Below are 141,261 nucleotides of genomic sequence, written 5' to 3'. Positions count from 1 at the left end.
GTGTGAGAGTGAAAGTGAAAGAAAAGGAACGGTCATGTCTTGACAACATTGAAGAATTTCATGTTTGAGAGAGAGAGAAATTTTTTTTTTAATTATTTATATTTACAAAATGTAAGTAAATTCTAATCTCTGAATTTTGACCTTTGGACTGGATCCAACGTCATCAAGTGTGATACAGTGGACCCTTATAAATGTGTGCTTTAGTTCTCACCAAACTTTTTCCATATTTCTTTTAAAGCACTGATTATTCTTTTTAGGTTAACATGTTTCAATACACACTGAAAAACTTTAAAGTGTGATTATGTTCATACTCGATTGAAATATTTAAAAACCTGGACAAGGTAACAATGCAAATATTTTGGCACCCTCTGCTGGAAAATAAATAGCAAAATAAATAGCAAGCAACAGCACTCCTTCCATTTGACCAACCAAGTCTCTATGGAATGTTAGAGTAGCCCATGTATTTGCTCTCCTTTAATACAACTGATTTAGCTCATCAGCATTTTATGAATTCAATCAGGTGTGATCAATAACACACTAAACTGTCTCCTGCACCTGGAGTGGTAGAACTATTGGTGCGTGGCTTGAAAAAAAAAACTACCGTATAAAAATAATTACCTTACACTTTACCTTCATGCTTACACAGATCACATGAAACAGTACAGAGATGATCTTAAAGCCACCTTAAAGCATCTAGGTTAGCCTACCACATCATACATGAACAGCGGTGATTCTAGAGTCTGTTGGGCCCTAGGCAAAAATTCACGAGGAATACAGGTCTCACATTCTCACTGAAACTTTGCACATTGCCACTGCTGTAGTTTAAAGTTTGTCAGCCCTCAAGGCCCCCCACTGCCTTGGGGGCCCAAGCAGTTGCCTGCCTTGCCTAGTGGCAAGCAGAGACTCTGTAATTGAAGGTAGCAAAAAACACCCTTTTTGAAACTGTAAATATTTCTGTCTGGTTTAACAACCTTGTGTGTGAACATTTTTATAAAATAAAGTAGCCATGATCTTATGTACAGCTCCCATCTTACTCCCTCTCTGACACTCTATCCACTGGCATTGAGGCTGTCCCTTTTCACAGTGTTGCTTTTCCTGACCAACATATATATATATATATATATATATATATATATATATATATATATATATATACATATATGAACATATATGACCTACATATATGTACATCTATGAATTCATCTTGAAATCCAACAAGTTCTTTTGACACAGAACCTACGTTACTTCTCAGTGCCTGTCTCTCTGTTCTACCTTTCTTGTCATATGCAATTTTTAACCTATTCTAAAAAACAAACAATCTTGATTTGACAAATCTAAATAACTGCAGACACATGTCAAATCTTCCCTTCGTCTCTGAGATATTTATAAAGGTAAGAGATTCTCAGTTTCAAACCCATCCAATAATAATTAATCTATCTTTTTAATAAGGGTTTCATTCATATTACTGCACAATTACTGCTTTACTAAGGGTATTAAACAACTTACTTTGTTCAGCAGACTCTGCCCTTATTAATATTCTACTCCTTCTATATCTCAGGACTGCTTTCAATACTCTAATAATCTATACTCTAATAAACTACTAATAATCATAATATTTTACTGTCCTGCCTCCATTTTCACCTAAGCATCTGCAGCACTGCTTTGTCATGATTCAAGTCATATCTCAAGAGGCATCATTTCATTTCTGTTGGCAAATTCAGATTGCACACTGCATCAGCCTTTCAAGGTATCCCAAAGAGTTCTGTGCTGGTTCTCTTCTTATTTATAATCCACATGCTTCCCCTTGGTTGATTTGCCAACGTGGTCTTCCCCTTCTATGCTGAGGACTTTCAAATTGATCCTAACATCTAACCTACTGCTCCTCTCCAACCTTCCACTCCAATAAATTGCCTATAGTACATCAAGCAATGAATGACATAAACATTTCTCAAGATGAACTATGACAAGACAGAAGTTGGCTGGTGAAGCCAAAGGCTGCTCTTACCAGGGCTACTGATCTCTTTTTTTTTATATAGATATCATCATACAAATTCCACCACTGTTCAATACCTTGGAATTACTTTTGATCCCACGCTCTCCTTACAGTCACATATTTTGCAATGTTTCCCACTTTTGTGATGCAGAAACACTGGCTAATGCATTCATTAAAACACATCTTGACCACTGTAATTTGACTTTAACCCTTCTACGAACTTCAGTATTCCCAAACAGAGCTGGTGCCCTATGCTCTTGGTGCCCTATGCAAAATACTGTTCTGAGCTATAGTTTATAAACATCATTGCCCATTGGTGTTTATTAAACATAATAAATAGTTGTATTTCACTCTCAATTTTGACAGGCACAAAGTCCATAGAAGTGGCTGGCAAGCAAGCAAGATGCAGACAGACCTAGAGATTCACTGCCCAGCTAGGATAGCAAGATAGACCGACTAGTAAGATGCACTGCGAGCTAACAAATCAACAAAGTTTTAAGATGACATCAAACTTGGAGATGAGAGAACATGACTTTACCGGATTCACTCTCATGGTGTTTTTTTTTGTCTTTCATGACCAGAAAGTTCAGCTTCCTCCTCTCATTGAAGATGTAAACATTGACACCCACTTTGACACAAGTAAATTGTGCAAATTGCTGTGCCCTATACAACTTACGTACTGAGTAGCTGGCTGCAAAGATCTTTGTCAAAAACACCACTACCATATGGCTTGTATTCTTCAGAAACATCATCGGATTACTGTTAGTGTCATATCTCATGCAGCACTTTTATAAATCAGTTACAAAGCACTTCATAAGCTTTGTTTTCAGTAATTGGATTTCACTTTAAATGCTGAAGAGAGTCCAATAATTAGCTAACTCTGGTGGTGGTGTGTTGATTTGTGTTGTGTTGAAACAAATGTCAGTACCAGCCGACACTGTGGCGTATGGTGAGTGTAAAGACACAGAGTGTCCAGTAGTGGTCTTGGAGACCTCTTTACAACAGTTTTATTATAACCCAAATCGTTATAATTTAGAAATTATAACCCAGTTTAATTATAACCCTAATCTTTATTATTAGGTTATATCTGTTTGCTTTAATGTCTTAATATTTATTTATCTTTGACATTCAGATTTTTGTGAAGGCTTCAGTTCAGTTATGTTATATTAAAGATGGAACTACATTGTGAATGACTCATATTCTACAACCAAGATAGAAAAAAAAACAGTAGAAAGAATTATTGAGTTTATACATTTCATTTTCTTTTCAAGAACAGTCTTTTTCTGTTACATTAATTTTCTTGTACTGTCTACATTTGCCAGTGCTGCCCCCTTTATGCAAAACAAAGCAATTTACCACTGATAGACAATTTTTTATTTGGCATTTAAATATTGGGTTTTTGCAGAGATTTAGTACAGCGATATTCAATCTGGCTAATCACTAGTATACTGGTAGCAGTGAATAAAATCACTTATTCTCTAGATGTGGAATTGTCAATGATACTCTTTTGGTCAATCATCAACAGTAAAAAAAAAACCCAAAACAAAACATATGAGGTACATTGTAACTACAGCACTTTGTTAGAAGAGAAGACCTTATATAATTGGAATATAACTCACTTGAATAGTGTTTCCTGTTACATGAGACACCTCTAAATAAACCACTCAATAAGTGTGTACAATCAGAAACAAAGACATCATCTTGCCAACATTAGGATAAGGATCAACAAACTTTCACTCTCAATTTTCCATACCTGCCAAAAGAAAAATCTTTTAGACTGTCTAATAGCAATATCAGATGTGCCAAAATGTGAATGCAGAATTTAAGACTGTACATTCATTAAAAAAATACTGTATAGGATTTTACCTTAGATGTCCTTCAAGCTCTGCACAAAGCAGGTTGTCTAACCGCAGCAATTTAAGAAAGTACATCCAAATATAGCTTATAATTAGTTTATTCGATTAATATAAATTAATCGAATAATAAAGCTATTATTCTAAACGGTAAATTAAGTGAAGTGTATGTGGATTAATCTTTTGTACTTAATACACATACACTCATATTATTTAGGTACTCAGATTATTTCCTGAAAATAATTTTAAAAATATTCTTTCTATTCCACCGAGGCTTTTGTTCGAGGTTCCACAGATGAAACGATGGCCTGCTGTCTATCAAGATGCAAGCGTCCGCCCCCATCACCCCTTTCACTGCCGCAGCTGGCCGCCTGGCTGGCAACCGTATGCTCATTGCAATCTGTGTTGAAGTGGCCGAGGGAGCTACACCTTTAATATTACACCCGGCCTACAAAACGCTTATGACGCTCATCACCAAAGAACAAAAGTAGTACGAGGTAAGTTTGATCCATCGCGATACGCGCCATGCGATGCATAATAGTAGTCGTATAATTCAAATGTAATTCCAGCCTAGTATGCGATTATGTCGAGACGCGATGGTTAAGTGCGCGGTCTATTTCGAACAGAGGCATGTTTGCGGAAGTGGTAGCGCGGTTCACGTTAGCTATTCTTGTTAATCGCCCACTGTGCTGCGTACATGTGGTCCCTGAAGTGTGGTTTACTTATTTTCAAATTACTTGTACTAAATTTGCTTAGTATTACCGATTTTGCTTTGTATGAGCAAACCGGTAGATAAGGTGACGAAAGCTGGCCAGCTAATCGAGAAAATCAAAATGGCTTCCATCTTTGTCGTTTCCACACAACCTCGCTACTTAGCCGCCTAGCTTCGTGGCTAGCTAGGTGGAGCAGTTGTGCTTTCACATATTTCAGCACACTAGCCTATAGAGCATGGATTAAAGGCATAAGATGACAATTTTAAATGTTCCTAGAATGATACTGTTATTTGTCATACTATGTAAATTCTTATTTCTTCAGCCATGTTTCTGCTGCTTGTTTCACATTACACTAGCTAGTTCGCTTGGTTCTTTTTTTTTTTTTCCCTTCCTCCGGTGGCATAGTCTAGTTATTGTCCACGTCAGGGCAGTGGGGGAGGGGAAGTGTGCCGGGCTAGGGTGGAGCCTATAGGAAGAGAATACATGGGCCAGGGTAGAGGTAGGACGAATGCTGATGAAACCCTTGCTCTTTCAATTGCGTGACGCGACGCAGTTACTGGAGTAGCCCAAGACCTAAATCTCTTTGTTGTTTTATGTGGTCATTTATGGTTGTTCGCTAAATTTAATTGAAAGACAGGTTTATTATACAGAGCAAATCTAGGGCATCTGTCTCTACTTGGATGACGTTTTTATATATATAGATAGAGGCCTACCAATTGTTCTTTTTGTAATACTTTGTTTTATTAACATTGTTATTTTAGACCTTTATATAACGCAGGGCAGATATTTAGTGTTGGTTGAAGTTTGAAGCAGAGGTTAAGCCTAGTCTTTGTAGTTTAGGACTTGGTTTTAGTTTAACTGTGAATGTATGTCAGCTTGCACTCTGGTCTCTGTCTCTACAGTGCTGGGATGTCACTCATGCTTCAGGTAGGCAAAGCACCCTGTGTTCATCCTAACCCTCTCAGAATATATGCTTAACATGTGGCCTGATGGGTTAGAGCTATTGTGTGTTTGTGTGTGATATTAGCAAAGATCAGGCAAATCATTTCCATTATGTTGTCATTACTCTTAACTTAAAAATTACTTTGCATTTTAATGTCTGCAGTTAATGTACATGTCAGGTTTTCATACATAGTGTAATCAGACAAATGTTAAAGAATGCCTGATCTTCTAAATGTTATTTAGCTACAGTTATGTAGTTTCTCCACTCCATAGTCACCCACCATTTCTTGATTTTAAATATGTGATGGAGAACCCCCTTATCTTACAGCTACACAAACTCACAGTCTTATCATGAACTGATGCCGGACGATGTGTTTTGCCATGTTGGTTGGTGTCATGTGTTTTCCCTGTTCTGGCTGCATGTATGTCACCTTTAAGCTCCACACTTATTCCAGCTGTCATGTTCCTCAGTGAAGTCTGGATCCTGTTCAATTTTAGTGTGGAGTTGTGCTGTTTGTATGTATCATGCACACTCAAATCTTTATTTAAGTCATTAGAACAGTTACGGTTGATTTCATTTTGGCAACACTGCTGGTAAACAAGTGTAAAATTGAGGCTAGTATGTTGGGCTTTAAGTTTTCTTTAACGTATATAGAAAAATAAACTAGGGGAAAACTCTGACAAAGCACAGATTCTGCTTCCAGACAGTGGATAGTACATTGTGTGAGAGGGGAAAATTCATAGTGTAAATTTAATTTTCCTCTGGCATTCCTCTGGAATGCAAGTAGCTGGATATGTAAATACATCCTTTTTTTGTTGTTAAACCCATAAGTATCCTATTAATTATCAAGCTCAAGTAAATCATACTAAGGTATTTTAGATTGTGGTTTGTGCTCAGTATTTAGCAGGTTGGATAACAATAACCACTATTTTCACTATTAAGAATCTCGTTAGATTTGTGTCGTTTGTGGGATTAGTGTAGCATTTAGACAACCACTGGACACTTATTTGTTAACATTTAGACAAATAACTACTACTTCAGTGTGTCTGGGTGTTGATGTAAGACAGTATGAAAATTAGGTCACTCATCGAAACTGGATGGACTGGTTGTATCGTAAATTGTACTGTTGTCTAAATGTTGCATTTACCCAGACAAACAGTACAAATAAAACAGCAGTTTATATAGTCTGTGCATTTGCTAATAGTTTGAGTTGCTTTAAATATTTTAAGTGATAATCACACCTGCTTTAACACTTAGTTCCAGTAGTACCCCTTGTTAAATCTGATTTAGGATGATGCAGCATTATTGTGTTAAACTAAAAGCTTAATCACTAAGACTCACTAAGACTCATTCTGCTTACCATTATATGCTATTCCTGTAAATGTATGGTGACATTTTGGTTTGGTTTAATTAGATTTGATTTGAATGTATGCATTTGTGCTGACCAGTGTCTTAAAATTTGGTTTTCTGTAGGGTAGACATGTTCTCCAAAGGGACCAAGCGCAAGTTTTCCGATGATGGCGGTGAGATGTCAGATGAAAGCCTGGGTGGTGCCAACGTGTCATCATCGTACAACCTGCAGCGCCAGTCACTGCTGGATATGTCCCTTATCAAGCTGCAACTCTGCCACATGCTGGTAGAACCCAACCTGTGTCGCTCTGTCCTCATCGCCAATACGGTGCGGCAGATCCAGGAGGAGATGACCCATGATGGCAGCTGGCAGGCAGTTACAGAGGCCTTCTGCAATGGCAGCCAAAGCCCCTCTGAACGCCTGGTGGCCACAGAGGTCCTTTGCCGGTCTCGCGAACAAGATGCTGAGCCTAAGCTTTTCTCGGTCATCAGCTATGAAGGATGTCGAGAAGAAGAGGTGGTGGCAGATGAAACATTGTGTTCTGTCTCAGTCAGCGATGCTGCCTCCAACGTGTGTCTGTCGGAGAGTGTTGGCCACTGCTGGGAGACGGGTGAGCTTAGAGTTGTGGAGAGTGATGAAGAGACCAGCGAGGGATCCAGGCTTGGCCCAGGAGATGATGATGATGATGATGAAGATGATGAAGATGAAGATGAAGTTGACGAAGAGGAAGAGAGCTCAAGGGAGGATTCAAAGTCCATGGGCCAAGTTTTTGGTACCTTTGAAATAAAGAACGGTTCCTCAGGTCCAGACTCTGCTCTGGAGGAGTTGTTTTCAGATGTGGACGCCTCTTACTATGACCTTGACACCATGCTCACAGGAATTCAGAGTGCCCCTAAGATGGGTCCCTATGACCTGTTGGACAGTTTAGCACCCTCTCATGGGCCCCCTTCCTTAGGCTCTCCTTCAAACTGTCGCTCTGATCTCAATGAACTGGACCACATCATGGAGATCATTGTTGGTTCTTAGTCAGGAGTCTCTTAGTTCAGAGACCTGTGTGCTTCTCTTAACATTACTGGCTTTTCTGTCCCTTATGGGAAGCAAGTAAATCTGCAATCCTTTCAGGGAAAGGAGTCTGTGTCTTGTAAAGGATGGCCTTGATTTTATGAGCTGACCATAGTTATTTTATTTGCATACCCTTTGTATGTTTTTAATATTTTCTTTCTTTATTTGTGTGGCCAGATGTTTTTTTTTTTGTTGTTGTTTTTTTTTTTTTTTTTTATTTATTTCTTAAAGTCATTAACACTAAATGGTTGGAGAGCAGAACAAGATGTATACAAAAATGTAAAAGATATTTTCATAAAAAGATGAAATTGTCTAAAATATGTATATAAATATATATTTTTTACAATAGATACTGCTTGTTAACTGTTACTGTAGACTCTAGTTTCAGCATTTTGTTTTTAAAATGGACAGATCAGATATCTTTCCTTTTTTTTATGGTCTTCCACTTTCTGAAATGGTTGAAGGTCAAGAGCTTTTACTCTTTTCAGGATTCAGAAATGGCAGTAATGGATACAGTGATGCATGGCTTATTTCTGTAGTACTTTTAGGTGCATTTTGGCACCCAGCATTTTTCCCCTCTATCTTGGCAATAGGCTGTCAATCAGCTCAGCTATGACTTTTTTCTATTAGAAGTCAAAGTGTTCTTATATTTGTCTTACCAACAAATGAAGAATAGTGGGGCCAGCCCATTCTATATTATGACTTTTAATTTATTTTATTTATTTGCTGCAAAATTACATGTTGAGTATTGGCTTTGGTCAAACTCAGGGCAGGAGATGAATTCAACCCAATCAGACGTAAAGGGCATGATTCTCCCACACTTGTATCCACATTTTGACCATTTGGAAAACCAATAATATGAATAAGGCTGGTTATTTTTATGTGGAATGCACCAGTCGCTAGTTTAATTACTGGTGTTGAGTGGTGACCTACATTTTACAGAAGGCTTTAATAAATAAAACTGGGTTTGAGTCATTTAGGTGGCGTTTAGACAAGCAACAAAGCTTTTTGCATATGTGTACAAACGTGATGCCCAAATGATATTCAGAGACTAAGAATCATAAATGAATAGCTTAAAATTATTTTTCAGTTCCTTGTTTACACCACACTTATATACAGACTTCATGACCGAAGTGATTACTTACTTTCTAATGGTGTGTTCATTGGACACGTATCTGATCAGGTACAGAATAAAAACAAATCTGAGGTGCAATCCGTTGTCTAAACGTAGCCTTTCCAGCCCTTTGTAATGAGCTATACTGTTTCTCTGTTCCTATGCATTGAGTGTTGCAATACACTTCCTATGCACAAAGTGTTCCAGCACATTTTAAAATACAGTATTGAATTTGTATTGTCAGTCAGAAAGAAGACACGGTTTATGTTTAATGTCTTCTCATTACAGAAATTGGTCATGTTTGAAAATAATTCTTGCATTAAAAGAATAGATTTGTGCAAGCAGTACATTAAATTTGAGGGGAACTCATTGCCCTCTACATCACAGTTTCATTTTTAATTATATTCTAGAGTAGACTATAAACATTTTATATGTGCATTGTAGCATTTTTATAACATTTTTAATAAAAGGTACAATTTAAAAAAGCAAATTGTTCTGTTAATTATTGCTTAAATGTGCACTAGTAAAGGTAAGTTATTAGATTGCTATCCTTCAACATGGTGTAGTTCTCCGCAAAAATAGTTTTTGCAGAAATGTATTACATTATTCATGTTTATTAATAATCTCCAGATGTCCATGTAATATTCCAATTTAAGAAACTATATGCTGATATTTTCTTTAACGTGTAAGCCTCATTCACCTTTTTTTACCCGTTATTTTGAAAATCTGCTTTTAATGTAAATACAGTAAAGCTGGAGTAAAGCATTTTTAATACGTAAGCTTCGAGTTACGTTTTTGCTAATGACAGAGGTGGGATCAACATGCATAGCTTTCAAACTAGAATGCGGAGATATCGCAAAACTGATTATTGACCTTGCAAAGAACGGACAGGATTAAGTCAGGGTATGCAGAATCCTGACGCTTTAAGTGTCTAAATGTTTCATCTATCGGATACAGTTGGGAGGAAAGCGGAGTTAAACTGGAATCAAATTGTATCCAAAGGTTGCCGTACTCACAGAATACCTGATCATTTTGCTCAACCAGCTAGTAAATGTTATAATTTGGTGTCCGGTAGGGAATGCAGTGGAACTCGGGTTTCTTGAATGGTCTGGTGAAATGCCACAAGAATGTTTTTACTGTCTCTCAGCGACTGTCTGACGTCATACTTAGCGGAGACTCAATACGTCACTGTTTAAATCCCTAGGGACAACGAAATAAAGTGGTAGTACAACAGTTGTTTTATCAGTTTTTTATATTAAGCTTTGCAAAGTGTTCATATATAAAATACAACAAAAAAGAAACTCATAACTACATTTATCAGAAGTATGTTTATTTTCGTATTTCATTCTATGGATAGTTGTTTTATTCTCTTTACGCTATTCTCTATATTGTCCAGTGAAATCGTTATCAAATCGTACTAGCATTTGACAAATGCAGCTGTGAGGAAAATTGCAAAGCACGCAACGTATTCTTGCGATATATGCCATATTTTACAGTAATTCAGATAGTCACGTTTTCACTCTGCTGGCACAGAAAAGGAGCGAATGAGTCGTAAGGAGAAGAAAAGGGCTCCGCCAATCATATGTAGTTACTAGGCGGGCCTGGGATTTCACTGGACCAATCAGAGCTCTCCCACCTGACTACAGTCAATCAGCTGAGCTCTTTTCCCGTAGCTTCTTCACTACACCAATAGTTTGACTTCGATACTGAGTGGGTCGGCTACAGTTTTGCGAAGAATGTTTAAAGTCTGTATTAGTAGTCAAATATACAACTTAACAGCCAAACGAAGACAACGAAACATCTTTTTAATCAGCCGAGAGAATGTAGGGATTGTTCAAAGACCTCAGGCAATTTAATTATACTTTTACCTAGTTAGCGTTAGTTATCTAGCTAGAGATCATATTTTCTAGCCAGCCAGCCACCTAGCTAGCTAGCAAGCTGTCCAGTGTGGTCAAAGTACCTGAACTGGTTCGCTAGGCTAGCTTGCTAGCTAATTCATTGCGTATCCGGTACCCTCGATGAATAGCGGCACGGTTTGGCTTTTTCGGAGTTTGCTTCGCTGGTGTGACTCATCTAGCTAGGTAGCTGTTGACCGTGAATTTAACGAAACATTATGATATGGGTCAGAGGGACGTTGTACCATTGGAGACATCCATGAAAAGAAGACAAGGAATTCATCCTACCTCTATGTGTCGACTGGACGTGGATTCTGCTGTAACTGTACTGAAGAAGGAAGTTGAATCCGGCGAAGGGGATGCCCTTTCCTCGTCAAGGTAGCTTGAAAAAGAACGTGAACAAAAACTTCCACAGTGCTAGCTAACAAAAATGACTAAATTCAGACAGACAGCAGTTGACGTCAGTGATACTGTCACACAGAAGGTTTTATCTTTTTAGGTTTCTAGTTAGCTCTGCAGCTAATTAGCTGGCTAGCCTGGTGGCTAATATAGCTAGCTAGCTAACTAACGCTAGCTGGCGAAGCTTGCTTCTCACTTGTCGAAAACTTGGTTGTTACCTGGCTAGTGGGATAGGCAATATTAACTAGTAACTATATAGTTCACATTCACTTGAGCGTGACATAATTTGAATATGTGGTAACGCCGAAACGCAGTGGGTTTGTAACCACTTTAAATTATAAAAGCGTCGATCTGTTGCGTAACGGGGTCGATCTGACCACCTCCGTCAGCTAATGGTGATTCTAAACGTGACCAGCACTTTTTTCTTTGGTATCTCTTTAAAAGGCCCATAGAAAACTTTATTGAAGGAATCGACTTTTTCACTTTTTTTGTAGCAATGTCAGTTAGCTAGCGTTAGCTACCTAGTTAGCAACTAGTTAATTTTGATCGAGCTAGCTAGTTGTTCTTCGTTGTAACTTTCTCCTCAGGTTTCCAAAACCGTTTCTTCACTATGGAAGGGTAGCTAGCGTTAGTGTGTTTGTAGTCTAATTATCCAGCCATTGTCGAAGCGTATGTTTTGAAGAGCAGCAATCTGCAGAGTTCACCTCTATTTTCACTATGTACGTGCTTAAAATAAATAGTGCTTTATCCGTCTTGTTGGGGCTTTTTAAGGCTTTATGGACACACACAAGTAAATTCGCATCTTGATTAGTGGGACCAAAACACTAGACCTTGTGGGTTTTTCCCCCCTCCAATTTAATTGATGCTTAAATATTACAATACTTTCAGAACTGCAGACAGTACATTATGCAGCAGAGGGATCACACTCATCTGATAGTGCGCTAGAGAAGATTAAACTTTGAGATCTCATTGCTTTTTAGGTTTATGCATCAGCAGTCTATCATGGAGTTTAAAAACACCTGCTTGGGCTTTCTGAAGCTCTGGTTTTCAAAATCTTGTATTGGTGTAGGCAGGTGACTAACCGACCTCATAGCTGTGACTCAGTTTCTTAATGTGTTGTCATTGACCAAATTAAGACATTCCGTTCGACTGGCCTGCCTGCCTATTGGTTAGTTATTCAGGATTTGCTAGACTTGTCTCCACCCGCTTTTTTTTTCTCTCCTCCCACTCAGTCTGTCCCCAGCATTGTTTCTTCTCATTCCTTGTACACTGCACTAAATAGGTTAACTTCCCTTCTGCTTCTGATTGCTCATGTTTGTTTTAAGCCTAGGTATTATGCACACTTTAACCTTTTCTCTTTGATTCAGCCTTTTGGAACTTTTCTTTGCTTGGGTGTTCTCACTTGTAAATTTCCTTTTGTGTGTGTGTGTGTGTGTGTGTATGTGTGTGCTGGCACAGTCTCTTCTTGCTTCCCCCCAATCCCTTCTTCTCCCCCTTATTCTCGCCATTCTCTCAGGAATGGAGACATGCTGTCTGTGCTTTGGAGAAAAAATGGGAAAGGACCCTGATGTCGGCATTACATTTTTGAACATCTAAAGTTTTTTGTATGTTGAGCATTAGGATCTGTTAATATGCAGAAATTGTAATTCTTCAAAAATGAGCTGGGAAATTGCTGTGGTGTGACAATAAAGGCTCTTTTATTATGTGACAAGGTGGTATCCAAATCTAGACCTCAAATCCAGTCCTCAATTTTGTAATATGTTGTTGATTTTAAATGATTAGTGTTAAAGGTTGGCACCTGACTCTCAGGTAAAAGGAGCAGGGAAAGTCCTGCAGTAAGTTTTATGTAATTTCTTGAGTTAAGGCACCTCTGAAACAGATATCAAATTCTTTTGAACTGTCATATTATAAGACTTACTTTTGATTCCAGTGTGCAAAATTATTTTTAATGTAATAGTTTAGATTGATGATTTAGCATTATTGCTTTTTAGCAATAATTAATTGCTAAATAAATTAATTTGGCAATGATTGTTTAATTGTTTGCTGTAAACTGTTCACTTGAGTATCCTGCTGAAACTAGGAAGCCTTTTTATAGTAATTCTTTTATAAACCGCAGATTAGGAGCCTTTGCAGATAAGTGGTCATTGATTTTTACAATCACTTATATCAGTGAGGATACTGAGCAAATTATCTTTACTGTGATGTTGCATACCTTTGCAACATCACACATTAAATTTCTTCACCTTTTTATTTAACCATTCCCCTAGAATGAAATGGAAAAGACTACACTTAATTATGAATGCTGGGGTACAAACTCGAGTAATCTACTCTCTAGTAGAGAGTGACAAATGGTTGATCAGAGGAAGGGTGGCTGTGTGCTAGTTTGACAATATTTTTACTTTTGAATCAAACATGGAGTTGTTTAGGTGGGTGTTGTGAGTACAAAAATTAGATGGGTGTCGTGAGTACAAAAATTGTTAGCATTAAAGCAGTAGGCTTATCTCTGCGTCTATAATGAACCAGTCTATATTGATAAATTAACAACTGGGGAAGTATACATGAATCTGAACCATTTTTTAAATCTTGGACATGTATTTATAGAATAAAAAAGATGAGCTGCTTTATTCTTCATTGTTCTCATGCTGAGATGCAGCACTTCACTTATGTAGCAGCTAAAAGAAAAGGGTCATGTGACCGAAACCCATGAAAGGCCCTGTAACACTCACATGGGGTGCCTTTTTTTTTTTTTTTTTCTCTCTCTCTCTTCTCAGTTTTACTGCAAAGAAAATGGGGAGTTTTTTTTTTTTAAATGATTAACATTTATTACTGAAATCTGATAAGTAGCCATTATATAATACATTTTAGGCACCTTCCTAAAGTGTACATTCCTCTGCATGATTGCTTGTTTGGAGTAGTTTCTGACACATCAGTGAATCTTTGGTTGTACACACTCATGTTCTTTTTGTATTAAAATAGTGCAATAATGGCAATGAGATGGGTTGTTTTTATTAGTGTAATTTAATAGGTACAAAAACAGTATTGCCCAAAGAAATGCTTGTCAAGAATTGCCCAAGCAGCTATTGTCTACATTTTGGAAATGTATCTCACTTCATCTTGATCAGTTTAATAGTTTTTCAGTCAGCAAGTATGAATCTAAGAAATAAACATGCACAGTGTCCAGTGTTGTACTGAGCATACTCTCTGATGCAGACTCTTTTCCAGCTTTTATGTTATCACTTCTATGATTGTCTTGTCGGTGGTTACATTTTTTGAGCTGGGCTGCATGCCACTCAATCCCTAGCCTCTCGTCCATTGCTGTTGCCATGGTAAACAGGCCAGAGAGGCCAATTTAATGACAGAGCCCCAATTTAAATCATGTTTTCACAGTGGTTAATATGATGAACCAAGCAAGCCATATCTGCACCTGGCTTATCACAAATCTGTGTCCAGGTTTATTTGAACCAAGGTGGAATCTGAGGATTAATTGGTGTTACTGGCAAAGCCTCATTCTCTACATAATTTAAATTTTTAACATGCAGAACTATTTATCATATAGTTGTGGCTTTTGGTTTGTTTGAGTGTATACTGTAAAGCTGTTGTAATATTTAAAACTGTTATGTGCCATTTTTCAGTAGACTGTTCAGTGCTCTCCTGTTCCATTTATAGCTTGCTGTTGCTGACAGAGTTGAGTTGCATTATTGTGCAGCTCATTCAAGTTTGGTCTCTGTTCTTCTTGGAATTTGGCTGTGCCCTTTCCAAACCTTGTGACAACTTTGTTGAGTGGGAGATCACAGATCTGAAAGGGAATGTGTTGGACATGCACTGCTGGTGTGCATGGTTATATAACTCCTAGCCATGATGTGACACAGTTAAGAACTGCTGAATGCACATACCCAAACAAATTCCACTTAAATAAATGCCCTGTTAGACTAGACTTCATTGGCGCAGAGTGCAAAGCTATTTTCCTGATGCATATCATGTGATCAGTCAGGGAAAATGGCTTAGTTCAATGTATTTGTGGGGTGAACAGAAATGTACCAAGTTCTGCTTAAGTCTGTCATCTGCTGCCAAAGAACTAAAATTCAGTGACTATATTTTAACACCATCACAAAGCACATAAGTGGTGAAATGGATCTGTCTCTGTGCTGAACACAAAGGAAGGGCTCTTCTGGGCTCCTGTGGCTTCCTCTGCTCTCTGCAGTAAAAAGGAGCAGTCTGCGGCCAGCGCTGTGGGGGATGTCTTCCTGCTCGCAACAGCATGATGGATGGACGGAGGAGGCTAAACCACCCACGCTACAGCAAGTGCACAGAGCGATGGACAGCCTCTACCATTTACACCCCCTCTGTACATGATCTCTGTAGGCAAAGTGACTAGGTGATAGTGCAGCTACTGCTGTAATATTGCCAAAAAAATCCACTTTTTTTTTTTAGTTATTTGTGTGTGCATATACAGCCACAAAATTCACGTTCTGTGTATTTTCTGTGGAAATCTTCAAAGCAGTAGTGCTTTATTCTTGGCAAAGCTTTGATTTGCACACTGATCTGAGAAAATATCCTATACAGCAGTCCTGATCAAAAGGTTGAATGGATTATATGTAGTAATTTATATGTATCAGACGCTTGCACTGCTATCCACTACTGTGAGAAGGAAGCCCTGACTGTGGTCGTGCTCTGTCACGCCTACTGCAGTCATGGCCACGCACACTTCCACTCTGATGTAGGGGGAGGAGCAGGCATTTTGTATGTCTAACAATTCCTGCTGCTTGCTTGTTGTGTATGGGTATGGCAGACATCAGTTGAGTTTTTAGTAGTGATTTAGAATAAAATGGCTCAGATTGGCCTGAAAAATGAATGAGTATGTTGTTTAAATCTCTTGATCAGACATGTGCTTTAATTGAGTCCAACAACATTTAGTGGTCAGATGAGTACCTTCACGTTTTGTCTTGCCTGCCAACATACACCAGTGGTCGTGAAGCATTAGACGCTGTTAACTTATTTAAAGGTTTAAAACCTCAAACAGTTGAAGTACTGGTAAAGCTGCCTGAGGTAAGAACCATCTCTAAGTGTACAGATGGAGAGCTTGTAGTACCGTATTAATTGTTACTCTAGGCAGTGTTTGTGATGTGTAGTCTGCCTCACATCCCTCGTGTCTTCTGATGCAGGTATGTGCTCGGCCGTGGGGTGAAGCGTAAGGTGAGCGACTGCGAGGACCCTACGCTGGGTCTGCCATACCCCCAGCAGAGGCAGCTGGTGCTGGACCTGTGCCTGGACAAACTGCAGAGCTGCCAGCAGCGGGCCGAACCTAGCCTTCACCGCTCTGTCCTGCTGGCCAACACCCTTCGGCAGATCCAGCAAGAGATGAGACTGGAGGGGGGAACATGCCTGCCTCCAGCCCCGTCTGCCCCTTCACTTCTTCATGCTCCCACCCCACGCCACCTCCCCGAGATGCCACCTGCATCCTTAGACGTTACTCCTCTCCTCCCTGGAGAACTGTCCTTCTCTTCTCTGATACCTGGTGCAAATGGTGAGGCCCAAATAGCCTGTGCAGAAAGCAAGCCACTTTATCCACTCCCCTCAGCTGAGGTTAATGTGAGGCCATCAGATTCACTTTTCGGTTCATTTGAGATGATGAATTCCACCAGCTACCTGACAGATCTTGCGCTAGATGACATCTTTGAGGACATTGATACTTCCATGTATGATCCGTCAGACATCTCTGTTCTGGCAGTCCCAGCACCAAGAGGTAGTGGTACAGCCCCCGGGATAGGAGATGATGGCCTCAAGAACTGCTCCAGCTGCACTCCCAGCAGCCCCCTGCAGCTCTGCCTCTCTGACCTCAGTGACCTGGACCACATAATGGAAATCCTTGTGCACTCTTAAACCACTCGTAACCGTTTTCTCAGATAGCTATCCCAATGTTTTCAAGGGGATATAAAATATTTCCTTTTTTAAACAATTTTTTATTTATTTTTATATAATAAAACTGATATTTATAAGCAAAATAACTAGCATGACACACACTCACTGTAGGATGAATGCACATTTATTCTGACCTTTCAGGTGGTCAAGCTGAGACCGCCATCTTTCGTATTTAAGCAAATTCAAATATGTATATGCAGGGACTTCAGGTATCAACGCAAAGTATTACTCTTGAGACTTATTTATACAAGATTGGCACCCCCTTGTGTCAACTTTTGAAGATAAAAGAAAATGGAAAACTATATGATCAAGTTGGACATGTAAACTTTTTAAAATGATGACAAAATACTTTTATTTTTGTGAACTGATCCCTTGAAAATTCCTTTGGCATTGTATTTACTATCAGTTATCTTGGTGCATCAAGACATGCACGCTCAACATTCACACTACCTCTCAAAGACCAAGAGCAAGCTCTCTCCCTGTACAGTTACAAGTGAGTGAAATAACTGGGAATGTTCTATATCATCACTATCATGCCCTTCTTTCACACTGTTTTAGCCCAGAGTAACACAAACATCCTGTTCTGTTCAGAATTTGTCCTGGAATTATGTTCCTTTTTTGGATCCTCGAGTGGAATAGTGTTTTGCCATCTGCTTCTGGCGGACAGTTATTTACACTATCTTTTGTTTATATATATATATATCACTTCAAATAAACTACCCAAAATGTATTTATTTATTTATATATATATACATACATAAACTTTGGGTAGATTATTTGAAGTGATTTATATATTTATATATATATATATATATATATTTTTTTTTTTTTTTTTTTTTTTCCCTCTTCGTTCCACATCCATGGTTGTCGGCTACAGACGTCGAATCCCTCATATGAACATAGTGCCTGTGATGGAGGATGAAGACTGACAGAAGTACACACTGTGGATCCATATATGGACTTGCCTGAACCTGTTTCTCTAACCCACTATTTCTGTTTTCTGTGCTCACTGCTCATTTTCACAATAGCATTCTTGGTCTGCTTTAAAAGCCATGTCCTCATGATTTGTAGATCAGCTCCTAACCCCTCATCAGAAATGACCAGTGATGTTGAAAAAATGAATAAATGTGGATGCGTGTGCTCTGGTCACGCTGAGCCAATCAGAATGGAATATTCCAAATTCTCCACTCATAGTGGCTATCGCATTGCATGAGGTATGGGGAAGTTTTGGTCTCCACTGGCCTACATATTTTTGTTTGTGTAGCAGGTTCCAAGCCTGAGCAGACCTGCTGAAAGTTGTCACTCTGCACAAAAAGACCTTTATTAGGGTTTGTTGTTTACTGTTTGAGTATATCAAAGCAGAGCCCTGTGCTGTATGATGTAAGTATTAAAAGGGAGCTGCTATAGGGGGATGGGAACAAGCATCAGGGAGAGGGAGAAATGTGGAGGGGGTCAGAGTCTGAAGCGCCAGTCATGTGGAGGCTCTTGCATGTGAAAAAGGCAACATTTTAAGGGTTTCACAACAACAGCTGGTATGTGTCTCTGGGTCCGTGCACATTTGTTTGTGTCAGTATCAAGCCCCTCCCCCCACAAGGGGCCCCCAAGGGCTCCATTCTCCTCTTAAACCAATCAGTGTTTGTTTGGGGAAGTGTTTCAAGCAGCTCAGAGCAGAATGCCTTCCCTGCTCAGGACTATATCTTGGGCTGTGTTCTCAAAATATCTCCCATTTTTTAAGGATTATGCAAAAAAAGGCCCCCGCCCTCCCCCCAAAAAGCCTCACTCTATTAGTTTATTGAACAATTAGATTTGATTTGTCCATTACAACCAGTTTGTACTCATTTTAACATCTAATATAGAAATTAGAGGTGGGTTGATGGAAGGCAGAGGTAGAGAATTGTCATTGAGCATTTGTCTTTAATAAAATTTTCAGCATAAATGGCAAACTGACTTTACCTTTTACCTGTAACTCAGGCTCACAAATATCCTCTTCCCCCCCCCCCCCCAGTTAGAAGACCGGCAGAACTACAGAGAAATCTGACCCTTAATGAAGTTTACACTCAGTTTTTGAGAACATGCTTTGAAATGAGAAGTGGTAAACAAAACAGTAAACCAGAGACTTATATAAATCACCCATCAGCAATTTCCAAGGGGTCTATTTTTGAAGTGCTGAGAGCTGTGTATCAAAGTGTATAGCTTTTAAGCTTTGTAAGCTTGATCTTTTTGTTTGTTGTGAGTATATAAATATATATTTGTATATTTATTTTTTGTGGGCTTTTTATTTTCTTTCAGTCTTGACAAATTTTAGGTAATTTATTGCATTTATTTAAGAGTAAATATTTGTGTTTTTTAAAAAAGGAAAGGTTTTGGTATGGGGGTGATCTTATTTGTTTTGTGGCAGGATTTCTGCTTCACTTTCTCAGTAATAATTATATAATTGTGTAAATGGTGAATTCAGATTATGAAATGTTTATTTTATGATTGAACTTATTTGTAAAAGTATGAAACTGCTAATACTATTTGAATGACTGTGGGGATCCTTTCAGTGTTTCATTCAGATAAACTTCCTTGGACCAGGCAGTTAATCTGGCAGCTCTTTACACTGTATTCACACTGAAATGACTGCATTTAGGTAAAAAGTGTGTTAGCCTTACTCATGTAATGTTAATAGGTGTTTCATGTCAAGAAACCATTATTTCAAGATACTCTTGTTTTATTCAGTGCTATCCTCTCACTGTTTTGAACCCAACTACTTTTGCTTTTAATATATTAGCAAAAAAACAGCTGCCTGATTGATCTAGCCTACTGAAATATAAATTGAATGGTACTTGGTTAATGCCATTGTAGTCATAGCACATATCTTACACCTGTTTATTGTACATAGCTTTGACTATTGAACTGCCCTTTGAAGATTCATAGTAAAGCACCCGTTGCACATAATATTCCTTTAAAAGATTATACAAATACACCATTTTAGTAAGAGTCTGTTTCTTGGTGTAATCTTGTTTTTAAAAGCTTTGAATGACGAGCTTTAAACATAAATTTGCCATTTTTAATGAGGTTGAATAAAATATCCTAATGAAATTGTAAGGTGGCAACCTCAAATGTCACTTCTGTCCCAAGTGCAATATGAATATAAAGCGGTTTGACTTATTTGCAAACTATACCTGTATGTTTATATAAATACATTTTTAAATAATGGACTGATGACTTTGCACCCTAAATTGCATTGTTCTCAGACTGTGCTCTGTAGCTTGGTTTGTAGCTTTCTGTTATGTAAATAATGAAGCATCAGTCATATTCTATGCAATGCTACTGTAGCAGGTCAGTATGTCAGAATAAAAACTGAAATAAGAATGTTGTCATTGCATTTGCTGTGGTTGTGAAATTTGTATCATCTACAACAGAATTAAAGCAGCCATCATGGATGCTAGATAGCTACTTTGTAAAGAATTTAAACTGTAAAATATGCTCACATTTGTCACTTTGTCCATCACAAGACAATAGTTTTTAAAAATCAAAGGTTAAAGTTTGTCTCCTATTTATGTTTTTCTGTTCCTGTACCTTTTAGTGTTGCAATGATGCAATATGGAACCCTTTTCTTTATTATAAGTGATCAAATTAGAAAATTATGAATGTAATTAATGATAATTCTATGTGACAAGTACACAGGGCTTACTTCACTGCACCATCACTCTGCAAAGGTACCCATGCCTGTGTGGCAAGCCTAGTCTAGTAAGGCTGATTATTAATTACATTTTCCATAAACTTTACCTTCAGGGTATTAATTCAGGGCCCATTAGTATTAAGGTGTCTACTGCACCTGACCCTGCAGCTAGCTCGCCATATCTGCCCCTGTCTTCCAATACTAATACTTAAATACATATAATCACATTTAAATTCATACATTTACATGCAGGGCTACAAAGCAACCTAATTAGAAAGTACTAAACATTTAGTACCATAGTAACAACACTATGAACACATTTTTACCTTTGGCCAGATTTTTGGTATGTGGAGGAGTTGGAGAGGCATCATGCATCTCTTCCGCAGGGCCTGACTCAGTGGTTGGCCATGCATGATGTGAGATGCCAAAAAACAACATTCAGGCAGAATAGAATGGGGAACCAGCCTACTCTGTCAGAGTAGTACCAATGCAGCAGAAAAACCTTCCTCACTACCTTAGCAACATCATGTCCCTCTGACCAGTGTTATACACTTTGCACATTGATGTTTTTAGATGGTTTGCTAATTCAGACTAAACATTTCTGGCATATAATTGAGCTTTTTTAGAAAAATGACTTTTAAATTATATTTTTACTTAATCTACTGTATATATTACCTATTTTTGTTTATATATATGAACAATGGATGGAGTAAATGGGTGCATGTCATGTCACTACTGCAGTGAGTTTGAAAAAACTGGTACATCAGTAAAAAAAAAAACATTTATTGATTCATTGTCTTTGTTCATTGTACATAACATCATTGAAACCAACTTTAAAGATAGGACTACATTTGATATGTAGTACATGCAGATTATCTGTGCTCAGAACATAACAGAATTTATAAAATCATAAATGACTAAAAGCTTACATGATACCACAGTACAATTTATGCATGTATTACAGTCTCCACAAACAAGACCACCTGAATCTGGATTGCTGTATACCTGTATACTGTTTCTACAGTGACTGATAGGTATACTGGCTGTACCCAAAAAATAGTTTACCTGCAGCTCCACCTACTGGGCTTGCTTGTGCATCTGCAAATATGTAAGCCGAGTCTAGTATTGTATACTTTCCATTTTATTACATTTCTAACAAGAAAATTCTTGTAATTGTAATCGAAGAATAGTAATTAAGTTAAATAGTAACATTTTTTCCCCTCCCAAGCCTCGTATATGAGAGACTGTACGTACTTGTTGATGCCAGAGGTCAGAGAATGTCTAGTCTGGTTCGAGCTGATAGAAAAGCAACAGTAACTCAAATAAACCCACTCGTGTAAGGGGGGATCGAACCCAGGTCAGCTAGGTGATGACGCGAACAGCCTACTGGGTGAACAACCAAGCTCTAACAATGGTACACCCGTGTGCAGAACAGTTAGATCTTGAATCAGGTAAAACAAAATGAAAAAACTAAACACCACGCTAAGCATGGAAAAAGGGAAAACAAAGGACGCCACGGGAAGAAATGGCAACCCCGATGCACTGGGGAAAACCAAACTAAAACTTCCCAAACAAAACCAGAAAACGGAGAGGAACTTCAATGGCTAAGGGAAGCCTCGGAAGAGAGACAGACTCGAGGGTGAAAACACGGACACCCTCGCAGACAAGAAGTGAGGTGTAGCACGAGGGCGCGGAGACCTCGACACCTGAGGTTACCGGCCAGGAACTTGGCTCAAAACTTTGGCAAAGACCGAGCACTGAATGACCGGGTCACTGGGCTTAAATATGGTCTAGCCCAGCTGTTGGGTGTTAAGCCTGATTAGTGGTGTGGTTGCCTCGAGGCCTCCCTCTGGTGGCCGGAGGGGGCCTCGGCCTGGTGCGAACCCTTACAACTCGTTACAACAGAGGTATGTCGAACAACATCTCTGAGCGCACAACACGTCGTACCTTGAAGCAGATGGGCTACAGTGGCAGAAAAACACACCAGGTGCTATTCCTGTCGGCTATGAACAGGCAACTGAGGCTACAATTTGCACAAACTCACCGAATTGTATAATAGAAGATTGTAAAAACGTTGCCTGGTCTGTTGAGTATCATTTTTTGCTGCGACATTCGGTAGGCTCACATCATCGCAGAGTGGTTTCTTGAACATGACAATGAGTCCACTGTACTCAGATGGCCTCCACAGTCACCAGATCTAAATCCGATAGTGCATCTTTGGGATGTGGTGGAACAGGAGATTCGCATCATGGATGTGCAGCCTGGATACCAGGAGCGTCATTAGAAATATATGACAGGTGGGGCTAAGCCACCCAGGAAAATTCAAAAATAAAAAAACCATCCATTAACCTCTGCCATAAATGCTGCACTGCATAATGCAAAAATCGTTATAGTTTGCTTTTTAAGTAACTCTACATTAGCATTTGTTCATTAATCATTAGGGTCCTTGTCAACTTCATTTGTAATAGACATTCAGATTACGTATTTTCTTTACTTTTACGTTGAAGTTGCATAGTTTTCAGGAACATTCTATGACCCAGCGATACAAACTGATTGAGATTTTAGCAAGGCAGTGTAGAGCGATTGGTAATGGTGTCACAGAATACCCGAACATTAAATCATTCAGATTCAAATTGTGATTCGGGTTTCAAGGCTGTACGGCAGCAGTACCTCAGTTTTTGTGAATTTAGAAACACGATGGTATGGTTGAATAAGATAGAATTAGAACTATTTACGATTTAAACTACTAATACATGCTTATTTGGGGGCTAACGACGCCCCTGCTAGTTACACACTAACCGCTTACACACTAACTGGTTATACATTTATGGTGGAATTCGATGGAATTCACTTGACCACCTAGCAATTGTATAGCAGTCACCTGGGATACCAGAGCATCCCAGGTGACTGCTGGCATACTTAACAACGCCATAGCAACCGCTTGGTAACACCCTAGGAACCACTGGGGATACCACAACAACCACCTAGCAACTATGTGTGTATCGCTTATGCTGTACACTCACTCTGTATTTTCTTCAGGAAATGCACTTTTCTAGTTAGTAAATGTTATAAAAATAAGTAAATGCACATTTATTTGAGATAACTCACATGCATAAAGGGATTTAACAATGTGATATTCTAATAAAGAGTGTCTCCACTGACTTTGTTTGTAAATTGAGTACTTCTAAGTTAATTATTGATTCTAACATCTAAAAGTTCAGTTTAGATTTTGATGGAGGAAAAATTATATTCATCCTTCTCCTTATGTAAACACCAATAATTACATTCTTGTAAGATATTACAAAAGCAAAACTGGAAAACGTGTCAAATCTTAATTATAAATAAGAACCAGTTTTATTTGCCAGGTATGTAACACAGGGAATTTGTCTTGGTGAGTGCTTATGTCACCAACAGAGACTGACACACTGGACTATTTACAGATATAGAGTACACAGAATAGATGATAAACTAGAATAAAATAAAGAAAGTTGACCAGATGTACAAAAAGGAATATTAAATATTTACATATTCAAGTACAAGTTCAGGAGAGACCAGGATCTGTAGAGAAATGATAGGGATATATTGAAGCTTTTTATTACTTTGTAGTTCTCACATGAATCCACACAGGTCCCAAACAGCCCGTGTTGCTGTTGGGTTGTGTTCAGTTCACATGTGGCTCTGTGGTAGAAGCTGTTCTTAAATCTGTTTGTCTGTGATGTAATGGACCTGAAGCGTCTCCCAATGGGTAGCAGATTGAATTGTTGATGTCCAGGGTGGGATGGGTCTTTGAGTATGTTGGCTGATTTGTTGAGGCAGCAAGAGCTGAAAAGGTCTGCCAAAGAGGGCAGTGAGCAACCAGTGATCTTCTGGGCAGTAGTGATGACCCTCTGAAGAGCTTTCCTCCCTCCTGCTGAGCGGTTGGCACCCCACAGCGCGATGCAATACATCAAGACTCTGAATGGAGCAGCAGTAGAAATACACCGGCAGCTTTTCGTTTTCTTGATGAGCCTTGGCAAGTAACTGAGGTAGGTGTTGATCTGGGTTATTGTATTTTTTTTTGTTTTTCTGTTTAGGCATGTGTGACATGTCGTAGAGAAAGAGTAAAGCGTGCGTGTGGTTGAGTGCATGTTTTATTCTTTCTGTGTGATGTTTGAAAAACAAATGTGATTGCTGAATTTTTTGGTTGTTTTTAGGGGAAAAGTTCACAATAAAGGCATATGGACAAGGGCATAAACAATAGTTATACTAATGAACTGAAGAATAGCTTTGGGGTAATAAATGTCAATAATAAAGATCAATAATAAACATCCTAAAAGAAAATAACAGTAATCCAATGTTTTTAGTACATCTTTTCCAAACAGGAAGGCTTGCCTCAGAGGCAGTGGTACACTTAAAAGTTGTTAGACCAACATCAAGAGTAATTGTCAATGCTTGCCAAGTGATGTGGCCTGCTAGGCAGTGTTCATGGGCAGAATTCACAAAATATGTATTTATCACTAATGCAAAACATAGAAAACAGCCAAAAGTCTAAATGTACGAGTGAGTTGTAAAATACATTTGCTACACAGTTGTAAAATACTTTTGTTTAAATTAATTATTTATTATTATTTCCTGTTTTTAATTTTCATTACTTAACAATTTGGAGATATTTGTAAACATATATCGTTCATGTATTACAGAACACAGTTCTCCAAACGTCTTTAACGTCAACGCCAATTCTTTAAAGCTACTTGCTAAAACTGATCTACTGTAGCGTTTCCGTTGGTTACTCGCTACTGCCACCCAGTGGACTGACAATTATTGCATATCATAACGTATTTTCTGAACAGACAGAAACAAAGACAAACGAGACAATTGCATTAAACACAAAATAAATCTTTCTTAGAAATTGTCTTGTTTCAAGTCTTTATATTTTACAGATTCAGTCTATCAGACTTTTTCACTGTGTGAGTAGATCTTCTCAACATAGGTAAGTGTGTTTGTTCAGCTGCCATAGCTTTTCTCTGAACTGTTGATGGTTGTGGTGATGCAGAGGACTCTGGCTCTGTCACTAGGCTGTTCGTGCAATGTCTCTTGTATTTTCGGAAGACTCCAATAGCCTCCTTAGAATTTGTTGATCCTCTGTTATGACAGTATAAAACCTTGGACCTGCTTCATCCGGAGCAGTCGCCTTTTTGTTCCAGATGTTTGCATCACCAATCCTTACTGTGTCCTCTCTGGAAAGTGGTTGTAAACTCTGTGCTGAGTGCTCATTTGCTTTTTGTCTCTTTCTCAGTTTCTCTTGCTTTAGGATCCTGTTTTGTTACAGTCCTTTAGCATGAGGAAGTGTGATTTGTAGCTTGTGCTACAAAAAAAAAAAAAAGTTCAGCTGCAGACAAACCTTGTTTAAGAGGTGAGGATACGTAACTCAAGAGAGCTAATTAAGGATCAGCATTGTCATCTTTAAGCAGTTGTTTGACAATGTGGACTCCCTTCTCTGCCTTGCCATTTGACTGAACGTACAAAGGACTTGAGGTGACATGTTGAAAGGCTTCCATTTTTGCAAAGGCTTGGAATTCCTTTGCATTTCCATTGTCATTGTACACAATCTAAGGGACGCAAAGACTGATTTCATATGTTTGATTACACATTCAGCAATGGGAAGCAGTGTGAGCTCAGGATAATTTGACAGGTAATCAATTACCAGCATGTAGGTTTACCTTAAAAATCTGTAAATCAGTACCCACTTTCTGCCACACCTCATCTGGTAGGTCTGCAAGAATCGCAAGAATCATGGGTTTCTTTGGCTTTTATTCTGATGTTTCCAGCGAACTGCACATCTTAAGACCATTTGGTCAAAGTCAGCATTCATTTCTGTCCAGTGAACAACAGTTGTGACCCTCCTCTTGTATTTCTTGGTTCTAAGGTGCCTGTATTTTATTCTATTTAGCAAGTCTCATTCAGGGACTGTGGAATGACAGTCCTGTTCGGTCTGAGCAAAAGTGCATTTACCACACTCAGCTCTAATGGTGAGAAAAATGCTGAAAAACCTTTGGGCCAACCATTGTTCATATATTTTATGACCTGTTGTAGGACGTTTAGTGTAGTTTCGCTTGCAATCAGTTTGGATTTTATATCTGACATATCTGGAAGAGTTTTAGCAACCAGGTTTATATGCAAGGTCACATCTGTCTTCGTGGAATTTTCATTGTGTTGCTTATCTTGTGTTGCTGCTTGAGACAGGGCATTTGCCAGAACAATGTATTTTCCAGGGGTGTAGATCCATTCAAAATCATAGTGCTGAAGTTTCATCATTAACCTTTCGATTTATGGAGATATTTTCACATTTATCTTAATGATTGCTATTAATGGCTTGTGGGCTGTTTCTGACACAAATGTTGGTAGGCCATACACATAGCTGTGGAACTTTTCTATCTTGTATACTAGACCCAAGCATTCTTTTTCTATTTGAGCATATGTAAACCATGCTTTTCTTGGTTGAATTTATTTGTTGAGTCTCTTAAATGTCTTGGCAATGAAAAAAAAAAATTCTGTTACATATCTGAAGGCCCTGCAGTTTTTTCATCTGTGAACATTATTTCCGCAAACAATGTTATTTGTTCGAGTTACTTTCCTATTTTTTTTTCCACCTAAAACGTCATTAAAAGGAGTGTTTTGAGTTTTTTCCCCGTCTGTCGTCTTTTACAGTACTGCTGTGTGGGGGTGTACCCCAGCAGATTAATTGACTACCTCTGTGTCAGACGTAACCACCCAGTCAGTCAGTACGGCGCAGGATGAAAATATGATCCCATCAACACGGTTTTACTTTTATGAACATGAAGAGGTGAAAGGCCATTGGGGTGTCAGTCAAGAGTGGAATCCATGCTGTGATAAAATAGAGGCTAATCAAATTCCCTGGTAAGAGGACGCCACAGTTCATGATTTAAGAAGTAATTTAGAGCGGTAACAACTGTCCATTTATTACATGTTGATCACTTTTACATTAAAACTATTGACTAACGTTAACTACAGCTAGCTATATTCGGCTGGTTAACCAGGTCGGACTAAGAGGATGTGACTATATACGGCGGGAGCTAAACGTGTGAAAGTTCATTGACAAATTACGGTTTCAAAAATGACATACAACTTTATAAAAATAAATTTGTAGTTTCGCTAAATGACATAACAAAATTAGCAAACTGTACCTTGCATATTTTGTTATATTCTCATTGCTTGCTACATTATTGAACAAAGTGTCGAATGAAAAGTTTGTAAGTCTTTATTTTTAAATAAGTTATCATCCACACTGCATCCAATAAGTGTCGGGAAAGTTGTTGCTTTCAACTTGAGTCTGCTGGCAAATCGGGGCTGTACTCAGCTCAATTATCAAATGAGTTCCCAGTAAAATGACTGCTACAAACTCTTGTATTGGGTGTCAATTCAACCCCCCAAATGAACTTGAGCCATTTTGATTTGGTCTAGTTTTCTGGAATAACATGCAGAGAGTAACCTTGCATCCAAAAACTGCGCGATATCTCTCTTACTCAAGTAGAGCGATGCGGAGTGAGTGAAGTGTGGAAGCATCAGGTGATTTCACATGAATATGCAATATAAGGTATCTTACGATTCGCTATAGTCAATTAGTGTTATCTGTGATGTCTAAGATCACACCAAATAAAGTATAATTCCTGAACGGTGGTTATCAAAAATGTGAAATTTAGATCTTATTTTATGTACTGTGCAAAAGCATGAAGATAATCACCTACTTCCTGCTAATGTAACATTTTGAGTAAGGAGGAAAAATACTGTGCAGGGCTTTTAATATTGATCGCTGTCACTTTTCCCCCTTCTTTTATGTGGGCATTGTAGATTATGAATACTTTATTTTGGATGTTCTGTTTTATATTTCATGTTCGTGATTGCATTAAAATATATACTTATATATAAAATGTATTGATTTATTAAAATTTAGCTTTATAATACGCCTCAGAGCTCTTAAAGTTGAATTCTTTCTAACGCTCCTTGCGACTCTCTGAGGTATGCACTGGATTTGTGGTGTTTGATGTGAAACATCTATTTGTTTAACTTTATCGTTGTGCCATTTAACAATGAAAATACTAATTTGCATTGTTGATATAAGTAATTCTAAGTATCCAGAGTTAAGCTTTGTCCAACAATGTATGTCCAATGTATGTCCAACATAAATGATCATCATCAGTATCATCTTATTCTCTCTTTTTTTTCTTTACGCATTTCATGGTGTGTGTCACATTGGTAGCAGGCTGAGAAGATCAATTCAGACTTTTCCCTGAGACACATTCCAGCTACTCCAGTAGGGTACCAAGATGCTCCCAGGGCTCCTGTGTGGTAATCCCTTCAGTTGGTCCTGGGTCTGGGTCTAAGCCTCCTTCCAGTGGGACGCACCTGGAGCAGGAGCCGATCAGAAGGCATCAATATAAGATGCTCAGACCACTTCAATTTACTCCTCTCAGTCTTGAGGTGCAGTGGCACTATTCTGAGGCCTTCTTAGATTTCAGAACTATCCACTCTGCATTCAGCAACAAAGAAATCTCATTTTGCTACTTTTATATCTGATCCTATTCACTCTCTCACTACCTATATTTTGTGAACAGAGGTGAGGATGAGTGCTTCCTTTTAAAACTAAGATCCTGCTTTTTTTCATAACCCATGAACAAAATCCTTAGATACTTTAAACTCCTCTACAAAGGGCAAGTTTTCTCTGACTTAAAGGAGCATTTCATTAATTTCCTTGACTATTGTTGTTATTCACTTAATACTCTCTCTAGACAAATACTCGGATGGAAAACCTCAGCTGCATTTGTGTCTGACACAGTATTTCATAGTTTTGTGAGTGTGTGCATTTGTGCGTCAGACTTGCTTATAAATACATTTGACACATAATTACTGCATTAGCGATTTAAGGTGGACCGACGATCGGGAAAAGTAACTGGCGAATCCTTTTAACCTCCAATTTGCTGATATTTTTTTTTCTGGTACTTTCCACACGCAGCAACATAAAGACTCCGTACCGAGAGACATCCAATATTGGTTTCTGTCAAGTGCCTTTACATTTAAAGAACGAGTTTATTCATAGGTTAGATTGGTCGGAGATACAAATTGCAATTTTCAGAAAGTTGGATTTATTAAGACTTGCAGGGCTTATTTCAGTGTTTTGGCTACGTTAAGTGAGTTGAGTTGTGTCCTGTTCTTTTTACTAAGAGTAGCTCTGTAGAAAGATCGGGTTTGTTATTTCTTTCTCTTTAACTCACACTGCTGTTTGTCAGATATAGCTAGCCTACTATTCTGCTTTACAAATCTGTCATGGCGAAGTGGGGAGAGGGGGACCCTCGCTGGATAGTGCAACAGATGGCAGATGCAACGAACGTTAATAATTGGCACTGGTAGGTTTAAATATCTGTCAGTTTGAAGGAACGTCATGGGGGTTGGCTAGGGAAATATCTTCAATAATAAATAGTTAACTGCTGAACTCTATTCATAATCGTCCTAATCTCCCAGTTAAGAAAATTGCAAGATAGCTGCGTGGCTAACTAGGGAGATGCTTGTCTGTAAGCGTTACGTTATCTATTTAGCTAGCTAACTAGCCGTATACCAGATGCCAAGGATTTCTGTAAACGGAAAGTAAACTAAGTACACTTTAGCGTACTTTTCGCCGAAACTGACAATGGTACTAAATACCAATTTACATATTCACGTTTAAAAGTACAGTTAACTAGCGCAAGTCTGCTAATTGCGTTTAATGTAATTGAATTAATACAAAGAGGCAGGGATGTGTTTTTGTATTAATGCTGTTATTCTCTTATTTTATGGACATAAAATCATGCATAGCATAGTAATTTGTTTCATATAACCTGTTTCTCCATTTTCCTCATTTTGGTTAGATACCTCTAGAATGCTGTCTGTTCTTGTAAGGGTAATGGCTATTTATAGAAACTGTCATGGGGAGAGGGAAGTAGCAGATGGCTAGACAGACTCCCATTTTTTATTAGTATCAAAGTATACAACTAGGGATATCTGTGTCGGAGTGACATGGTCCCAAGAAACATTTGTTCTATCCCCGTATTTACTGTAGATAAATGCACCCACTGTCTTATTTTATTCTTCAAATACTGGATTATTGAATTTTATATTACAGGACGGAGCGTGATGTTACAAGTTGGTCACAGGACATATTGAATGAGCTTCTTCTCAGGGTTCATGTAGAGGGTGCAGATGGCTTTTGCGAAATCACAGATGTCAGCAAGATTGAGGGAGAGGCTTCCATTAACAATCGCAAAGGGAAACTCATCTTCTTCTATGAGTGGACCATTAAAGCCTCATGGACTGGTAATGTTTTTGCAGTGTGTATTTTTTACCAGTTAAATGAAATGTGTTTTCATGAGATTCATTTTGCTTTATGTACCTTTTTGCGTCACCCTCTTCATGTTTATTTTCCTTAATTTAGGAACCTCAAAAAATGGCATTAAGTATAAAGGAAACATAGAGGTGTTAAACCTTTCAGATGAAAATGATCCCGATGATCTGGATGTGAGTGTCTACTAATAGGATATTCATGAGATGAGAGAATGTTGACTACAGCCACCTTAAAATCTTGTTTATTTGTTTATGGTGTATACACAGATATGTATTACAGCATGTAAAGACCAGCCACCTACTCCTCTAACTGTCCTCATGAAAAAAGAGGGAGAGAAGGAAATCAAATTGGCTCTAGCAGGCTACGTCTCCCACCTAAAGAAAGGTGAGGCTGCTTAAACTAATCTCCAATAAACATTTTTCGTTGTTTTGGCCATTGGTTTTTAATGGATCTCTAAACATGTTATTTATTATAGAGTTCTCCCAGGGTATGATCCTGCCGACATCAGATGGTGTTAATAAACAACAGCAGACACAGATAAAGAGCAAAGCGAATAAAACTCAGGTACAGTCTGATTAATTTGTTTGAACATTCTGGGATATGTTTGTTTACTAACATTTACTGAGCCAAAATGCATTTATAGTATTAGGAACATTATTACATTGGTACAGAAAGTAGTCAAAATCTCACTGTATCATATAACTATAGTTGTTGTCCAATACTTCAGAGAAATCAAACCCTGCTTGATGTGAGGGATATACTTGTATATTTATCCTTTCCTCCATGCATAGGTTGGTACCAGCACTCCAACTAAAGTTCTCAATTCTGGAGTAAAAATCTCCACAGTCCAGTTCAGTTTGAAAGAGAAATTCATGACCTCACCAGAAGAGCTTTATAGAGTCTTCCTCAACCAAGAGGTTAGGGCTAATCTTTAAACTCTCTACAAGAATGCATGTACTTGTAGGAACTTGTAGGAACCTCAACATTCTGACAAGGTTGACAGTTCAGAAGATTGAAAGGTTAGTAACCATATTTGCAGTTACAATGTACTATCTATAAACAAGTTCCTGTGTAACTGTTAATTGCTTTGATAATAAATTTGATGGTTGATAGTGGGTTATATTTATATTTCTTAAAATGCATATAATAAGTAATGATTTTTACTTCTTGCAAACAATTTGTTAGGTAAGCTCTGACTATGGTGTGGTTCATCATTTTGTGTATGAAAATATTATTGTGAACTTTTATATATTAAATGTAAACCACAACATTGAATTTTCATTAGTCTTCATCCAATGTTTTTCTTTTGATGGTTTAGATGGTCCAGGCATTCACGCATCTTTCTGCATTTGTAGACGGGGACAAGGGAGGCAAATTCCGGCTGCTGGAGGGGAATGTACACGGAGAATTTGTTGATCTGGTGAGGGCAAAATTCATTTAGTACTTCTTCATCAGCAGCACTAGCAAGTATGATGACAACTTACTGACACAACCTGTGCATTTTAGGTCCTAGACCAAATGATTGAAATGAGATGGCGTTTTTCAGCCTGGCCTGCAGGTAGGACGTCTCATTTTATGTACAGGAGCAAGTTTATCAGACCCAGCAGTGTTTTTTATTATATAAAATGTTTTACTGTCAGTGCTTGATTGTGAGTGGTCTGCCACCCAAACATGTCCAGCCAGAGGTCTTGTGATCAAAAACTGACAAATGATGAAGGACTAGAGGATGTGTCTGTGAGTTTAACTCTTTGTTGCCAAGCAACAATACAGTCGTAACTGTCTATCAGGTGTTTTTAGTTGCTTGCAGTTTATACCCTACAAAATGTATTGAAATGATAATGAGCTAATCCAACAAAACCTTTGCTATAATAATAAGAACCGTAGAATTTCATTAAAAGAAATATAAATTTCATGATAATCTGCTATTCCAAGAGGTCTCTGCTGTGTATTTATACCATGTCCCTCCTAAAGACCTCTTAAAAATGGTATTCCTATTATGATTAAGTTTCTAATAAAATGTATACAACCCTTAAAGCTTAATAAACACAGTTTAGTATAGTACACTGTGTAAATACATATAAACCTTATGCTTGGTTTATCAATCATTCTAACTAAGACAGTTCTTTATTCAAAAGACTACAGTCTCTTTTACTGGTCTTTCTTTTTATTTAAATTAAATTCATTCTTTTGCAGAGCACTACTCAACAGTAACTGTGAACTTTGTTGACCGGAGTGGAGAAACAGAACTGATTCTGAAAGCTACAGGTGTCCCGAGCAATGAAGAGGAGAGAATGAAGGAGGGCTGGCAGAGATACTACTTTGATGCTATTAAACAGACATTTGGTTATGGAGTCTGAATTTGACACACACACACATACACACACACACACACACACACACACACACACACACACATACACGCGCACGCATATATATATATATATATATATATATATATATATATATATATATATATATATATATATATATATATATATATACACGTGCGCGCGCGCGTGTGTGTGTGTGTGTGTGTATGTGTGTATCCTTCATTAGCTGCGCAAGCAAAGTATACATGTGTACCTTCTCCCAGAATGGAATATTACATTGGACATTGTGACAGTGTATGAAAAACAGTTCCAAAGTCTGAATCTACTACCAACAACTTTTTGTATCAAAATTAATATGATTTTGCTCATTGTTATAGTTTTTATATAAAATCTATATATGAACTTAAATTATAACTGAATATGTTGTCCACACACCACATTTTTAATCTAACTGACTCAGTTAGTATGGTTACCTACATTACTGTTACTGTTGCTAGTGCTAAAGAAAGGTTTCTGATGAAAAATATTTTCCTGCGCATCGTTTAATCAAAGAAGCTGGGTAAAGCAGTTTAAGGCCAAAATATTCTGAGTGCTAAAGATCGACAGATTCTTTGTTCTTAGTAGTGGACGGAGATGTTTGGATTCCAGATTAATGAAAATATGAAACTGAGCAGTATTTATCTTGACAAACACTGACGTGTCACTCTTATTTTGCACACAAAAGAGTGTTTTTTAGCTGTGAGTGCCTCCGAAAAATTGGTGCGCAGTGTCAAAACTTCTGAAAGGTGAATTATTTTGTAATACGGTCCTTAATAAATTACTCAGGAAGATAGAAAATATGAACTTTATTTTTTTTTTAGCACCATAATACTTCAAGAACAAGCAAATATATAAAGAAATGTTGAGATTTGTCATTTCTAAACCTATCGCTGTATAGAAACTTCATATGCGATGTGGATTGCTTTGCAAAATTAATTTAATTCACTTGTGATACAAATTCAGAGTTTAACTCTTCAAATACAATTTTCTTCTTATTGTTCTTAAGTGAAGAGATCAAGTGATGACAGTAATTTAATGAAAGCATTGATTTTCAGTTTGCCACTACATCAATGAAAAGGATTCGATTTTTTTTCCCATTACTGCTTTAAGATCTGTCATCTATTACAAATGTATTCGCCAGGTAGGCTTACTTTTGACAGTTTTCGGTTTACCGGTTTCAGTGTAGAGCCGGTAGATGGTAAATTTGCTGATTAGCAATTCTGGCATACACACATGGGCCTCCAAATAAACCTACTCATGTAAGCACATATGCATAATGAACATGAGATTCAACGGAATGATCTAACTGAAAATGTGGCAATGGAACATTTCATATCTTACAAGTTTTTTGCAGTTAACCTACTGAGGTCTTCCAAGAGAGTATTCACACACACACACACACACACACACACACACACACACACACACACACACACACACACACACACACACACAGAGAGAGAGAGAGAATGAACTGATTTATAAAATTAAGCAAAAATGAGAATCAAGAGTGTGGTACAGCAATAGTCTTAATTGACACATTCCGTTAGTAATAAAGTAATGCTAATATTTTTCCCATAAATTGGAAAACGCCAACATTTAAAAGCCGATGTCATTCACTTTCAATTGTCTAAAATAGGCTTAGTAGGCCTATTAATTTACCAGACGTGACGCTATTCATCAATTAATATGGCCATCTACAAGCAGAATTTAGCTGCTTTAGTAGCTAGTGTTTTATGGCGGAGCGAACAAATGACTAAATATATTTTAAAAATACAATTAATATCATTATTATATTAAAAGCTAGCACCAAAATGTACAGAATTTTTTTTAATGCTAAGTAAGATGAACGGCTTTCTTTTTGAATAGACGAGCATACAACTTCAAAAAAGCACAGGCCCTACTTTACATTATTTGCACTTTAAGAAAAATCTGTAATAATAAAGCTGTAATAATAAAACACAGATGCATAAAATTTAGTTTGAACCAAGATCGAAACACCCTGACTCATGAAGAGTAGTTGAAATGTTCCAAAGATTGCTTCAGCTGAACATTATAGTTTTAGGATGTTTTAAACGGGCTCAAATCATTAACAACAGTATGAGTAGCATAAATGCTAGCGTCCTACTGCCCAAATCCCTTTAGTGTAGGAAAAAAAAACATACAGGTAAATTTACTTCGCTATTTTGTGTAATACATAGTTCTGCATAGCAAAAAGGAAGACCCTGGCCAAGTAGTAAGAAACTATTTTATTCTTTTGCTTTAGCTATTTAGCTCAATTCATTCCCATTCTTTTTGGACTCCCGCGGGCGCATCTAGACATGAATAAGTGGCAGCTCTCTATAACTCTAGATGTTTTCTGTTCGCACCGATTATATCTATCTTACGTTTAGTAAACCTAGGTTAGCCTCACAGCGTTGCCAGAACAACTAACGTACGCTTATTGTTGTGAGTTAGCCTCTACATTTGCTTACTGGAATAGCCCCAGATGCTTTGAAGGCGTTTCCTTATTTATTTACAGGAGCTGTCGTGTACGTAGCTGCTCCCTTTGCACAGTTCAAGCCCCATAAATTGGATGTGTGTGCACATTTGATTGGACAGAGGGATATGTAAAGATCAGCCATTGGCCGCTGTCTTTCTTCGCGTTTCAGGATTGGTTGATCAGGAGAATTAGGAACTTGTGTGTATGATGTCGAGGGACGGTGGAAACAGCGTTCTGACGAAATTCGAGAACCTCTACCCAGACCAGCGTTTATTATTTGTTGCTGAGTTTGGAGAAGTTAGCTATCCACCGTTTTTTTAAAACAAGTTTGTGGAGAGTGACTGCCAACGTATTCGATTTTTAGTGCATTCAAACTAGGCTTAGTGGAAGAAAGCTGGTTTCAGTCAACAAATTAACACCTGCTAACGTTGTATGTGAACTGTAGCGTTCATATTCGCTAATGTTTCTTAGCTATGCTGGCTAACCTAGCCAGCTAACCATCGTATAGCTTCCTACTCGGTACTACATTAACCTAGACAGGCGTTTGTGATTTAACTAACCTACCTAGCTAGCTATTTAGGTGTCTGATCTTCTGTTGCTGTTTTCTGAATGGTCGTTGTATGGATTACTCGAGTCGTTAGCAGTATTATGCTTTGTTAGACGTTATTTACCTTGCTAACCGCTAGCTAGCTAACTAACTTGCTAGCTTGGTTATGCACAGACAGACACCTGGTGGTTACAGTTTTCTGTTTGTATGGATAGGAACATAAGTTGAGTGATGTCCTAACCTAAGCAGATAGGTTGGATTATTATTCGTTCACGCGGTGTGTACATGCTGGCTATGGGGGGGTTAAAAGGCATCATGCATTCTTCAGAAAAGACATGGATACTTTTAATCTTAGTGGTGGTTGTCACCCTGGAAGTGACAGCTGGTAAGTGAGACATACCTAGATGGCTATCTATTTTAAAACGATAATGCCTATTCCAAGCAGCTTAACATTAGCCTTGTTAGCTTGTCACATTAGTTTACGATTTAATTGAGCCCATATTTTTTAAAGCTGTCTTGCTAATGCAACATGCTAGTCACTGGGACGAATTAGATGACTGATTTTGATCAAGTAAAAATATTAAACACGTTGAAATATGAAATTATTACAGATGTGGGACCAGAAGCCAATGATGTACCAGACGCTGATCCCTCCCAGGTAATACAAAAGTGTGAACAGTTATATTGCCAGAATTTGCCAGTGAGTTATTGTTGGTGTAAATATGGAAGGCCCATACCATAATAGTGGAGTATTGTTTGCTTGTTTATAAGAGAAAAAAGTGCATGATGGTTACCTTAATTTTTGGAGATAATCATAGTATAGTCACTTAGTAACGTAATTTTGGGCCTGTTGCCAGTGTCCTATTGCTGAACACTGCAGGTTTGTACATATGACAAAATGTGAGGCTCATCGAGGCATGCATCCTCTCTCCAGTATTTTCATGACCAGAACACAGAGGAGGATGAGGTTCCTGTGGGCTCCAGAGTAGTGGCAGGGCATTCTGTTTCCATCAGGGAAGCCTCCCCTACCACAGAGGAGCTCCAGCTCAAGGATGATGTAACAGACAGGGGAGCTGACAGTGAGGTTGAGGGGGTTGAAAAGGAAGACCTTCCTAGTCAGCCCCCTCCAACAGGTGCAAAGCCAAAGGAGGGTGAGTAGAAATGGGAAGAAACGTATCTGGCACTCATTGGTGGCTGTGCTTGTAACATTTGTCTGTGGTTTTTATGATTTGCTTTTTAAAGGGGCTCAGGTCTTTAGACCTGGAAGCTAGGGTGCAGGGTTGCTACTCTTCTTTTGTTCTTGATTGTGTAGAAGGAACTGAGTTCTCAGTGATGCGCTGGTGAATGTTTAGCACCAATATTTCTCCCCTTCTGCAACTTTGCAGCCCTTAGGTTTTCTTCCAAGTGATTTTGGATTTCTATGTCATAATGATATAACCTTGTCATTTCTTTTGTTACTTGTTTCTTGTTCATGTAATATTTTCTGTCACTTTTGAGAACTGTAACCATTCATGCATGACCATGTGTATGATTGGTTGCCTGTGGATGCTTTGGAGTAATGTGTCTATGCCTCATTGGTTTCTGTATGATGGTGCAGTTCCTGTGGCGATAGGTGGCACAGCCTCTGGGGAACGCTGTCTCTTTCCTTTCCTCTTTCTGGGGAAGGAGTACTCAGACTGCACCACTGAGGGTAGAAGGGATGGGAGACTGTGGTGCGCCACCACCTACGACTATGAGCACGATAAAAAATGGGGCTTCTGTGAAAGTGAGTTTGTTACATTTAGTTTTAATGCTTGTACATGACCACTGAGGCAAACTCTGTGTGTTCAGTATGAATCTGGATATGAACATGCAGGTGTTTCATATAAAAATAGCTTCTTATGTTGCTGCGACTGTTTGCTAAAAAACCCAAGACCATGGTCTTTGTGTTGAAGCTACAAACAAGGTCTGCACCTTGGACCAAATATGCATCTGCAGTAAAGTCCATATTTCTAGAGTGGGACCTTGCCTGTTTAGTTTGCTGCTCATGTTGCATAGCGATGAGACAGCATGTGAGCACGTGCTCTTCCCTTTCTCCCTGACAGCGGAGGAGCAGGCAGAGCAGAGGAGGCTAGTAGCAGAGGCAGAGGAGCAGTATCAGGCTACCATCAAGCTGATCAACAGCACCAGCCGAAAGAGCCAGAAAAAAGAGTGAGTGCCCTCTAGGCCACCTCACTGCTCCCATGACCATTAAATTAACCGAAGAACTCATGTAGGCTAATTTCATATCTTGGTGGTTTGAATCGATGCTCTGACTTTTGCAATGAAACCAAACATTTGTAATATGAAGACCAGGAAAATCTATGCACGTTTAATAGGAAAATAACCACAACAAACGGGGTAGACAGTTGAACGCTGCTACAACTGGAATCTCTTCAAGTGATTGACATGTATAGCTATGTTTGAAGTTTAATTATACTGAATCATTTCACAATAGTGTAACATGTGAAAGTTTTGGCACCCCTGGGTAATTTGTTACTGCAAATGGTTAATTAAGTGGAAGATGAACTTGTCTCAAAAAGGCATAAAAATGGAACTTAAAACAAAACATTTTAAGCAAGATTACTGTATGATTTTTGATTTGTACAATTTTAGAGGGGTTGGAAAATGTCAAGGAGCACTATGCAAAGTTTTGGCTCTCCAACCTTAATTAGCTTGTTTACAGCCATGGTTAAGAAAGCCCAGGTGATGCAAATTTCAAGGCTTTATAATCACTCTGACTCCTCAACCCTTGTTCTGGCAACCACACGCTCCTCTAAGCACCTGCTTAGCACTCTAAAAGTTAAAATAACTGAAGCCCGCATAGGCTAGAAGAAGATGGCAAAGTGTTTTCAGGTAGCCATTTTCTTAGATTTTTAATTAAAACATCATCTAGCAGTGGAGGGCAAGTTGAGGTCTGGAAAACTTGGAGAATTGTTCTCTTACTGAAAAGGCAAAACCTATGTTTCACTGCAAAAGACCACCAGAAAGAGTTAGCAGATTCTAGAGCAGTGCACCACCACCACATCTACTACAGGATAACATGTCAAAATCCACAATGGGCTACCTCAAGAGGTGCAAGCTTAGGTTTTTTTGGCTTTCACAGCCCACTTGACCAACTACTCCTCAAAAGATTGTGTAGACCTCAAGAGCAGTGCATTCCCAATAATCTCACAGAACTAGAAGGCTTTTGTAAAGAAGAATGGGCAAAAATCCCCCAAGCATGATCTCAGAGACTCTTTGCTGGTTACATGAAGTGTTTACAGGCTGTGATAGCCAGCCAGAGGGGTGTTACTAAGTACTACCTGTGCAGGGGGCCCAAACCTTTGCTTTTCCTTTTTTCATTTTGAAAATTTAAAAGACAGGAAAAAAAAGTAATCGTTAAAATATTTTCCAAAAAATGTCATGTATGCTCAGATTGTATGTGTTTTGGAAATTGTCATCCTTAACGTGCTTAGTTATTCACAATAATAGAAATTTTGTTCAGGGGTGCCTAAAGTTTTGAGTTTCTTTCTACTGGTAAAGCGTGTTCACAATTGGAACCTTAATGACATGGATAGATGAACATTATTAAATGTGGTTGCTGAACATCACAAAACTAGGGGCTCAAAAATGACCAGACAGTTGCTTCTGTCTTGACATGTGTGGGTTTGGGGAATGCTAATGGGTGCCTTCATCTTCAGCCTTTTAGCTTTGTCCTGTTTTCCGTGTTCTAGGCTATATGAGCACTTGTTGAAAGTGGCAGGCATGGGGCATACCAAGGCCATGGAGAAGGTGGCATATGCCATGCTGTTTGGAGACTATATGCCCCAGAACGTTCCGCAAGCCAAGGAGCTGTTTGAGAAGCTGGCACTCGAGGGCTCCCCAAAAGCACAGATGGTAATGAACTCTTCTGAAGTGACTAAACATCCTCTTTGTCTGAACCTTGTTGAGAAACTGACTAGTAAAAAGCAGTGTCCTCAGGTTTTCAGATTCATATGTAAAATACAGATTATCTATCAAATGACTGTGTTGTGAAAATTGAGGTAAAGCACCAAAAGTGTGTTTAAAAAAATTCTGCCATGTGAGTATTAACAGATGTTTGACCACCAGTTTAATTGTTCTTCATTTCCTGTCTTCCATCAGGCTCTTGGTTTTCTATATGCAGCAGGATTAGGGGTGAATTCCAGTCAAGCCAAGGTATTTAATCACTGATGATATATTTTTATATAGTTACCTTTTTTGCCATTACCAGGTGACGATTTGGCTAACAGACTTTCTCTTTCCAATACAGGCATTGGTCTATTACACCTTTGGAGCTCTAGGGGGAAACCTGGTTGCACACATGATTCTAGTAAGAAAGTTGTGGTTATTCTGTATATGCTGTATAAGACTGCACTGATTCATCTCATCCACATTTAGGCAGTGTATGCCTGAATGCTGAGATTCTTTTAATGAGTAGAGTGCATGAATATATCTCTGTTATTAGTGTGATGAGGTTATGCCCCTAATGTTATACCCATTGCAAATTTCTGTTGGCCATCATCATTATTACCCTCATTATTTTATTATGTTGGACCATGGTGACCAGATGTTTTACCATTACAACATAATCCTTTGGTTGTGTTGGTCCTGTAGTTTGAGAAGTGGTATATGATAGCACAGAGCATGTCTGGGTTGCCAAACACATGGTGTGGCATCTGTGTTAGGGCTACAGATACTGGGGAGGGGTTGGAGTGCCTCAGAGCTGCGAGTCTGCCCTCACTCACTACAGGCTGGTGGCCAATCACGGTAAGAATCTGTGCCCAACTTAAGTCCACCTCAGAATGGCTTATATATGCTGCCAGATAAGACCATAACATAACCCATATTGTTGGACAGTTTTAAACTGCGTCTCTGTGTGGCAGTGGCTAGTGATGTGTCCCTGACTGGGGGCAGCGCAGTGCAGAGGATCCGTCTGCTTGATGAGCTGGAGAACTCCGGGTCTCCCAGCGGCATGCTGGAGGAGGACCTGATCCAGTACTACCAGTTTCTAGCTGAAAAAGGGGATGTGCAAGCTCAGGTACTGGCTGCATATCAGTTCTCTGCTTTCTTTACCTTTTAAAAAATACAGTATATCAGGTCATTTATTTTTATTGCACTTTATCTGAAACAATTGCTGGTATAATGTGACCAGATGAGAATAATGATATGTCTATTGTAGCCTCCTCTGTTCACCACAATTTGTCTCTGGAACAGTTTTATTGATGCTGTAGTTCTGCGTAGGTGTCTGGGTAGGAAGAGTTGTATGATAATTACTGTGTTCACTTGTTCTGATCCATTCCATTCTCAAGGTGGGTTTGGGTCAGTTGCACTTACACGGAGGCAGAGGGGTAGAACAAAATCATCAGGTAAGAGGTTGGAAACCTTTTTTTTTTTTTTTTTTTAAAGTCTCTGTGCTGTTGTTTATAGCAATATAAATCTACTGCCATTTTGTCCTTCATTCGTAGCGAGCCTTTGAATACTTCAACCAAGCTGCTAACGCTGGCAACACGCATGCAATGGCCTTCCTTGGGAAGGTAACTTAAATGACTGCCAGCTCATAGAGGTTTTGTTTTGCTTTGTCATGTAGACATGCTGAAATGTTTTTAATTTGTCCTTAGATGTACTCTGAGGGTAGTGAGTTTTTGCCCCAGAACAATGAGACGGCTCTGATTTACTTCAAAAAGGCCTCAGAACAAGTGAGTTCCAGGAAAGTTATTTAGCTGTGCTGGTTTCTACTTTTCACTGTAACCTATTACATATTGTACATTGTGGCATTATTTCAGGGTAATCCAGTTGGTCAGAGTGGGCTTGGTATGGCATACCTCTATGGAAGAGGTGTTCCTGTGGTGAGTGTCTTGGATTCATGTTGTCTTATGCTTCACCAGTAGTGCTTTACTCCAGTCATCTGTTTTTCCTAGGCTGTGAAAGTGAATAGAATAGTTTGGCATCCTGCACTGAATTATGTAATGCTTACCTGCTTCATACACCAAGAAGTTAATGAGTGCACGGTGTGTTTTGGTACTTATTGCAGAATTATGATATGGCACTCAAGTACTTCCAGAAGGCTGCAGAACAAGGCTGGGTAGATGGACAGCTACAGCTGGGCACTATGTACTACAGTGAGTGTGTATGCGCATGGGTCTCTGTCACTTCACAGTCTGATGTCTGTTATTCTGCGAGTTTCCTGCTTTCGGTATTTCCCCTACTCTTCTTGGCCTTCACCTCTTTGTGCTGTTTCCATTATCTTATTCATAGATTGAGTTTAATTGTTTAATTGCCTAGTTGTTTGTCACCATGAGAAACATGCGTCCACATTCTATTGTGGCTGACACATATTTTTTGATAGCTAAGTCCATCTAAGTTGTTTGTTAGCTATGGCAGTTGGATCTGTCAAGAGTCTGATTCTTATTTCTTTTTAGGACACTTTTTCTCCATATGTCTCTCTCTTTCTCAGATGGTATCGGTGTTAAGCGTGACTACAAGCAGGCACTGAAGTTTTTTAACCTGGCCTCCCAGGCAGGTCATATTCTGGCCTTCTATAACCTGGCCCAGATGCATGCCACAGGCACAGGTGTCATGCGCTCCTGCCACACGGCTGTGGAGGTAAGCCTTTACCCATGCCCTCAGTATTGAAGGTAAAGTCTTTCTCTCTTTCCCTCTTTGGTTTCTCAGTGACACCACGTTCCTACTGTGTGTGTGTGTGTGTGTGTGTGTGTGTGAACAGCTCTTTAAGAATGTGTGTGAGCGAGGCCGGTGGTCCGAGAGGCTGATGATGGCCTACAGCAGCTTTAAAGATGGAGACATGGATTCTGCTTTAGTTCAGTATCTGCTACTAGCTGAGCAGGGCTATGAGGTCGCTCAAAGCAATGTGGCCTTCATCCTCGACCAGAGTGAGTCATTCATGCCACCAGGGGTGGGGAGTCCCAACAGGATAAATGTGTTGGTGTTAGTTGATGTTTGTCTAAAGGTCAAAATACGTCAAACAGAAAAATGATCCCATTTCTTTGTTTTGATTTCTTTTTACAACAAGCTGTTGTAAGTTAAAGTAGCCCGCTGCAGGTATAGCCCTGATGTGCATGCATGTGTGTGCATGTTACAGAACAGTCCCGGCTCTTCAGTGACAACGAAACCTACCCTCGTGCTCTCCTTCACTGGACCAGAGCGGCTGCCCAAGGTTATACTTCTCAGCCATATATTTCTCGCTTTTATTCTTTCTCTGGATCTGCACCCCCCTCCCCACAGTTATTTGGGTTTTAGTCTTTTTTTTCTCCTCATAGATTTGTAGCAGCTGCTTCAGCAAACATTTTTGTAGATGATAATTATTAAAAAATGGTTTAATCTTTAATATGGCCTACAAGATTGGGAAGGTCATTTTTATTTACTGTCACTGTTTGACATTATGGTAATTGTTTGGATTATGGCTGTGCACAGGTTACACAGTGGCCAGAATTAAGCTGGGTGATTATCATTTCTATGGATATGGCACTGATGTGGACTACGAATCTGCAGTCATCCACTATAGACTGGCCTCTGAGCAGCAACACAGTGCCCAGGCCATGTTCAACTTGGGCTACATGCATGAGAAAGGCCTTGGCATAAAACAGGTACATGCAGATACCTCTTCTCTGTCCCATGTTTGCTTAGCTAAATGCATTTCCTAACTGTTTGCTTGTCCTATTTACTCTAAAAGAAAATGGTAACTGTAGGAAGTGGGTATAAATGCAGTCATCTTTAATGATAAATGACCAGGTTAGATTTACATGTCAAATGTACTTAATTGCAGAAGATGCTGCATGTGCATGGTTTTGAGGTTTTGAATGACCTTTCTTTTTATTTTGTTTTAGTTTCCTAAACTCATAATAAACACATCATCCAAGCCTGAGCCCCAATCCACCAGCATGTTCTCACACACAGATGTGTAGTGTGCTTCAATGCTGACTGTTTTTCCTTTGGCAGGACATACACCTGGCTAAGCGTTTCTATGACATGGCTGCAGAGGCCAGTCCTGATGCACAGGTTCCCGTGTTCTTGGCCCTCTGCAAACTGGGACTCATCTACACAGTGCAGTATTTGCAGGAGCTTAATGTAAGACACACACACACACACACACTCGTACAAACAATGTGCCAGTTTGAGGGTGATGACCTGGAAGCTTTCTTTTTTTTGGTTGTATGTCAGAAGGAAGGTGTATATTTTGGGTGTTTTACATCCCCCCCCCCCTTCTTTTAGCATGTCGGTATTGCCCTGGCTTGAGTGACAGTATTTTACACATTTTCCCAGTAGTTATCATAAGAACGTTGGTTTTAAAAATTATTTTAGAACTAGTAACATGGCAAATGGCTTTAAATGGAAGGTAGCTAACACCAGTCTTGTGTCTCCACTCTGTTTTTCCTGCAGCTGAAGGAGCTTCTTTCTCAGGTGGATCTGGACCAGCTGCTGGGTCCTGAGTGGGACCTCTACCTCATGACTGTTATTGCTCTACTCCTGGGCACAGTCATTGCATACCGGCAAAGGCAGCACCAGGCTGTACCAAGAGTCCCCCCCGCACCCCCAAGACCTGTGGCCCAGCCGGAGCAGGCTGCCGCTGAGCCCAACCAGGACTAAGAGAGGGCCTCAGCCTGGCAAGAGATGTTGGAGACATGAGAGCAAGGGCGAAGGATCTGCTCTTCTTGGACAGTTACAACAGCTCCCTCCACCCAGCTGCAGGCCTTAACCTCCTCCAAGTATTAGGTCTAGGAACTGTCTAGACTCCCATGATCCTCTTCCTTTGCCTTGAGCTTTGTGGGGGGATAACCGGGGAAGGTGGGAAGTAATAGAAGCAAACTGGAGTGCAAAAACAAAGGATGACTTGCTATCTCTAAAGTGTGTGGCTCAGGGTATTACCAGCTGAAGCGTCATTTATTTGTGCTGCTTAGTACTCACAAGTTTGGGGACTCCCCTTAGCCACTGTGCTAGAAGCCAAGGACCTGATTCTGTTGCCATGTTCCCATGCACCAGTTCAGATGGTTCTAAAAACATCAGTGTGGCTCACACTTGTTTACCTCCTGGCCCACACCTTTGCTGAATAAAAAGTGAAACACACTGGACCTCACATTGTCAAATACTGGGGGAAAAATCTATTAGCATGCCTTCCTAGTACTTGTTTTGCTAGCCAGTGTGGCTTGTTGGCAGACGTGCTTGGTTTGTAAAAGTCTTTTTAAAAACACCGTCTGCTGGTTAATTTATAGTTGTAAATTATCACAAACATTTTATGCCAGCGCAGTAGTTACTGTTAATGTTTCATGTTGGCTAAATCTGGCACAAATTTAAAAAAAAAAGGAAAAAAAAGAAAAAAAAAAAAAGATAATTGGTCAACTGTTTGACTGAAGTAATACACATACTAGTGGACATAGTTGCTGTTTGAAGGCTTTTTTGATGGTCACAAATGCTCATCTTTTCAAATATTTATAATACCGCCCTTTAATTTCTTATAGATCTGTTATAACCGAATCAAAAGGTACAGTTTTCTCAGGCACTTCCAGCACTATTGCAATTTAAAATGGCTTTCCAATCCCAGTGTCTGATGAGGTTCTAAAGTTTTGTGACTGCTTTTTGAAAGACTGAAGACTGCAGCATACACCATTTTGGTATAAAGTCACCTACATTTTCTAGGTATTGATTTTGAGACCTTTGTTTTACTTTGTCACTTTGGAATCAGAAATTTGAATAGGAAGGTTTTTTTTTTTTTCAATACATGTCGGAACATAGCAATATGTGTGGTCTGTAAACTTTTAAAGAAACACTGTATAGGATGTAAAGTAATCAGAATCATGTTTTTCCTGCTGGGATGTGCCAGAGTACTGCCTGTAATGGTCAATTAGCTGATCTTTTCATATACAACTTATAAAACGTGAAAAGTTATAAAGAAAATACATGTTCATCAGACTCCACACAGTCGTGCACAGTGTGGCTAAAAAAGTTCACAAGAAACTAATAAAATGGTCCGTGGGTTTCGGTTCAGTACACTTTCTGAAATGTATATGCTCATTTGCAAATGTACAATGAAAAATCCTTAGTGTCCTTTCTCCATGTTTAGGACAAAGCTTTTCCAGCATTTTCCTTAAAAACTAAGTGGGTGGGTCTGGATTTAAACATTTTCTCCTTATTGCTTTTTTTTTCTAGCTACTAAGAGTGAGAGCCAATTTCCAATCTTTGCTATTTAAAAGTAATGTCCTTTCCAAAACTGTCTTCTTGATTTCTATGTATGCCCTTCCAAAAGGGAATGAGAATTATGCAACTCTCAAAACATGAAAATGGTCAGCATCATTATTTTCCCCCACACTTTCTCTACCATCCTGTAAAACCTGGATGATGATGTTGCCAGGGTATGACAAAAAAGTGCGTAGTAGTATTCCAAGAAAGGTCCCTCTACATGGCTGAGTGAGATGATTTCTATTGTACTCCGTTCTATGTCGAACCTCTTCTGCAATAAGCATGTCACCCTCCTTTTCCCATTTCTCTTTACCATACATTTTATTTTCCAATTTTGCCAGAAGAAAACCCTTATATACAATAATGTATTTATCTGTGTTACACTCCTTCAATTTACATGTAAACAACAATACTTTTGAAATCCTCCTTCACTCATCTTTGATGCTTTGGCCACATTTTGATTAAAGTAGTGCCAGACTTGGAGATATCAGAAAATGCATCTTTTTCCAAACAATATTTCATCTGTAATAATTCAAAGTTCATGAAGGTTCCCTTATTTACAAATGTGAAAAAATTTAAATTTCCATTTCCAACCCAGGCCTAAATCTATTGTTGAATTTATTTGGGACAAAACCTGTGTTGTATGTGCATTATTTTAATAGCCTAGATGAATTTTGCAGGTAACTCTTTCTTCACAATTATTCTTATCAGTTTCTTCCTTAATTTCCTATATATGATTATAGCTTCTATCAGCTCTGTTAAACACGGCTCTCTCAATTTCTAGCTATCTTGCTAAACATGTTGGGTTACACCAACAGACTGAAGGCTGTAACTGAGCTGCATAATTGTAATTGTGTAGACAAGGAAGGTTCAATCCTCCCCCTTTCCTTTGGTAATGGCCATGTTTTATATCTAATCCTAGGCATTTTCCCTTGCCACAAGACACTTAATATTATCTTATCCCATGCAACAAACTGTCAGGTTGGCCTTTCCCCTAGAAGAGTTTGAAAAAGATAAAGCAGCTTTGTTAAAATATTCATTGCAGTAGATTCAACTCTACAAGCTCAGTTAAGGAATGACATATCTTAACAAGCCAGACTTTGTCTCAGCATTTAAAGTACTATAATTAAGATAGAATAATTCTGGAATTTCCTTATGCAAGTTAACCCCAAGATTTTTAATTTTATGAGCATCCCAGGTAAATTCATTCCTTCTAATATAATTGGGTGGGTCATAATTAAACATAATCATTTGGGTCTTTTGAGAATTGAGCCTGTACCCTGAGAGCATCCTGTACTCTTCATGAAAAGTTAGTAACCTTGGTAAAGACTGCATGGACTAATAAATATACCAGTACATCATTGGCAAATAGAGCAAGTTTATGCTCCTGTTAATTTTAATATGTGCACACAATCCATTGTACATTGCCTGAATATATCAGTAGTAGATCTATGAAAAACAAATTGTGACATTACCCTATATATAGAAACACCCACCTTATCAGAATCTATGTACAATGATGGTGAACTCAATTGTTTACATTATTTGTACCACTCAGCAATGAAGCCATCTGCATCTGGGGAGAGACTGTTGGGTAACTTTAGTCCCTAAAAAACATCTTATTCAGGTACTGGGACACAGGGCTCAAGCTGAGTGGGGTTGTAGATTAAAAAAACAAAAATAAACAAGGGCCTCCACCCTCCCTCTTGTGGGCGGGGCCCCAAAATTTTGTGCTTCACCACTGCATTAAAATCATATGCATTCAAGTCAAAACATAGCTTGTGCTTGACCTGTGCCCCATGTCCAAAGTTGTGAATAGTTGGCCATGTTGCAGTGGCTGTGTGAGACTGGCATGCTTTATGCCAGTGGGCCTGAACTTTGTCACTCAGCTGTTTTGGGTGTGTGAGATCTGGGGCATTGATATAATGGAGCTCCCATTGTACACAGCCATTATAAATCCCGCTTGGAAACCATCCACCATGAAGTGGCATTTGATAACCATGGCAACTTGCCTGTTAGCCTCGTGTCCTGTCAAAGGTAAGTGCTGGAAGTGACCAGAGCTTGTCAGACATCGGCCACTGCTCCTAGTGCCCACACGTGCTGTCTAACACACCAGTGATTGAGTTGGGATGAGACGGCTGAAAGCTGAAGTTTGTGTTTTAGTCCTTGTTTAGTTCTATTGCTGCTCAGTGGGGCCCTATCAGGTTTAGCCTTTCTAACAGTTTAAGACATGACTAAGGGACAAGGGTATCTTGTTTTGTTTTGTTTTGTTTTTCCCCAAGGGGACGAATGGAGATGGGAATATGAGGAAGGACTTAGCTACTACAGTGAAGAAGCCCTCAGAAAGGTTCAGTCAAGTTGTTGTTTGTGTCAATTATTTGTTTTTCTTTGTGTATTGCTATGATTCATTCAATGTGTAAAGACTAACTCCCTGAAGTGTTTTAATCGTTTTAAGTTTTGATAGATTAAAATCAAAGGTATAAAATAATAAAATACAGATTTTCTTGTTAGTGTAAGTTTTCAATAATTGAGATTTTAAAAGCAGCGTCACACTGGAGTTCTTTTAATTTAGTTGTTTTGAATTTAATAGCACTACTTTCAATGGGGATATTTTTCCCATTTGCACATCTGTTTAATTTCCTCTCCTTTTGATTGTTGAATTATCATGCCCATTTTAGGAAAGGTATTTTACTTTACTCAGAGTACATTTTGTCAGAAGTAACAGTTCTTCTGCTTGATTAAGATTTTACAGTACTTTTTACACCACTGATTGAAATAAACATGCATTTAATAATTTCATTTGTAAGGCTTTTGCAGTACCTTGTAGTTTCACTTGCTAGAATTGAGACACTAGGTCCTTTTCAAATAAATACATATTTACATTTGTACATTATGGTGTTCTTAAATACTTGTATTACCTTTTACAGGTATATCCTGAGAAAACCAGGCCAGTTAGCTTTAAACATCCACCTTTCTGGTGTTCAGACATGAGCCCTTCTTCCTCCATACCCACCTCAGGTATGTAGGTGGTATTTAAAAATTGACCAGATTAGTGTTAGGTAGCTGTGCTAGGTAGCTACTCTTCAATTATGCTCTTATTATAAGTGTTAAATTCACCTAATGAGACTTTATACTCCTGCTACAAATGCTCTGCTTGTGTAATCACTTAATGTCCTTGTTTTATAGTTGAACTGGTTAAGGCAGCAGACATTAAAGTCATTGCTGCTCTTGGGGATTCATTGACGGTGAGTGTGACTGCTCTCCTTTTCATGTTTCGGTTGTCTCACATTGAATTAATTTGACATTGTTAATTTATTACCAAAATGCAGTACTTCATCAAACAGATATGTAGACAGCTTCATCATACATACCAAACAGTAAATAAAGCTTGACCATTACAATGTTACCTATTGTATCACTGTAGACTGCTATTGGAGCAAATGCAACCACTGTACTTGGTATACCTATTGAATTTCGTCATGTCTCATGGAGGTAACTATATATATATTTATTTCTGCTTTGCTAAATATATATATGTTTGTGTGTGTTTCGTAAGGTACACAGAAAATGTTATTGCACAAAACACACACACACATTATATATATATATATATATATATATATATATATATATATATAAATGTGTGTGTGTGTGTTGTGGTAGTAAAATTTTCAATGAAGTACAGGTAATTTTAGACAGAGGTCCTTCACCAGCTGTTCAAGAAAACTGCCACTGAAGTTCTAAGAGGTGAAACTCTCAGAAACTCTTTCCTGGCACAGCTGATGAACAGGCTATGTTGAAAACATACTGATTTTCTAGAAACCTTTTGTACTTTGTTGCCATTTTAATGCTTCAACATCTTTTATTACAACATACTTTAAAAATATATTATATACCGATCAGCCAAAAGCACCTGCCTAATAGGTCCAAAACAGCTCTGAGCTGTTGAGGCATAAGACCTCTGAAGGTGTCCTGTAGTATCTGGCACGAATACATTAGCGGTATGTCCTTAAAATTGCCAGGTGATGCATCCATGATTTGGACCTGTTTTTCCAGCACAATCCACAAATGCTCGATTGGATTGAGATCTGGGAAATATGGAGACCATGTCATCACCATGAAATCTTGTCAAGTTCATCAAAACATTCGTAAACAATTTTTGCAGTGTGGCAGGTGGATTACCCTGAAAGAGGCCACTGTCATTAAGAAATCCCATTGCAATGAAGGGGTGTGCTTGGCCTGCCACAATACTTAGGTATGTGGTACATGTCAATGTAACATTCACATGAATGACAGGACCTGAGGTTTCAAAATAAATAATTGCCCAGAGCATCACACTCCCTCTACTGGATTGCCTTCTTTCCATGCATGGTCTCTTACCCCAGGTAAGAGATGCACACACATCCTGCCATTCAGATGTTGTAAATGAAAACATGATTCATCAGACCAGGCCACCTTATTACATTGCTCCATGATCTAGTTCTGATGCTCACATGCTCATGGTAGATGCTTTCAGCAGTGATCAGTGGTCAACACTGGCACTCTGGCTGAACTGCACAAGACCTGCAGATTTGCATATGGTTTGACCCAGTTGTACAGCTATCACAATTATGTCCTTGACAAAGTCGGTCAGCTCTATATGCTTGCCCATTTTTCCAAGACATCAACTCCAAGACTGTTCACTTACTGCCTAATGTATCCCACCCCTTGGCAACTGCCAATTTAATGATATAATCAATGTTACACACTTGACCTCTCAGTGGTTTTAATATCTATATTTACAGTACTGTGCAAATGTTTTAGGCAGGTGTGAAAAAAAATGCTGTAAACTAAGAATAAGTTTACAGCAAAAAAACTGCGAGATTCAACTTTGTATGAAAAATGAACATAGTGAGAACCCTGATGAATATTAGGACTACATTGTTGGTCAGATGAGACCAAGATAAATTTGCTTGGCTCAGTCCAGTGTGTCTGGCATAAACATGGCCACAAGGGTGGAGTGTGAAGAGACGGGGCTGCATGAGTAAAAAAGTTGTTAGGTGAATTTAACAACCTATAAGCCCAAAAATGGAACTCAAAACAGCATTATTGAGTTCTCATGACTTATAGAATGACATTTATAGATGGTACCATTAATACCTGTGGATATACAAAATACTTGCTGACCAGATGACTTCAAGTCACCAGATGCTTGGCAGAAGAGAAATATTCCAACATCATCATAATCCTAAAATCACTGCCAAAATCACACAAAAGAGCTTCTAAAGAAGAAAAAAGTGAAAACTATCACTTGCTCAAATATTCCACCTGATGTAAATTCGAACACCATTGCAGTATTTTAAAATTAATGATAGAGCAACACAGCCCCTCCACCAAAGAGAAGCAGAAAAAATGGTGCCTGAAGAATGGCAGAACATCTCTCCAGAAATGTGTACAACACATGCTGAGGAGGATTGAGTCTGTCATCAACAATGAAGAAATGAAAAATAAAATATGTAAAATCTCAGTAATGAAAGGTGTACTGACCTTTGTTGTATTGAATTCATACTGTGGGGTATTTTTAATATAATACATATAAAATGTTCATTTTTCTTATATGAGAACAAATACCCTACTGTTCAATTTGTAATGCAGTTATTGTACAGTGATCCAATTTTGATTCATTTGACATTTAAGTGATATTGCACAAGGGTATACTCACTTCTGTTGTATACTTTAAGCATATATATATATATATATATATATATATATATATATATATATATATATATATATATATATATATATATATATATAATATTGTGTGTGTGTGTGTGTGTGTGTGTGTGTGTGTGTCTTTGCATTTATTTGTATATTGTTTATAATTCTGATGAAGGCTATAACTCCTATTTATATCTAAGAATGAGCTTAAGCAGATACAAGATATAAGCAGATATCCTATTTATACACCTATATACACAGATAGATATGAAATGTACAGTTGTGGGTCTGCTGCACTAGTGATTGGGCACCAGCCCAATGGCATCTGCATTCCAGGACAAAGTTCCTGCCTTACAGCTGAGGCTTGTGCTTTGCTTTTAGCCTTGGAATTCACTGAAAATGCACAACAATGGACTTGTGATTTGTGAAGTCTTGAATATAGATCAACCCATAATTACGCTTTACCTAAAGTGCATTTTTTCTTATTGAAGCAGAACTACGATATTCTTTTTTTTTGCAGCGCCATTGTAGACACTCTGGTAATGAACAGGCAGACATGGCTGTTAAAAAGGCCCCTAGAATAAGAACTAGCGAGTGCCTTATTCCACCATCAGACCTCAGCCTCATTAACTCTTATTTTTAAGCAAGTTGCAAGTGAAATGTGAGAGAATATGAAAATATCAATCTGCTATCAGCAGAAGGCTGAGGTTTTCTTTTAAAGGTTGCTGGGATCAGACCTATACATAATGTTATATAGGCCATTCAAGTATAAAGAGGCACCATTTTTGTCAGTCATGAAGAATTCTGATTTGGAAGCAATTTTTTGTTTCAAGTGTCTTACTTTTAATATCATCAGATAATGCTATTACTCAGTAAGGTCTTTTAAGAAAGGAATTTAATAAGGTATCACAAGAAAGAATTTTAGAATTCTTATCCCAAAATATTTTGAAACATTTTTTTTATTTTTAACTTACTATGGAATATTTTCCATTTAAAATCTTTTTACTATTAATAATGTCTCCTATTTATTTCCTAATTAATGCTTATTTATTTGTGTATTTCAGCAATGGGTGTGTTTATTTATTTGTGTATTTATTCTCATTGATTTATTTATAAGTTTGCTCCTCATATGAATGTAGAACCTAATGCTTAGCTACCCTAGTGAATTATTTTTTTCCTAATGACACTTAAATCACTATAGAATATTTCTTGTAGCATTGGTGGCCATGGGACTTTTCAAGATGTTATAACACTTGCAAGTAAGTACCATTTACTGTTATTCAGCATATAAACATTAAGAATTATCCCACTTCCACTGCAATTTTAAAACATGGTACAATGGACATAACTGTGTACTACAGAGTATTTTGTTGTTCTTAGGACTTTTTATATACATAGATCTTGATTGTGCTATTCTGGGTGTTGCAGATCTCCTCAGGCTCTTCAATCCCAGTGTTGTGGGCCCTGCTCCATGCAAGACTGTCCATGGAACTCCAGCTCCAGTTAATGAGACTGGCTTTAACCTCGCCATTACTGGGCACAACACCTTGTACGTATCACTAATCCATTCTTCATAATAAACTCCCCCAAATGTCTTGTATAAGTGGTGACGGCAGTGTAAACATATCTGAGTTGATATTCAGATTGAAGATGTCCATGGATGGGGTTTTTTGAGAACACATATAGAATGAAAGCTAAAGGAATGTGTAAGTGGTTGTATTAGCAGAGTTGTTTGATTAATGTTCTTGTGGTGAATATGCACTAACAGGCTATACCCACATCAAAGGTCTGTGTGCTGTGGTACAGAAAGAGAGAGAGAGCCATAAAAATGCTGAGGATTGGGGGAAAATGAAGAAAAAAAAATTATTTAAAAAACAGTAGCAGTAATAGTGTGTATATAGTGTGTATTTAGAAAACAACCATACGTGTTGCTTATTAGAGATCCAAGTGTTAAAGGAAGTGCACCTGGATGTGTGACGTGTGTACATGTTTTCTACATTTTCTGTATTACATAACCACTAAATCGGGGGTGACCAAGTCCAGTCCTGGGAACTCATGTCCTGGAAAAGTTTATTCCAGTGCACCTGACTGAGTTATTAAAATGCTACACAGTTCTATGCCTGCATTAAATCAGGTTTTAGGGATTAGGGCTCTAACTCTACAGGACTACAGTTGGGCACCCTTAAACTATATAATACAATTATTTTATGATTCATAAGTGTTAACTATGTGTTGTTTTTCCTTCCAAGTAATCTACCTGAACAAACTCGACATCTGATTGACACCCTGAAAATAAATGAGGTGAGAACCAAAATGTAATTCATGTATTGCCCATAGTGCTTCCAGGCTATGGACTGTCCTTACTAATATATTACTATGTCTAGCTTTACAGTGCCTACTTAATTAGAGTGCTGAAGGTGAGATTGGTACATTTCTTATCTGAACCGGAAGCAAATAAAAATCTATGGTTTAAAAAAAAAATTCTCTTAATCTCTATCTACAGGATGTTAACTTTGATGAGGACTGGAAACTGCTCACTATTCTCATTGGCATGAATGACATCTGTGATTACTGCAAAGATAAGGTATTGTGTTCATGGTACACCACGTAAAAGTATAATTTGAAAATGGCATGAAATACATTGTTGTGTATTTTACAGAACTTATAAATTGTGTGGCACTATGTAGACATTTACTTTTTGTACTCTTCAGCATATGAAAGAGATGCTTATGAATAAAATCTTCAGGTGATGAGACAATGTAAATCATGGTCATCTGTATGACAGGGGAGGCTTTGTTGTTCTTAGGACTAGTAGGACTAATATACCTGAACATATTTCACAAAATGGGGTATCCACAGACATTATACATCAGCTCTTACAAATAGCACAGTACCCTTACAAATCCAGACATATGCCATGTTCTTATAGAAGAAGGGAATACTTAATTTGTTTTCTTCTCATTGCATACACAGACCCTTTTTTCAGTGGAGAACTTCATACACTACATGTCCATGTCCTTGGAGATGCTGATGAATGAGGTAATAGAGTATTTAAAGGGTCTCTAGAGAGGCAAGATAGAAAAATTAAGCCATATAGTCATATCGTGTAGATGATGCTATTAACAATCACGATCAGGATCATAGACACTTTAAGGAGATGTTTATTGACCATCAATTTTACTGACAAAAAAGAATGAAAGCCATCTGAGAGTTATGTTTCACAGACGTTTGTGTTTTCCTTGCATAAGCTGCATGACTTCCTTTTGTTTTTGAGCAGGTGCCCCGAATGATAGTTAATGTAGTCCAGATATTAGCAATGGAGGGCCTGCGGGAGGTACAGAAGCCCACCCTAGGTTGTCTGCTCCAGAGGTAGGCCTACTCTATGCTTCTCTGCTCCTCAGAACTGGATGCCTCTTAGTAGTTTGGAAAGTGAAAAAAATATTAACAATACAAACTGGATATTAAAAGTATTTGCCCAACAACAGAAGAATATTAGATCACTCAATTACTTTTTGAACTACTTTTCCAGTTAATCTATCATTTTTCTTATACAGTACACATTCAAAACCATATTACACAAAACTGTGCTTTAATGTTGAGCTACATCATCTTGAAATTAAAGCCTTGATTGAATGGTAACATTTTATCTGCCCTATAGCTCTACCAACATAAGGCTGTTAATGCTGCATATTGAAGGTTAATCTAATTAATGACTGAGATTTTAGTCTCTGGTAGATGTTTAACCTTCAGTTCATCTATTCATTTTGTGATGCTCCAAACTGTTACTGCCTCTTATTCTCTGGCACTTCTGTTTTCCAATCATCCCAGATCCTTCTGCTCCTGTCTGGTGAAGCCAGCCTCAGGTTCTGCTGATCTTAAGGAGCTGATAGAGGTCAACCTACAATTCCAGGTATGCATGTCCTGTATCAGAGAATGGACTGTCACCAGATTGTTTGGTGGGGCCTATAGTGTTGTCTGCTTTTGCACAAACGTTAAGTCTAATCTGTCATATTTTAATAATTGATTAATTGATTAATTTATGAATTGGTTATTTGATCATGCTATGCCCATCTGATGCTATGTACAATTTATGTGACATCTCCCAGGTCTTGTTAATAATCTTCAATAGTTTCTGATCACAGGGTCATTGTCATCTGAGCAGTCATAGTGACACATGTACAAGCCCAAGCAACAATGCTCTCTACCTGCTAAACCTTTACCAGGGCCACACCCACAACCCAGTGCAGAGTTAATGCCCTGAGAATGGTCTGCCGCTCAAATAACATCTGACCAGCAATGATCCTGTGATCAGGAACTGACCAATGATGAATAAGATAAAGGGTGTCTTATGTTATTATGCACATGTCAACAGGCTAATTACAGTATAATCATACAATACACCTGTAATATAAGTGTCCTTAATAAAGTGTCCCATGAATGTAGGCCCATGGCAGATGTTTCTAATAAAGCTGGAGAGTTTACCCTCTAAACCTGCATCCTATAAACTGATAGTAGTGCTGACAACAGGCCAAACTGAGTTCTATCTGTTGTCTCAGAGTGCTCTGGAACAGCTTCTCAACACTGACCGTTTCTTTAAGAGCGACTTCGCTGTAGTTCTTCAGCCATTTCTAAAACATACAGATCCTCCGCGGCTTTCGGTAAGAGATGCCCTGTGTGCTGATAGCTCCATGTAATGCAATAATAAAAGTCCATTGAAAATTCAGATGTTGATAAAGAACAGAAGGTACTGTGTGTGTACACGTGTGTGTGTGTGTGTGTGTGTGTGTGTGTGTGTGTGTGGTTGGAGGCAGGAGGTTAATATTTTCTTACACCCTGTTCTTCTCCTTGTAAGAATGGAAAGATTGACTTGAGCTTCTTCACCCCTGACTGTTTTCACTTCACCATGAAAGGACATGAGGAGCTGGCCAAGGGCCTCTGGAACAACATGGTGGGATTAATGTTGACTCACACTCGCTCCACTATTTTAAGGGAATATTTTTAACAAGATTACTTGGTGTACTTGGCAAAATCCCTTTTATATCCACTGGACATTAGGTCCTTGAGCTGCAATCTGTGCTTATTTAGGGTGCAGAGCTGAAGATTTACATTTCCATTAGTAGGATTTATAATTCAAATTTTGTGTGTGTAAGCATTTAGACACACATTTCAGATCTTTTAAATCCTAGAAATAATGTAAAACCTTATTTATAATAATCTAAAATTTAATCTTAAATTCCATGCAAAATGATAATTCCCTTTGTCATGCATGCAGTTTCAACCTGAAGGGGAGAAATGTATTGTGGAAAGCTTTTCAAACCCAATTCAGCTCATCTGTCCTCCTGTGGTAAGACCCATTACTGTTCTTAATACTACTGCTGTTTATTGCTATTACATAGAATTTAGGACTCATATTGAATGCTACCCCCTCTGTTTCTGCTTCCACGGACTACACTCAGGACCACCCTTACATCTATACTAAACCTAAGGCTGTCAAGGCTGGTTCTCAGCCTGGGATGCCTGTGTCTACAGGCCTCCACACTACCATGTTCACCTTAGCGTTCGTTCTCCTCTGGTGGGCCACCAACATGACCTACTTCTAAAACCTGTAGATGAAGCATCAGGGACCATCGCTGCTATGGATCAGCCATGAGTAATACCGACCACTGGCACTTTTAGTTTTTCTCTTTTCGAATGGACTCTCAAATGAATCCAGCAAAGAACAATACAATGTTATATTCACAGCTTAGAAGAAAAGAAAGGAAGGGAAAAAACATACAATTGTATGTGAGAAGTAGTAATGAGGAAAAGTCGTAGAATTGTGCATGTAGAAAAGTCACCACAGCTGATTTGCTTACTTTTGTGATAGTCATCTTCCTGCAATGATAAAACAGAACCATCTGCTTGAGAACATTGTGTGCACTAACCCAACAATCTTTCCTGGCCCATCCATCCATCTATCATCTATTTAACTGGATGTGCTCCATTTCAGCCCAGGGGCGGCAGCAGGTGCAGACTGCATTTAGCTTGAGCTAATGCAGCACTAATTGATTTAGTCAGGTAAGGTAATTGTGTGAGCTAACTGAAGCTCATCTGAGCAAAAATGGCCAGAGGTTAGCTTGAAAATGCATTATGGTTGAGAGGTCAAAGGAGCTGACTATTTAGAGTAAAGTGTAGTGGCTTTTAAGAGTGTGGTTAAAGGCAGGTTGTATGAAAACTACCTAATGCTCACAGAAATTAGATAATAGCTTTCAGATGCTGTAACCTGAGATGTGCTTTTGGTCTCTACAAATAAAGCTTTTGGAACAGGTATGCATGCATTTGCTCTTTTATATGTTGTCTTTTAAGAATCAAAGTATTCTTGTTCTAGAAAATGGCTTCATTAAGTGTTAAAAATAATACACTGAAATGAGGACAGATCATGTCTGGTAGCACCACTGTATTCTGAAAGCCTTTTATGTCAGAGATAATTATTTCCCATCACAAATATGGCCATACAGGTGGGTTCCATAAAAAGCATCAGGTTCATTCATTCACTGCTGGCCTTTTCTAGAGCAAACAGTTACATTGTCATTTGATACAGGGCAAACAGTCAGCTGGTGCTGACGCCAACCTACTTTATTGTCTCTTTGATTAGAATCTTGGTAGGTTGTAAAACAGGAAATTTGAGACTGGGAAATGGTATTAACAACTATCAGGCAAGCATCTTATTAAATTTTAACTGTGTATGCCTTCTTATTCTGATCTGAAAGCACAAAAGTATCTCAACACTGTAACCTGTATGTTTATAGGGGTGCCTAGCATCGCACAGTTACATTGTTGCCGTTCTAATATTAAGACTGTTTTTATGGCATTGGTTTTCTATTGGTTGGTTGATCATGTTATTATAATGTTAATTACCAGAAGATTCTGATTTGGGCTTACTGTATAAAGGCTCCCTTGTGAGAAAATGTGGAACATTGTATCTTACATAAGCTGCCTAACGACCTGTCATGGGAAATCAGTATGTACAGAGAGTAACCTCTAGGGGGCACTCAAAGAAAGAATAACGGGTTGAACAAGAAACAAGAGCTATTCCATCTCACCATTTTTTATACATGTTTTTTTTTTTGTGTGTGTGTGTGCGTGTGCGTGTGTGTGTGTGTGTGTGTGTGTGTGTGTGTGTGTGTGTGTGTGTGTGTATATATATATATATATATATATATATACACACACACACAGACAGAATTTTGCAGTGACAGTTTTACAGAAAATTGTAGGCTAAAAAATGGTTTTTACAGCAGCATGGAGAACAAAGCTTGTCCAGATTCATGTTATGACAAGTATTGATTTGTCATATGACCTGCAAGCCAATAATATATGACTGACAAGCTAAACATGAAAAACATTCTGCTTATTGCTCTTTCTGCAGATTATTGAATAATTTATTGTAGTATGATAGGACAGTCACCCAATTATAAATTAACACTCAAGAAATGGTTTTACAAAACTTGTGTAAAAAAAAAAAAATGTAAACCCTAATGTACTCATTAACATTGCAAACAAAGTTGTCTACAATGTGTCTGTCACCTAGTAGAGAGTAATAAGGCTAAGACCCCATAGGACCTCCAAATCTAGACAGATAAACAACTAGTGGTGAACCAACCCAACATTGTGATAGTAAATGACAAAGATGAAGAGGAAAGATATGACCACCCACTCTAAGGATGAGACAGGATTTTATATACATACAAAAGTTCATGTCTGCTTTTTTAAAATAAATGTAATGTATAAATGTAGAGATAGAAGCACAGATTGATCATAATGTACTCAAAGACTGTATACTTAAAACCAAGCATGAATCCATTTCACTGCGAGTTATACTGTGTATGACTATATATGTGACAAATAAACCAAACTTGAATCCTTGACTTTCATTAATGTTTCATTCTATATCATCAGCCATGTGATCTGCTTGCTCTCATTTACCTTACCTGATATATACAGAGCAAGTTGTATGAAACATAATCTCCTGTAAATGCTGTCCAATCAGTGCAAATAAACATAGGGAAGTATCAGTTCACTCTGTACACATAGAATAGAGGCACATACAATGCAGGCAGACATGATTTCTCTATTTCATTTATACACAAAAGCAGGCAGATGTGATTTGTCTATTTCATATGCAGACAAAGTAATAGGAGCATTTCTAGGTCCTTTTAATCTGATGACGCACAGCACAGCAAAAAATATTTTTCCAGCCACTGTAATTTATGAAATTACAGTTTATTCACATAATTGTAGTGCTGAATGCACCCTAACCATAACCTGGATAGTGACCTCAAAAAAAAGGTCATTTTAGGACTGAAAAGAAAAATGGGGGGGGGGGGGGGGTCATATACACTATGATGGTAACACTATGGCATTTTATGATGTGACGTTTTGGCCAGTTATCTGAATATAAGAAAGTGTCCATCCAGAGTGCTTGTCTTATCCCTTTCTTATTTCCTCTGTCACCTGTGCTCTTGAGTTCTCCATCTTGTTTGTATGTACATTGTGAACAGCTTCACTGTATTTATTCAAATGCATCTGTACTGTCTTCAATAAATTTGTTGCCGCAGTGTTGCTATATATTGCTCTCTGGAGCTTAATCAATCACTGGCTTTGCCAAGATCTAATGGAGTTGGATTCTAATTGAACTGTGCTTTGGAAAAAGGGAATAAAACTAACTTCAATATAAAGTTAGATCAATAAACCTGGTCCAGGCAGTGTGTAAATAAATACTGTTAAAATTAATACACATTTAATTAAAGTAAAATAAATGTATGAAGATGCTACAGCCATTATTTTAGAGTCCTAAAACAAACAAAACAAACAAGCAAGCAAGCAAACAAATAAACAAACAAAAAATAAGTTAACAAATAAAATATGGATGCAGCTTGGAGTGGGCGTATGGTCACATTTTTGGACCTTTAATAGTAAAATTTTTGATCAGATTTTTAAATAATCACATTAGCTACATTTTTAGACGCGTCTACTACACCCATTAAATATGGAAATTACAACGTGGTATTTCGAACGATCCACTAAGACTTATTGCTGAACAAAGATACTCAGTCTTTTTTGATAAGGTATACGAAACGCTTTTGTCTTTACAGTGATGTCATTTCCTGTCCACTGCCTATATAAAGCATTCACCGTTGCAGTAAGTAAGTAGTGCCATTAATGTACTACGACGCTGTGTTATATCCGATTTTGTGGAGCTTGTGATTCCTGTGATTAGTAAGGGTGGACGCCTGGTTCACAGAATGCATCCATAATTAACTCTCACTTCTTTACTCTTCCAAAAGTGAGGGGAAGAAAGAAAGATTGGTGATTCATCTGAGGTGTGTTGTTTCTTAGCAGATCCATTGACTACTCTTCACATCACAATGATAGCACGGGGATACGTTATTTTCGTTATTCTGGCAAAGTATGGTAAGTAAAAAGCACTCTAATATGAAGATGCTTTGTATTTATTTGATTTCATATGAAGTCGTGCTTTTAGACGAAATCTGCGAAAGATTGCTGTCCTTTCAGCACCAAGGACAGCGGTAATATAGTGGCGGCAGCAATGTCACATTAAAGTACCACTCAAAATGTGTTACTTTTCCGCAAGAAACGACAGTTTAAGTATGTTTGCCATATTGCCCGATTCAAAATGTAAGAAATATGTTGTTCATCCGTTTCACAGTAGTAACCACGCTAGTTTCACAATATTAACCACAAAATGAACTGATGTTTTTCTTTTATTGTCGATGTAGACGAAAATGCGTCAGATTGCCAAATTCTAAATCAAAGTAAAAACTGTTTTTACAGTTTTCTCTATACCCGTGTCTCCTAGTCACGTGGATCATGCGGATGTCAAGGTAGGATCATGGACCATTATTATGTTTATGCCTACAGCAATAAAAGACAATTTTCCAGATGCTCATTATTAAGATGACATTTGATGTCAAAGAACTGGATACACCAAACTGTGGAACTAACATTCAGTGTTGCTTAATCTGGAACTGTGTGGGATAGCACACTGGTTATCAACTGTGACTCAGTGACATGACTCCACTAAACAAACAGCTGCTCCTGGCAGTACAAACCACTGTTAAAGTGACCAATACCAAATTTCCTTACATTTCACAGTGACGTAGTAATTTAAATCCTGGATTAAATCCTATAGTTATTTAAATCCTTTCTTTTGTCAACTTTCATCAAGTGAAAGTGTGTGTGTGTGTGTGTGTGTGTGTGTGTGTGTGTGTGAGAGAGAGAGAGAAAGAATGGCACAATCTACATAATATAAATATATTAAATAAATGTATAAAAAATTCCTTCAACACAGTGAAAGATCTTCAGTGAAAGACTCTTCCCAATAATCCATCTGAAATAACATTTTATTCCACAGTCTGACATATTAAATGACCAGCTGGACAGCTTTGGCTCTTTAATAAATTGATTATGCCATTTCAACAGTGTGCCATAGCATTACTAAGAGTGGCTGGCTGGTCCTAATGAGAGAATCTAATGTTTGTCCTCGGGAGAGTATGAAATCAGTTGGCAGAGGAGGAAGAGGAGATGGATTGAAACAAAGAAATGACATTCACTGAATACAAAGTGAAAAGCAATATGGTTGTTGAGTAGTGTTTAAGTAAAGACAATATTTGCATATTTGTAAATATATAATGTTTACTCTTAAGGAATGCAAGTAATATGAATTTGTAATTCATATGCAATTGTACACAAGTAAATCATCAAGTGATTAAAACGTGTTGAATCCTACACTGAATAAAGCTTCTTCCCATGTTTTCTACACTTCACCAATAGGTAATCAAATGCATAGTGGAGGTGCTTACAGATGCTCTGTCTAAACCGCACTCAATCCCAGTGTCTCAGGGATGCCGGGAAACCCTCATGACTGGTGAGCTACAAATCTTTGTTTAGAAGAAATAGGACTGCTCTAGTCATGTATACAGTATGTGATATTAGTATTAGTTAATATATCTTCATACATTCATTATGTGAATAGGGTAAACAATCAATTACAGTGACCTAATTGCTTTTTATTTATCCGAATACTGCACAATCATTTCATTATAAATATAAGGGTTTAAATAAACAAATGGCCTTATCATACAAACAGTCCCAATAGCATAAAGCTGTAAAAATACAATCAGCCCTTCACTATTCAATTATAGAATGTGGCACGTTTTACTTTGACCTTCCATTAGTTAGAAAATCAATCTCGGTATTAGCAGAATGTCTGTTGTTACTGATATGTCGCTTACTGTGAAGAAATGCAACACCTCAGAGAGTGATGATGGGAAGGACAAAGGCAGGATGGCATCGAGATGAGCTGTGATGGAAACAGAGTGTTTTGGGGAGAGAGAGAGAGAGAGAGAGAAAGAGAGAGAGAGAGGAAAGATGAATTAAAATGGAGTTTGAGCTTTTCCATTTATGTTTATCTACAAAGAATGCAGACATGGCTGCTCATATTCTAAAGAACCTCTCCCCCCCCCCCCCCCCCGCTGTCTTTCACTCTCTCCCTTTTCTGTTTTTCTCCCCTCCCCCTTTCCCCCGATTGTCAGTGATTAACTGTATAACTGCAGAAGTGGCAGTAAATGTCAGGGCAATTAACTTTAAGAAATCAAATCAAAGTATTGAAAACTGCAAAGGCCATTATGAACAATAGAACCACTGACTCCACTGAAATGGAATGTGTGTGCGTGCGTGTGTTGCAGATGACAGGCTGGTGACCATTTTGCGCCACCACAATTTTCTCCAAGAGCTGCAAGATATTGCTGCTGAAGGTGAGAATCTGAGGTTTGCATCCAGTAGTATTTGCAAAGGAGCAATTTAGCCGATGTGTGTGTAAATTTTTCTTAAGGCATTTGTTTAAGACCACGTTCCTTCCCCTCAGGAGCCAATGAGAGAACTGAGAAGCAAGTGGAGTATGGTCCTAATGATGAAAGCCAACAACTCAAAGACTTGGAGGGCACTGCAGGTGAGAACTCCATTCTGCTTTCTCTTTTTGCTGTACGTGTTTCTATGTAGATGCTATGGAATCCAAAATATTTCTCCTGGCGAGTGTCGCCTCTCCTTAAGGCAAAATGTGATCTAATCAGGGATGTTTCTGGATCTTGCAGTGTGTGGAGCAGTTTCTTACTTAGCTAATAACAATCTAGACTGGTCAGGTGAGATTTTATGTGTGTCGAATTTGATCAAAAGACAAGGGTGGCTGACTCTTTGGCATTTATGACACATGAAAATGATGGCTTGCCCTGTTTTAATCTAGGGTCTCTGTCTCTTAATCTCATTCTGCCTCAGTGCTTTATTACTATGTAGCTTCAATCAAATAAAGTATCCCTTTTACAAAGTGAAATGCATCAAATACATAGAGTTGGTTTTGGATGAGAATTAAGATATGCAAGATAGGCACAATGTACATTTTAACTTCATTAATTGATTAATTTATTTATTCATTTGTTTATTTATGCTCCATTCTGTGGTTAGTTCCTTACATCATTCCTTCCTTTCTTCCTGTATTCAGTTTTAAGTAGAGAGTGATGGGCCATGTTCTGGATCCATAGCACTGTAGATAAGATGCAGAGCTGAGCGTTGACCCTTCCCTTACCCTTGCTCATAATCCTAGCAGATCAGTCAATGCTGGTTGCCATGGAGAGACCAAGAGTGGGGGCGGAGAAGGTAGGAGCCGAGGAGAGAGAAGAGAGGGAGCAGGAGTCAGGGGAGCACAACGAGATCCCTGTCCAGGAGGAGGCGAAGATGAGCGAGGAGATTCCACACTCCATGATCTCAGAGAAGGAACGTGAGGAAGATGAGGGCAAGCAGGCCATCACAAAGAAAGAAGAAAACAAAGAGGAACAAGAGAAGCATTCCGGCATAGAAGAGGAGGAAGGTGGTGTGCTTTAACCTGTAGGGAGCAAAAGCACATTGATGGGGCATTTGCTTTGGGTTATAAGGGCATATTTTTAAGAGAACTGACAGCCTCATACCCATGGGACTGTATAATTAAAATAGTTAGTGGTCTAATGATTTATTTCACCACAGTGGATGAATGCAAAATCAATAATGACATAATTCCAATTCTGGAAAGGTCAATGAGAGCTTGTATTTGTTTGACAAAGAGAGGAAGATGGACAAGGAAAGAAATTGAGAAAAAGAGGGAGACAGAGATTTGAAAAGAGGATGAGATCCATTTGTAGTGCATTAAGTAGAGCAATTTGCCACATATTAGCTTTGTAGTGTATGTGGGGGACCCAGGAGCAAAGCATGCTCGAGAGGCCTTGTTTGGTGAACATAGTGGCATGAACAGAAAACAGAGCCCAGTGCCTCTGACTGTGCAGTGAATTTAAGGCTTTGCTAAGGCTTTTTGCCATTTATAGTCGTTTTAGGCTATGGACACATTGACCTGACTATCGGCCGTCAGATAGCATCAGGCCATTGGAGAGTGTCGATGACCCACCATTGCTTATACTAAGTACAGTGTGTTCTGCACCATTAGTTGGTCCTTCTCAGTGTTTTGGTCAATTGTGCATGTTGAATCTGTGTTGGATTTTGACCATGAGGAAGACTTTTCTGATTGACTGTCTAAATTTGACTTAAAACAAGATAATAGAGACATAAACTGCATAAGGGTGTTTTGTCACATTGTGGCTTGATTTACTGAGGCAATGTGCTTGGCTAGTATTATATTTTGCACCAAAGAAAGTAATTTTGTTGTGCTATCAATAGAACATGTGGAACATCTGTCATTACCATATTCATTTTATGGAAGAAAGGAGCTCATAAAGAACATTTGACATTTCCATATTCAATTTTCTGGAAGGATGACACTCAAGAAGAAGTGACACTCTGCACCTTTGGGAGCAACAGTCTTCTTTTGAGTTATTTTCTTTTGTACAAGTGCAGAATGTATGTGCGTGTCATAAGCTGCAGTCTATTTGATGTGTTTGAGTGTAAATACACATAGGCGACGATAGGCGACTGAGCTGATGCAATACAGTCATGGGTTGCTCACTCTTGGTTTTAGCTCTTCATTGTTAGTTTGGTGTATCCCTAGCCTTAAATTCATTATCCTGGTCATTTGCTCATGTCTCTCTGGTTAAGACTGAGGGCGGGGCGGGGCGCTGCCTCTGGGAGCGTCAGCTGTGAATGTCGGACACTATTAGTCATCTGACAGGAGATTTCATTAAATTGAGTGTTCTTTTTGCTGATGTTGTGTGAATAATGTCAGACCCTTTAGAGGAGAGGGAGGTGGGTGTAATAAAAAATGGAGGAGTAAGAGAGAATGAGAGAGAGAGAAAGACAGACAGACAGATGGAAGGGCAATATGAATCAAGATATGAATATGAATGTCTTTTTTCAGTAGATGAGGGAGCGGGGCCGGATGTTCCAGATCAACATACTGAGGCAAAGAAATCTGTGGAAGAGGAAAACCAGGATGAGCAGAAACTGGTGGAGAAGAAGACAGTAGTGGAGGAAGCTGGGCTGAAACGCTGGGGTCAGGCCAGGCAGCTGGCCCACAAGAGAGCCGAGTTGAGCGCAAGGTCTTACGACCAGCAGGAGGTGCCGCACCACTCCAAAGAGGCATCAGAGCTGGGGGAGGAGGTGTGGAAGAGCCCTGAGGAGCAGGATCTCCAGATGATGGCAAGGAGGGACCCAGAGGACCGGAGAGAAGAGGAGGGTAGTGCCAGCAAGAAGACAGAGGTACTGCTTTTACAGTGTTTCCTGAGAGGTTGTGGGTTTCTAGCAATGGTTCCCCTGAACTAGCACTGATGTCAGCAGTCTCAAAATTGCTGTGTGTTTTTAATGAACTCTGTTTACTCAGCAGCCCTTGCCTGAGCACTGAAACAATGACAATAATAGTTTCAGGAAAACCATGGAGTTGGAGTACCCTCAACTCTTCTGCTTTCCCTTCTGTCTTTTGTAGGAGGGTGAGATTGAGGGCTTGGCTGCGATCGAGTCTGAACTGGAGAGTGTGGCTCAGAAGCTGCATGAGTTGCGCCGTGGCTGAATGAGGGCCGCCCATTGCTGCTCCACTCATCCCCTCCACCAGCCACCATCTCCCTGCCTTCAAAAGCCAGGTTATGCCCTGCCAAGGTGAAGTTCTCCTCCCCACTAGTTCACCCATGGCAGTGCAGGCACTCTCCACTTTGGCTCTCACCCTTTTCTCTTCCACTCTGGTAACACGATGCTTCACAGTGCCACCTCTGGTAAAAAAAAAATGAAAGACATGCTCCCAGTGGTTTTGTACCCAGGTCCCCTGCTTCAGCTTTACTTAAGTATCTTACTTGCTTGTCAAAGAAACTACCATGCAAAAATGCCACTGAGTAAATGCTATAATAATCATAATTGATAAAATTAAGAGATTGGGAATTGAATTTATACACAATGAAGGTATATATTATTTTTATGGTTTCTGTGCCTGATGGATCTTAATGCAATAATGTTTTTATCTGATGATCATAATTAAATGATTAAATAACATGATGATGTTATCTGTATCAATATGATATAGTTATTTGTATTAGTATGAAACTCTGCAAGCAAACAGCTTCGTGCTAAGTAAATGAATCTATGCAACTTAAAGATGATCTACTCAGTCTCAGAATGTCAAAGTCATAGGTTAAAATCTGCAAAATATGGCGATAACATTAGGTGTGATTAAATTTTAGTATTTATTCTCTGGATGTCTGTTTTATCTCATGTAAAGGGACATAAAATGTGGATAGTGTCTCTTTCTGTCCTTTAAAATCTAGGAAATACAACATATACACATTGTACATACTGTACACTCCGTATTAATCATAGCAACACAGAAGCTGAAAGGCACAATGGTATCTGACCTACAAACTTAATTATACAACAGTGTGTAAAAACTGTCACTGAAAATGTATCATGTCATATGTACTCATTAAAAGTCCCAAGAGACTAAGGTGGGCAGTGAGTTATCTGTTCCTGGTACAGCTAGATAGGTCAAAGGTTCTTATTCCTGTCCTCAGGGATGGCCATCTGGACCAGTTCAGGAGCTCATCACATAAACAATAGTAGCAGAGCTATTATGTCTCTATTACTTGGGAGCTGAATCAGACTACACAGGTAGACTGGCTATGACTCCCTGAGGACCTCTGAAATAGATTATCCCAACTAATCTCATACTATTCGACTCGAGGTAGTAATGTGTTTTACCTCATATCAAGCATGAAACTGTTGCTCAATTCAGGACATGTATATTTAAAGTCTTTACACAAGGTGTCTATAGGACCATAGGACAAGTGTTCCACATATTACATTTAAAATATATTCCATTACCTAGACATTGTTCTGTGATGTTCATCATTTTGTATGATCTGTATAATTCTAACAGTGCAGGTGGCGGAGTATGAAGTGCTGCACGCAGTTGGACTCCCAGAGTGCATGTGAGAGCTCAGAATCCACTGCCCAGCACCAGGGTTCACCTGAATACCCCTTCCATTCAGCCAGCATATTCCTTAGGCCAAAAATGGAAAAACAAAATGTCATGTTGGATTTGCTTGCCATGTTGGGTTTGCCTGCCGCCTGCTGGATGGTATGCTTTGGGTTACCTACATTTAAGCTTCTGTTATTTCCCCCTGATCAACAGTGTACAAAGAAATTCCCGTTCATTCCTAAGGCACCTTACCATAACAAAGTCCAGTGCAAGATGCATGAAAATAGACCAAATGATTTAAATAGACCAAATGACATCTACTGATATCTGCTGATTGCTCCTTTTCAACCTTAAGACAAAAATCAGTACTTCTTTGGTCATTAACCACATGCTACAGATCATATATTGGCACAAGGAAAAATTCTTCACCCCACTCAGCGGGCAGGAGGGTTTAATTGGTTTGTTAAAAGTAATTAAATATGCTAATTTGCTGGAGGGCCAGGCAAGGCTCACTGGGAGGAGGCGTCAGCCGCTAGTGTGGCCCGGCGGTGTTGCTGGTAGTTCAGGCCCAGGTCAGCGCTGCAGCAGGTCAGACCTTGATGGGAACCTTTTTTCTTCTCCTCACTGTCAATCACCAAGCAGCTGCCTTCATTTCCCAGATTGCCACAGGGCATCCCACAGGCCAGAGGCAAGCTTGGGGCTCTGAGGGGCCCACAGGGGCCTTGTAGGACTGTAGTTAGGTGAGTCAGCAGGTCATCAAAGAACTCTGGAACTCCTTCATAACCTAGGCAACAGTTAAAACATCATTCTTTAGAACGCTTGCACTTCACTTTCAGCAGATTAGTTGTGCTGCAACTTCCTGTGAGATCTCTGTTATAGTGGTATTTAAACTGAGATAAAAATAACTGCCATCATTTAATAGTGCAGGAGTGGATCTTTAATAAATCAACAGACAGGAGAGAGGCAATAGGGAGCAGATATGATGTGTTGCCTGACTACTGCGCTATCATGGGAGCTGCTGGGTGTACCTTGGGGAGAGTCTGCACAACCAGGCCTTACTATAGATACCTCATCACCACAGCAGCAAAGACAGAATCAGTGCTGGTATCAGAGCTTTGTGTGTATGTACAAAAGCAAACAAAATGTGAAGTTGACTCTTTCTGTTAAATGCTGTAAATGCTTCCCTCGGAAATGAAGACTGGACTTGAAGACAAGGTGTAGTCTCAGAGATATATATGGGTGTGTTCACTGATAATATGTCATATGAGTCTTTAAAACAACAATAGTTAAAGTTTCAGGGTAAATATAAATAAATCAGAAATAAACATTACATAAAATGAGATTTTGTAAATAAAACACAAGAACTGTCTAATAAAAAGTATAAGGTTCATTAATTCTTCAGCTCCCTCTCTGACTCTATATTGACACCATGTGGTCTAGAAGCAGAATTTGTTCAGGCATAGCTAAGTGTGATATAATAGGAGAATTACAGTACATGTGCCTTATCAGGAAGAACATATAGATGAACTGATATCACATACCTATTGATACAACATACTGTACTGATTCAAGCAATTTCTTATTTGTCCCTCTTTTATAAATATGGTAATGCTTTTGAAAAATGCAAACAGCCTACCAGGGAATGCATTGATGTCGATTACGGCATGCTGGCCTGTTTGGTTGCTGATGATGATGTCGATCCCAAACAAGGACACATTAAGAGCATGTCTCAAGCACCTGGAAATCTTCTGAATGACATCATGCCTAGGTGTCCGACACTGCCCTTCCAAGTTGTCCCTCTGATAAGAAGAATGAAATGCATACTGCCACAAAATATACTTCTTTGATTTATCCTCACCTCTCGTACTGCAATATTTGGGCTAGTACTTTCAAAAGTAATATTAATTGTTTATATATTCTTCAGAAGCACTTTGCTAGGATGTTTACTTCAGCTAATTATGATGTCAACTCTCGTCGACTTTTTCAAATACTCAGTGTGTATAAAATTAGCCATTTAAAAATATTCCAGTTTATTTTCCCTACACGCAATCTTCTTCCCAACTGCTTTCTATACAACTTTCAAGTCCATCATTACTCCCCTAGATCTTCTAATAGCCTTCTTATAGCTTTCATTAGGATAGCACTTGGACAGTTTACACTTTCTCATCAAGGACCCTCAATCTGGAGCTGTTTACCACCTCATCTAAAAAAACCTCTCCCAGTATTATCAGCTTTAAAAACAGGTAAAAAATCATATACTCTTATTCACAAATTTTTAACAATGTGTCTGTGTTTTGTCATTTTTTGTCTGTTTGTTTTTAAATATTTAAATTTAATGTATGTATATACTTTTATCTTTCTCTGAGGGAGAGCAATTTGTATAAGTCCTTTCTGGTCTATTTTTACTTTGCCTGCACTTTTTTTTTTTCATTTTTCTTTTGTAGTTTGTATTTGTTCTGCAAATAAAAATAATATAAGAGTGTATTCAAGCAAACACAAACCAGGTCAGCTGGAACTGAGACCAAGTGAGGTGGGGTGCCCTGGAGGAGCTATGCTGCACAACCAGCATTACAAAGTGAAGGACTAGATAATGATACTACTACTATTACTACTACTACTATTACTACTACAAAGTTTACAAAAAGAAGAAAGAAACAGGAGAAAATAGTGAAGTGTTGACTCACAGAGGTCAGGTCTGATGAGGACTCAGGTTTGGAAACATGATGACTGTTGAAGGATATAGCTCTTCTGTCTAAAGAAGAAAATAACATCAATAAACACCAATTTGCCCATTTCCAGGAAAGTAATCTGAAGATATCTTCAAAATACAGAGACTTTGCTTTTCTCATTCAGTTGTTTCGTGATCATCACTAACACATTTAACAGCAAAACCTTTGCCTTTATTTAATTATAATGTTACTAATTATCAGACTGTTATATTGTACAAAACTACATATCAACCTATGTGTTACAAATGACATTATATTGCAAAAGTGTGATTTGCGACATTAGTGAGTAGTTTAATTGTCCAGTGGGAGGTACAACTGACTCTACTCTTCCAGCATCTAAACAGAGATGTTTGCCTGGTACACATGTGTAAAACAAAGCAAATTTTTCCCCAAGACAAGTATAGGAGATTAAATATTAACACGAGCATGAGCTAACAGTGGGAAGAGAAAGAAATGGTTTACAGATAGTAAGGGGCAATTTGCATCAAGTAGAATAGCTCAAGAGAGCCATTATCTCAAATCTCACTTTGCCCATGATTTCAGGTTCTTTTAAACAATGGAGTACTTCATAAACAACTTCACATAAAGTACCTTTATAAGGAGATGTATGTGTTCCTGCAAGATTTTAGATACTATAACTTTTCAGAGGAGTCCACATCCTTTTAAATCTTGCCTAAAAGCCTGCATGCCATTCTATGAAAAGCTTTTATTGGACTGTACTGCAACAGAGGGACAACCCCCTACTCACAGACACACATACTCTCTCTCTCCCTCACTCCCTCAGCCTGTATACCTAATCACACACACGTCAGACCATGTGCTCTTTCTGTAAGCTTTTTCTGAATGGTGCTCTCTACAAAAACACAGTACTACAGTCACAGTATTTCCCCTGATCCTCAAGTAGACATTTGTTAAAGAACAAAAATCTTTTATATGACAGTATTTTTCTAAATCAAGGACTGACTGTGACTCAAGAAAACTTTTTTTTTTTTACACAATTCAGTTGGATTTTATTTACATAACACTTTAAACAACAGACACTGTCTCAAAGAGGCTTCACAGGAGCCAAGCCAAGAGCCTTAATAAACAAACTAAAGGTGATGGTAGCCAGGACAAAATAATTGATATTTAGACCTAAGTCAGACTACTGAGACGGATCTGTGACCTCGGGTGGCCTGACCTGTTGGTCCAGAAGGGAAGTTCCTAAGAGAGGGCCGCTCTACCACACTGTAGGCATCTCCCACCACAAACACCTTGTAAAGCACAGCATTGTGGTTGATGAAGCTCTGGATCACACAGGGAGGCCTGATGTCTTTCAGGTCCTCCTTGCTAAAGATGATGGCCATCTACGGACATACAGCCACAGTGATATATCCAGCAGGCAACATGGTCAATGACACATCCACAGGTTACACATTAACTAAATGAAAGTTTACTGCAACAGGCTAACTATGTGAAATAGAGGTGTGTATTAGTAATAGGTAAAGAATGCCACCCTGTCCTAGAGCCATGGGGAGTCAGACATATCTCTTCTGAGGTGTGGTAATGTCTCTTTCCACATCACTGAGATAACTGCACTCTATAAGTCCTTAAGCTAAAGCTATTCAAAACAGACCAATAAGAATTCAGTTTACTTTATGATCCCTGTAAAATCTTTTTGTGCACAATCATAAAATCCCATGACCGTCAACTTACCTGCACTATCATTTCATCAGTTAAAAGTAACACATTAGTAACATATTAATCTTGGACATCCCACATTTCAAACATTAGATCCAGCATTAGTGAGACCCACACTATACACACTGATTTGCCATGACATGAGACCATTCAAAGATTTTTACTGTATGTTAGTGGAAGTCTAAGCTATAATTACCACCCTGATAAATAATTCACAATTACTTATAATTCAAAGTCAAGGTGATTGCAGTTCAAAACAGCAGTACATGTTTCAAAATAGTCCCTTAGATCTGATGGCAGTCATTGTGTTCTAAGGGCAGACCACTCTGGCTGAGTTTACGGTGATGGAAGACTATTTAAGTTATTAAATAGTCATGGGCCAATTACATAATGTATGTTTAATGATTGATGAGGAAAGGAATTAAGCAAATGCGGTGTTTCCTAAATGACTTCTTACCTCATGGGAGTTGGTGCCATGTGCGACCTGAGTTTTGCAGACTGCAGTGAAACAGAAGAAAATACAAAAAAGTAAATCACATGAACCAATCAAATGATTTATGTTCATCACACAGATCATCTAGAAAAATGTTTTCATCTGAATACATGTGTATGGCCCCAGCAGACGGCCACTGACAGTGGATCTGAGGTCAGAGGATGGGCACTTACTGAAAGGGAAGGTGATGCCATTCTTATGGAGGTGGTCTAACGTGTCAGGGCCACACTCACTGTTGAGTACCATGAATGGAGGAGAACAGATGCGCCCATCTAGTCATCACAGAGGTGCAGGGACATTATTAGCACAATCACTCTACTCAGTTGCACCATCTGAGCTAAATCATGAAAGGCTATCGCAAATGTGCCTAGCTATCAATTAGAATTTGAGTCTTCAGACTTTCCTGTTGCTTTTGGTTTAATGGCTAATTAGTTTTAACTAAAATAAAGTTACTTTTTTGCTTGGTTTGGCAAAAATGGGATCTCATAATGTATGATCCTTGTTCTCTTTTTGTTTGGTAAGGTTCAGTGAACCTGTTTGCTTATTGAGCCTGTGACCATGATTCTGAAAAATTAGGGAAAGAAACAGTGACATCTTTTACATAAGACATGTGACCATATGGAACCTGTCTAAGACAAACATACCCAAGAGACAGCATGCATGCCCTACAGATAGACAAGGCCAATGTCAAGAGCAGCCTCTATCTCTGTTTTTCCCCGTTGTAGGCTTTTCTTTCTTTCTGAAAATATGTGGCCTAGGAAAATGTTTGGCAGAGCTTGGATAAAATGTCACACTGTAAGGTTTTGACATCATGACAGCAGCCTTTCTTTGTTCAGTATTATGCATTCCTACTCAATAATTGGGATGTTATATTATTTACTAAAGGACAATATTACTGTTTGATCCATATTAACATTTTAAGATAAACTGTATCTAGTATCTGTTTATTTCCTTCTTCATTTTATTCAGCAGTGTACCAAATACATCATAAAAAAAAGCTTATGGCTTCTCTGATCTAAAAGTGTTTTCTTATGTGTTGACTACTGGGAAGATTTTCTCTGGGAATTAAAAATGCAGAAAAGTGATTCTGGTATATACACCTCAGATTATGTGTAAGTGTGATATGAGGAGGAAAGGAATATGCTATTTATTTACATATTCATGGATGAGTATGCATACAGTAAGGGAATCATATGGATCAACATGTCAACTCATAATAAAAGGCTTTTTTATCCAACAGCCCAAATTATTAATTATTTTAGTCATTCTATCATTATTTCCAATAATTGCCCATTTGGATAATGACAGAGCCACAGAGAAGCATGTAGATAATGACAGAACCACAAAGAAGTATGTGGATAATGCAGGCGAAGGAGTAAAATAAAAATGCAGATTGTGAATTACAGCGGGTACATTAGTGTTATCTTCTTTTTCCCATGATCACTTGCTGTGTTGTTTCATAAGTTAATAGCCATGGAAGCGGTTGCCTGGGGACAGAGCCCAAGAAAAGAGTCACTCCCTTGGAATTCTAAACAGAGCTCTCTCCTCTGTTAGAAACAGAGCCTGCAGCCAAGGCTGTTAACCTCTCTCTACTTCTCAGCTGACATCTGGCATCCCCAGGTCTCTGTGGAAGAGGTAGAAACCTCTGCCATCGTGTTTACTGTGGTTCTTCTGACTAGAACTATGAAGCTGCTAATTATGTTCAAGATTGTGTTTTTAATGTTCTAATAATGTCATAAATATTCTTATTTACATGTTTATGATTTACTAGCTCCAAATTGACCAGATATTGCTGTAAGATATCTAAAACATGCAAATGAACTTGCATCAGGTTTTGGTTTCCAATGCCAGCATCAATGTACCTTCCTTTGCAGGCAGTACCTTTCTCTTCTACTGCAGAAAGACCATCACACCCACTGGAGGAAAGAGAATGGAATGGCACTGCACAGTGCAAGTGGTATAGAGAATGAATGACTTAGCAGCTTTGGGCCCTAAGCCTCTATACGCCCATCTTATCCTGGCCCAGCAGAATAACCAAAAGCAGAAACCCATATTGTACCATTTCAGAGGCCCAAAGGAGTACTGAAGAAACACAAAGAGGAAGTATACAAAGTTTCCAGAAAAGTAACTAGTGCTCTTCACTGCAGCTTTGACTACCTCTAGTACACTGCAGTTACTCCCTGGAATCATATATATATATATATATATATATATATATATATATATATATATATATATATATATATATATATAGATAGATAGATAGATAGATAGATAGATAGATAGATAGAAACAAATGGATGTTCCAAAATATCTTCCACAAATTATACATTAGTTTGGACTGAGGGCATAATGAATAATAAAAGTTTTAAAAATATAATTAAAAAAATTTAAATTGTTTTGAAATATTTTATTTATAAAATATATATTTTAAAACTGTATTTTGAGCCAAACCTAGCCGTATAATATATAATTAGAGCTCTGTGGAATCAATGTATCTAAACACAAAAAATACTGAAAATCTAATTTTGAGCTCAGAATCGAAAACGTGAACATATGCATATAGTTACCCTTCATGCATTCCTCTAGTTTGTGGATGAGCTTGTAAGACTTGAAGCGGTCAAGCAGCGTACGAATAGCAGGGAGTGGGTCTAGGATCACAGTCTCAGGGTGAACGTCAATGTATTCCTAAAGTACATTCAGAAACACAAGAACACATGAGTAAAGTAACCAATTGAACAGTACAAAATTCATGATTAATTTCACATAAAAACCATGGTCAAAATGATGAGTTATAAACATGTATAAAAATGTGAATGAATTTAAATAACAGTTTGGTGCTTAACCTTGCATATATATATATATATACTTATACTAAAGAGTGCCATTTGATATCTCAATCATTAGTAAACATGCTTTATGTTCTTTCTTTTTTTACTCACAACATTTTAGAAAAGAGATGGTGCTACCAAATGTGTTAAGCAAAGCATTTCTCATTCCTCACAGGTGGCTGGATGCATCTACCTGCACACTATGAACAAGCAGCTGGGCCTCTGTAACATTCTGGTCTGCTTCAAGGATGTGGTCCGTCAGTTTGTGGATGATGGCATCCAGGGGTCCCTGCTCCTCCAGTGGCAAGCTGAGGTCCAGCTGGGCAGGGACAACAGGGTCAAGAAGCTATATTCAACTTGTAATCCTTTAGGAAAACTCCCATGACAAAGCATGAAGAATGAATGGTAAAAAAAAAAAAAAAATTTAAACCGCATCCGCTAATTCAGGGTTTTCTAACACAGTCCTTGGGGACTCCCAGAAAGATTCATATTCTAGCACTTTCCCATCTTCCAGCACAGCAGAACCACAATCTAGAGCACTGAACCCTTGTTCAGGTGTGCTGGGAGCTGAGACTATACAGATATGGTCTGTTACTGTGTTTTTAAGTTGACTTATGACCAGTACCATGGAACCATAAATCTGTTCATAATTATTATTTGAAGTTATCTGAACCTCTAAATATATTTATGTTCACTAGCTAACTGAATCATTAAGTACTATTAAAAAGCACATATAATTTACCTTGAACATAATGTAACAATACCTAATTTCTTAACAAAAAAGCTACTTCAAAAAGTAGATATACTAAAAAATATACTAACAGATATACTAAATGTTGTACTAGAAATTATTATTTGTTTTGCCATGTATCTAAAAATTGACCTACTTGTCAACAAATATAAACACAAAGTTGCAGATTAAAATCCATATGTGATATCCAAAAATAATAATGAAGAACACATCAATTACCCACTGTTTGTAATCTCCACTGGGTTGTGTGGAACACTTTTGAATAAGATACAGCCCAAGCTGTGATGTCTAGTTCCCACATTTCAGACTGGAGAAATGTTGCCTGGACCCGTGCTTTTTAGGAAGACAATTTCTAGATACCTCTACATCGTCTGAAAAATACGGGTTATGGGTACGAGGTTAGTATTTCTGTATGGTCTCAGTTCCTCTGGGATTGATCCTTTGAGACATGTTATTTTCCTTGGAAGAGACCATTGGGGTTTTTGGCAGAAAACAGAAGCGTATAGAAGTGGCAGGGGGGAGGGGCATGCCTGTGCACATCATTATGCAAGAGGCATCTTTTGAAGAGAAGAACCAAATAAAAGTACTTTGGGCCCAAGGGACACACCATATTGTGGGGAAGAGGTGGTTCTTGGGTTCATGATCCCCAGTAGGCTGTGATCAGAGAGGGGATGGTATCTGGAAATATTCTTAAAGCTAAAACAAATATGTCATGGGTGGCTGAATAAAACAGACATGGAAGACATGGCCTGATGACATCTGTTTGTTCATGAGACACACATGTGCCTCCAGCAATGAGCATACTAGGAGACCTACCACCAGTCCAAGGGAACATGTTGTTCTGATCTTGTTTCATGTATGAGAGTCAGCTGACACCCATAAGCATTATAAAGCAGCAAGATTATCAGTTTTAAAGCTGAAGAATAGCTCTTTAGTGTTTTATTTTAGTAGAAGCTACAGTTTTTAAGGGGGTCCACTGTTTCTTGTATGTTACTAGGCCTTTATTTATTGTAGCCTTTGAAAGCCCCTATCCAACCCCCTACCTTAACCAGCCAGTTCATCCTGAAAACCAGAACCAGCATGTGCCTCTCAGTGGAGGAGGAGAAACAGCTTTTCATTACATCCGAAATATACACGGAAAGGTTTATAGCAAACAGTTACTTGTGTTCTCTGAAATGTCTTTTGAAGGTCAAATAATTCCTTTATGTAATATTGATTGGGGCTAAATGGCTACACTGATAATGTATAAGGAAAGTCAGTCAGAACTGTGCAGATATACAAGATGTCCAAAAAAGAAAGGTTTATGCAGATTAAGTACATCTGAAAATACACAAAGGAAGTAAAGCTGCTATTTAATAAAGGCAATGCTTTGAAGTCACTCAGTAACACATTTGACTCTTAAAATATTAATTCAGCAGTAGATACTAATAGTAACTAGTAATGTGGTTCTATTGACTGAAATAACTTGAATGCAAATAAAAAATTCTTTACAAATGTTCTAAAGGCTTAAGGTTAAGGTTACACTGTTAACATTCCTGTTTCAGAATTACACTTATGATCGTGTTTTCCGCTGCCCAAAAGTAGACCATTTAGGTGCAACAATACATTTCATATATACATATTTTATGTACTATTCTCTACAAAACAACACCTACAGCCCAAAACTATTTATCACATAATTATTTTCAGATCTTATGGATAAATATTCAGTAAGTACAAAATCCTTATCGACCATGCAAAAATTCAGTTCTACTCAAATTTGGGAAAGCACATCACAACAAAGGTGTACATAAGTTAATAATACAGGGACCAAAATACCTTATCCTCTTCATACTGACACTGTGTATTACCATAAGAACAGTGCAGGTTAAAGAGGTTAAAATAAATTATTAGATTGTGATATGCGACTGCAGCTAACTGCTGTGCATTCAGTAAAAAGCAAAATGCACAAGGTCACATAGTAACAGAACCTTAAGTCTTAACAAATGATGAGTGTCTTTCAGACTATTATCTTATTGGTTGTTTGGAGAGATTTATGATGACAGCAACCTATGACTGGTTGTAGCAGACAGCCTGGTAATGTACAATGTGAAGTCAGTTCAAAGTCCGTGAGTTGTTTTCTTTGCTTTCCACACCCTGCACCTCCTATTCATTATGGACCTGTCAATTCAGTACCACTCATTAAATAATGGAGTATAGGCTTTGGGTATGTGTGTATATGTGACCATGTGAGCACGAGAGTATGCTTGCATATGTCAATGAGTGAGTGAGTGTGTGTGTGTGTGTGTGTGTGTATGTGTGTGTGTGTGTGTGTGTGTGTGTGTATGTGTGCGCGCGCACGTGCGTGCGTGCTTGCGTGTGTTTGGCTGAGTCAGTCCCTTATCTTAAACTGCCTGTCAGATAGTACAGAACTTTCATGAAGGCCACAGGACCTTGACCAAGCCTTCCTCCCTTGCCTGTTTGCCTCTAAACTGTGATACTGAAGAACCACCCAAAAAAATCAACCTTCATATTCACTTCCCAAAACAAAAGAATGGCAGACTCTGACAATTCCCAGAGTCCCTAAAACAGTAAACCAGCAATGACAATCATGAATATCCATTTGGTTTATTTTTGCTAATGATAAACACTTTTATCAAGATACTCTGCAGTCCTTTGTTTGTGGACTAACATGCAAGACCACCCAAAGTAAAAGCATGATTTGTATTAAAATCTTTGAGCATTTGAGTTACTAAGTTCTTTCTCAGTTGCCATATACATAAACAAGGCAAGAGTATAGGCTGAGTACATGTCAAATATGGACATATATAGGCCTGTCAAATGAAAAACAAATGACCAATGATAAAACAGACACACAATATCCTGAGAGCGCACAATATTTTGAATAATCAAACCACCACTAATGCTAATCAGGGTACTTCTTTAAGCATGATGCAAATCTTTTTGTGAACAAGTCTGTTTGCTGTATAAAGCCAGATTAACTGTCCCAGAATTGTATGTGCTTTGTGAAATGATACGAAATCTACAGAGAGCTTTCAAAGTAGTAGAGCAGGCTCCAACCTAAATATATAAATATTTATTAAATAGACATTTGAATAAATTGTGTATTGCAAAAGTTTATCAAACTGATGGTGGCTGACCCCATTGAATTCCACAACTGGAATTATGTCAAACTGGAAAGCAGCAATGTGCTATATGAGACATGATTAAATGAATGTGGAGAATATTTTTAGAGGCTGTAACTCACAGCATTAGGCTGGGAGTTAGATAAAAAGGGGCTTGAATTTTATTGGAAAGAAAGTGGAAGTCATAGTGATTTAACTAATGCATTCAAAACTTGCTCCACAGGGTGAGAGCCATTATTCATCTAGACTTGTGTTCAGTAAATCATGTCTGAAAGGTTGAGTAATGTACTTCAGAATTAGCGAGTTTAAGACGAAGTCATTTCTTAGGTTTCTCTAAGATAGAAAATAAGGCAGATGAAATGAATCACAAAGAAATATATTATGTTATTGTGTGGGAGATGTTAGTGCTTCATGTTATACATCACTGTTAACTGGCAAACCCGGTGGTGACTGTGTCACTAAATGAAGTTCAATCACAACCTCGTATTCGGGCATATGCAAAGAGCAGTGATTAAGGATTAGGAGTTTTGAATGGAATAGATCACAGAGAAAATAGAATGCTAAAGATCAGAATACTCTGCAGTATCTCTGTAGCAATACAAAGGCAGAGGTTGAGATGAATGAGAGAAGATGGCAAAGATGTTTCTGTTTTGTTCTGTATCTGCAGTTCAGACATAAAAGGACCATTTGGAACCTTGGCAATAGAGCTACCAGGGCATATCTAGATCTAGTACACCACAAGAGCCTAGTAGCTGGAAAAAAGTAAAAGCAAACTTCTACTTAGGTAGACTGTAAATGTTTTATACAAGCTACTTAAAATGATTCAATAGGTAGATACAATAAGGGAATTTCTAAATTATTTAGAACATAAATACCTAACCATTATGATAGCATAATTTATGTAACTCAGCTTTCATATAGTTAAAGTATTACGAATGCACTACATTTAAGAAACAGTGGTGGCATTTTGAAGTGTGATATGTTATGTAAAGGAGCCAACTAATGATTGGGTTCTTACAGTGTTCAAATATCTATGTGGCCACTGTAGAGAATGGAAAATTCTATTTTTGCGTGGATGAGGTCTTTCTGTGGTCTCTTTTCTCCCAGCTAAAGGTCACTGTATTTTTCTATTTCTTCACTGATCTGTACAACAACATTTGACTGAAAAATAAAATGGCAAACATCCCTAGACTTTAATTATCCAATACATTTGTTGTCTGTAATATTTAAAATGGAACTCTTGTTTATCTGCTATTTCAGGACTTGTTTCAAGCATAACAGTTATAAATAATAAAAAAGAACATAAGCATCGCTAACATTATGAACATATATGTATTTGTCTTCTTATAGATCGATTTCAATTTACTTTCCTCTAGTCTGGCATCACGTTCAACCTTAACATTTCATTGAATGCAAAAGGTCTTGATCTAGTGGTGCCTAAAGTGCTCACAACACTTACTTACCTGAACCATTTCAATGCCTCTCTTCCTGCAAAACAGAAAGAGAGGGGAAAACAGTTTCAGGAAAATTGGAACTTTTAAAAATGTATGTGATTCCAAGAAATCTGAAATAGTTTTTTCAGAAACATATAAATATGTTCGGATTAACATGTCTTCATTGATTAATATTCTGAATGGTGGCATAAAGCTTTGACATTACTATGTTACTAACGATATTACTACTGAATAAAAGTGGGAAGAAACTGCACATTTGAATAACAAGACTGGTATTCAACAGAACCTCTCCTTTAAACAGAAATGCAAAGAAAAGTAGGGAAACCTGTTACTTGGCAACCTAAATAGGGCTTTGTGACTAAGGACCTCACTCTGGCTCAGAACTACTATCTCTCACACAAAATGGGGTTGAATTCTCTGCATTCTCACAGTATTTCTCTCTCTCTCTCTCTCTCTCTCTCTCTCTCTCTCTCTCACACACACACACACTCATGCACAAGCATACACGCCCATAGAATTACATGCTTAACAGACCAGAGAGATAATGTTGCTATACAAGATTTCAAGATATAGTAGGAAGGTCTACAGCCAATTATGTAAATGAATCACTGACTAGAAATGCAGTTTGCTAGTAAGTGGCAAATAAGGCTGACCGTGATACAACACAAATATTATACATTCCACAATGTTTTCAAAGCAAACAAATACCTGCTCCTCAGGTTCATGCTTTACAAACTGGTTATCATTTGTTGTGTGATAAGAAAGGTGATATCATATTGAGTCCAGACCACCCCCTTGTCTGCATGCATGCTAAAGGGCGATTTATACCCAAACAAAACCTATTAATTGTGTGTGTTTGTCTTACAAGCAAAACAGAATATCCTAATGGAAGGTTTTTCGTATGGCCTTGACAGGACTTTCTTTTAAGTATAAACCATTGTAGTAAGAAGTCCTACAATGGGCTTGCATCACCTATGAATGTATTGAGTCTCTGGAAATATGTGAGCAATGTTACTCCTAAGCCTCTTAAAACCAGGGCAGCAAGCCTGGTGCACACCCAGGTAACCCATGCTCCATCTGATACTGCAGCAGACAACATGTGTAAAGGGAATCCCTTAGACAGGGATTACTCAGACAATTATCTACTGGCAAACAACTGTCATCAGGCACTGTACTCTGTTTTTGGCTCACACATAAGAGCAAAAGACAATAATCTGTGACTATGACTTTCTGTTGTCTACTGGTAGACCTCATGATGGCCCACGACGAAGATCAATGACAAAGTAATGTTATGATTTGATTAATGCACACAAAGACATTTTATCCACACATGGTGAATACATACTTTAATCCAGAGTACTGACTCGGGTGAAATTAAACATTCATTGTTGCCATGGTAGTAGTATTAGTCTGCTGCATATGTTACTAATGAATTTGGCTGACTTTACAAATTAGAGGTCAATTCTATTCAGTCTCTCACTTCCTCTGACTTCTTTTATTTGCGTCAATGTGTGTATTAAAAGTAAATTGAGGTATTTGGACATGCATAAATGTTGGTCATACATTTAAAAGTGTACCCAAATAAATATCTCCAGGCAGGAGACAATATTTATTTCTGAGCGTTGATATCTTAGAAGAATATTTACTGTCATCACATAGTGTTGATCATCGTTTGCTATGTGAGAAACGCGTGAGAGCGCTTTTTTTACGCACCTGCACATATCCACGAAGGTCTGGAAATTCAACTTTTTGATCTTCTTTTCGCTGAGCCAGTATCCTACTCTTTTTCGTTTCACAAACGTCTGCATCTCTGGAGTCGGCTAAAAAATAATTTAAAAAATGCAGTTACTGGATTAAAGGTGGACGTTCCGTCAAGGATGGTTTTTACGCAAACATTTATTTATACAAATAAAATAATAATAATAATAATAATAATAATAATAATAATAATAATAATAATAATAACAAGAAGTCTGGGAATTTTCAAGTAGGTTTCAATGTCCGGAATTCCAAAACAAATTTGACAATGACAGCTCAACCTTACCTTACACAAGAAGCGCCAGAATACAGAATGGTAGACAGCTTGCCAAATAAGTCACAGCGATGGCAGCCACTGGTATGTTTCTTGTATTTCTGGTAAATCTCGTCACAGATTGAAGCAGGGGAGTCTGTGTGTCGTTGTCTAGCAGTAATTTTACCTAAGCTTCTTTCTACCTTACAACACCAACATTGCTGTTTGTTTTAAAAATATATGTACTTGACTTTTTCCTGAGGGAATGTCGCATTATTTTTTAAATATCTACTTATCGAAGCCGATACTAAATAAGGAATAAAATTCATCGTAATCCAAGTGATGGAGCTTTTTGGCACAAAATCCCATATCAAATAAAGCTATGCTTGTCTCTGAATAACCATCGCTGCTTAACGTGACGTCCAGGCTCCGTCAGCTGTCAAAATTGTTGCGAGGCGAAGTAGTTTGATTGGATACGGTGGCATCGACAAAGTGTTCGCCCAGGCACAGACTCCTTCCCCGGGGGCGGTCTTACGGCTGTGCGGCGTCAGTGACAGGAACTGAGCTGAACTATCAGCTTGGTCTTCAGATTTCTTCACAATGTTCATGAAAGAGATATAAGCGTACAAGTAAGCATACAAGACAAGTAGAGTGTTAACGGTGAAAAACAAACTTTTGGGTACGTTAGCTAGTGAATTTAGACTTCCTTGACGGCCAAGATTTAGTCCACATAATTTTTTATTGTTCATTTAAGTTTTATACTAAGGCAACGTTAAACAGTGAGAATTCTGTGTAGAACGCAGTTGCCTATAACATGGGCACCTTTTGCTAAAGTTTGAAGACATTAACATTTTAGATCAAACCCCTAGAGGGCAGTAGTGCATACTGCGTTGTTATTAAACTTAACAAAAAAGCATTTGGTTAGTTCCCGGATATCCCAATTCGAGGAAGTCAGTCATATGACAAAAAACCGCAATCTATGAGTTCTTAATCGCTTCGTGGTTTAAGAGTCTCAAAATAAACTGATCTTGAGACGATAGTGAGTATCATTTGCTCTTTATATTGACTATTTTCTGTTTTGTAATCTGTGGTTTGGTAAAGGTTTGTCATATTTGATTTAGAGTATTCAGGTGTGTATACAAGCTTGATAGCTATAGCTAGGTTAGGTAGCTAGCCTTGAAGTTTCACTGTTATGGTGCTTTGTAAAATTGATGATAGACCATTGTTAGTATCTGTAAGATTGGTATTATTTTATATGTCTTTCTATTTTCTGTAATGTTATAGTTACTTGATCGCAAAACACCCTCCAGGATTAGGCTTTATACGATGAGAAATATGTTTAGCTTTGCTGCAGTTTTTATTCTACTATCTCTCTAATAACTGCATTCGCCTTTAAGAATTATACTCAGACATTGAACATCACTGGTTGCAATTTATTTACATGCCAGGCAGTAATCAGTAAGATAAGATTTTTCAGTAGGAACTTAATTAATGTACCTTGTGTTTAATTTAAATGTGCTTTTCAGAGAGGAGCATGGAGAATGATGAACTTCCGTCAGCGGATGGGATGGATTGGGGTGGCACTGTATTTGTTGGCTAGTATAGCTGCAGTCTATTATATGTTTGAGATCAACCAGACATACAACCGATTCACACTATCAAATGTGGAGAAGGTGACTGGCACGCGCATGCCACGAACTGGAGATTCTGCCTCAACTTCCTCCTCAAGCTCTTGGATGCAGAGTCTGAAGACGAGGCTGCTTCTGCTGCCATTCTGGGTGTGGGCCACTATCTTCCTTATTCCCTATCTCCAAGTGTTCCTTTTTCTTTACTCATGCACAAGGGCAGACCCAAAGACTATGGGTTACTGCATACTGCCTATCTGCTTGGCTGTTCTTTGCAACCGACACCAAACCTTTGCCAAGGCATCGAATCAGATCAGCAGACTTCAGTTGATTGACACCTAATGGGGCCAATGCTTTTTCGAGATGTGAAGCACCGTGGACTGGAGAGTGTGTAAAATATGTATACATGTGTATACAACTTTTGTGCTTGATAAATCTTAGTCTTGCATAAGAGACCATTTAATAAGATGGAAGACTGGTTTATAATTATTCTTAAAGATGTAGTTCTACTGTTGTAATGGTGTGGTTTCAGTCAGTCTGTTTCCAACAAGTTTATTACAAAAGTATGAATGTTTGTGGCTTTTAAAAAAAAATGTATTCAAAGAAGACCTATAATCAAGTGGTACTTCTGAAACATTGCTTCAGGAATAATGGATTTACAACCTAATGACAAATGTCAGACAATGTCTGCCCTAAGCAACTAACTTATGTTTATAATATGAAAAACTACCACTGTCGTTCCATGTCAGTCTCTTTCCTGACAAAAAGCTCAAACCAAACAGTGAGATTCCAAAAGCATTGTAGTGCTAGGGTCATTGTAAAACAACAGGGATGTTATTTGAACGTTTTCACAAACAGTTAAGTTTGTATTAATAATAGTGCTTTCATGAAAAGCTATCAATGAATGTGTTATTGCTGTACAGTTTAACTGATACAGCAGTATAGCAGTGTGCGGTTCAGATGTACAAACAATAGATTGACAAATTTTTCTTCAGTACTATTTGACATTAATGAAATGTCAACATTTACTAAGAAAGTAATCTGAAATTTAAAGTTTAAACATGAGTTTTAATGTACACAATAATTTTCCATAACATCACAAATCCTTTCTACAATGCAAAGCACATGATCCATTTCTCAACTGATATAGTTTATATAAAATTACTCTAAATTTAAGTAAGAGAATCTTTGATCAGAAGCTTACTTATTTTAAATTAAGTGTATAATAAAAGGGCTGAAACATTCAAGTAATTGGCACAAGTTTACTTAATAGACAAGTTGCTTATTAATCCTTGAAAGTACCTTATAAATAGCTGACCCATCCATGCTAAAAGTAAAATGCATCATTAGTGCCAGTACAATTGTTTACTTTTCCAGTAAAATGCTAGATAGGCAGATAAAATTAAAGTGAAATATTTTATTTTGTTGACTGTAGTGACTAGACAACTGTCAAATTGTATATGGGAACCTTTTAAGAAATAGTATTTGCAATGATCTGCTTAAGAACATGTTCATATCAGCATTTTACATGCAAATATGGTATCTGTTTGAACCGATGTTGTTGCCTGTGATGACAACCATTGCGACTAAAATTATTAATATTTTCATGCTAGCTTGTCAGTTGCACATACAGTATCATTGTCCTACCTTCAATATTATTGTTTTATATTTGCTCATATTGCACACATTCACAGCATTTAGCAGACCCTTTTGTTCAAAGCGACTTACAATTTTTAACAAATACAATTTGAGCAATTTAGGATTAAGGGCCTTGCTCAGGGGCCCAACAGTGGCACCTTTCTGATTACTAGAACAGTAGCTTAACAGCTGAGCTACTTCTGCCCCTCACATGAAAAATATCCTGTACTGCTATGGTATTTCTTACCAATCACAGAAAAACAACAACTGTACACTGTATATTTTTATATACAGTATAGGTGACTAAAGGATTCAGGAGATAAAAAAAATACATGTGCATAAATATTCTTGAATCACCAACAAACTCTAATCAACAAAGCTGCCAGCCTTTTGTATATACCTGTTGAGTGAAGTATTAGTAGACTGGGATCACAATGATCCAGAAATACATGTTCATTGGCAAGATGATTTGATTCTATAGTATTCTTGGTTTGGCTTGTGTCAAAGACCCAGGGTTAAAGTTGCACTGTTTTTAGGAAACAACTACAGACTTTCATTGGTTCATAATATATGAATGGCTGTATTCATTTGTAAGCCACACAAAATAATATAGTGGTACTTTTTTCCTTTGTCTAAAAGGGCTTGTTTGTGTTTTTATAATGAATGGATATTTATGTTGGGGTACTAGTGATTTATTGCCTTTTCAATTTTAATGCACTGTGATGTAAAATTAATAAAGGTTTTGGGAGAAATTCTTTGCACATTTACTTGAAAATAAATTTGTTTAAGAAGTGGATTCATTACACAGTAAAACAATAAAAAATGCTACAAAGCAATCACATTTATTTATTTATTTATAGCCAAATCTCAGCTCAAATTGCAAATGCTCACAGGCACTTGTCAAGAAACTTTATTTATACAAAATATATGAAAAATATATAATTCAAGTAGTTTTTGTTTTGTACAAGTGTGGTTTAGTTTTCTAAAAGAATTTACCACACACATCCCTCTATAGTTTTACATCTTTCTCAGACATTTTATTATGAAGCTTCCGCAGGAGACTCTGGAAAATGATCTACTGGCATGCAGCTACACCAGCAGTGGCATGTTCCAATTATATCCATCTTATGGAAAGAAAACAAGGTCAAGACCTTGTCTTCACACGCTTTGCTGGAGGTCCTGCATTTGAGTTCACTGTAGCTGTTTCTGCAGGATCTTCCTGTTCATCACCGTCATCCTCCTCTTCATCTAAGTCAGAGATTTAGTGAAAGTTTGTTAAAGTATTATTTAAAAACAAATCAGTTTAATCAATCAAACATTGTCCCCAAGTGGAAATTTCACCAGCATACATAGTTTAACCACATTACCACCTACACCACACCCATCACTCCTAGTTAATAGCTGAATCCTGAATAGCCGAGAATGTAACAACAAACTTTTAACTAGTATCTGCTCATTTTACAAGGAAGTGAGAGACCTCAGAGGAACTCCAACTATTTTGGGAGCATGTACACACAGTTCTCACAAGGTGATTTCTGCATTTAAGGTAGTATAAATTGTTTAAATAACATTCCATTTAAAATTGTACCCAAATACAAATATATTTTAACACATTTGATCATCATGAATTAATTTTCCATTTTCTAGTTGGCTTAGAAAAGCGAATCACTAACTTGTGGTACTGCACCAAAAATGAACTCACAATCAACTTAAACCAGTGTAAATAAAGATGAAAACACACACCCCTGTGGTAAGCGAGTGGAAGTATACATATGAATATATTACTGAGTAATACTGCCTGTATTCTACATTTACATTTAGGGCATTTAGCTGACGCAACCTTCCAATTACAAGTCAAGTACCTTAACCACTGAGTTACCACTGCCCTGTTCTATGTGTATAAAACTATTATCTAATTAATACAATATTAAAGATGACAGAAACTCAGCATACAGCAGCCCTTCATGGTTTGAAAAACAGTTTTGCATCCTCCACCCCCTTTGTTTGGCTGGTTAGCAAATTGGAGGGGGTCCAGTTGAAATTTATCAATATGATTCCTAATAATCCTTTCCAAGTTTAAGGGGCTTTGAAACAACAGCTAGGCCTGCGAATTATCGATGCAGCGTTCATTGTATACTATAAAGGGTATCTATATGGATACGATTACAGGGATTAATTAGGCAGCCCACATAACTGTTCGATGGTCGATCAGATTTGGTGAGAAACTGACGTGATTTTATCGTATTCCGATTAACAAACGTCATAACGGCGTCGCATTCCAAACACAATCAGGGAACCTTGTTACGCACTAGCTCTTTGGCAGTTTGTTTCAACACGTGGTAAAATTGTCTCTAAACACGTTTAACCCGCATTCGTTAAGCGTATTGAACTTATTTGGATCAGACAGGTCGGAGAAAGGGGGCAGTGCCTATCTCAAATTGTGCGCTAAAGGTAAGAAAATAGAATAGCTCAAATTACTCGTTAATAAAGCGTGAATAGAGAAACAGACGAACCAAATCACGTTTTATAGAACTAGAAACCATTATGTGATGTCAGGAACAGTAGCTAATATCATTTATCAAATTAAACATTTCGTTCCTGCAATTAGCAAAACAAAAACAAACAAACAACAAAAAAGTTAGCTAGCTGGCAACGTAACTAGATATATCTAGCTAGTTATAATTGTGGAGACTTGCAAACGCTGACGTTAACAGCAATTATATTAAATTACAAGTTAACACAGATAGCTAATTCCATTTATATTTTATGGATATTCGTTTTGTTAACTGGCTAGCATCTGATTCACTTACCATCCACACGAGAATCCTCTCTACCGTTACCATTTAACCCTTTTTCTTGCTCAACAAGACTTGTCAAGACCTCTGAGATTTCCGAATGTAATTTCTTTACGCCAATAATAATTGATTTTAAATTGTTATCTGACTTCACTGCAAATTTATTTGTCTGTCCATCCCTGTATTTTAGCTCCCCCTTCAACTCGCAGGTTGCCATATTGTTTCGGAAAACGACCTTTCAACTCTGACCTGTCGTGCACGTTTTGCAAAGTTTACATGTCATTCGGTATTTAAAGGCTTGCATCATTTTTAAATAATAGAAAGTCTGTAAGAGTCAGTATCCGTAAACAAAAATATTAACATTTTATAGTTCATCATTTCCCGCCAAGACAATGCGTCTTTACATAAACCGGAAATGGGATTGTTATTATATTTTAATGGAATATAACCTAGGCGACATGGTGTAAAATTCCGTGACTGTCTGCGTTTCCGGATACATTGTGTTATATTCTTAGTAAGCAATGTGTGCGTTTGATATCTCCCTTGTATTCCTTGGTTAGCCTTTTTTTTTCCATTTTGCCCTGAACACAGGAACTGGAAACCATTTTTTGCACTTGTCTTCAAGGATGGCGGCAAATGATGGAGAGGAGGCGACTGTATCTCTGGTGGATGTTTTGGAGGAGGATGAAGAACTAGAAAACGAAGCGTCCGCTGTCCTTGGAGGCAGTGATTCAGAAAAGTGCTCGTATCCAGAGGTGATCTCTTCAAAGCCTTTAGATATGGTCTCTCTGTAAAAATGACCCTTGAAGTTTTTAGCTAGCATACATAAAGTGTTTTGAGTTGGACGACATAGTATAGCTTACATGCACAAAAGTGACAGCATTTGCTTTGTTTTTAAGCACTATACCAAAATTAGTAGCTTCATAAGTTACCGATATAAAACCCACGGTACTCGTATTACTCTAAAAGCGCTGACATGGGAGTGGGATAGGCTGTAGCTAGCGGACTTGGGCTAAAGTTAACCTGGTTTGTCTTTAAAACCCAAGAAAGCCTAAGACGCCTTTCTTGGAATATATTAATACGCTGTTGAAATTCGTTATGAATGCAAATTTTAATAAGGCGAAGCCGGCCATTTTGGTTTAGTTTATCGCAAAACTCAGTGTTCCCCAAAATTCAACTACATTGAACAACGGCATCAAAAGAGATGGTATTGCTCAAATTGCTGATTTACAAGCTCTTATAATGATTATATGATGGTTACGTATTAAAAGTCTAGAATTTATTGATATTGACCTAAAGGTTTGATATTTATGATTGACAAAATGTATGACACACTTTTACGTCAGGTAAGTTCATACGGAATGCCCTAAGTTTATGTTGATGGTTGTTTTCCCTTTAGGGATATGTGAAGCGGCAAGCTTTATATGCATGCAACACCTGCACACCAAAGGGTGGGGAACCTGCAGGGATCTGCCTGGCCTGTTCATATAAGTGTCATGAGGGCCATGAACTGTTTGAGCTCTACACTAAGAGGTATGACACCAAGTCTCAGTTGCGTCTCAGTTGCGTATTACATATGAATAGTACATACTATATAGTGACTTTAATAATATGGGTTTGGCATGTTGGTACGCAAAATAACATGTTACTCCGTACTAACAGTAAGTGATGAAGCGTTGCTATGCCAACATGCATCATTGCAACGTGTGATTCAGTTACTTTTGACATGGGTATTAAACCTAAAATAGTAATGCTTGATATTTTCCAAGTGCAGGTCTCTGCAGACTGGAACTGGGGATGTGAGAAAAGGTGGGGTGTGTCAAAAGGTGATGCAGGCATGCCAAAAGTGCCAAAAAGTTACTTCTATTGGCCAAAAAATGCTGTCAGTTACATGGTTAGCTAAACAAGGTTCCCGGTGTTGTACTGAATTCCAACTTCAGAACCTAACTGAAAAAGTACGGAAGCTTCCAAGGACATGTTTTCATTAACATGTGGAACAAACATCATAGAGTATTTTAAGGCAGTTATAATTTTTAAGTATTGTGTTGGTATCACTATTTTGAAACAAATTAGGTCAGTCAAAGATGCAAATATAAACCATCTGACTGGAAAGTAGAATGCTAGCTAATAGACTCAAGGAGGGACCAGATGACTGGCTAACTAATAGCATGTTAGCTAATACAATCAAGAGGGAATCCTGACTTGCAGCATTAAATATGTCCTTGCAAGGACTTGTTTTGGGTAAGCTGCTTATTATCTGCTTACTAGCACAACACAGGACTGGCTCCGCGATGTTCCTTCTGTAAGGATGATGTCAGAGGAGATGCTTCCAGAAATCAAAAGGGAAGTTATGTGCATGGTTCCACCTACTGTCAACACATCCACCTTTTGACACACCCACTATCCTTTCGATACGCCCAGCAAGCTTTCGATACGCCTGCTGCTCTGACCTGCAGACTCGCATTTCGATATTATACCGCGCTTACAAATCTGTATCTAGTTAGATAAATTTAGCTGCTGTCAGCTGCCTACCTAACTAATTAGCTTGTTTGCAAAGGCCAAACACGAAGCTTTGTGGCGAGCTAAATTGCACAATTTAACATGCATTTCAAACAGCTTTATTACTGAAATAGTAACCATTTATTATATTTATTTTACTTTTGTAAAAAAAAAAAAAAGAAAAAAGTAAGTTAGTCATCTAAACCCCTGTTCTCCTGCCATGTTGCTGCATACTATGAGTTTGTGTATGTATAAAGGTTCTGTCCACTTGGGAAATATTTTTTTGCCACTGTTCCATGAAGGGATGCAGTACACCACAACGATAGCTCTTGTCTCATACTGGAATAGTTGGACAGAATAGTATGTCATCCAGGTATCTTTCGCATACTGGAATTATATTTTTTTTTACTTTGGTTACATACGGCATACTGATTTGGGGCCCAAGCAGTGCATAAGTAGTATGTAGTAGGCTATTTCAAACATGACCGGTTCTAAGTATGCATTGTGGGTTTTTGAGTATTCTCACCTTTGACACTTTAATTATACTACATACTATTTACTTAAAACTACTTAATTAGTATGCAATTGGGACTCGACCTGTCTCTTCAATGCTGATTTTAAAGGGACATTGATGGCTTTTTATGTAGTCACCACTTCAAATATGTGATATGATTGTGATTATAATGCTGCTACATCTAGTTGTATGCTACCTTTACTATGCTGTGCTTCTGTTATTAATCTTTTATTTTTTTATCACAACTTTATTATTAATGAGTACTTCAGTCACAGTTCAGGTAATTTTTGCTTTACAGGAATTTTCGGTGTGACTGTGGAAATGACAAGTTTGGGGAAATGGAATGTAAATTATTCCCAGTGAGTGCTCTCTCTCACCATCTTTAATCCTTGTTCTGACATAATGGTCATCTTTGTAGTTACAATATTTATGACCATTCTTTCTCTTTGTCACAGGATAAAGAAAAGGTGAATTTAGGAAATAAATACAGTCATAATTTTTTTGGCTTGTATTGCACCTGTGACAGACCCTACCCAGACCCAGAGGATGAGGTAAAAGGATGAATTTTTCCAACTTATTTTGGAATAATTTTTGTTTGCATCAATACAAGCTCTCCCTTGCTGTCCACAGGTTGCTGATGAAATGATCCAGTGCATTATCTGTGAAGACTGGCTTCATGGCCGGGTGAGAGTGGGGTCAGGGGAGTAGTTTATGCAGGAGTCGTGTAACTAAAGTGTGAATTAGAAATGCTTTACTCTTGTTCATATCCAATATCACTATATGAACACCACAAATCAATATTTTAGATTCTGTCTATCTTGGTTCATCTTTAGAATTTAGTTATTGAGACTAATATCTCTGTTTCTCTTAGTTTTACTCTACTCACACTCTCTCTTTCTCTCTCTCTCTCTCTCTCTCTCTCTCTCTCTCTCTCAGCACTTGGGCTGTTTGGTGCCAGAGTGTGTGGAGCTCCAGGAGATGATCTGCGAGTCCTGCATGAATAAGTCACTCTTCCTCTGGACCTATGCTGCTCACATTGCTGGTAGATATTACACATGGTTTTGTTCAATGAAAGCACATTGTGTATTTATATAACAACATATGATCATTCAAAAATATGCAGTATGTTTTAGCTGTTTTTATTTCTCTCATTAGATGGCAAAAAACAACTAAACGAAAAATCCATATAAGAAATATATATCCATACTTTGCATAGTATGTGTTTGTCTTTATAGGCTTATAAAAAGTTGATATATTTCTAATCTTTTTAAACAGTTCCTCCTATACTCAAAGTAAGCAAAGCAGCAGAAGAATCAAAAGTAGAAGTGGAGCATGATGAAGAGGAGAATAAGTGTGAAAAGGAGGTTATTAAAAGCCTAGTGGAAGACAAGGTATCACTTATGACTTTGTTACAATAAGTCTATTTAATGATGCCACTTAAAGTAGTGATCTGTGTTTTGAAACGGCAAAAAATGTCTCAAAGTTTGCCAAAAAAGAGAGTGCGCGCGAATCTATGCATAAGCGTGTTTTTATAATAGTGATGCTTACTAGTTTACTTGCCACAAGGTGGCAGCAGCATTTATAATCAGTCCTTGTCAAAAGTTCTAATCACCAGAGGGTGGTGTTCTCTTGTCAAGTCCGGTCAAGGAATAGGGGTCTTCCTCCAGTAATGTGCTAATATTTAGCTGGCTTGTTCAAAACTTGCTAGCACCTCACCCACAGTAATACCACCCGAAGTGTAAACCTTCTACCTAATGCACCTTGTTAAACTCATTATGTATTATTATTAGCAGGTATCTTTTATTATTTTAAGATATAAGCAGACTATCTTCCTTCACGACAGGAGTTGGGCCCCTCTGTTTTCCACTGTAACTTTCTGTAGGCATACTCTTGGAGTTCTGTCCCCATTTTTGACCTCATTAAACATGCTTGTTGCCACTTTGATTTTGACAATGATTTTGATACCTCATGTAAAGCAGACAGAGGTTAATGGGACTGCAGGCTGCAAGCGGAAGCACCAGGAGCTGGAGGCCTCCTCAGTGGAGGGCTCTCGCCCAGACTGCAGGCTGGAGGAGATGAAGGCCTCTGGGAAGAGCAGAGCCCAACATGGTGCTGTGTTTTGGCCTGCCAGCTGGCGCACCAAACTCTGCTCCTGCAGTGTCTGCAAGGTACAACCCATCATACCTGAGAATAAACCCGTAAAGATTACTGGACACTGTTAACTGGATTTGAAGCTTGAATGACATTGTCCCTATGATTAAATTATTTGTACATCTTGCTGAGTAACCACTGAAATCAGCTTTCATTTAAATTCACGAATTACTTTTTTGTTTAATTACGTCTTACAAATCTAGAGTCAAATGTATACTGCTCTGTAAGGTTAGTGTGAAAGTATTGTGGTTGATTTTGTTCATCATGGGTTTAACAGACAATTCTCTTGACTCTTTATGCCCATTATTTGCTTATAATTCCATGTTGAGTTCCACCAGCAAATGCTGTCCTCTTTTCGCTACAGGATATTTTTATGAACGCTGGAGTCGCCTTCCTTTTTGATGACACAGACACAGTCCTTGCCTATGAGAACAAGGGCAAAACCTCAGAACAGGCCGGCGGGGCAGAAGGTCGTGACCCTTTGATGTCTGCCCTGAACAACTTGAATCGCGTACAGCAGCTGGAGATCATTCATGGTGGGTATCATTTTGGTATTATCACATCTATCCCTCTGTTAAGCTAGCTAGTGTACACCGTAGGAATCTTGGAGTTTTCATAATACTGAATTGTAGTTCTTGGGCAAGTTATTGGCAAGGCTGTGCTTATTTTGTGCAATTTCTGTTTGATAATTTCCAGAGTATAATGACATGAAGACGGAGTTGAAGGATTACTTGCAAAGATTTGCAGCAGAGGGCAAGGTGTGTCCCTATACTCATCACATTTACCTTCCCAAAAGACACTTTTTTTTATGGCTTATAAGAAGAGCATGATTTTACTCCAAGGCTGGTAGCTCTCTTGGTAGAGGAAGACCTAGATAGTGGAGTGAAACTGGCAGTAAAAATGGCATAAAACAACTCTTTCTTATGGCATCATAGTCACTTATCACCCATTCCGTTCTTCATGTAGGTGGTGACACCAGAAGACATCCGCCACTTCTTTGAGCAGCAACAGACTCGTAAAAGACGACGGGCCAATGCTGGTCAATACTATTGCAGTTGAAAAGTCCTTAAGCAAAACCATATTACAGCCTGCCAGCTATTTGTTGACCCCAATAATCCCTGTTCCTACGCCTGCCCATGCTCAACAGCACCTCCCAAAACGTGTTACCCTTTATTAAATATGCAGAATTGAATGCAGAGGCCATTACAACCAATTGATTTTGAGCCTGTAAAGGAGTGTTAGATATGGTTTGTTACTCCCAAAGACTTAAGAATCCTTTTTTCTCCTGTTTGAATTGAGATTTTCACCAGTGTATGAGTTGTAGCTGACAGATCAGCTGCACGTTTCCGTGCATTTCAGGGCTTGTTTCTGAAGCTGTCTAGCATCAGGTTTCCCACTTCTGTGAACTTTGATACTACAGTAGAACATAGTACTAATATAGAAGCAGCTGCTCTGAAATGCCTTGTGAATAGGTGCCCTTCCATCTTGCATTTGTTCCTCAGGAGTTCTCCCTTGTAGCAGTTAACAGTATATCCATTTTATATCAAGACAGTAATTGTTAAAGAATCACATTCTTAATCAGTTCATTTTTATGATGGCAGTAACTCATGAATGTGGTGTGTTTGGGGCCAAAATCAGTAAAGCCTTTAGCTTATTAGCACATGTCAAACCCAATCACAGCCACTTACTGATGCATATCAAATGACCAGTCATTATGTGATATTTGCATGGGCTAAATGCTAAAGGCAAGTCCCAGTTCAGATGTTTCTGCATGTTTCTCACAGCAAACTGGTGATTAAAGCTGTCTTTTGAATTGTTCTGAAAAGATGTCAGCATGGTCAATACATAGCCAGAATTTGAGTATGAGTAAATAGATGGACATGTAATTACTCTCTTAACACATCCTCATTGGAGCTTTAAGTATGATGTTGGTTGTGACCAAGTAGTGATTTTATTATTACTGTTTTATCTGTTTACTTTGTAGATCTTCTGGTACTTTGTAAATGTATCTTTGAGAAATAAACATTAATATGTAATCAGGCTAACTGATCAGTGACCACACCTTTAAAGGGTCACGCATCATGTAAGGCAGTCCTCAAAGATCAGCTGGAGTTCAGATACCAGATGGTCAGTTACTATTATGCATTTTTTTAAGACGGTGTAGATTTATTTACATTTTATTTACATTACATAGAACTTAAACATTTAATTACAAAATTAATTTCTTCACTATCTGAATTACTCATTTTCACTGGCATACCTTAAAGCAGCCACAATATTATTCGTCAGATGAAAAAACTGCTACTTTTTCATTTTTCAAATCACAGTGCAAATTGCTACACCTTAATATGACATTACATTTTGGCTTACATATACATTGTAAATTGAATGCAAGATTCTCAAATGCAAAATTTGATTTAAAAATTGTGTATACAAGACATTTTAGTTTCCTTGTATTTCTACGTGTATGGCAGCTTGACTGGATGAAGGTCAAAAGAGCACATGAGCCTTGCATGTTTTCTATCAATGCTGTTTATTTTCAAGACATTAGTCATCTAATTGCAGATTTAAAGATCACCGTTACAACCCCCACAGAGAAGAGTAGAAAAATAGACACTTCTCACAACTTCATACAAGAATGTAAGGGAATCTCTATTTATTTTTTTAAAGTTCTGGGGAGTGTGTGTGTGTGTGTGTGTGTGTGTGTGTGTGTGTGTGTGTGTGTATATATATATATATATATATATATATATATATATATATATATATATATATATATATATATATATATATATATATATATATATATATTATACACACACACACACACATACATACACAGTGTATGACTTGCATCAAAACACTAAATTCTTTTGAGGCGTCTGATCAAAGGTACCAAAAATCTTTGAAAAATATTCTTTGAATAAACAAAAAACAAGGACCCACTATGTACATTAAGCATTGGCTACAGTATTACAAAGAGACTGGTTGACATTAGTAAAAATGGCTTGCATAAGACAAAGGGGACAGGAGGAAGTCCAGCCTCTGACAGGGAAGGCACTCAATTTTCTCAGAGAGAAAGCAAAACAAAAATCTTGATTCAACAGTCAAAATACAACATACATTAACCCCTCACAGATCCACACAAACTTTCAATTAGCCCAGCCATGCAACAGTCTGAAGCTCGGTAACTCAATACCATGCAGAAATAATACTTTTAGGGTTCAGAATAGGTGTTGTGTGTTGTCTCTTGCAAAGACCAACGCTGAGCAAAAATATGCACAAAAAGGTCAAACTTGTCCACCCATACACAAAGACAATACAGCCTACAGGGACACTAGTTCACAGCAACCACAAGACACACCATTATCAAAAAGTGTGACTACTTTAAAATGTAGTGCAATGGGTGTACATTCATGTTCATTTTTTTATTAATTCTATTCGAAAGTCATTCTTATAGGTAAAAAGGTTTTACAGCTCAGAACATGCTGGGCCAAATTTCATTTTTCCTAACTTAATATCAAGACATAACCATGAAGTAATATTTTCATATTCATGCTCCGAGCTAAAATGTAGTGCTCTTTTATCACATACAGAGTTAGTTTTTGCAGACTTGCCCTGTCCCTGTAATTAGCATTTAGGAATAACTGAAAATTGTTTCTCATATATGCATGGACACACCCACCTATTTATGCCGTAATCAGTGTGGATAAAATCAGGAGAAAGTATTAGACTGGTCGCTGTCCATAGACTGAGAGGTATCTATTTAGTAATATCACCAATGTTACATGAAACTTGGTATTGGCATTTTTTAAAAAACTAAATACAAATTTCTGCAAAAGCTGAGATGCCACCTGGAGGAGTTCTCTTGCTTTCGGTTCAGTGTAAGGCTTGATTGGCTATATGTGCGACAAATGTGAGGTCTGGGTGATATCCCATGGTAATGATCACTCAAAGCAAAAGGAAAAGGAAAGAAAAAAAACAAAAAAACAACCTAAAAGATATTTACACAAGCTCAACACTACAAAAATATACTAACATACACTCAGTGACCAGAATGATAGAAACCCCAAGAATGACTGGGACCTCGTGTTTTAACTACATAAGTTAGTGTAACTACATAAAAGGTGTATGCGACAGCAGTTCCATTTTCATGCTACTTTGCACATGAACAGACTACTGATACCTGCCTCAAAGTGTGAGCTAATGGACTTTGGAAAAGGCATGAGTTGAACACTGCCAAGACGGATTTGCTGGCCTTTGAGGGTGTACAATATATTGATTACAAAAAAAAATAAATAAAAAAGTACTATGTATTGCTGTCTATAAATACGAGGGATGCAGGATGGCCCATAAGAATAAATCCCTGCAGTATGACAGCTGTCACTAAATTCAATTATGTAGTACAATGACCAATTTCATTGCAATTATTTACATTGCATTTACATTGCAATTATTTACATTGCACAAACAGCAGATGAGAACACAAGACACCTCTCCTGTCCACAATACACCATTAAAGGCATTTGCAGTGGGCTGAGATAAATCAGGCTGGTCAAGTATTGGAAGGAGGCCGTCTAGACTGATCCGGTTCCAGGTGTACCACCATAATGCCAGACCATGCGTGTAGTAACAAAACGAGGCAAATCCTGCTTATTACAACTATACAGGCAAATGAGGGAGGGAAAATGTTTTGAGGGGCACACAATGGGTCCATTAATAATGTAGGACGATGCCATAGCATACCTTAACATCACAGAAGTACACTCCCTCAAGGCAATGGGCACTTTAGCACTTTAAATCATGCTCTCTACGATAGTGCAAGAATCAACCAGAAATCATTTGAGGAACTTTCAGGTGAAATGATGTCAATGTTCTAGCCACTAAAGTACCAATGCCATTTAACACCTTTGGAATGAAGCTGATTGTAGCATCCATAGAAGGCAGCACCCAGCCTTCAACCTGGGCAGCTATGTGAAACATAGATGTCCGCAAGGTCAGCTTTAAAGCTGTGATGCTACAAAACCTTTGCCGAGTTGCTGCCAATGTGCAGGAGTTAACAGAGCTAAGGTGGTCTAACTTGGTATTGAGCAAGTTTCTATTTTTCCTCATCACTGAGTGTAATAAAGAATGAAGGACAGTTGCAAAGTGATAACTCTCTATTAGGGCAGTCAACAACAGCCAAAAAAACCCAAAACAAACAAACAAACAAAAAAACCCAGATGACTTAAAATGTCTTTGCAAAGAGGTTTTGACAAGCCCTTTGAAAGTTCATAGCAGCACTTTGCCAAACAGTTGCTATGTGAGTACACAGCAATCACAGCAGCTGTTAGTTACCACTGCAAGCAGGCTTAATAATGACTTGGCCAAAACATGTACAAGGCTAACATACAAGCTCTGGCTGTATTAAGCTAAAGTATGTAAAAATGTCAATTGCGCGACATTTTTATAATGTGGAATATGAAATGTGGACAACCAATTTGAAAGAAGAAGAAGAAACAAACAAACAAAAACATCTTGTACCCATAAGCACACTCTTGAATTTCCTCCCATACTGAGATTTTTCAACTGGTGATGGAACAACAACTTGCGTGGCAGAATTCAGGAGCTGTCATGCACAAGCCCACACACAGAACATGACACTCTCCCTCTCTTATGGAGAGCTATGCCATTAGTAATCAGCCTGGCCTCCTCACAAGACTTCAGCACGGAGAAGTACTTATGTACTTTGGGCAGGGTCTGTACTGCAGCTATTTTTGCTGTGGCTCCGTGTAGCATCTCTGAGCTGAAAACCAGGGCTCTAAAATTCAGGGATTATGACTCTGGAGCCACTTGATCCCCAAGAGCCCAGAGGCACTAGTTGCTGAGGACTTTGCAGAGTAGCTCTGAAGGAAGGCCTGTGATAGTATTTCACACTCCAAAATCTCTCAGGCTAAGAATGGAAAAGAACCTATACAGTAGCAGTATATTATGTCTGGATAGCAAATGAAACTTCTCTAAACCAAAGTGACAGAATGTACACCTTATGGAATCCTTGGCATTCTAGGTGAAATTTAAAACATGCACTCTCCCTTTATCTTTTAAAGTGATGCCATCACAAACAGCACGCTTGTTACCTGTCCTGGATTTTCTGCATCTTGTGCTGACCTTTCCTACATGTGATAACAGTCAAGAGTCTTCTCAGAGGTATTACACAGAAAAATGGTTTCTAATGGAGATAAATTTGGGTTCTGCAGCTGGTACCAGAAACCATGTAGAACATCATCATTTCTGATTACACTGAGATTATATATTTGAAAATAAGGCCAGGGAGGTCTAAAGAACTGAAAGTAATGAGAAAGGAAAGAAAACCACAAAAAAGAGTAAATGTCAGAGGAGCTAACCAGAGGTAGAAGGTGTAGCAAGAAAGATTCTAGGTTTACATCCCAGTGAGCTGAAACAAATTTCCTGTGATTTAAGATGGCAGCTAGGATGATGTATGCTGAAAAGGCCTGACTGGTCCAAAGCATAGTGTGTGTCAATTCAATCATTTATATAAATATCAAAATAAAACACTGTGCAAAGCATATAACATTGTTGAGGCATTTCTACAGGGCCAGAGCGACAAAGCTATAACAAAGAGGGAATGAATGTTCCAAATAGTGTTATAAAAACCCAAGAATAAAGGTAACAAAAGATTTTCCATGGGAAGACAGGAAGTACTGAATTCAAACACTCCACTGTTCACAATAGATGGACAACAGAACACTTCAACAATGAAAGACTTTCAGAAGGATGATTTATGTAAATGAAGTATGATGGACCACTGTAAAAGATACCTGATTCTAACGACATTCTACAGGTATTGCACTTTGGACTGTAACATTACAGCAGTCACAACAAACATGGGATAAACAGTATTCACATTAAATATAAACACTGCATATTTAATGTGTTAGCAAGTGTATGTAAGAATGATCCTTTTATCACAGGGAAATAAGAACATAAAGTGAAGACAGATGTATGGTTAAAACAGCAGTGAGGTTCAATAACCTTAACATATGCAGTACACAGAAATTTGCTATTTTTAATGTGCACTTGCATAACTTACAAAACTAAATTTCTTCCTTGAGGGTGGTGTGCAGGTTTAATGTGAGGTAATATTTCTCACTCCACATTTAGTTCTCTAAAAAAAAGGCAAATTTCCCCTCTCCAAGCTAAAACACCTCTATTTGTTTTTATTTCCAAGTCCCGTTCATGACATCATAATTGCTAATCATTGGTTGACTGAGAAGAGTTTAGATGTATGACTCAGAAACTAACATCAACTAATGTCCAAGATATTACTACAGTGCAACTTCACTGGAAGGAGAGACATGTTGAGGTCCTAAGTTTGGTTTGGTTGAGATCTCTGGATGGTAAACAAAAGACAAGAGCTGCATTAGCAGGATAATGATTACCACCTTTTTGTGTATTTTGAGTGGAAATGTCACAGATCAGAGCAGGGAAGAATAACACCTTGAAGCAGCCAAGCATGGTGGACACACAAGCAGAACAAAAATAGACATGAAAGAGCACAGTGGTGGACAAAAGGGCCGGCGAGCAGCATTAATAAACAGAGGACCTGGGGTAAAACTACAAATCACATAGCCTTGAGGAACCTGGCAAACAAAGCCGACTGTGTACATAACGGGGCATCTTTGCAAATGTTATGCCTGCTGTGTATCCTTCTAGGAAGCAGGGGATTTCATTTATTCCCCTCGTTATTTTACAACTCAGTTTGTAAACTGCTCAGGCTAATGTATAAGCCAGTTGCAAAGGATTACAAAAGCTATTTCTGCCATTCTCCTTCCAAAAGAAGACAAACTATTTGCCAAGGGTGTGCCAAAGGTCTCTGAGAGCGCAACATATTGCCTGGGCTTTTCTCAATGTATTCCTATTAAAAGGTAAATGCATATGTCGATATAAATATATGACTTTCCCATCATTTTGCAAGTGTGCTCACTCAAAAGCAAAGAAATGAAAGTAATGGAAATACACAGTGTTGGTTCTGCAACATTATGTAGTCTGGGGACTGCTTAGGAAAATAATTTCATTTCTGTCCTGATTGTCAGCTGCAGCCCCTTATATTGTCTGGGCTACAGGAGGGACAAGTGAACGTTAGTTTCAGAGATATTAAGGGGTGCATTTAGAGTGAGAGCTTTCCTTGCACTGCTCGAGGAAAGATCTGCAGCATTAGATTATAATCATGTATTTTTTAACTTCTTTCTCAGCACCCAACCAAACCAAGCCCTCACATAAGGCTTTGAGTCCATGTGTGAAGTAGTCATGGTGGTTTGTGCCTTGAGCCTTTTAGGAGAGGTCAGCCCAGGCCTTATGTGCTCTCATTAACACAACTGGCTGTAATTCCTCTATTGAGCACATCAGGCACAGTGCTGCAGACCTGAAGCACTTGCAGTTAACACACTTCTTTCTTTTCGGTGTTCCACAGGGGTCAGAGTGCAGACTTCCTGTACAGGTATTCTTGCTTGTTAGGTGACCTGCAGTCTCGGCTCGCCATTCCCCCCTCTTTTTCTGTCCCTGTGCTGCTCAATCCCAGTCCCATCCCTTCAGCAGCAGCATGGCGTCCCGTTGCCCACTCCTCGTACGGCTCAGAGGAGGGGTCCAGGCCACAGGTGAGGTCTGACTCGCCCTTGGGTGGTGGCCTGTGCGGGGCATGTGCACCGGCAGCCTGTGCCACCAGTGCCAGGTCTAGCCTCTGTGGTGGTTGCTCCAACACGTCCAGACGGAGGCCATCAGGGGCCTCTGCAGCATATGCAGGAGGGAGAGCCCCTCCGCCTACAGGGCGGCTGTGGACATAAAGGTCCGGGCCACCGTAGGGCGGTGCATGGCGCCCTGAGAACTCGTACAGGTCAGGGAAATCTGGCTGGGGGCCATTGGCCTTGGGCTCGGCCGCATGCCGCTTGCGGGAGGAGTGCGGATGCCGGGTGGAGTAGCAGTGTGAGATCGATGGTGCCGTGGAGACATGGGGGTGGGGCTCGTGAGCCTCCACATCCATGGTGACCTCTGGAAGGCGTCGGTCCTTCAGGCTCATGGCTGACACACCCATGGCAATGTCTGGCATGAACTCGTTGATGACTGGCTCCATGTTCTGATTGGATCAATGAAAGTAAGAAACAGCTGTGATTAATATGCCCAGTTGTATAAAACTGAATTGAGATGAAACTTCATAGAGTGCATATACATCTGCGGGCTGTGAATCATTAGTACATGAAAACACAGCCCATGCTCCACCATCATGAGCATGGCATAAAAACATCTAGTTACAGCTTTCCTTATACTTACTCTAAAGCACCTTTGTTATCCACCCTCTCCCTCACATCCTTTTACTCACCCCCTGTTTGAGGCTTCTCCCCTGTGGGATGGTACAGTCTGGGGGGAGAACCTTGGCCCCAGGCGGGTAGATGGGGCTGCCCATTTTAGAGGAGGGCTGTCTATGGAGAAGCGAGCGGTTGCAGGGGTAAGAGAAGGAGCGGGGTGGCTGTTGGCTGGGCACGCGGGGCCTCCAGCCAGCCCTGAGCTGTTGCTGCTGGCTGTGGCCTGGCGTGGTGGGAGGGTGGTAGGGCGGAGGTGGTGGTGGCAGGGGTGGGTGAAAGCCCACCAGAGCCTGCAAGTCTGTGAACATGCTCTCCACCGTTGGCGTGCTGTTGACCCGACAGCGACCCGACTGGCGCATAGCTAGCACAGGACTTTCGTCTCCGAATCGCTCCTCGGGGAAGAATTTGTGTGGGTTCTGGGAAAGGGGAAAGAAAACGGTCATTAGAGGATGTGTTTGTACTGAAGCCTTACACCAAAACAGATGCATTAGGCTGTCTGGTCCACTTAAGCACATGAAGAGGTGTTTTTCCCCCCCCCCATAGTTAGCTTGCCTTCAGTTTGATATAGGCCTGAGCTCACTAGGCTCAAAAGATAATGCAATATAAAATGCCAGAAACTCCAGCTGCACCTTTGAGCCTAAGAACACTTATCACAGAGGACTTTTGAACTGAGATGGTCACTTAAATACCTTAAAAGAAGAAAAACTATTAAAAGAACATAGAATTCAGAAACAGTACCCAACAATTCAGTAGGCAATGTGCAAACCTGGGGCACATTAATAAACCACGAACAGAATAAAAACAGAATAAAACAGTTTTCATTTAGAAAATTACAGCATGTATTTATGCAAACAATATGTACAAGACCACACAATCTGTGTGCAGAAATTGGAAAATATAGAATGAATTCTTTCCACTATGACAGCAATATCAGTGTATTTATGAACCAAAGTGCTTTCAAATACTTGAAGATTCAAACTGCAATAGGATCCATAGTAAGGATGCAGTTATTACCTGCAGCAGTTCTGCAGCACCGTCAGGCAGCCCAAATTCCCTGAGCACACGAATCTGCAGTTCGTAGCTGACGGTAGCACCCTCGCCACAGTTCAGTGCATATGCTCGCTGAACCTGGTCTGTGTGCCGAAGCTCCTGCAGGCGACGGATCATTTCTCTCACCACAACCATCCTGGGAACTGACAGACGAAATGGGAGTGAATGATTGTGTGTATGTGTGCAAAAGTGTGTGAGTATGTGATAGTGAGAGAGACAGAGTGAGAGAGAAAAAGAAGTCAGACATCCAGCAGATTAACTGGCACATTCCAATTAAACATTCCAGTTGTACTGTGCCCCATAATGATGTCTGCAAACCAAATCTCACTTCAGGATAGAATGAAGTAGAATTTGGAAGAGAGCTTGATTTTGGGATGAAGTGGACATTTATAGACGTTGCGAGATTTGGAAGCTGCTTTAGATAAGAGCCTCTATTGAAGACTTAAGAAAAGTGTATTGCAGATGTAGATGTAGAGTTTAGGTATATTAAAACAGCCAAGTGGCATTTAAGAATCTTCCTGAAGAATATGTTTTAGTTTGATGCTGAAATGGAGATTCACCACCTACAACCACTGCAAGGCTTGCCAGCTACCAAAGCCATTGTTCCCACTCACATGCCAAGCCCACAAAACTATAAAAAGCCCTGAATTATATTTTACGAAACTCTTCACAGTAATTGTCCTGCTTTCTATGAAAAATAATGAAAGCACTGAAAATAAAGAAAGTGTGGAATTAAAAGAGACTCAAAAGTGAGTCTACTGCTATCAGCCGTACTACTCTTAGCCATCAATACATGAAGATGTAATGTGAATTCTGTGAAGATCTGAAGGTTGTTTGATTTTTAGTCAACACAACTGTGTAACTTACTTTTATTTGTGCAAGCCCCATCCTACCTGGTATCTCATTGGCCACAACTGAGGGCGGGACTGTTTGGCTGCCAGCCATTTGCTGGTGACTGATCATGTGACAGCACTGGGGGACTGCATTGTTGACCATATAGAGCGTGTCAGGCACATTGGACATGCGCACCATGCGCAGCCTCACTAGATCAGACTGTTCCACCATCATCTCATCCAGAACCGCCTAACACATGGATGCACATAAACATACACACCTTGAGACTAAAAATTATTTACTAGTTGCTGCTGGTTCTTCTTAAGGTTCCTTATAATTACATAAAGGTTAGCCAACACACAAAAAACTGATATGTTAAGGTTGAGCTGGCTTTTAACTCCATGCAGCGTAGCTTACCTTGGCCTCCTCCACATAGGGGGAAAAAAGGCGGGGCCGCACGTAGATACCTGCGCTCTTCTGCCTCAGCCAGGCATTGGCCTTTCCCCCTTCAGCTGTGGGGAGCATGTCTGATGGAGGAGTGCTGATCAGACCACGCTTCAGCTTTCAGGATACAGAGCATGAGAGGCAGTAAAGTTAGTTCTTTATGCAATTAAAGAAAGGAGTTCTTGTTTTTTGAACAAATGCTGAAAATGCAGATGTCCTCAGTTATACAAGCCACTCACAGTGTCAGAGAGAACCTCACTGTTGGTGGGCAGAATGTGCTCAGTGCGCACACAGGGTAGCAGAGGGGACAGAATCTCCTTTAGCTCCTCCAGGTCCAGATCCCTCCTCTTCACTCCACGCTTATTCACGCTGTGTGCCGTGCCACTCAGCAAGTTCGGTTCTGCAATGCACATGCATACAGACACATAAAAACCCATCTCTTTACATCAACAATCCAGACTGGAGGCTATGGGTGCAAAGGGAAGGCTTCCAGAGGATTACTTGTTTCTATAAATCTGCTCTATCTTCTGCATTCAGGCCCTTGAGCTGCTTTAGAGGCTATACTCTATGGTTGACCCTGTACACTGGACCCACTTTCCCCCACTCACCATCAATAAATATGCTTGCAGATCTGACCTTAGTAGAGGTTAGCTATACATTATGTAATTCAACAAGTTCTAAACTGCAATTCAAATGAAGGGGTTCTTTGTTCTCTCGCCCATTTCATTCATCTAAGGATTTATTCAGGGCCTCAATCAAGTACACACTTGTCAGAAAAAACATACTCTCTCTTGTGTACTCAAAGTATAAAAAAACAAACAACCATGGGTATATTTACATGAGATTCTCAGAAACACTCCAAATGTGGCCCATTTACATGGCAATTAGGGTATGTTCCCAGTATTTCTGTTCCTTTGTGAAGCTCGGTATTCTTACCCCGATCAGCCATCCGCTTGATGAGCTGGTGCTCACCCCACTTGACCACGTACTTGAGGATATCCTGCTCGCTGGCCTGTAGGGGGCAGAGTAGAGAAGGCAGATTTTGTTCACACTGGGTATGTCCCTGGCTCTGCACTGCTGAGGATGGCCTCTGGCAGGAACAGCTTCTCCAACACATTGGAAGGATATTTATATTTAAAGCTAAGCACAAAGAAATGGGTCACCTTTCTGCAGCATTTCATTTAGATTGCATGTTACTCTGCAATTCAAAACAGGCCATTAAGGCCACTAACACTGCTCTTTCAGGCTTTTCAATATTGTACTGCTACAAAGGCGTTCATTCTTCATTAGAAAGTATTTTGGCAATTGAGGAGCTCTCGCCCTCACACTCTGTACACTATCCAGCTAAAAGTGCTGAAATACTCAGATGATCCTCCTCCACAGTACACAGTCTCTGTGGCAAACAATCACTAAGCTGTCCGCTACCATGGGAACTAGGGACCCACACCACATGTTTACCCCTCCTGCCGCTCAGTCACCGATGGGACCAGATGACTGAGTTAAAGAGTTAAAGGCTCTGCTCTTTCAGCTGAAAAACACACTGCCCTGCAGAAATGTCTGAGAAGAGTTAAGAGGCCATCTGATACAGCTGATTCATATGTGCCTGCAAGGAAGGGAAAAACCAAAACCCTGCAGACTCTGAGGGACAGAGTTTCAATTCAGCACAGACAGGAAAAACAACCTGACACTGACAGACTGCTGCCTTAAACAGGAGGAGCTGCAGAGGCCCAGGAGAGTCTGTGCACTTAACAAGGTCAAGGTTACACAAGCAAAATGACACTTGCACCTGCTATGCTGAATCAAGCTTTCTATGGAGAAGGCAGAATCTGTTTTTTGAAGGTGGCAACAGAATATATAAAAGAGCTGTCTTTAGCTAGCTAGCAAATCAACAATAGTGATTTAGTGGAGCTGAAGGAACTAGATATTAGAAGTCAACTGTGGTGAATTTTCTTGGAGCCACAATCCATCAACTCCAACAAGAAATTGTTTGAATTTAGATTGGGTATTATAATAATAGTTTAACAAAAGAGAAAATTTAACATGTCTAGCATCTGTAGTACACTTCTCACCTGCAGATAATCTGACTGGATGGCGCTCAGCAGGTGCTCTTTGCTCAGGTCACAGAGAACATCTGACATCATGACCTGACTGAACTCCTCACACAGGAAGTGCATGGCCTGCCGGTGGACCCACTTTGAGCCATAGGGCTGGGAACTCCACTTCAGGATGGCTACCACCGAGTCCAGAGAGATGCTCTCCACCACAATGTCCTCACAGCCTGAAGACACACATAGGCACAGTCAGGCATCCACTCCACGAATGACCTGTTTTAAAACCGTTTTCATTCTTCAGTATTTGAAACTTGAAACTACAACCTCCCTGATCCCCACAGAATCACGTAACATTAGCATAAGCTGTTAATTTTGGTTTAGAAATATTAGTGCTCTTCCAGTACAACTGAAGAAAAGAAATATAAAGCACTAAAGACTGCCCTCGATGAAACTGTTTCCAATTTCTAACTTCATAAGCTCTGAGGTGCTATCCTGGTTCTGCCATTCATTAACATAATTACTATTCAATAAAAACAATAAAAGGTGTCTCACTCTTTTACTCTCTCAGACAAACACACACATGCACCCATAACTTTGTCCCCCCAAAACATATGCACACAAACATAAGGCTTAAAACACAAGGCCTTATTTAAAAAGGGAAAAAAGTGGAAAGGGAAAAATTGATAATAAATCACAGGGAACTACACAAATAAAAACGGTCACAGGCGTTGTCTCTCTCTGTATCAGGGACACACTCTGAGCATGGAAGGCTTCTTTCCAGCAAAGAGATGAAGCAGAATATGGACCGCTGGGAACTAATGCAAATCTCACTTCAGGGACGGGGTACTAGAGTACCTGAGAACACCTGTTCCCCAGCCCTTCTGTTTCTTCAGAGCAGAGGGAGCAGAACAGCATGGCTGCTACTACCTTTCCAGACACACTAACACTGCAGGATAGAATGTGTAAAACCATCTTGGACTGTTTTCTGATACCTTACCATAGAATACCAGCTTCTGATGAGCATTAATCCCCCCCCTTCAGTCAAAGATATGTGGATGACAGCACATAAGAATATTTGATGTCAATCAAACTTCAGAGGCGATATCAGGTCGAGGCCATTTAGTGAGTTATTCCCTTATTCTCTTATTCCCTTTTCTCATCTATCAAGTATTCATGGGATCCCAGCTATGCCCACAGATACAGTAACTTGTACAGTCAAACCTTGAAAACACCGTCAATATCCTTAGTGAAGAGCAGGCAGAGTGAACTCGTTAGACAGAATATGAAGAAAGTTCGCACCCAATTAAGAAGTAATTAAGAATAATGAAAGAAAACTACAAGGCTGTGTGTTACCACAGCAAAAGCACAATTCCTCATGTCTGAAGAAAGGTCTAGAAAGCAACATGCGAAGCTTCTGTCTGATCATTAGTCTGATATCACACACCCATTTTTCCCCTTGGTCAGGAGACAAAGTTCTAATTAGTGGGTTGAGCTGATGCCAGAGAGACTTCACTTCAGATTTTGCCACCAAGCTGCAGCTAGCATAAGTGACCAGCAGATGAGGCTCTGCTCAGCTGCAGATGTATGTCACGACCAAAACCAGTCAGGACAGAAATAACTGCACTCTCCTGCACATGGTGCAGGAAAAACAAGGCACTGAAACAGACAAGAGAGCCATATTCAAACAAATAAAAATGGAAGAGAGGAAAACTTGTTTTTCATACTGAAGAAACATTTATTTGCAAGAAAAACAGCAAATAGGGTTTTCTTTGAGTCAATAACACCCTCATGAGGAAAATCAATCAAGGTCACATAAAACAGCAAAGGGACTCATTTTACAGCTGGGTTAACTTCTTACTAGACTACTTGGAAAATTTAAGAGAACTTTGACTTTTGAAGTAGAAGTGGGGGTGGAGTGTGGGAGTGCTGAATGACTGTTCAATCAGAAGAGTATTTATCACAGTAGAAAAGTGCAGCTCCTTAATTAACTAGCCAGGGGCATAGAACCAGAATTAGGGCCATTTATGATGAAGGACAAGGTGAGCAATATGAGTAAGGAGAAGAGTGAGGGAGAGAAAGAGATTAATGTGTGCTATGCAAAAAAAGAAAAAAAAAATGGAGAGAAGCTAGAGGGATGCCTGGTGACATGGATAAAATAGTAAAATAGACAGCTATGGCACAAGGAAAGAAAGACAAGAAGAATGCAAGAAGGCACATATAGCATTAACCTACTGGTGTTTAGGGAAGCAAGTATGATAGACAGAATGAGAAGAAAGAGACTCTAAGGGAGAAGAACTCATGTATCATAGTATCATGTAGACAGGATCACAGACACTATTCTGCTAAAATTCTATAAAATTCTATAAAATCTTGGGAGAAATTACTAAGTTCCACAAAGATGATTTGGAAAACCAAGGGCTTCCAAATGAGCTACAAGCAAAGTCATCACATAATTTCTTGCAGTGTACCCACACTAAATTCTTATGTGGATTTCCCCTTTTCATATTTTTGCATATTACATATGACAACTATGGTACTTTGCATGACGGTGCTGCATCACTGCTCTATGATGGGATGCCGATGAGCTATCATTTTTTATACTCTAGAATGAAATGGTCCATAACAAGGCATTGCACAGAAATCTTAAATCACTAAATGAGAAAGATTCACAGAAATATTTAAAACAAGGCTGCTATTAATTTGATAAGAAAAGGTGGTTGAAACGAAAACATGGTCCTGTTACTACCGTCTTGGAAAGAAAAAAAATGGAACTGATATTTCAGGGATTACTGAGTATGCTCAAGTATGCTCAGATGGCCCAATTCTGTATATTTTATTGTGGACAATAAAATTCAAAATAATTCTTATTAATAGGACAGACAGTCCTAAGATTTTTTTTTCTTTTGTCTAAATAAATCTTGAATAAATCTTGCTTCCTATAATCCCCCCCACACATCTATGGTAAACAGAGGGTTCTGAATTTTCAAGGTGCAGGGAAATTTTACAGACTACTAAAAGTGAGAAAATAGACCAAACTGCCACCTTTAAAAGATGCAAGCAAGATTCTTAAATATGTACAAGAAAACATAAAAGTCAATTGCTGACATGTGTCTGCTTTTGTTTTTGATTAACCTTTGTAAAAGGTTTTTTTTTTTTTTTTAAACCCTCCTAGCACCAGAGAAGGCACAACATTGATAACTGATAATCAAATCCCAGTACAAGCTCATCCTCTGCTTAAATGAAACAAAAATTTTAAAAAGTCAACAAGAGTGTTTTTAAAAAAAATATAAGAGAATGCAGCCTCTGCTTGGTCAGCGCTCTTTTTTTTTTTACTGTCCATATAGCCTACCTGCTCTGTGTGATGGCTGCTGACTTGGTGCTAAATGACTGACTACCACTGCTCCATTTCACAGATCTGAAAAATTGCCTTTATTTCCTAGTGAACTCTAACAACACACAGGCACTAAAACTGCCCATCATTGCTTGTATGGCTGGGTTTGGTGAGAAAGGCACAATTCACAAGGGGACTGTCAGGGGACTGATATAGCCTATTAAGTGGAGCAAAATTATGCATAAAATATTTATAACTCTGCATCAACCATCTGTTGCATAATTTTACCATTTTACAATGTATTTATACAACTGGCATAACTGTACGAGATCTCCCATAACGGGTGACTTGGAATGCGTGTGAGCTCTGAGAGTGATCAAAGCTATGTCAGTAACCAAGAAATTCTATTAAAAAAATAAATAAAAAATTAACCAGTTGGATTTTATTCTAGGCCTTGGCCAATAAGAACACAGGTCTGACACACCTCTGAATGGTGCGATTGGTATGGAATGTTCTGGCAGAAAAGCTCCTGAGCTCATGACTGGGTTATGTTGACAGGCCTGAAATTGATCGCTATCCATTACAAATCAAAGTCCTACCAACAGGTCATGGGGATCAGCTGACACTAACACTAGATCCTGCTACAAAGCTAAAGTAAAAGGCTCAGAGTTATCAATTTCCATCATAAAAGCTTCTATAAAGTTAAAAGGGGGGCAAGTGCTTCTGTGTAGGTGAAATCACTGCAAAGAGAATAAGTCTGTTTCATACATTTAAAATCAGACATTTCATGAATATGAGATCCTGGAAAGAAATTGTTCTGGGAAAGGTGCATTTTTTAAGCACAGTTAATCAGTGTCTACACTGGATACTATTTTTCTAGTTACCAACAAAAGAAATTATTTCTCTGTCAATAGTACATTTTGCGAAATCACTGAGCCAAGACACTGAATCAATTACTTTACCATGGAACAATCAATAGCAGTGGAAGGAAAGAATGAACCAAGAGAGTGAAGAGCAATATGAGAAGACTGAGCAATCCTGCCAGGTAGACTTCTGCAACATCAGTGACATTTCAATGAGAACACCTCATCTTCAGTGTTTTCTGTGTGCAACTGTTTTAGAAAACATGTCACACTAGAATAAAATCCTGCTTACTTCTTTGGCACCCATTCCAAAATAACTTCATAAATTACATAACTGCTATAAATCATTTGTCTGTCAGTAGAAAGCTGGCGAAACATTACTTTCATCTTCTAACCCCCCCCCCCCCAAAAAAAACCCCTGAAAAAGTAATGGAAGAGTGGAGTGGTTACAGAGCTTTGGAACACATATGGGAAAAGGAGACAAACACACTGCAACCACTCCACCCCGCTCCTTCCCTTCCGACAGCTTGTGAATTAATTAGCCAGTAAACAAAGCCTGAAGAGTAGGCGTGAGACTGGAGAGAGAAAGTTAGATAGAGTGAAGGAAGTACAGGGGTATAGAGGAGGGTAGAGTGAGGGAGAAAGACAATGACAGGGAGAGGGAAAGGGAAAAAGTTGAGTGAAAAAGACATGAAAAGGTAAGAGTGAGTAGGAGAGAGGGAAAAAAGAAAGAAAGTGAACAATAGGCTAAATAAGGGAGATAAAACCCACCCTGAGCCAACATGCTGAACTCCAGGAACAGAGCGATGTGGTAGAGCTCCATGGCCTCCTCAGTTCGACTCATGCTCCCTTTCCCTGCTACCAAAGCCTGTACTTCACCCAGGCTCCCTGCTGACGGGCTTCCGCAAAGCACCAGCGAGAGGTCCACGGTGTCGGTGTACATGCAGTGCAGGATGACGCAGGCGTACTTCCTGGGGATGATGGACTCATCGAGGACGATGCGCGTGGGTGCCTGCAGCATGTGTTCCGTCATCTCCTCCCCTGTGCGGATGCGCCGCTGCAGCAGGTTCCGGAAGAAGGGCGAGCGTGCTGATAGCACGGCCTTATGCGCCCTCAGCTCCTCCTCGGCCCCAGCACTGCCGCCGGCTGCAGGAGGCCCGCTGGCTCCAAATGGCTCCACAAGCTCTGAGTCAGAGGAGAAGCTCAACAGAGAGTCATAGTAGCACATGTGCTCACACAGGCTGCGCATGTCCGCCTCCAGGGAGTTGGGCGTCCCAAACTCCTCCCTCAGCCGCACCAGGACGTCCACATTCTGTAGGCGTGCATCGTCCAGCTCCCCAGTGTACAGGTAATAGAGCAGCGAGGAGAACATGGGTGAGTCCATGCCCACCGTGCCCACGTCCAGCAACACCTCTGCACCACAGCCTGGTGAAGAGGACAGCAGTGTCTTGAAAAATGGACAACGGGCAACCAGGATGGCACGGTGTGCCGGGAAGCAGGCATCCTGGAAGATCAGGTCCACGTCCGTGCAGTATTTGTGCTGGTAGAGGGCAGCAAGGTCCTGCTGCAGGGTTCGGGCCTCGGGCCGGGCCAGGCCGGCCTGCATGCTAAGTTCCTTCAGGGCAGCTGTGCCCTCATACTCCTCCACCAGGGCATTGACGTCACGCACATCCCAGCCAGAGAGGAGCTCGCGCATCTGCCGTGCATGGTCGGCTGAGCGGCTGGATTTCCGGCGCTTAATGAATCTCCTCTTGAGGGTGGCCAGGCTTGAGCTCTTTTTCTTTTTGTCATGTGGTTTTTCGGGCCCATGTTCCAGACTGTAGAGCTTAGACTCGGCACCATAACCCTGGGGTGTATAAGATGTCCCTGTATAATGTGTCAAGACAAAAAAAAATTGAAGAAATTGAATAACAATTTGTGAATGCAAATTGTCAAAGCATAATTCTGAATGCGTTTTTTTTCATCTCAACACTTCTAAGACTCTGTTCACACATATAGTCTGTATGTGTAAACATACAAATTTGTATTGTGCAACAGATATATTGGAGTCCACTGCACCACAGGCCACATGAGCAAAATCCATTTTTAGACAAATCCAGATTTGCCAACTAGAACCACATTTGGTTACAATCTTATCCCTCTAAAAAAAAAAAAAAAAAAAAAAAGTATTTATACTCTAACATTAACAAAGTTGTGAATTAAGAGAAGACAACTGCAAAAAAAATGTGTTACCATAAAACATGCATGTAAATGTATGTTGTGTCACCCAGGGGTTATCAACATATACAAGATGACAGATTTTTATTAAAACACTGTTACAAAGTTCATTGTGGGCCACAGTGTGGCACAACATAAAAATAATTTGAGTTTACTGGTTTGAGCCCTGATGATGCCGATAGCCAAAGGGAGCAAACTGATGCTGCTCTCTGGGTCTGTGGCACATTACTCTGCCCCGTTACTCACTGTGACAATAGCCAATCATGCGTGTTTTGATGAGGGCAGTTAGTGTTATCTGAGTACGTTGGACTGCCCAAGATGGATGGCACTTTGAAAAGGTACTTGGTGTTATGCCTCTCTGAGGAAGCACATGCCACACCCTCTATTCATTCATCGGATCTGTCTGTCAAATAAGGAACATTCAGTTCAAATGATATGTTCTTATAATTTATTTAATTGCCTCTTCAAAAAAGAAATTTAAATTTGGTACTTGAAAAAATATTTGATATAATTTTTGAAAAAAATATTTGATATAATTATGACAGTATTTAAGATTTATTATTCCTTAGAAAACCCCTGTTAGTTGTGGCAGTAATAAAGCAAAGACATATGAATAATATGAAGTAATATGATAATATGAAGATATTTTGTGAAAAGCACAAAACTTTAACCCTAACCATTAGCCCTAACAGCATGTTGGTTATGTAGCAATGGCTTTCTTAAAGCATCTTCTTTCAGGAGGCTAGAACACACTGAAACCACAAACCTTTAGATTAAAACAATTTAGCTGCTTTAGAAGGAAAACTATGAGATCATGTACTGTCCTTCCAAGAAAGACCATTTCATATATAAACTGATGTCTCCCAAACAACACTTACCTTTTGTACTTCTGTTTAGTGGTCCATTTTTCATCTGAGGCAAGATGACATGTGCAGCTACTAATTTACCATTTATTTTTCACATGCTGTTGTACATGCAATATTTTAAATGTTTTAATTTTCATGGCAACATATTCCCCCCCCATAACTTGCAGCAGTTATGCTTAATGGGACTGCAATAACTGAATCAAAGCACAGAATGTTCATTGTTTATTATCAATTTTTGATTGCACCATCACTGTGTTGTCCACAGTGAAGCTGAGAGGAAAATTAAGTGACCTGACTGACTTCAATGTTGCATAACAACATGGGAGAGAGGGACTTTGCTCTCTTGTGACCAAGTGCATCCTGGCCACAAATAAGACAATACACAGCTGGAAATCAAGTTGTACTGTGTCTCTCACCAGTACTGAGCAGTTCTTATGCAGGTCTGCAGGAACAATGTTGAGTAATCATTCCAGAATTCTGGAATTGAGCTGATTTTACTGAATTAAACAGTGAAAGGAATTAATTTGTCAAAGTTTGCTTATATCCCTGTTTGAATGTGGGATTCAAATTTAAATGTCTTAATGATTTACAAAAGTTATTTAAAAAAATACTCACCCATGGTGAGTAACTGAAATTCTAGTACTTACTGTTGGGTATTGTTTATTGCACTTATTGTTGTTTGTTATAGAGCTTGTGTTTCACACTTCTAGGCATCAGCACTGATCCCTGTATTTCAACAGCATTCTAGTTCAATGATATCTTGAACTCTAACCTACTGTACTGGCTAGGTTCATTCTTCGAGTAAATGACAAAGCACTTTTCTAAGATGCTTTGGATAACAGAATCTGCCAAATACTGTAAATGTAAAATGTAGTCAGTGAAAGTGAATATTCAAAGTGTGCAAAAGACACTAAAGGAAAAGTCATACCTATAAAAGTCTGCTGGGTGTGAGAATGTCCCCCGAAGCGAGGGGAACATGAGTGAGGATAGCTTGAGGCATTAACACCCATCCTCTTCCCCTTCCTCCTCCTCCTCCTCCTCCTCTTAGTGACGCGCACAGCTGGTGCCACCCTGCTAAATCATTCCGGTCCAGTGACAATGCCCTGCCTAACTCATAGCTTCACTTACTCAGGCCTATGGGACTGATGTGAAACTGGAGTTCCATAAGCCATTCCTGGAAGGGAAGAGAAAGAGAGATATAACATTTTCTACTTTAAAATCCCATTTCATTATAGAGAGACAGGTGGGTAGCTGTCTATTTAGTATGTCAATTAACCTCACACTATGATCTTCATAATGTGTTGATAACTTTCAATGGGGCATATCTAAAGGAAAGAAAGGATTCCTATGCACAGATGTCACCTAAGTCCAATCAGCATCCTCTGATAAACTATGTCATTAGCTCAGTTGCTAATGACAATAGCATGGAAAAACAAATATGGCTCATTAGAAATGTCAACATATGAAAATAAATATGTCCTGTACTGAATATACCAGTGACCACAATGAAAGACCATAAGCTTGGAAACTTCAGGATTCTTATGCAAGGTTTTATATTGGCTCTTTCACCGAAACAAGCCATGCTATTTATATTGTTCATTTACTATTGAATAAGCACTGAAAATAAGAAACACAATGTGAAAAATAATATATTAAATGTCCCTTTCTGTTCAGTTTTCCATGCCTTCTAAACATTGAAACTTTAATAATAAAAAAGGTTTCATAATTTGTTCACTTCATATTTTATTTATTTGATTAAGGTTTTGCTTACTTGGCTAGTTCTACATTGCTTTGGGGATATTTCTTCTTCACACTTTAAGAACTAGCTGTATTCCTCCACACAGCACTACATTGAAAATTAGGCCTACCACTAACAGCACAACACATTATACTGGTTTCCAGAAATACATTTTTTCCTTTGAACTTTACTGGCAATGGTAGGTCAAGTTCTTGCCAAAAGAGATGTTGCTTTGAGGGTTGGGTGTGTTTCACCCCCTATGTGTAAAGCTATTGCTCCATCCAGATATTTAGGCTATGCTTCATTTTACTATCCAATCTTGTGCTGCCATAAACGGCTCACAAGAGATTCTCGCAGCATGTCTGGGAGATATAATGGCTTAACTTTCCCCAATTGAGATATTCAGTGCAGAGGGAAAAAATAAGTAATTTTCCACCATGTAGAGTACATATAAGATATAAGAAATAAAGACACATCTTTAAATAAATGTGTGGTTTATGCCAGCTCACTGTGAAAGAAAGATATACCGTCCTTAAGGAATAATGTTCAAATTTCAGCTAACACCCCAACAAAAATGTATTCAGTGTGTCCTGATATTTAGGCATTGCCAGAGACCCCTTCCCTAATCACCAAACACTGAACTGCATTGTTTGTGAAATCCCCTCAAGGACTAAAACTCTCAGGTTACCGCTATTCTTTTGTCATCATGAACCCCCCTGCCAAGGTAGACAGCGAACACAAAAAACACAAAGATATTTGGGGTCCAATTTCATGCCCAGTCACAACAATGGAGGGCCATGCACATGTGTAGGCTCGTGTTTTGACTGATTTAGGTTTCCCTTTCATGCTGTGTGTGGAATGTTTTTAACATCAATGCTGTCATTTTAATAACTTGACTTTGATCTTGAATGTTGAATAAAAGAAAGAGAAGACTGCTGCATGTCAGTACTGTAGGAGCACAAATTCAGGGAATAACAGAACAAAGAAAGAAAGAACACCATAACAGCAAGAAAAGAACAGTGCTTCAAATCCATGCCTGGCTCCTGAAACAACCTCCTTCCAAGAGGGTCCATGGCTACGCTCACTGGTAAACTGGTGCCCAAAAGTGAGGATCTGTACACTGCATATAATAAGAATACCTAATCAGGTTAAAACAAACATGGAGAGGGCATGGCTAAGCAGCAACTCTTGAGCAACACTTCAAGATCCTAGCAGAAAGTGGAGCAGATATTATTGGTAAATATGTTATTTTCTTAAGCCAATCTGAACCCCAGCTATTAATTACAACTGCAGGGACAAAAATGTCACATATTTTGTAGCAGTAATGGTTGCCAATGTCAGTGTGGTACCTGCTAGGAAAATTAATCTATTCAACATAGAAAATTCCAGCAAATATAATTCAATTCAAAGATGGCACTGACAAAGAATATATAAATGACCGTGTTGATGCACAGAAAACTCCAATACAACCGTATTTCTTTTACCACTACACAATTTTACCATTAAAGTATGAAAGTATTGATCAGCAGCTGATCAGAACCAACCAGGATCTCTGTTGCAAGTACGTTATCAGAGACTGACTGATGGTCTCTTTCTTTCTTTACCATCTAGCTGACTGATATGAGCATCAGTTCTCAGTAACTTTTTATAGGAGACAATGAGAACTACAAGCTTTAAAAGGAGAACATGCCATCCATCTAGCATTTTATCTGTATCTGATGCACATCCAAACCAATCCTATGTAATATTGTGAACGTGTCCTGCATGGGAAATCATTTAAAGAGTTTTAAAAAGATTAATTTGGCTGGACACTTTCCTCTGCATCAGACCACAAACAGTGAGTATCAGAAGGCAACAGAGTAGTAGAGGATGTTAAGGATTTAGAATTCTGTTGTTTGATCTCAACTAGACCGGCTGTGTCATTCCGAGGCAGTAATGGTCCACTTCTATTTGTTAATCTATATTAGGATACTTACTGCATTTAATCTGTTTTGCAGATCTTTAGGCCATTTTTGGCTGAAAATAATTTATGGCCTACTACCTTCATTTGCCTGTACCCAAAACCATGACATTGTAAATAGGTCTATTATAAGCCTAATTAATGTGTGTTGGTTGCAACAGTAACTCTTACCAGTTTAATTTAAACTATCATGCAAATAATTGCTTAAATAATTAAATTAAAGCAGACATTTGGTCTACTTTTCAGTCTGAAAATAACTTTTTCCATTAATTGTTACTTTATACTCATTTTTGTGCCTTTGCCCTCCTTCTCCTGTCCCTATGAGATCAGATCAGTATCAGCTGATTCTATCTGCAGAAAACCATAAATTGGATAGGCCACATATACAATGTTATCAGCCCATCTCTACTCTACACCATTTGAATGCAATGAGTATTAAACTAAATCTACAGAGCAGGAGAAACAAAAATTTGACAAATGCAATCCCTGGGTCGGGAGCATTTTACTGTATAAGTGCCAATAAAACAAAGATCTGGATACTAATTTTAAGTCGCTTTGGATAAAAGCGTCAGCTAAATGCCATAAATCTAAATCTAAATACTAAGACTCAAATATCAAGGATGAACTGAGTCCATGACGGCTAGAGAAAATGTCTTTTTTGTTTATATAGCCAACTCAGTGTGTGGGGTAGGGGTGGGTTGCTAATTACAGTATCTGATAGAAGAAAACAACAACAACAACAACAACAACATCTCAAGCTGAATGGCAGGAGTGGAGAAGAGATATGAATGGTTCAGGGCATGTGCAGCGCATGTGCTGAAGCAAACATGGGAGTTATGCAAGTAATGGACGAACACGTTTTGATATAATCTGGATACCAATGGGTGCCTGTGTCAATCACACTAAATACACCTTGTTCTCACAACTTTTAATAATATTTTCGAAGGAAAACTTTATACTATACTTTGCTATACTTTTCTTATGTCCAAGTAGAGTAAGAATCCATGCTTGTTATACGTTTCAGTCTCCATACTCAGTAGTAGTAGTGGGGATTCAAACATTACCTTCCTTATTGTTGCACACAAGTCATCTCCCCCGAGAGAGAGAGAGAGAGAAGGAGTCTCATGATGAATAAGAAAAGCCCAAATTCCAGTACCACTTAAAAGCTTAGCATTAATGAAATGTTAGGAGTATTGCTAAGTGTTTCCACATATACTGTCTAACCTTGAGCTGTATATTGAGCTCAGAATCAGCTGGCCAAGGTGGAAAAAAAATGCCTGCCTCTCAAAACGGCATCTGCTATGGAAAGGCTGATAACCCCTCAAATGTGTCTGTCTTCATTTTTTCCCCAATTTCAATTAGGTTTTTTTGTGTGTGTGTGTTTGGCCACATCTTTGCAACCATATTTTCCAGTCAAATAGCAGCTCTGTTCACATCTTAGCAGACAGTTGTTTTACGTTGCTTTTTGAATGGGGACAATCTTTAATTATCTAGGCAGCTGCCTACTGAACAGATCGCAGGGAAGATCTCATACTCATGCATCAGTAAATTTCATAATCCGATGTCAGCACAGCCTTCACCTCATAAGGGTTTTCCCTGGACCCAATCCACAAAAGCCTTCCACCATCAAAACTGTTTTGTTTTTTACCCAATTTGTGCATTCACCAACATAGTGGACCACGTCATGCCAAGGAGCACCAGAGCAGAAACTCAAGATGCGTTGATCGGATACCACTTTTCTTGCACTTAGTGGTCTGGTAATGTCAGTTGAACAAAAAACAAAACAAAAAAGCCAAGCATAAAAGGAGCCACTTCTTGCACTGTTTCTATGCTCCTTTCGAAGTTAGGAAAAGGAGGGCAAGGGAGGAGGGGAAGGGGGGCCAGAGAAGTGTCAGCACCCTATGGCAGCTTCCTGTCAGCAGTGGCAGGCTGGCTTGTGTGAGACTAATGAGCATAGACTGTGCCAAGCCACACCAGGCCAGCTGTAGGTCGTCTGATCCACCATGTCCTACTCTCCCCTTGAGTGTAGCACAAGAGAGCTGGAGAAAACTGAACCAGAACCTTTCATATGTATAGGCCTGTGTCACAGGGTGTTTTCGGCACAAGACTTCATTCAGTTGGTGTCCAGCCAAGACAAAAATCACTAACAGAGCAAGCCAAGGGATCAAGTATCATCATATTAAAAGTTAGGTGCTGTTTTCATGCTTCTAAAACTGCATGTATCAAATAGAATCCCAAAATAGAAAAGGCGAACTAGCACATGACCTCATTCAAAACAGATTTACTGTCACAGTAGTAACTGGAGTAAAAAATAAAAAAAAATAAATTTAAACTCTGACTTAAGCCCATGACTGATGATGAACACAGAAGTTGTGTTGAACCATGTCATGTTAATCCCTGTTCCTTCCACTGATGAAGAGGGCTGACATTTCATCAGCAGACACACAACTTCCTCAGACAGGCACACCCTTTACACAGTCCCTCCACAAAATATGAGATTCAGCAAATACAGTTCCATAAACTGTCTGATTATGTCTAAAAGGTCAGACGAGAATGGGAGGCTTTCTCGGGAAGTTTGCATGTTTTAAAAATAAATCTGTAGATTACATAGAAAACAATTATAGTTCGCTGCAGAGCAATCAACAAAAAGGAAGTATCAGGTCACTGTGTTGTTTTAAAGCCCTCCCTGAGGTGATTTTTAAAATAATTTTTGATGAAATACATCACAGGCATAAAATACTAAGCACTATGACATAAATCTCCTCGACATAACCACATTAATAAACAGAAGGACAAGGTATTCGATAACAGTGTAGAAATTATAATGTGCCTAATTAATATGGACTTATCCTACTGTACGTTTAATAAGCATGCAAAAGAGAGAATTGACAAACACAAGTTTAAGGTTGCCCAATTCAATATTCTTTGCTTTTGTTCACAACTTTATAATCCACAAATAATGCGATGTCACTGACAGTTGAGTGTTGCTGTCTAACTGGTAGTGACTGATGGAAATATTTAGCAAAATAAACATCTATGGTCCATAACAAATAAATGGCAAGAAACTAGGAATAACCAGTTGCTTTCCGAGGAGGGACTTGATGAGACAAGGCATGATCCAAGTTATATCATCTTTGGCTTGGAGATAAAAGATCGTGCCTGAGGCAATTAGGTGAAAGTTGGTTTCCGTCCCCCACAGGATTTACCGGTACCATCAAAATCCAAGGCTCCTGTTCATATATTCATCTTTGTGCTAGAAAATACTGAACCAGCACTACAAGGCAAATATATATAAATGCTATTGCATTATAACTTCACGTCAAAATATTAGGCCTATTCATTAGACGTCACATAAAAGCATCAAGTAAACTATCCATCATACATTTTCAGCAACATATGTATAATACACAATTTACAAACGTATTTCTGGATTAATTTATATATCTAAAAAAATTCTACAAATATTTATGCAAAACAATATCTAATTTTAAATAAATGCTCAAAATCCAAAGTTTATTTTCAAAATGTACTTGAATGTTAAATTCATTTTCAAATTTCTGAATCAACAATTATAAATGGCTGGATAGATTTGGATTTCACTACATTTGCATATGGATTTCTGAGACGGTCCCACCAGGCTCAATTCACAAAGGTATTGGTTTGTTGGTTGTTTGCTTGTTCATTTGTTAACCACTTAAATCCCACCTACTATGTTATGATTGGATAGCATAAGCAGTTCTCTAACTGGACATTCAAGATGACTTAGGCATCAACATTAATAGGTTTCAACTGCCGCCTAGGGTTAGGCGAAAGGTCTCTTCTAGGATCCATTTGTCCATAGCTACCAAATTGCTAGTTAATTAGCTGTTGTGAGTAAATTTCTAAAAGTGGACCTCATTTTCAGCTTTAGGGTCATATTTAATTTATCTAGGTCAAATGGTACCTTATTAAGAAGATCGATCGTTCTGAAAATTTTGATATGAAACAAATGGGTTTCATGGTATTAGTAAGTCACCTTTACATCCACACAAAGTAGGGGCTCTGGTACCAGTTCTCTCAAGTGAGAGTGGGTCTCTTCTACCAAGGTCCAACAGGGGGCCCTGGTCAGCAGCGAGACATGTCCCAGACTGCGCACCAATCAGTTTGAGTTCATCTTGGTGGACAAGAGGATTGCCTCAATGAGACAGAGTCTCACAGAGGACTTCGACAGTTCGTGCATGTATGTACCTAATAGCAGTTCAGAGTATTCAGTTTTCTTATTGAAGAATATGGGGCAGACACCTGTGAGAATGGGAGGCCCATGGGAAAATGTTAATAGACTTAATAGGCAGCTACTGAGATGAAAGTTCATTCTTGGGGGCAAGAGGAGAGACCATGAAGAAAGATTTTTTGGTGGCTCTAAAGAAGTTCTGGCAAACTGTTCAATGCCTCAGGAGGGAAGACACAATGGTAGGGAAGCGCTTATCCCTACTGGATATTGTTGGGGATATTGTAGATCAGTGATACACTATGAGGAGCTCCTCAACTCGAAGGGTATCCTCTTATATTAGGAGGTAGTACCTGAAACCAAGAATTAGTAAAATTACATTTCTGAGGATGAAGTCACCATAGTAGTTGTGTAGTGCCAGAGCAACATGAATAAATTAATTTCGACCAGAGATGCTGAAGGCACTAGACAGCATTGGGGCTGTGCGGTTAACATGTCTCTTCAGTGTTGCATGGTAAACTGGAACAGTGTTTTTGGACTGGAAAGCTGCACTACAGCTCTTCGTGGCCAAATCCGAAGCAGATGGGATGAAAATCAGCACTTTCAAGTTCAGGGTACACTCTCAGAATATAATCAAACATATCAACAAAAAAACAAATTTTTTTTTAAGAAGTTGATGTTTCTTTGGATTTTGTTCAGGAGTAATGGGAAAAGACAGCAATAATTATACACAGTAAGGATGCCCATATTAAATAAGACTATTCCGATTCATTATGTTCCCTTAAAAAAAAAAAAAGTTTCTTAATATGGATCTGACATCAACAATATCAAAATGCTGATTTGTTTGGCTGCATTTTCTGCCATTCAGAAGAGATGCCATAAGTATGTTTAGGTCCACATCCAATCATCAGGTCATTGGGTTGTGGCACCGTGAAGCCATAAATGGGAGGCAGTGTTAAAGCAAAAGCAAAATACATAAAAATCCACCAAATGATATATACAAATGAATATTTGCCAAAACACATTATTCAAACAGATTATTCTATATAATCTTGTCACAGTCATTTTTGTGCTTCATCAGCAGCAACAGAATAAATGAGCAATGGTAATGAAGTTCTCATCAATAGTACACTAAATTACCCATTGGAATTTAGAATTTATACTGTTTTTAGGCAAAAAACTATTTGAACCAAGCTTCTTTTGCTTTCTAACTTTAATCCAATAATATGCAAAGTACAAGAACTGTTTTGCATACTGATGGCCATGGTCAACATTTGGTGTGGTTTTGGTCTTATAAGCCATACACAGGTTAAATGCTGACATTATACTCCGCAAGACCTTAAGAACACTGCAAGGTTCCCTTAATTCCAAGTGCTGTAGTTGCTTAATTGACATGAAACCTATTAACAATTTTTCATATTTTACTGCATCCTTAATGACATGTGCCCAACACCAGTACAATGAAACCATGACTGAAGTTCAACAATCTGCCATAAGCATGTGAAAAGCATGTGGGCAAACACCACAAATCACCACATACACCATACCAGCACAGAAATGAACTGTGTAACCTATCTAATAGGGTCCTTTATATTTCACATAAGATGATGTTCCCAAGAATAATGAAGAACTATGCCACAAGGTAGATGAAAACATGAATATAATCTGTAGTGATTTATAATAATCCTGAGTTAAACAATAGATTTACCAGATAGAGAAGGGCACATGAAGGACTAGCAGCAACGGTTGGGATTATCTGCCTGAATGTTTCTTCAAGGAATAACAGATTCATTGTCATCAATACACATTCCTGGAAGGTCCAGTATTATGATTCAATATGTTTCAGTGTCAAACTATGCAAGTCAGTAAAAGAAGGCAGCTATAATGACAGATATGGAAATACAATCTAGGGCATTTTGTATGAAATATTTAAAAATAATTAATCAAAAATATAAAAGAGGTCATAATGAAGACAATGGTGTGGAAGAGGCACATCTATTTTAAATGATATACATGAATGAGGCTCCTGAGACAATAATTCAGCAGGAATGAGCAGATTTACTCCAGTTCATCTGATAGCCTGGTAAATTGCCATATTCAAGCAAAAAAAATTTAAACAGGGGAAAAAAAAAAACTCATGATCATTAAGCAGCCTTCATAATTTCTAAGCAACAAGGTTGCAAAACATCATGTACTTTAATTTTTCTTTAAATTCATGTTTTTCTCCAGATGGAGAGTTTGCACCAAGATTGCCAGAAAATTCAAGCATTTTCCAGGACTTAAAAGTTCATCTGCTAGCAACTAAACAGTCATACCCATTCACAGTAGCTTAAAAAGCATCTGCATTACTATTGTACTAAATTACTTTGTCAAAAAGTAAAAAATTCATAAATGAGCTGTATTTTTAAATATCTGGCTGGTTGGAGTGACCTCAGGAAATGGTTGCGCTCAAAGCATCTATGACTGTGAAATCAAGCAAAAATGCAATATTCATTACAACCAAAAGCAGCACCCTGACTGTAAGACTATTCGGCTGTTTTCTCCAATTTACTCTGATTACTTCTTGCAACGTCTTTATCAGACTGCAATACCCTAAATTCTAGAGTATCTTGTGATTATTCACCAGAGGCCTCTACAGTTCTAGCCATATAAGGTATGCACCGACATAATACACTGAACTTGAATGTGTTGAACTTGAGCAATAAATAAATGTAATACCGTCTGACAATCAGTTCTACCGTCACCATACTTAATTAACACAGTTTGGGCTATATTACATTAATAAAGTAAACAAAATTATACTCAATTTAGAGCAATCTATATTATTTTTGCCATATGAATTATTAATAAAAAGAATCACCATTTCATTATGGTGGTCTTGGGAACATGTCAATAAATATGCAGTAAAATATGACAAAATACTGGGATTTAAGACAATTCGGCACTTTGAATTTAGGGAACTTTTGTCACTCGGCCTTCTCACTAGGCCTTCTCCAAAGTCATGAACAGACTGTGTCAGCAGGCTACATATTTAAAATATACCCTAGGTGCATCGTTGCCCAGAGTTTGATGCCTGTAATGAACTTTGAGTTCAAATGTTATTCTACACTGGGCAGTATGACGTGAAATGTCAGAATTAGCCCTATTCTAGAAAGCCCAAAAGAATTAGGCTAACACAAGATAGACAAGGCTGATAATACATTTGACATCTGTGTTCACAGCCCACGCATAAAAGTTTGGCTCCAAGGACAAGGCAATGATAATAGCAGCTCTTTTCTTAAATTGATGGGAATTAAGAAGCTCTGACAAGACTGAATACCTAAAACATGGCTTTCACAATCTTTCCAAGAAGCATATCTTAAGTTATAAAAGACAATTGAAAAGCATTGAAAATAAAACTTCACATACTGGCTGAACAAAGTTAGCACTGCATGCAACACAGTGTAATCCTTGAATCTAAACAACTCAGACAGTGACACGGCTCTACCTTAAATGGGTTGGCAAGCACTCACTTTCTGTCAACACAGAACAGGTCTGTCAATTAAAACTTCAAACATTTTCAGACAGGTATTTACTAAGACCTACAGAGACTGTGACCTAAAATTAATATAAAGCTTTTGGAATAGTAATAGTCCTCATTTGATTTGTAACTTTGAGTAAACATAAGCATAATGACTGACTGCTAAGCTAGGCAGAATCTTAACTACAACAATAAAAGTACTCAAAAAGAGATATCAATGATGCATCCTCCCCCTGACAATCTAATTGTGTATGACAGTATGTCACTACAATAGAGCCCAGTGCCACTGCAGATACTTTCCTTAACCTCATCAAAAAAATTATAAATTATTTTTCTACCCAAGTAATGTAACACAGGCCTTGTGTATTGGCACATATTTACATAAACTGTGTCTGTGTGTGTGTGTGTGTGTGTGTGTGTGTGTGTGTGAGAGTATATATCTCAAGAGCAGGATCTGAACACATTATGCAAAAGGTTCTGGCCAAGTAGCTGTAAGTCACATACCCAATGGGTCTGCCAATTTTCAAATCCATACTCTCAAGAAAAATGCAGTGCTTGATTTTTAGGCTATGCACAAGGTAAGAGTTGATCAAACTACAACCCTTTTGGAGCCATGTTTACCAGCCATGTTTAAAACAGCTGACCTGAAATCACCAGTACATTTTACTCTGACTTTTACCATCTAACTTTAGCCATGCTTCAGAATAATGGAAATTCTTTGGAGCACCAAACAAACTTAAGAACAATAAGCCACTAAATCGAACACAAGAACTTTTAGGAACACAAATACGGAAAAATAAATTAATGAACGAATAAATTAAAATATAAAGAGTGTACACTCAATCAAACCAGAGAGAAAAAAGTCAATCAATGCTGTATAGTTTTAAAATAAATCAATATGGTACTTCTATTAAAAAAATGAGAACGATTTCTATAACTGCAATAAGTGCAATTAAAGTGTGCTGAGCATGCAAATCCCTTCATTATCTTTCTGTTAGGTCCAGAATAATTTTTTACAAAGATGTAAAAAATGAAGTTGGACATACCAAAAAAAGAAGTTGGTAACTTAGGGGTGGAAATAAGCAAACGTTTCAACGCGCAAAGTAAAACATTGTAAATTAGGCAATGTAGGAAATAAACATGAAAACAGGCCACATTTTATTTTCCCCATCAAATTTGTCATCTTCTCCCTCCACCCTGCCCCTCTTTCCTTCTCTCTCTGGTGACTGAAAGCAGGTAGAGGTCAGGCAAATGTATTTTTGGAAATGGAAGAACCTTCAAAGACCGAGGACAGAGAAAACAATACACTGACATCTGCATTATGTAGATCTTCTATCAAGTGGACCCTATACGACTTTCAAAATCTGACAATCACTATACTGCTCATACTACATGCCACTAACCATCTGACACACGTTGTTTTGTTGACAAAGAGGTGTGCACATTACAGGAGCAGTTGCAAACTAGGCTCATGCACTGCATGATCTTTCAACTGATGAGATCTGAGATAATGAACACCTGACCACAAATACCTCTTTCATGAAAATACACAAAACTGTATAATCACATAGTATACATAACAAATCATTATAAAGCCTGAATAACTGGTTGTTTGGGCACTAGTTTGAACAGAAACAAGAAAAAAGATAATCTTTTCTGCTAAGCTTAGCCCAATTATGCACATCATTCACAGATCATTTAGTCTTGCAAAATGAAACCCGATGAACCTTATAGGGCTGAGGCTAAAAAAAAAAAAAAAAAAAGAGGTTGTAATGCCCTTAAAAGGCTGTAATACCCCAAGTTCTTCCTCCCTCTATCCTTCACAAATGTTTTCCCAAAGGGCATTTACAAGATTCTTGGTTTTAAAGCTTTAATTTCCAACTGTTAATTACAGCTCTTTGTAATTTAAACAGAAGTGTAAATAATTTATAATCAGAATTATTGTATGCAGAATTAGCAGTGGCACAAGTCTCGGAGTTTATTGTTGCATTCTCATTAGCTGTTGCTCATTGCTGCTCCTATTTGCTTATTTGCTATTTGCACAGAGAATTTCAAAATGTTTGAAAGTCTTTGGTTCTGCGAAAGGTCAAAACATGGCAAAATAATTTCTATGAATTTTTGACACTACACGAGTATCATCACATATGACCAGCAAATTGTCGCCAAGCTGGAAAGTTGCTGCCAAGCCCAAATAAAAATGATCAGTAATCAAAATTGGGGCTAAAATTGTGTAGTGTGAAAGATTCATTGACATGATTTTGCCATGCCATATATATATATATATATATATATATATATATATATATATATATATATATATATAAACACACACACATACACAAAAATAAAATAAAAAACACACCCACTATGAATAATCACTTATTATTATACATACAAGGATACAACTATAGCCTAGCAAAGGAAAAGGTATGTAGGCTAGCAAACAACTAGTGATGCATTTCTTTTTGGTCAGGGTTTAATAAAAAGAACTGAGAAAATAAACCAAAGTCATAGCTAGAATAACAAAACAGTGGGAAAACCAAATAATTCAGAATAGAATTTAGGTTTGACTGATCCTAATTAAAGTTATTAAAACACACACAAAAAACGTATTTTATTGATATATACAACATGCTATAGGCTATTAGTTCTGTGTCTTTTAACTTTAAATTAATCTTTGCTGACACAGTGGCAGTACGGAAATTAATGACTCAGTGATGTGTTGCTCTGCTTATAAGCACTTCCACAAAAGGGAAAACATCACATATAAATTTCAATTTCCACACGAATATTCAGTGTTAAGACGTTATTACAAATCTGACAGAAACTGTCATTTCTATGACTCAATAGCTCAACATAACACAATGGGTCTTCTAAGCGGCAACGTTTTCAAATGTATGTTTTCATAATTATTTTAAATAAATGCAGCTTCAGTTTTTATTGGTAGCCATGTCTCAATGTTGCAGATACAACCCATACAAAATTAGTGAAGAGACAAATAAAATAGTTATACTTGAAATAAGTGAAAGTAATTATCTTATAAACATTAAATACTGACATAGTTTAGCTACACTAAGCTGCAAACATGATTACTACAATAAACACTACATTCGTTTCCATGTTGTTCCTTATGAACTGTTATGCATTCTGTTTATATGCTTTAAGGCATGATGGAAGCTTGCTGACCTTCACTAGTCTACTATACACCAGACATCCCTTTTTTGGGGTGGGGGGGGAGGCACACGCAGGTTACAAATATCCAAGGCTGCCTTCAGGAAGATCAGTTCAGCACAGCCAATGTCTCAATTAATGTTTCATGCATAAATGTAACAGATCATCCTATGAATCTACTGCATTTATTTCTGACACTGTCACCATCTTTATATCAAAACCTTGCACATACACCAATATCCCTAACCATGACACAAAGCAAGGTCAAAGTGAGGAACTCCTGTATTTGTAATGTAGCTACGAAAATGTTTTGTATTGTCTCAGAAAGTCATTATCAGGACTTGAAGAGATACAGGACTAACATTATATGCTTCACAATCTCTCAACAGAGCTCTAGGGAAAATTTAACTATAATCTTTTAAATTTCGAAATGTTCACTGACATAAAATATGGCCATCTACATCACTACAAAAAGGCAACTGAGCCGTCAAAACTATGGTTCATTAGCACAACCTCAAAACACGCTTCTGAAGCCAGTAGAAACACCGAGGAGTCAAAGGGCTCCATCAGGAAAACAGAGCACTACTGTGATGGCAAATGAACGCTACGCGTTTGAGGGGGGCAGGACCAGGAGCTCAAAGCACTGTAGTCAGCCAATTTGAATGCCACTAGAATTTTTTTTTAATTACTTTCCAGAACTAAATCAGATCTTAGCATTCGTTTTCCTCCACTGTATTTGTTTAAACATTTATTTTTTTTTCAGCCAATTAACAAATCATATCAGTAACAATCAAGTGAAAGGTTTTTGTTTCTATTATCTTTGAGACCCATCACATCAACATTAGTCACTCACCACATTAAATCATTGCTTAAGACATGTTTATGTTGACATAGCTAGCTAACCGTGAACTAAGGTTAGGTGTGGTTTTAGCGTCCAGTTGGTAAATAAATAACCTAGCTAGCTAGTTAGCTATTGCTAGATCTTTTGGGCGAAAAGTTACAAGGAAAAGACTTCCTGAATTTTCTGCTTGGCAAATCCTATTTGAACTGAGTTTTTTGTCTAAACTTTAAATTTTAGTAATTAGCTGGCCTTTATTTGTATTTCTATTAATAATAATAACAACAATAATACATAGGCTGCTAACCTAAGAAGATGCTACGCAGCCAAGTTAGCGTAGCTACTGGTAAAATACCTTACTAAAGTCACGTTTCTATATAGCTATCTCGCTCACTAGTTTAGCTAACATGAACACATACTGAGTAATGTAGCTAGATAGCTAGCAGCAGAAAAATTATGGTTCGACAATTTTAATCATTGGCTTGTTGCAAGCTTTCCAACACAATTTCGAAAATATAAGTAGCTATCGACAGCTAGTTGCTTGTTAGGTCACTGTCAACCAGATAGCTAGCTGCTAGTTAGAATACTGGAAAGACCATTCTGGAAAGAGCACGCAAAATTTACAACCACAACAAACTTATCAATTTACCTCAGTCAAGTTTGTAGTTACCTCAGTTTTGAACACTTGCCGTTTAGATGAATATGCGTTCAGGTTGAGGCTTCCTTGATATCCACTTAGCCGACCAAGTTCTGTCACACTTTGCTAAGGGACAGCTAGCTACCTAGCAACAGCTAACTACTTCAGCATAACTCATCGCCCTATTAATACGTACGTGTCCATGTTACCAGCTAAAGCTAGCTTAGCTTGCTACTTTTTACAATAGCTAACATCCAATTCACCGTCATCTCCGTTGCTAGCAGTTAGCCAGGTGGATATCGAGGATCGTTTTTTTAACTCTATCTACCTAGATAAGTAAATAGCGTGCTTACTTGCAAAGGTTTTACCGAAATCTTAACTTTAAATCCACAGTCCTGTCAGCTGCGTAACGTCATCACTTTCTGATTATGTCTCAACTCCCCCGTTTTGGTTTTAACTACGCGAAAAAACGCAAGCTGGCCAACTCCACTGCTAGCTAGCTACATCGCCAGCCTCCGCTACTCTGCTTGTACTAGGCACCTTTCCGACTGAACCGAGTCGTCGCTGTTACTGGAACCCAGTTAAAAGGCCCAACCTCTTTTTCTTGATATTCCTATTGAATTAACCAACGATTAAGCTTCTGTTTAATTGTATCTGATACAAAACCTAAATCTACTTTTAATCATTATTGTTTAGTTATTATTTAGCGACTACAGTAGCTAGTCTTTTCTGAGACTAGTTACTTTAAGGAATTTTATTACACAGTAGAGATGAAAGATATTTAGACTAGAGTAAAAACTGGAAACATGAATTTATCAAGTAGGCTATTTTCCTTAACTATTTAGATATGCTTAAAACATGGTTTTATGGTGTGGACACAGAAATCCCATTTAAGTTAACTCTATGTAATAAGAAGGGATGGTTGGACCTTCCACAGTTCGCGGACTCCAGCGTGTGGTGGCTAAGATTATTGCAAGGGATTTCTCCCAAACCCGCTGTTGTACCGTCCCACAACAGGCGATAGGAAGTTTTTCTTATTTTGAACTTCTGCGGTGTATTTCACGTACCTGAAATTGGCGACAGATCTCGTCTAAGATGTATTTTATTTTATTTTATTTTATTTATATAGGCTTACCCTTCACACGGTGTATAGATTTGATTAAAGTTATTTTTTTTTTGGGGGGGGGGGGGGGGGGGCGGTGTGTGTGTGTGTGTGTGTGTGTGTGTGTTTATCCTTAAAGTAAGAACAGCGTTCTTATGTGGGCTGTTAAACGGTACTAGCATGCCTTTTTATATCGTATTGATGGTTAAATTAAAAATATAACAAAGTATTAAATCGTAGTTAGTATAGCTGTCAAAATTACCAGAAAAGTCTTCTTCCATCTAAGAAATATAAAATAAATCCTTGTTCCAATCAAATAAATATTACTAAAGTAAGAAATACTTTTACAACATGAAATTACTGTAAAGTAGGTGCAAAAAACAAACAAACAAACAAACAAACAAACACAAAAAACCTCCAGTTAATGCAAAATACTGCAGCTAGTGTCCTTAGCAGGAGCCATACATTTTGATCATATTAACCATATTCTATCCACACTACACAGGCTGGCAGTTCAATTGTGTATTCATTAAACAATACAACCACTGAACTACATAGTTTTAAATTATTTTTGCCATAGTATATCTGAGCAATTTCATATCCCTTAATGCTTATACCCATTATGCTTTGCCATGCCTATTTTTTTGAAAATGTGCAACCTATTAATAGCTAGAATTTTGATAACTGTAGCAGGGGGCAGAGTTTTTTTTCTTACAAAGCCTCCAGGCTATGGATTAACCTTCCTGTTAGTGTTTGAAACTTAATATTTACATAGATTCAATATTAAATCTAGGCAAAAAAACCTGTGTATCAAAGTCTTTGCATAATTGCTTTTCCCATTAGATAAAGGTGTAATTGTAGAAACAATACAGAGAACAGGGATTTAAATTGATATATTGGCCTCTATTATGAGATCACTCAGTTTTGTTGACAGTGGATTGGAGAGGTGCTGATGTCTCTGGGTGCCCTCCTGTCTGTGCTTCCTTCTGGTTCTGCCATAGTTAGTCCTGTCTGCATCCCTGCTTGCATTATGATCACCAAATACAACTTGTGTTAATTACTGTAAGTCTAAACATACCTAACAATCTGTTATACTGCTGTCTGATATAATGCCAGTGCACGACCCTGTTAAGATACTCTGCTGTGGTTGCTCTTGCCTTCTGGACCTGCTTGACATAATCCCACTTTACATTGCTCATATACTACACTTGCTGTTTTGTCTTGTGTCCTTTGGACCTGCTCCATCACCTTGGATCCATTTGCATTTCATCCCCCTTCTGCCATTAATAACCTTACCTGGATACACAAGAGATTTTCATATATTTTTGACATTTGACATGTTTTGACATGTTGACAAGTAGTTGCCGTGCAGTTGGTGCACTGCACCTATTGCCTTGTTTTTAGTTTTTCAAACCCATTTTGTGTTCACAATGAGCTATTCACAATCTTCTCATGTATAACAGTGATATGTGGTCACTTTGGCTTTTTTGTTTTGTTTGCCTATCCTTTCTATGATCTGTGTGTTTCTGGTCAACACTACTTTCAGAATTTTTATATCAAAATCAAACTATCCACAGTTGCCCAAAGGAGGATGATGCAAGAATAAAATTCTTACTGTTAATATAAAATCACTGCGGTAGTCTAGAACGAAGTAGATTATTTTTGTTTCAGGCATGCACTAATCTGATGATTCGGCACTCTGTGTTCTATATGCTCCCTTTGACCTTGAGTAGTACTTCATGTCATAGAAGATGATTCCTTGTGTATCTGCAGAACATATAATAACTGGTATCAGTTAGCTAATCTCCAGCTGCTCCCAGCCAGCTCTATTCCTCATCACCCCTCTGACCTTCTCGCGCACAGCGACCCTGCTTTCTCCTCAGTGTACCACTTTCCTCTCCCTCACACACACACTTCACCCCTACAAATATCTTCCCTTCTCTGCTAGTAAACTAGAGCGTCTCTGACTACAACCGATTCTGGTCTCTTGATTTGGGGTTGTTTTCCAAACTCAGAGTCAGCAGGCTGGACAGAAAGGGGGGGCTGCTGCACTACTGAATAGGCTAAAGAACCTAAGAAATGAATTCCACTTTTGTGTCTGGCTTCTTTCACAATTTCTTCGTTATGCTACCTTGTGGGAATTTTTTCATGCCACTCCTTTGGCTTGCTCTTCAAAGGTCAGGTCCCAGGTTTCTGTAAAGCTGTTTTGTCACCATGTCTGTGGTAAAAAGAGCTATACAAATAATGCTCCTTTTGAAATCACTTAATTTATTGGAAAGCAATATAGACAAAGTGCACACTGATAAAAATGTGAAAATGTTCTAAAATAAATTATATAATTGCATGCATCCCAATCAAGTGTTTTTAATTTTTGTTCACTTTATTTCTCTTGTTTCTAATTGGACCATTATTTTACCTATGTAACGATGAGCTGTAAGGAAGCGGACATATGTGCGGAGAAGAGCGAGATTTATTATGGACAAAACCAGAGTCGTAGTTGTTTGAACAGTCTGGGGTAAGCGAGCCAATACGAAGAGTCCGGGAATACATGATTAACTAAATGAAATAAAAGCACACAATGACAAACAGGGTATGCAGGCTGTAACAACAAGGCTAGGAGAAACAAAGGCTAGAATAAACACTAGGAAAGTCTAGGAAAAAAGAGCAACTAGGAATTACAAAAAACAGGCTGAGAAGCATACAAATAGTGGATAGACTTAACATACGGATGCTAGAATCACAATGACCAGCCACAAGACTAACCGAACACAGGGCTTAAATACTTGGTCTAATGAACACACAGGTGCAAATCATAAGGGGCAGAGAAAACAAACTAAGGAATGGAACCACAACCAGAAAGTAAAGCAAAACAAAGACATGAGACAGGGACACTAGGAGGGTGGCTGATCATGACAACCTAAACGTATATGTTAACCTTCATTACATTAGACCCATTTAACAGTATTATGAACGGTGAACAAACACCCACACCCTTCACCTATTATTATGTGCAGTATGGAGTCCAATTTAAGTGCAGTATCAGATCTTTAAGACACAGACAGCTGCATAAGGCCCAGTACATCTTTTGGGAGACTCTCCATGAATAGGCAAGAGTCCTGTGTTGTCTGGCAAAAGATGACAACAAAGATCTGCTTGTCTAATGTCATAACTAATATGTATGAACCAGTGCTGCAGAAAAGCACAGCTGGCTGCCCCCCCCCCCCCACTTTTTCCCTTCCTCTAATCTAGTCCCTAAATCAGATCATAATTTAGGCAGCATTGTACTCCACATGGCACTGAATGTACATAGAGCAGACAGCCAGGTGTTGTGTTTTTCCGGTCCACGGCAACCACCTTTCAGGAACTCCCTCTGGGTGGGCTGGTTTGGAGAATAATGTCCACATCCTGTCCAGTTTAAGAGGATGCACAGTCTTCATCTCCAGCACTTGAGAGGAGAGCTCCAGAGGGGTGCATGCAGCACATACCCCTCTCTTTCTTCCTCGCTTACTTATTTTCTCTCTCTCTCTCTCTCTCTCTCACACACACACACACACACACACACACACACACACACACGCACAGTCACTTGTTCTGACCCCTACTGCTGGTGAGATGCTGGTGGGTCTGAGTCGGGCCCTGCAGCACAGGAGTGTGAACTGGCCCAGGGTCATTCTGCAGAAGCGAAGGTGCAGCATCTATAGCAAGCCACCCAAGAGCAAGATTGGACCCGGGGTAAGTGAAACAGCTTTGTTGTTATTGAAAGATTCCTCATTTCAACTGACTTAAACAGTGATGATATGGTTTTAGAAGAGTCTAGGTAGCTACCAGTCAGAATGAATTTGAGTATTGAGGTTTATCCTATTTACATTTTAATACTCTATCAGTTTGCTAAAATGCATTTTAGCAAATTGCATTTGTAGTGCTTGTTGGACTAAACTCAGTTTAGTGTAAAGGAGCTGCTTCAGAATTTTATACATTAATGGCACATTAATTAACTTCAACAAGGATGAAGATGCACCATTGCCCTAGATTTATTTTTTTTAATCTACATGGTACTATGTGGAATATAACATGACATGTTAAAGATTATTTTATTTTAAAAATAGTTATCATAAAAACAGATCCAATAAAATCATCAGCATTGATTATTTCACACATTACTGTGAATTACATATTTTATGTAGTGTTGAAAACATAGTCCTGCAATCTATATGTAAAATTGTACATAATATGTTTATTTTACCTCAGACATACTTGTTTACAATAACCATCTTATCAAGTCCTTGATTATTTGATTCAGGTATCTTTGGATCTAGAAGAGAATAAAATCTGTGACATAGAGGCCAGTGGGTTTGATTGCATATACAATAATTAGTGTTCAAGTACTTTGAGAACAAACTGTCACAATTCCCAAGATTAATGAGCTGACATAAAAGCACAATAAACATTTAACATAACACCAAAAAAGGCAATCTTTTTAGTTGTTTTATTCAGAACAAGTTAAAAAGTATATTGCATTTTTCTGCATATGATAATGTATTGGTTTCATTTACAGTATTTAGCTGACGCTTTTATCCAAAGCGACTTACAATTCTGAATGTATACAGTTCAGTTGAGGGTTAAGGACTGTAGTTATTACTGTTCATTTGTTAGGGCAATGCCTCATTTACCTCTCACTGTTCTGGTTTCCCCACAGCAAAGTTTCTTTGTCATGTCAATGTTTGCTATTGCTCTCCTGACTCCAGCCGGCTGGATTCTCCACCATATCCCAGAGTACCGGACGAGGCGCCAGCCTCCACCCACCTGAAGACAACAGCAACCAATCAGCAGCCAGCAACCACATGCTAGTAGAAAATACTGGCTGCCTCTAAAGCATTATTCACCACATTAATAGTAATACTACATCAAATAATGAGATACATAATAAGGGTAAATGATAAAATTACAAAATATAGGAAAAAAATATTCATTTGGAAAGATTAATTGGTTTCATCTCACTGATTTCACTGTTCAGTGGTGTTTAATGCCTTAGGACTGTGGCCCCTAATGCCATTGTAGTGGATGCTTCCATTGGCACTTACCATGTGAAACATTTGCACATTTTGTCCTGAAATAAATACAGTATTCTCTGCCTTGTTGCCTGACATTAATTTGCAATTATCTCATGCTGTAAAAACAATATGCATGTCAAATGTTTTTTGCAAAACTATAATGTTTTGTGGTCCAAGCTGGCACATAACATTATATCTTTTGGTTAGAGAAAAACCAGCATTCTGATATACTCAGTACGCTGATGTTTGTCAAGGTCAGGCTCCATCCAAGATTTATGGGTGAAGAGTTTTACTGACAGTGGTGTTCCAAATGCAGTACATGTTATTGAGTAGAGGGAAGGCTTTAAACGCATTAAGGTACACACATATAAGAATGATGAATAAGTCTGGACCCAGTGGTGGGTTCTTCAGGGGTAAGGGATTAATGCTATCAATAAACAACTTGCTTAAAACAACTGTTTTCTATAGTTAAAATACCAAATAAAAATCAAAACAACTGTTATACAGGTGTACAGTGAAGTACATTTGGTACATTATTTGGCACTGGCTCTACAGTGTGATCCATTAACGCTCCCATTTTAAGGTTCGATGCTGATGCCAATGTTCAGCCCAAGGATAAAACAATATCATCTTCAGATGGAAGAACGTAAGCCCCTACAATCTTGCAAAACCAGGAACTGTGTGCTCTGAGAAAGAGCTCTGTGTATTTTTCCAGGCTCTCTTGATTATAGAAGGGCAGGGGATAATGATTTATTATCATTATCTATTGCAGTGCACTCATTACTTTAAATAACCATGTTTGTTAATCAGATCACCTGCAGAGATTAAAATGAACAGCACAGAATTGCAAGATGCACACTTCATTTTTGAGAAAGCTGAACCAGATGTATTTTCATCTTCTTTCCATCGCTACATTAAATGTTAGGTGGCAGTATGTGCTTCTTGGTCTTTTTGGCAGGATGAGAAAGATCTTTTATGGAGTAACATGTAAATAGACTACAATACTTTCTCCAGTACAGACTTCATTTCCTGTTATGCCCATGGCTCAGGACATAATGTCCTTTTCCTCTTGACTAATTATAATAAGTTGTTCCTGTTACAGAAGCGCAGGAGTGTGTTAGGCTACATTTAGGATTTGCACTTCTGCATATCTAAACTAACATTTGATCATGTTCTTTTAACACTAAACAAAAGTCATTATATCATTGCATCATTCCTAAAGCCTAGTGTTTAGTTAAGCATATCTTTGCTCTTTTCTGAATGATTCTCTATTAGTAGAGAATAATATTTATTTGTGGCCCCATAGCCTAGTGAAGTTTATTGTCCTTGGGTAACATTGTCCTTGGGTGACACTGTCCTTGGGACAGCCCTTGTGTGTGTAGTGGGATTTCGCAGAAATCACTGATTCATTAAGGCGTACGCCCAAGAAAGGTAATGATGATCACATGTGAATAGTGCTAAGGTAGCCTGGAAGTCTTTCCTGTGCTTTGCACTTCTGTTACATTAATTTATCAGATTTTACAGATGCAAACATTGTTACTACCACAAAAAAGTGTATACAATCATTTGGATGATTGTAACATTTCAGATTCTTCATTCATGTTCACAGTTTCCCTCTTCTTTATTCTATTTTTGTTATGGTTAGATGAGATCATGTAAGTCAAGCATCTGACATACATACTATTCACTAAACATTCCTGTGCAAGGTAACATATATTTTTCACCCTTGTATACACTATGTAATGTATATTACACAGTAATACATTACTGTAGGCATTGAAGATATAGGTAATATCCTACATATAATACTCTTATTGTTTTTATGTAGTACTTGTCTTTCTTGAGTGGGCAAAAAATAATTGTTTATGGTCTTAGCACTTTCTATGTGGTCATTAGCTATACTCAGGGCTTTGAGTTTGTCTTCTACTTCACAATCCATCATTCTTCTAATATCCGTCTTTTTCCTATTTACTCTCTGTGCTTTGACGTATGAAAATAATATACTTTATAAAGTATATACTTTGTACTTCACTCCGAAAGACTGAAAAGAAAGAACAATTAAGAGTGTACTGAATCCATATGTGATGCATATGTATGTTTAGGCATTCTCTTTTTGCCTGTTTCTTTTAGACAGGTCATAAAACACCATAGGACACTGAATGAACTGAATGAGATAAAGTTCAATTAGAGCACTATCTCAATAGCACAGCCTTCATCCCATGACTTCCTGATATTTTATTCCTCTCATTTTGAGCTTCTAAATAAAACATCAGGTCGTTTATATTGTGGCACACTGCTTTCAAAATATTTCCTAAAAATAACCTCCTAAAAATTTAAATGCACACACTATTTTTAGATGTAAAAGTGAGAATAAATGTGAGTGAGGGCTCTGTATTTTGAGCTGTATCTGCTTATTTATTTTTCTCCTTTATTGCTTAGCATTGTTAATCCTATAGTCCAATGACTGCTAATACGTTAGTGACTGAGAAAGATGCTGAATGTGACATTTGCTGTTAGGTTGAAGAGAAAGGTTGGATGTGTGTTACCAGCTCAAACATGTTTTAGATGCAATAACTAACAATCAACAGACTAAAAAAATCACGTTTTCAAGTTAAGCAAGGACTATGAATGTTTTTTTTCGAGCACACTCAGCATTTCAAATGTTATTTTAAAAGAAATCTGTAATAAAAAAAGATGTTAAATATA

At 38.5% G+C, this 141,261-nt stretch overlaps 12 protein-coding genes across 25 annotated transcripts; 9 read left to right on the top strand and 3 right to left on the bottom strand.

The window, feature by feature from the left end:
- The first annotated feature begins 4,227 nt into the window (after positions 1–4,227).
- On the top strand, positions 4,228–8,193 carry cdca4 (cell division cycle associated 4). 3 transcript variants are annotated; one of them, XM_026998967.2, is made up of 3 exons: positions 4,228–4,343; positions 5,462–5,486; positions 6,976–8,193. In XM_026998967.2, exon 3 carries the CDS (start codon positions 6,983–6,985, stop codon positions 7,877–7,879), a length of 897 nt encoding a protein of 298 aa, XP_026854768.2. In that variant the 5' UTR covers positions 4,228–4,343; positions 5,462–5,486; positions 6,976–6,982; the 3' UTR covers positions 7,880–8,193. The 3 variants fall into 3 exon arrangements, with proteins under 3 accessions (XP_026854768.2, XP_026854767.2, XP_026854766.2); XM_026998966.2 differs by lacking the exon at positions 5,462–5,486; XM_026998965.2 differs by lacking the exon at positions 4,228–4,343 and having other exon boundaries at positions 4,353–5,486.
- A 2,528-nt stretch (positions 8,194–10,721) lies between these two features.
- si:dkey-177p2.6 (uncharacterized protein LOC568712 homolog) lies at positions 10,722–17,911 on the top strand. Of its 2 annotated transcripts, none has more exons than XM_026999047.2 (2): positions 10,722–11,302; positions 16,486–17,911. In XM_026999047.2, the coding sequence occupies exons 1-2, from the start codon at positions 11,148–11,150 to the stop codon at positions 17,201–17,203; spliced, it is 873 nt and encodes a 290-aa protein (XP_026854848.2). In that variant the 5' UTR covers positions 10,722–11,147; the 3' UTR covers positions 17,204–17,911. The 2 variants fall into 2 exon arrangements, 1 of the variants encoding a protein (XP_026854848.2); XR_003409904.2 differs by lacking the exon at positions 16,486–17,911 and adding an exon at positions 12,782–14,313 and having other exon boundaries at positions 11,213–11,302.
- A 12,270-nt stretch (positions 17,912–30,181) lies between these two features.
- On the top strand, positions 30,182–33,696 carry ahsa1a (AHA1, activator of heat shock protein ATPase homolog 1a). Its single transcript, XM_035524519.1, has 9 exons — positions 30,182–30,307; positions 31,060–31,250; positions 31,369–31,451; positions 31,545–31,662; positions 31,754–31,842; positions 32,070–32,195; positions 32,597–32,698; positions 32,785–32,836; positions 33,472–33,696. Exons 1-9 carry the CDS (start codon positions 30,228–30,230, stop codon positions 33,633–33,635), a joined length of 1,005 nt encoding a protein of 334 aa, XP_035380412.1. The 5' UTR covers positions 30,182–30,227; the 3' UTR covers positions 33,636–33,696.
- A 2,634-nt stretch (positions 33,697–36,330) lies between these two features.
- Positions 36,331–47,371, top strand: sel1l (SEL1L adaptor subunit of ERAD E3 ubiquitin ligase). The gene is made up of 21 exons (XM_026998952.2): positions 36,331–37,061; positions 37,288–37,334; positions 37,611–37,827; positions 38,274–38,441; positions 38,761–38,866; positions 40,411–40,573; positions 40,820–40,873; positions 40,968–41,027; positions 41,383–41,464; positions 41,581–41,735; positions 42,007–42,063; positions 42,163–42,231; positions 42,316–42,393; positions 42,481–42,543; positions 42,729–42,816; positions 43,152–43,300; positions 43,422–43,587; positions 43,797–43,871; positions 44,129–44,301; positions 44,654–44,782; positions 45,095–47,371. Exons 1-21 carry the CDS (start codon positions 36,962–36,964, stop codon positions 45,299–45,301), a joined length of 2,406 nt encoding a protein of 801 aa, XP_026854753.2. The 5' UTR covers positions 36,331–36,961; the 3' UTR covers positions 45,302–47,371.
- A 1,497-nt stretch (positions 47,372–48,868) lies between these two features.
- Positions 48,869–58,892, top strand: si:dkey-177p2.18 (phospholipase B1, membrane-associated). 2 transcript variants are annotated; one of them, XM_026999032.2, is made up of 16 exons: positions 48,869–48,925; positions 49,171–49,235; positions 49,816–49,906; positions 50,075–50,133; positions 50,313–50,380; positions 53,804–53,847; positions 54,017–54,137; positions 54,838–54,889; positions 55,092–55,172; positions 55,562–55,627; positions 55,866–55,957; positions 56,417–56,498; positions 57,145–57,246; positions 57,441–57,536; positions 57,861–57,932; positions 58,045–58,892. In XM_026999032.2, exons 1-16 carry the CDS (start codon positions 48,889–48,891, stop codon positions 58,186–58,188), a joined length of 1,272 nt encoding a protein of 423 aa, XP_026854833.2. In that variant the 5' UTR covers positions 48,869–48,888; the 3' UTR covers positions 58,189–58,892. The 2 variants fall into 2 exon arrangements, with proteins under 2 accessions (XP_026854833.2, XP_026854832.2); XM_026999031.2 differs by lacking the exon at positions 48,869–48,925 and having other exon boundaries at positions 49,010–49,235.
- A 2,887-nt stretch (positions 58,893–61,779) lies between these two features.
- Positions 61,780–68,300, top strand: chga (chromogranin A). 6 transcript variants are annotated; one of them, XM_026999035.2, is made up of 9 exons: positions 61,780–61,852; positions 61,970–62,041; positions 62,423–62,472; positions 63,422–63,515; positions 64,336–64,404; positions 64,515–64,598; positions 65,247–65,510; positions 66,984–67,321; positions 67,545–67,637. In XM_026999035.2, the coding sequence occupies exons 2-9, from the start codon at positions 61,996–61,998 to the stop codon at positions 67,626–67,628; spliced, it is 1,029 nt and encodes a 342-aa protein (XP_026854836.1). In that variant the 5' UTR covers positions 61,780–61,852; positions 61,970–61,995; the 3' UTR covers positions 67,629–67,637. The 6 variants fall into 6 exon arrangements, with proteins under 6 accessions (XP_026854836.1, XP_026854835.1, XP_026854839.1 ...); XM_035524709.1 differs by having other exon boundaries at positions 61,798–61,846; XM_026999036.2 differs by having other exon boundaries at positions 61,803–61,852; positions 61,967–62,041.
- Positions 67,861–84,556, bottom strand: itpk1a (inositol-tetrakisphosphate 1-kinase a). The gene is made up of 11 exons (XM_026999039.2): positions 84,131–84,556; positions 83,800–83,906; positions 82,096–82,120; positions 76,950–77,075; positions 76,496–76,613; positions 74,099–74,197; positions 73,890–73,930; positions 72,933–73,098; positions 71,708–71,775; positions 70,660–70,822; positions 67,861–69,807 (listed from the first exon to the last, which is right to left on the bottom strand). The coding sequence occupies exons 2-11, from the start codon at positions 83,892–83,894 to the stop codon at positions 69,533–69,535; spliced, it is 1,176 nt and encodes a 391-aa protein (XP_026854840.2). The 5' UTR covers positions 83,895–83,906; positions 84,131–84,556; the 3' UTR covers positions 67,861–69,532.
- A 483-nt stretch (positions 84,557–85,039) lies between these two features.
- On the top strand, positions 85,040–86,459 carry tmem251 (transmembrane protein 251). The gene is made up of 2 exons (XM_026998939.2): positions 85,040–85,136; positions 85,624–86,459. Exon 2 carries the CDS (start codon positions 85,639–85,641, stop codon positions 86,062–86,064), a length of 426 nt encoding a protein of 141 aa, XP_026854740.1. The 5' UTR covers positions 85,040–85,136; positions 85,624–85,638; the 3' UTR covers positions 86,065–86,459.
- A 1,727-nt stretch (positions 86,460–88,186) lies between these two features.
- Positions 88,187–90,384, bottom strand: si:dkeyp-55f12.3 (uncharacterized protein LOC568418 homolog). Its single transcript, XM_035524367.1, has 2 exons — positions 90,171–90,384; positions 88,187–88,608 (listed from the first exon to the last, which is right to left on the bottom strand). Exons 1-2 carry the CDS (start codon positions 90,370–90,372, stop codon positions 88,505–88,507), a joined length of 306 nt encoding a protein of 101 aa, XP_035380260.1. The 5' UTR covers positions 90,373–90,384; the 3' UTR covers positions 88,187–88,504.
- Positions 90,385–90,510: 126 nt separating this feature from the next.
- Positions 90,511–97,355, top strand: ubr7 (ubiquitin protein ligase E3 component n-recognin 7). Of its 3 annotated transcripts, XM_035524366.1 has the most exons (12): positions 90,511–90,669; positions 90,781–90,910; positions 91,555–91,688; positions 93,467–93,527; positions 93,624–93,719; positions 93,799–93,852; positions 94,105–94,210; positions 94,444–94,559; positions 95,145–95,336; positions 95,684–95,855; positions 96,016–96,077; positions 96,286–97,355. In XM_035524366.1, the coding sequence occupies exons 2-12, from the start codon at positions 90,782–90,784 to the stop codon at positions 96,376–96,378; spliced, it is 1,215 nt and encodes a 404-aa protein (XP_035380259.1). In that variant the 5' UTR covers positions 90,511–90,669; position 90,781; the 3' UTR covers positions 96,379–97,355. The 3 variants fall into 3 exon arrangements, with proteins under 3 accessions (XP_035380259.1, XP_035380258.1, XP_035380257.1); XM_035524365.1 differs by having other exon boundaries at positions 90,511–90,910; XM_035524364.1 differs by lacking the exon at positions 90,511–90,669 and having other exon boundaries at positions 90,747–90,910; positions 95,148–95,336.
- Positions 97,356–100,187: 2,832 nt separating this feature from the next.
- On the bottom strand, positions 100,188–132,934 carry btbd7 (BTB (POZ) domain containing 7). 3 transcript variants are annotated; one of them, XM_026998941.2, is made up of 11 exons: positions 132,415–132,934; positions 117,260–117,505; positions 114,020–115,114; positions 109,073–109,281; positions 107,940–108,015; positions 107,243–107,403; positions 106,977–107,120; positions 106,619–106,808; positions 105,690–105,868; positions 104,693–105,091; positions 100,188–104,449 (listed from the first exon to the last, which is right to left on the bottom strand). In XM_026998941.2, exons 2-11 carry the CDS (start codon positions 117,339–117,341, stop codon positions 103,793–103,795), a joined length of 3,192 nt encoding a protein of 1,063 aa, XP_026854742.2. In that variant the 5' UTR covers positions 117,342–117,505; positions 132,415–132,934; the 3' UTR covers positions 100,188–103,792. The 3 variants fall into 3 exon arrangements, with proteins under 3 accessions (XP_026854742.2, XP_035379902.1, XP_035379903.1); XM_035524009.1 differs by having other exon boundaries at positions 103,793–104,449; positions 132,436–132,934; XM_035524010.1 differs by having other exon boundaries at positions 103,793–104,449; positions 132,756–132,934.
- A 4,096-nt stretch (positions 132,935–137,030) lies between these two features.
- On the top strand, positions 137,031–138,635 carry si:dkey-85n7.8 (cytochrome c oxidase subunit 8A, mitochondrial). Its single transcript, XM_026999048.2, has 2 exons — positions 137,031–137,236; positions 138,201–138,635. The coding sequence occupies exons 1-2, from the start codon at positions 137,117–137,119 to the stop codon at positions 138,309–138,311; spliced, it is 231 nt and encodes a 76-aa protein (XP_026854849.1). The 5' UTR covers positions 137,031–137,116; the 3' UTR covers positions 138,312–138,635.
- Positions 138,636–141,261: the final 2,626 nt, after the last annotated feature.

Source organism: Electrophorus electricus, chromosome 3 (assembly GCF_013358815.1).
Source record: "Electrophorus electricus isolate fEleEle1 chromosome 3, fEleEle1.pri, whole genome shotgun sequence".
NCBI classification, from domain to species: domain Eukaryota; kingdom Metazoa; phylum Chordata; class Actinopteri; order Gymnotiformes; family Gymnotidae; genus Electrophorus; species Electrophorus electricus.
The sequence above is the reverse complement of the archived record's forward strand: the minus strand, read 5'-3'. Positions and strand labels throughout refer to the sequence as shown.

Excerpts from the sequence above, each read along its gene's own strand:
- tmem251 (XM_026998939.2), top strand. The coding sequence starts at position 85,639 with ATGATGAACTTCCGTCAGCGGATGGGATGGATTGGGGTGGCACTGTAT.
- itpk1a (XM_026999039.2), bottom strand. The coding sequence starts at position 83,894 with ATGCAGACGTTTGTGAAACGAAAAAGAGTAGGATACTGGCTCAGCGAA. Across the intron at positions 74,198-76,495 it reads ACTAGAGGAATGCATGAAGG|ATGGGCGCATCTGTTCTCCT; the intron begins GTAACTATATGC and ends TGTGATGACTAG. Across the intron at positions 71,776-72,932 it reads CTTCCCTTCTGGACCAACAG|ACAGAAGAGCTATATCCTTC; the intron begins GTCAGGCCACCC and ends TTTCTTCTTTAG.
- cdca4 (XM_026998965.2), top strand. The coding sequence starts at position 5,428 with ATGTCAGCTTGCACTCTGGTCTCTGTCTCTACAGTGCTGGGATGTCAC. Across the intron at positions 5,487-6,975 it reads GGATGTCACTCATGCTTCAG|GGTAGACATGTTCTCCAAAG; the intron begins GTAGGCAAAGCA and ends GGTTTTCTGTAG.
- btbd7 (XM_026998941.2), bottom strand. The coding sequence starts at position 117,341 with ATGGGTGTTAATGCCTCAAGCTATCCTCACTCATGTTCCCCTCGCTTC. Across the intron at positions 107,121-107,242 it reads GTGAGGTTCTCTCTGACACT|CTGAAGCGTGGTCTGATCAG; the intron begins GTGAGTGGCTTG and ends GTATCCTGAAAG. Across the intron at positions 105,869-106,618 it reads TGTGGCCAATGAGATACCAG|TTCCCAGGATGGTTGTGGTG; the intron begins GTAGGATGGGGC and ends TTCGTCTGTCAG.
- chga (XM_026999034.2), top strand. The coding sequence starts at position 61,996 with ATGATAGCACGGGGATACGTTATTTTCGTTATTCTGGCAAAGTATG. Across the intron at positions 65,511-66,983 it reads CGGCATAGAAGAGGAGGAAG|ATGAGGGAGCGGGGCCGGAT; the intron begins GTGGTGTGCTTT and ends TTTTTTCAGTAG. Across the intron at positions 67,322-67,544 it reads GTGCCAGCAAGAAGACAGAG|GAGGGTGAGATTGAGGGCTT; the intron begins GTACTGCTTTTA and ends TGTCTTTTGTAG.
- si:dkey-177p2.18 (XM_026999031.2), top strand. The coding sequence starts at position 49,119 with ATGACTAAGGGACAAGGGTATCTTGTTTTGTTTTGTTTTGTTTTTCCC. Across the intron at positions 55,628-55,865 it reads TGGAGATGCTGATGAATGAG|GTGCCCCGAATGATAGTTAA; the intron begins GTAATAGAGTAT and ends GTTTTTGAGCAG. Across the intron at positions 56,499-57,144 it reads AGGTCAACCTACAATTCCAG|AGTGCTCTGGAACAGCTTCT; the intron begins GTATGCATGTCC and ends CTGTTGTCTCAG.
- si:dkey-85n7.8 (XM_026999048.2), top strand. The coding sequence starts at position 137,117 with ATGCTGGTGGGTCTGAGTCGGGCCCTGCAGCACAGGAGTGTGAACTGG. Across the intron at positions 137,237-138,200 it reads AGAGCAAGATTGGACCCGGG|CAAAGTTTCTTTGTCATGTC; the intron begins GTAAGTGAAACA and ends GTTTCCCCACAG.
- sel1l (XM_026998952.2), top strand. The coding sequence starts at position 36,962 with ATGCTGGCTATGGGGGGGTTAAAAGGCATCATGCATTCTTCAGAAAAG. Across the intron at positions 42,394-42,480 it reads TCAAAAAGGCCTCAGAACAA|GGTAATCCAGTTGGTCAGAG; the intron begins GTGAGTTCCAGG and ends GCATTATTTCAG. Across the intron at positions 42,817-43,151 it reads GCTGGGCACTATGTACTACA|ATGGTATCGGTGTTAAGCGT; the intron begins GTGAGTGTGTAT and ends TCTCTTTCTCAG.
- si:dkey-177p2.6 (XM_026999047.2), top strand. The coding sequence starts at position 11,148 with ATGGGTCAGAGGGACGTTGTACCATTGGAGACATCCATGAAAAGAAGA. Across the intron at positions 11,303-16,485 it reads GATGCCCTTTCCTCGTCAAG|GTATGTGCTCGGCCGTGGGG; the intron begins GTAGCTTGAAAA and ends CTTCTGATGCAG.
- ubr7 (XM_035524366.1), top strand. The coding sequence starts at position 90,782 with ATGGCGGCAAATGATGGAGAGGAGGCGACTGTATCTCTGGTGGATGTT. Across the intron at positions 94,211-94,443 it reads CTATGCTGCTCACATTGCTG|TTCCTCCTATACTCAAAGTA; the intron begins GTAGATATTACA and ends CTTTTTAAACAG. Across the intron at positions 95,337-95,683 it reads GCTCCTGCAGTGTCTGCAAG|GATATTTTTATGAACGCTGG; the intron begins GTACAACCCATC and ends TTTTCGCTACAG.
- ahsa1a (XM_035524519.1), top strand. The coding sequence starts at position 30,228 with ATGGCGAAGTGGGGAGAGGGGGACCCTCGCTGGATAGTGCAACAGATG. Across the intron at positions 31,663-31,753 it reads CGTCTCCCACCTAAAGAAAG|AGTTCTCCCAGGGTATGATC; the intron begins GTGAGGCTGCTT and ends TATTTATTATAG. Across the intron at positions 32,196-32,596 it reads GAGTCTTCCTCAACCAAGAG|ATGGTCCAGGCATTCACGCA; the intron begins GTTAGGGCTAAT and ends TTGATGGTTTAG.
- si:dkeyp-55f12.3 (XM_035524367.1), bottom strand. The coding sequence starts at position 90,372 with ATGGCAACCTGCGAGTTGAAGGGGGAGCTAAAATACAGGGATGGACAG. Across the intron at positions 88,609-90,170 it reads AGAGGATTCTCGTGTGGATG|ATGAAGAGGAGGATGACGGT; the intron begins GTAAGTGAATCA and ends TCTCTGACTTAG.